General features: G+C 51.4%; 2 protein-coding genes across 2 annotated transcripts; one reads left to right on the top strand and one right to left on the bottom strand.

Annotated features, from left to right (window-relative positions):
• The first annotated feature begins 78,984 nt into the window (after nucleotides 1-78,984).
• shbg (sex hormone-binding globulin) lies at nucleotides 78,985-105,139 on the top strand. The gene is made up of 7 exons (XM_059961935.1): nucleotides 78,985-79,093; nucleotides 79,431-79,626; nucleotides 93,607-93,768; nucleotides 98,695-98,860; nucleotides 101,208-101,362; nucleotides 102,706-102,925; nucleotides 104,939-105,139. Exons 1-7 carry the CDS (start codon nucleotides 79,029-79,031, stop codon nucleotides 105,079-105,081), a joined length of 1,107 nt encoding a protein of 368 aa, XP_059817918.1. The 5' UTR covers nucleotides 78,985-79,028; the 3' UTR covers nucleotides 105,082-105,139.
• A 3,926-nt stretch (nucleotides 105,140-109,065) lies between these two features.
• Nucleotides 109,066-140,185, bottom strand: LOC132389410 (rhodopsin kinase GRK1-like). The gene is made up of 7 exons (XM_059961934.1): nucleotides 139,487-140,185; nucleotides 131,689-131,816; nucleotides 126,735-126,892; nucleotides 125,804-125,887; nucleotides 122,945-123,069; nucleotides 111,088-111,289; nucleotides 109,066-109,590 (listed from the first exon to the last, which is right to left on the bottom strand). The coding sequence occupies exons 1-7, from the start codon at nucleotides 140,183-140,185 to the stop codon at nucleotides 109,310-109,312; spliced, it is 1,677 nt and encodes a 558-aa protein (XP_059817917.1). The 3' UTR covers nucleotides 109,066-109,309.
• Nucleotides 140,186-142,853: the final 2,668 nt, after the last annotated feature.

Genomic DNA, 142,853 nt, shown 5'->3' with positions numbered 1-142,853 from the left:
CACACAGGGTCAGTAGAGGTGCTGGTCTAACCAGGGTTTTACATTTAGACCCCTGCTCCAACACAAGGTCAGTAGAGGTGCTGGTCTAACCAGGGTTTTACAGTCAGACCCCTGCTCCCACACAGTGTCAGTAGAGGTGCTGGTCTAACCAGGGTTTTACAGTCAGACCCCTGCTCCCACACAGGGACATGAGAGGTGCTGGTCTAACCAGGGTTTTACGTTCAGACCCCTGCTCCAACACAGGGTCAGTAGAGGTGCTGGTCTAACCAGGGTTTTACAGTCAGACCCCTGCTCCCACACACGGACATGAGAGGTGCTGGTCTAACCAGGGTTTTACATTCAGACCCCTGCTCCCACACAGGGTCAGTAGAGGTGCTGGTCTAACCAGGGTTTTACAGTCAGACCCCTGCTCCCACACAGTGTCAGTAGAGGTGCTGGTCTAACCAGGGTTTTACAGTCAGACCACTGTTCCACCCGGGGTCAGTAGAGGTGCTGGACTGACCAGGGTTTTACAGTTAGACCCCAGCTCCTACACAGGGTCAGTAGAGGTGCTGGTCTAACCAGGGTTTTACAGTCTGACCCCTACTCCCACACAGGGTCAGTAGAGGTGCTGGTCTAACCAGGGTTTTACAGTCTGACCCCTGCTCCCACACAGGGTCAGTAGAGGTGCTGGTCTATTACCAGGTTTTTACAGTCAGACCACTGCTCCCTCACAGGGTCAGTAGAGGTGCTGGTCTATTACAAGGGTTTTACAGTCTGACCCCTGCTCCCTCACAGGGTCAGTAGAGGTGCTGGTCTATTACCAGGGTTTTACAGTCAGACCATGGCTCCCTCACAGGGTCTGTAGAGGTGCTGGTCTACCCAGCGTTTTACAGTTAGACCCCTGCTCCCACACAGGGTCAGTAGAGGTGCTGGTCTAACCAGGGTTTTACAGTCAGACCCCTGCTCCCACACAGGTTCAGTAGAGATGCTGGTCTAACCAGGGTTTTACAGTCAGACCCCTGCTCCCACACAGGGTAAGTAGAGGTGCTGGTCTAACTAGGGTTTTACAGTCAGACCCCTGCTCCCACACAGGGTCAGTAGAGGTGCTGGTCTAACCAGGGTTTTACAGTCAGACCCCTGCTCCCACACAGGGTCAGTAGAGGTGCTGGTCTAACCAGGGTTTTACATTCAGACCCCTGCTCCCACACAGGGTCAGTAGAGGTGCTGGTCTAGCCAGGGTTTTACAGTCAGACCCCTGCTCCCACACAGGGTCAGTAGAGGTGCTGGTCTAACCAGGGTTTTACCGTCAGACCCCTGCTCCCACACAGTGTCAGTAGAGGTGCTGGTCTAACAAGGGTTTTACAGTTAGACCCCTGCTCCTACACAGGTTCAGTAGAGGTGCTGGTCTAACCAGGGTTTTACAGTCAGACCCCTGCTCCCACACAGGGTCAGTAGAGGTGCTGGTCTAACCAGGGTTTTACAGTCAGACCCCTGCTCCCACACAGGGTCAGTAGAGGTGCTGGTCTAACCAGGGTTTTACACTCAGACCCCTGCTCCCACACAGGGTCAGTAGAGGTACTGGTCTAACCAAGGTTTTACAGTGAGACCCCTGCTCCCACACAGGGTCAGTAGAGGTGCTGTTCAAACCAGGGTTTTACAGTCAGACCCCTTCTCCCACACAGGGTCAGTAGAGGTGCTGGTCTAACCAGGGTTTTACAGTCAGACCCCTGCTCCCACACAGTGTCAGTAGAGGTGCTGGTCTAACCACGGTTTTACAGTTAGACCCGTGCTCCTACACAGGGTCAGTAGAGGTGCTGGTCTAACCTGGGTTTTACAGTCTGACCCCTGCTCCCACACAGGGTCTGTAGAGGTGCTGGACTATCCAGGGTTTTACAGTCTGACCCCTGATCCCACACCGGGTCAGTAGAGGTGCTGGTCTATTACCAGGGTTTTACAGTCAGACCATGGCTCCCACACAGGGTCAGTAGAGGTGCTGGTCTACCCAGCGTTTTACAGTCAGACCCCTGCTCCCACACAGGGTAAGTAGAGGTGCTGGTCTAACTAGGGTTTTACAGTCAGACCCCTGCTCCCACACAGGGTCAGTAGAGGTGCTGGTCTAACCAGGGTTTTACAGTCAGACCTCTGCTCCCACACAGGGACAGTAGAGGTGCTGGTCTAACCAGGATTTTACCGTAAGACCCCTGCTCCCACACAGGGTCAGTAGAGGTGCTGGTCTAACCAGGGTTTTACAGTCAGACCCCTGCTCCCACACAGGATCAGTAGAGGTACTTGTCTAACCAGGGTTTTACAGTCAGACCCCTGCGCCAATCAGGGTCAGTAGAGGTACTGGTCTAACCAGGATTTTACAGTCAGACCCCTGCTCCCACACAGGGTCAGTAGAGGTGCTGGTCTAACCAGGGTTTTACAGTCAGACCCCTGCTCCCATACAGGGTCAGGAGAGGTGCTGGTCTAACCAGGGTTTTACAGTCAGGCCCCTGCTCCCACACAGGGAAAGTAGAGGTGCTGGTCTATCCAGGGTTTTACAGTCAGACCCCTGCTCCCACACAGGGTCAGTAGAGGTGCTGGTCTAACCAGGGTTTTACAGTCAGACCCCTGCTCCCACACAGGGTCAGTAGAGGTGCTGGTCTAATCAGGGTTTTACATTCAGACCCCTGCATCCACACAGGGTCAGTAGAGTTGCTGGTCTAACCAGGGTTTTAGAGTCAGACCCCTGCTCCCACACAGTGTCAATAGAGGTGCTGGTCTAACCAGGGTTTTACAGTTAGACCCCTGCTCCTACAGAGGTTCAGTAGAGGTGCTGGTCTAACCAGGGTTTTACAGTCAGACCCCTGCTCCCACACAGGGTCAGTAGAGGTGCTGTTCTAACCAGGGTTTTACAGTCAGACCCGTGCTCCCACACAGGGTCAGTAGAGGTGCTGGTCTAACCAGGGTTTTACAGTCTGACCCCTGCTCGCACACAGGGTCAGTAGAGGTGCTGGTCTAACCAGGGTTTTACAGTTGGACCACTGCTCCCACACAGGGTCAGTAGAGGTGCTGGTCTAACCAGGGTTTTACAGTCAGACCCCTGCTCCAACACAGGGTCAGTAGAGGTGCTGGTCTAACCAGGGTTTTACAGTCTGACCCCTGCTCCCACACAGGGTCAGTAGAGGTGCTGGTCTAACCAGGGTTTTACAGTCAGACCCCTGCTCCCACACAGGGTCAGTAGAGGTGCTGGTCTATTACCAGGTTTTTACAGTCAGACCACTGCTCCCTCACAGGGTCAGTAGAGGTGCTGGTCTATTACAAGGGTTTTACAGTCTGACCCCTGCTCCCACACAGTGTCAGTAGAGGTGCTGGTCTAACCACGGTTTTACAGTTAGACCCGTGCTCCTACACAGGGTCAGTAGAGGTGCTGGTCTAACCTGGGTTTTACAGTCTGACCCCTTCTCCCACACAGGGTCTGTAGAGGTGCTGGACTATCCAGGGTTTTACATTCTGACCCCTGATCCCACACCGGGTCAGTAGAGGTGCTGGTCTATTACCAGGGTTTTACAGTCAGACCATGGCTCCCACACAGGGTCAGTAGAGGTGCTGGTCTAACCAGGGTTTTACAGTTAGACCCCTGCTCCTACACAGGTTCAGTAGAGGTGCTGGTCTAACCAGGGTTTTACAGTCAGACCCCTGCTCCCACACAGGGTCAGTAGAGGTGCTGGTCAAACCAGGGTTTTACAGTCAGACCCCTGCTCCCACACAAGGTCAGTAGAGGTGCTGGTCTAACCAGGGTTTTACACTCAGACCCCTGCTCCCACACAGGGTCAGTAGAGGTACTGGTCTAACCAAGGTTTTACAGTGATACCCCTGCTCCCACACAGGGTCAGTAGAGGTGCTGGTCAAACCAGGGTTTTACAGGCAGACCCCTTCTCCCACACAGGGTCAGTAGAGGTGCTGGTCTAACCAGGGTTTTACAGTCAGACCCCTGCTCCCACACAGTGTCAGTAGAGGTGCTGGTCTAACCACGGTTTTACAGTTAGACCCGTGCTCCTACACAGGGTCAGTAGAGGTGCTGGTCTAACCTGGGTTTTACAGTCTGACCCCTGCTCCCACACAGGGTCTGTAGAGATGCTGGTCTAACCAGGGTTTTACAGTCAGACCCCTGCTCCCACACAGGGTCTGTAGAGGTGCTGGTCTAAGCCGCGTATTACAGTCTGTCCCCTGCTCCCACACAGGGTCAGTAGAGGTGCTGGTCTAACCAGGGTTTTACAGTTAGACCCCTGCTCCCACACAGGGTCAGTAGAGGTGCTGGTCTTACCAGGGTTTTACAGTCAGACCCCTGCTCCCACACAGTGTCAGTAGAGGTGCTGGTCTAACCAGGGTTTTACAGTCAGACACCTGCTCCCACACAGGGACATGAGAGGTGCTGGTCTAACCAGGGTTTTACGTTCAGACCCCTGCTCCCACACAGGGTCAGTAGAGTTGCTGCTCTAACCAGGGTTTTACAGTCAGACCCCTGCTCCCACACACGGACATGAGAGGTGCAGGTCTAACCAGGGTTTTACATTCAGACCCCTGCTCCCACACAGGGTCAGTAGAGGTGCTGGTCTAACCAGGGTTTTAAAGTCAGACCCCTGCTCCCACACAGTGTCAGTAGAGGTGCTGGTCTAACCAGGGTTTTACAGTCAGACCACTGCTCCCACACAGGGTCAGTAGAGGTGCTGGACTGACCAGGGTTTTACAGTTAGACCCCTGCTCCTACACAGGGTCAGTAGAGGTGCTGGTCTAACCAGGGTTTTACAGTCTGACACCAACTCCCACACAGGGTCAGTAGAGGTGCTGGTCTAACCAGGGTTTTACAGTCTGACCCCTGCTCCCACACAGGGTCAGTAGAGGTGCTGGTCTATTACCAGGGTTTTACAATCAGACCACTGCTCCCTCACAGGGTCAGTAGAGGTGATGGTCTATTACAAGGGTTTTACAGTCTGACCCCTGCTCCCTCACAGGGTCAGTAGAGGTGCTGGTCTATTACCAGGGTTTTACAGTCAGACCATGGCTCCCTCACAGGGTCTGTAGAGGTGCTGGTCTACCCAGCGTTTTACAGTTAGACCCCTGCTCCCACACAGGGTCAGTAGAGGTGCTGGTCTAACCAGGGTTTTACAGTCAGACCACTGCTCCCACACAGGTTCAGTAGAGATGCTGGTCTAACCAGGGTTTTACAGTCAGACCCCTGCTCCCACACAGGGTAAGTAGAGGTGCTGGTCTAACTAGGGTTTTACAGTCAGACCCCTGCTCCCACACAGGGTCAGTAGAGGTGCTGGTCTAACCAGGGTTTTACAGTCAGACCCCTGCTCCCACACAGTGTCAGTAGAGGTGCTGGTCTAACCAGGGTTTTACATTCAGACCCCTGCTCCCACACAGGGTCAGTAGAGGTGCTGGTCTAACAAGGGTTTTACAGTCAGACCCCTGCTCCCACACAGGGTCAGTAGAGGTGCTGGTCTAACCAGGGTTTTACCGTCAGACCCCTGCTCCCACACAGTGTCAGTAGAGGTGCTGGTCTAACCAGGGTTTTACAGTTAGACCCCTGCTCCTACACAGGTTCAGTAGAGGTGCTGGTCTAACCAGGGTTTTACAGTCAGACCCCTGCTCCCACACAGGGTCAGTAGAGGTGCTGGTCAAACCAGGGTTTTACAGTCAGACCCCTGCTCCCACACAGGGTCAGTAGAGGTGCTGGTCTAACCAGGGTTTTACACTCAGACCCCTGCTCCCACACAGGGTCAGTAGAGGTACTGGTCTAACCAAGGTTTTACAGTGATACCCCTGCTCCCACACAGGGTCAGTAGAGGTGCTGGTCAAACCAGGGTTTTACAGGCAGACCCCTTCTCCCACACAGGGTCAGTAGAGGTGCTGGTCTAACCAGGGTTTTACAGTCAGACCCCTGCTCCCACACAGTGTCAGTAGAGGTGCTGGTCTAACCACGGTTTTACAGTTAGACCCGTGCTCCTACACAGGGTCAGTAGAGGTGCTGGTCTAACCTGGGTTTTACAGTCTGACCCCTGCTCCCACACAGGGTCTGTAGAGGTGCTGGACTATCCAGGGTTTTACAGTCTGACCCCTGATCCCACACCGGGTCAGTAGAGGTGCTGGTCTATTACCAGGGTTTTACAGTCAGACCATGGCTCCCACACAGGGTCAGTAGAGGTGCTTGTCTAACCAGGGTTTTACAGTTAGACCCCTGCTCCCACACAGGGTCAGTAGAGGTGCTGGTCTAACCAGGGTTTTACAGTCAGACCCCTGCTCCCACACAGGTTCAGTAGAGATGCTGGTCTAACCAGGGTTTTACAGTCAGACCCCTGCTCCCACACAGGGTAAGTAGAGGTGCTGGTCTAACCAGGGTTTTACAGTTAGACCCCTGCTCCCACACAGGGTCAGTAGAGGTGCTGTTCTAACCAGGGTTTTACAGTTAGACACCTGTTCCCACACAGGGTCAGTAGAGGTGCTGGTCTAACCAGGGTTTTACAGTCAGACCCCTGCTCCCACACAGGGTCTGTAGAGGTGCTGGTCTAAGCCGCGTATTACAGTCTGTCCCCTGCTCCCACACAGGGTCAGTAGAGGTGCTGGTCTAACCAGGGTTTTACATTTAGACCCCTGCTCCAACACAAGGTCAGTAGAGGTGCTGGTCTAACCAGGGTTTTACAGTCAGACCCCTGCTCCCACACAGTGTCAGTAGAGGTGCTGGTCTAACCAGGGTTTTACAGTCAGACCCCTGCTCCCACACAGGGACATGAGAGGTGCTGGTCTAACCAGGGTTTTACGTTCAGACCCCTGCTCCAACACAGGGTCAGTAGAGGTGCTGGTCTAACCAGGGTTTTACAGTCAGACCCCTGCTCCCACACACGGACATGAGAGGTGCTGGTCTAACCAGGGTTTTACATTCAGACCCCTGCTCCCACACAGGGTCAGTAGAGGTGCTGGTCTAACCAGGGTTTTAAAGTCAGACCCCTGCTCCCACACAGTGTCAGTAGAGGTGCTGGTCTAACCAGGGTTTTACAGTCAGACCACTGCTCCCACACAGGGTCAGTAGAGGTGCTGGACTGACCAGGGTTTTACAGTTAGACCCCTGCTCCTACACAGGGTCAGTAGAGGTGCTGGTCTAACCAGGGTTTTACAGTCTGACACCAACTCCCACACAGGGTCAGTAGAGGTGCTGGTCTAACCAGGGTTTTACAGTCTGACCCCTGCTCCCACACAGGGTCAGTAGAGGTGCTGGTCTATTACCAGGGTTTTACAATCAGACCACTGCTCCCTCACAGGGTCAGTAGAGGTGATGGTCTATTACAAGGGTTTTACAGTCTGACCCCTGCTCCCTCACAGGGTCAGTAGAGGTGCTGGTCTATTACCAGGGTTTTACAGTCAGACCATGGCTCCCTCACAGGGTCTGTAGAGGTGCTGGTCTACCCAGCGTTTTACAGTTAGACCCCTGCTCCCACACAGGGTCAGTAGAGGTGCTGGTCTAACCAGGGTTTTACAGTCAGACCACTGCTCCCACACAGGTTCAGTAGAGATGCTGGTCTAACCAGGGTTTTACAGTCAGACCCCTGCTCCCACACAGGGTAAGTAGAGGTGCTGGTCTAACTAGGGTTTTACAGTCAGACCCCTGCTCCCACACAGGGTCAGTAGAGGTGCTGGTCTAACCAGGGTTTTACAGTCAGACCCCTGCTCCCACACAGTGTCAGTAGAGGTGCTGGTCTAACCAGGGTTTTACATTCAGACCCCTGCTCCCACACAGGGTCAGTAGAGGTGCTGGTCTAACAAGGGTTTTACAGTCAGACCCCTGCTCCCACACAGGGTCAGTAGAGGTGCTGGTCTAACCAGGGTTTTACCGTCAGACCCCTGCTCCCACACAGTGTCAGTAGAGGTGCTGGTCTAACCAGGGTTTTACAGTTAGACCCCTGCTCCTACACAGGTTCAGTAGAGGTGCTGGTCTAACCAGGGTTTTACAGTCAGACCCCTGCTCCCACACAGGGTCAGTAGAGGTGCTGGTCAAACCAGGGTTTTACAGTCAGACCCCTGCTCCCACACAGGGTCAGTAGAGGTGCTGGTCTAACCAGGGTTTTACACTCAGACCCCTGCTCCCACACAGGGTCAGTAGAGGTACTGGTCTAACCAAGGTTTTACAGTGATACCCCTGCTCCCACACAGGGTCAGTAGAGGTGCTGGTCAAACCAGGGTTTTACAGGCAGACCCCTTCTCCCACACAGGGTCAGTAGAGGTGCTGGTCTAACCAGGGTTTTACAGTCAGACCCCTGCTCCCACACAGTGTCAGTAGAGGTGCTGGTCTAACCACGGTTTTACAGTTAGACCCGTGCTCCTACACAGGGTCAGTAGAGGTGCTGGTCTAACCTGGGTTTTACAGTCTGACCCCTGCTCCCACACAGGGTCTGTAGAGGTGCTGGACTATCCAGGGTTTTACAGTCTGACCCCTGATCCCACACCGGGTCAGTAGAGGTGCTGGTCTATTACCAGGGTTTTACAGTCAGACCATGGCTCCCACACAGGGTCAGTAGAGGTGCTTGTCTAACCAGGGTTTTACAGTTAGACCCCTGCTCCCACACAGGGTCAGTAGAGGTGCTGGTCTAACCAGGGTTTTACAGTCAGACCCCTGCTCCCACACAGGTTCAGTAGAGATGCTGGTCTAACCAGGGTTTTACAGTCAGACCCCTGCTCCCACACAGGGTAAGTAGAGGTGCTGGTCTAACCAGGGTTTTACAGTTAGACCCCTGCTCCCACACAGGGTCAGTAGAGGTGCTGTTCTAACCAGGGTTTTACAGTTAGACACCTGTTCCCACACAGGGTCAGTAGAGGTGCTGGTCTAACCAGGGTTTTACAGTCAGACCCCTGCTCCCACACAGGGTCTGTAGAGGTGCTGGTCTAAGCCGCGTATTACAGTCTGTCCCCTGCTCCCACACAGGGTCAGTAGAGGTGCTGGTCTAACCAGGGTTTTACATTTAGACCCCTGCTCCAACACAAGGTCAGTAGAGGTGCTGGTCTAACCAGGGTTTTACAGTCAGACCCCTGCTCCCACACAGTGTCAGTAGAGGTGCTGGTCTAACCAGGGTTTTACAGTCAGACCCCTGCTCCCACACAGGGACATGAGAGGTGCTGGTCTAACCAGGGTTTTACGTTCAGACCCCTGCTCCAACACAGGGTCAGTAGAGGTGCTGGTCTAACCAGGGTTTTACAGTCAGACCCCTGCTCCCACACACGGACATGAGAGGTGCTGGTCTAACCAGGGTTTTACATTCAGACCCCTGCTCCCACACAGGGTCAGTAGAGGTGCTGGTCTAACCAGGGTTTTACAGTCAGACCCCTGCTCCCACACAGTGTCAGTAGAGGTGCTGGTCTAACCAGGGTTTTACAGTCAGACCACTGTTCCACCCGGGGTCAGTAGAGGTGCTGGACTGACCAGGGTTTTACAGTTAGACCCCAGCTCCTACACAGGGTCAGTAGAGGTGCTGGTCTAACCAGGGTTTTACAGTCTGACCCCTACTCCCACACAGGGTCAGTAGAGGTGCTGGTCTAACCAGGGTTTTACAGTCTGACCCCTGCTCCCACACAGGGTCAGTAGAGGTGCTGGTCTATTACCAGGTTTTTACAGTCAGACCACTGCTCCCTCACAGGGTCAGTAGAGGTGCTGGTCTATTACAAGGGTTTTACAGTCTGACCCCTGCTCCCTCACAGGGTCAGTAGAGGTGCTGGTCTATTACCAGGGTTTTACAGTCAGACCATGGCTCCCTCACAGGGTCTGTAGAGGTGCTGGTCTACCCAGCGTTTTACAGTTAGACCCCTGCTCCCACACAGGGTCAGTAGAGGTGCTGGTCTAACCAGGGTTTTACAGTCAGACCCCTGCTCCCACACAGGTTCAGTAGAGATGCTGGTCTAACCAGGGTTTTACAGTCAGACCCCTGCTCCCACACAGGGTAAGTAGAGGTGCTGGTCTAACTAGGGTTTTACAGTCAGACCCCTGCTCCCACACAGGGTCAGTAGAGGTGCTGGTCTAACCAGGGTTTTACAGTCAGACCCCTGCTCCCACACAGGGTCAGTAGAGGTGCTGGTCTAACCAGGGTTTTACATTCAGACCCCTGCTCCCACACAGGGTCAGTAGAGGTGCTGGTCTAGCCAGGGTTTTACAGTCAGACCCCTGCTCCCACACAGGGTCAGTAGAGGTGCTGGTCTAACCAGGGTTTTACCGTCAGACCCCTGCTCCCACACAGTGTCAGTAGAGGTGCTGGTCTAACAAGGGTTTTACAGTTAGACCCCTGCTCCTACACAGGTTCAGTAGAGGTGCTGGTCTAACCAGGGTTTTACAGTCAGACCCCTGCTCCCACACAGGGTCAGTAGAGGTGCTGGTCTAACCAGGGTTTTACAGTCAGACCCCTGCTCCCACACAGGGTCAGTAGAGGTGCTGGTCTAACCAGGGTTTTACACTCAGACCCCTGCTCCCACACAGGGTCAGTAGAGGTACTGGTCTAACCAAGGTTTTACAGTGAGACCCCTGCTCCCACACAGGGTCAGTAGAGGTGCTGTTCAAACCAGGGTTTTACAGTCAGACCCCTTCTCCCACACAGGGTCAGTAGAGGTGCTGGTCTAACCAGGGTTTTACAGTCAGACCCCTGCTCCCACACAGTGTCAGTAGAGGTGCTGGTCTAACCACGGTTTTACAGTTAGACCCGTGCTCCTACACAGGGTCAGTAGAGGTGCTGGTCTAACCTGGGTTTTACAGTCTGACCCCTGCTCCCACACAGGGTCTGTAGAGGTGCTGGACTATCCAGGGTTTTACAGTCTGACCCCTGATCCCACACCGGGTCAGTAGAGGTGCTGGTCTATTACCAGGGTTTTACAGTCAGACCATGGCTCCCACACAGGGTCAGTAGAGGTGCTGGTCTACCCAGCGTTTTACAGTCAGACCCCTGCTCCCACACAGGGTAAGTAGAGGTGCTGGTCTAACTAGGGTTTTACAGTCAGACCCCTGCTCCCACACAGGGTCAGTAGAGGTGCTGGTCTAACCAGGGTTTTACAGTCAGACCTCTGCTCCCACACAGGGACAGTAGAGGTGCTGGTCTAACCAGGATTTTACCGTAAGACCCCTGCTCCCACACAGGGTCAGTAGAGGTGCTGGTCTAACCAGGGTTTTACAGTCAGACCCCTGCTCCCACACAGGATCAGTAGAGGTACTTGTCTAACCAGGGTTTTACAGTCAGACCCCTGCGCCAATCAGGGTCAGTAGAGGTACTGGTCTAACCAGGATTTTACAGTCAGACCCCTGCTCCCACACAGGGTCAGTAGAGGTGCTGGTCTAACCAGGGTTTTACAGTCAGACCCCTGCTCCCATACAGGGTCAGGAGAGGTGCTGGTCTAACCAGGGTTTTACAGTCAGGCCCCTGCTCCCACACAGGGAAAGTAGAGGTGCTGGTCTATCCAGGGTTTTACAGTCAGACCCCTGCTCCCACACAGGGTCAGTAGAGGTGCTGGTCTAACCAGGGTTTTACAGTCAGACCCCTGCTCCCACACAGGGTCAGTAGAGGTGCTGGTCTAATCAGGGTTTTACATTCAGACCCCTGCATCCACACAGGGTCAGTAGAGTTGCTGGTCTAACCAGGGTTTTAGAGTCAGACCCCTGCTCCCACACAGTGTCAATAGAGGTGCTGGTCTAACCAGGGTTTTACAGTTAGACCCCTGCTCCTACAGAGGTTCAGTAGAGGTGCTGGTCTAACCAGGGTTTTACAGTCAGACCCCTGCTCCCACACAGGGTCAGTAGAGGTGCTGTTCTAACCAGGGTTTTACAGTCAGACCCGTGCTCCCACACAGGGTCAGTAGAGGTGCTGGTCTAACCAGGGTTTTACAGTCTGACCCCTGCTCGCACACAGGGTCAGTAGAGGTGCTGGTCTAACCAGGGTTTTACAGTTGGACCACTGCTCCCACACAGGGTCAGTAGAGGTGCTGGTCTAACCAGGGTTTTACAGTCAGACCCCTGCTCCAACACAGGGTCAGTAGAGGTGCTGGTCTAACCAGGGTTTTACAGTCTGACCCCTGCTCCCACACAGGGTCAGTAGAGGTGCTGGTCTAACCAGGGTTTTACAGTCAGACCCCTGCTCCCACACAGGGTCAGTAGAGGTGCTGGTCTATTACCAGGTTTTTACAGTCAGACCACTGCTCCCTCACAGGGTCAGTAGAGGTGCTGGTCTATTACAAGGGTTTTACAGTCTGACCCCTGCTCCCACACAGTGTCAGTAGAGGTGCTGGTCTAACCACGGTTTTACAGTTAGACCCGTGCTCCTACACAGGGTCAGTAGAGGTGCTGGTCTAACCTGGGTTTTACAGTCTGACCCCTTCTCCCACACAGGGTCTGTAGAGGTGCTGGACTATCCAGGGTTTTACATTCTGACCCCTGATCCCACACCGGGTCAGTAGAGGTGCTGGTCTATTACCAGGGTTTTACAGTCAGACCATGGCTCCCACACAGGGTCAGTAGAGGTGCTGGTCTAACCAGGGTTTTACAGTTAGACCCCTGCTCCTACACAGGTTCAGTAGAGGTGCTGGTCTAACCAGGGTTTTACAGTCAGACCCCTGCTCCCACACAGGGTCAGTAGAGGTGCTGGTCAAACCAGGGTTTTACAGTCAGACCCCTGCTCCCACACAAGGTCAGTAGAGGTGCTGGTCTAACCAGGGTTTTACACTCAGACCCCTGCTCCCACACAGGGTCAGTAGAGGTACTGGTCTAACCAAGGTTTTACAGTGATACCCCTGCTCCCACACAGGGTCAGTAGAGGTGCTGGTCAAACCAGGGTTTTACAGGCAGACCCCTTCTCCCACACAGGGTCAGTAGAGGTGCTGGTCTAACCAGGGTTTTACAGTCAGACCCCTGCTCCCACACAGTGTCAGTAGAGGTGCTGGTCTAACCACGGTTTTACAGTTAGACCCGTGCTCCTACACAGGGTCAGTAGAGGTGCTGGTCTAACCTGGGTTTTACAGTCTGACCCCTGCTCCCACACAGGGTCTGTAGAGATGCTGGTCTAACCAGGGTTTTACAGTCAGACCCCTGCTCCCACACAGGGTCTGTAGAGGTGCTGGTCTAAGCCGCGTATTACAGTCTGTCCCCTGCTCCCACACAGGGTCAGTAGAGGTGCTGGTCTAACCAGGGTTTTACAGTTAGACCCCTGCTCCCACACAGGGTCAGTAGAGGTGCTGGTCTTACCAGGGTTTTACAGTCAGACCCCTGCTCCCACACAGTGTCAGTAGAGGTGCTGGTCTAACCAGGGTTTTACAGTCAGACACCTGCTCCCACACAGGGACATGAGAGGTGCTGGTCTAACCAGGGTTTTACGTTCAGACCCCTGCTCCCACACAGGGTCAGTAGAGTTGCTGCTCTAACCAGGGTTTTACAGTCAGACCCCTGCTCCCACACACGGACATGAGAGGTGCAGGTCTAACCAGGGTTTTACATTCAGACCCCTGCTCCCACACAGGGTCAGTAGAGGTGCTGGTCTAACCAGGGTTTTAAAGTCAGACCCCTGCTCCCACACAGTGTCAGTAGAGGTGCTGGTCTAACCAGGGTTTTACAGTCAGACCACTGCTCCCACACAGGGTCAGTAGAGGTGCTGGACTGACCAGGGTTTTACAGTTAGACCCCTGCTCCTACACAGGGTCAGTAGAGGTGCTGGTCTAACCAGGGTTTTACAGTCTGACACCAACTCCCACACAGGGTCAGTAGAGGTGCTGGTCTAACCAGGGTTTTACAGTCTGACCCCTGCTCCCACACAGGGTCAGTAGAGGTGCTGGTCTATTACCAGGGTTTTACAATCAGACCACTGCTCCCTCACAGGGTCAGTAGAGGTGATGGTCTATTACAAGGGTTTTACAGTCTGACCCCTGCTCCCTCACAGGGTCAGTAGAGGTGCTGGTCTATTACCAGGGTTTTACAGTCAGACCATGGCTCCCTCACAGGGTCTGTAGAGGTGCTGGTCTACCCAGCGTTTTACAGTTAGACCCCTGCTCCCACACAGGGTCAGTAGAGGTGCTGGTCTAACCAGGGTTTTACAGTCAGACCACTGCTCCCACACAGGTTCAGTAGAGATGCTGGTCTAACCAGGGTTTTACAGTCAGACCCCTGCTCCCACACAGGGTAAGTAGAGGTGCTGGTCTAACTAGGGTTTTACAGTCAGACCCCTGCTCCCACACAGGGTCAGTAGAGGTGCTGGTCTAACCAGGGTTTTACAGTCAGACCCCTGCTCCCACACAGTGTCAGTAGAGGTGCTGGTCTAACCAGGGTTTTACATTCAGACCCCTGCTCCCACACAGGGTCAGTAGAGGTGCTGGTCTAACAAGGGTTTTACAGTCAGACCCCTGCTCCCACACAGGGTCAGTAGAGGTGCTGGTCTAACCAGGGTTTTACCGTCAGACCCCTGCTCCCACACAGTGTCAGTAGAGGTGCTGGTCTAACCAGGGTTTTACAGTTAGACCCCTGCTCCTACACAGGTTCAGTAGAGGTGCTGGTCTAACCAGGGTTTTACAGTCAGACCCCTGCTCCCACACAGGGTCAGTAGAGGTGCTGGTCAAACCAGGGTTTTACAGTCAGACCCCTGCTCCCACACAGGGTCAGTAGAGGTGCTGGTCTAACCAGGGTTTTACACTCAGACCCCTGCTCCCACACAGGGTCAGTAGAGGTACTGGTCTAACCAAGGTTTTACAGTGATACCCCTGCTCCCACACAGGGTCAGTAGAGGTGCTGGTCAAACCAGGGTTTTACAGGCAGACCCCTTCTCCCACACAGGGTCAGTAGAGGTGCTGGTCTAACCAGGGTTTTACAGTCAGACCCCTGCTCCCACACAGTGTCAGTAGAGGTGCTGGTCTAACCACGGTTTTACAGTTAGACCCGTGCTCCTACACAGGGTCAGTAGAGGTGCTGGTCTAACCTGGGTTTTACAGTCTGACCCCTGCTCCCACACAGGGTCTGTAGAGGTGCTGGACTATCCAGGGTTTTACAGTCTGACCCCTGATCCCACACCGGGTCAGTAGAGGTGCTGGTCTATTACCAGGGTTTTACAGTCAGACCATGGCTCCCACACAGGGTCAGTAGAGGTGCTTGTCTAACCAGGGTTTTACAGTTAGACCCCTGCTCCCACACAGGGTCAGTAGAGGTGCTGGTCTAACCAGGGTTTTACAGTCAGACCCCTGCTCCCACACAGGTTCAGTAGAGATGCTGGTCTAACCAGGGTTTTACAGTCAGACCCCTGCTCCCACACAGGGTAAGTAGAGGTGCTGGTCTAACCAGGGTTTTACAGTTAGACCCCTGCTCCCACACAGGGTCAGTAGAGGTGCTGTTCTAACCAGGGTTTTACAGTTAGACACCTGTTCCCACACAGGGTCAGTAGAGGTGCTGGTCTAACCAGGGTTTTACAGTCAGACCCCTGCTCCCACACAGGGTCTGTAGAGGTGCTGGTCTAAGCCGCGTATTACAGTCTGTCCCCTGCTCCCACACAGGGTCAGTAGAGGTGCTGGTCTAACCAGGGTTTTACATTTAGACCCCTGCTCCAACACAAGGTCAGTAGAGGTGCTGGTCTAACCAGGGTTTTACAGTCAGACCCCTGCTCCCACACAGTGTCAGTAGAGGTGCTGGTCTAACCAGGGTTTTACAGTCAGACCCCTGCTCCCACACAGGGACATGAGAGGTGCTGGTCTAACCAGGGTTTTACGTTCAGACCCCTGCTCCAACACAGGGTCAGTAGAGGTGCTGGTCTAACCAGGGTTTTACAGTCAGACCCCTGCTCCCACACACGGACATGAGAGGTGCTGGTCTAACCAGGGTTTTACATTCAGACCCCTGCTCCCACACAGGGTCAGTAGAGGTGCTGGTCTAACCAGGGTTTTACAGTCAGACCCCTGCTCCCACACAGTGTCAGTAGAGGTGCTGGTCTAACCAGGGTTTTACAGTCAGACCACTGTTCCACACGGGGTCAGTAGAGGTGCTGGACTGACCAGGGTTTTACAGTTAGACCCCAGCTCCTACACAGGGTCAGTAGAGGTGCTGGTCTAACCAGGGTTTTACAGTCTGACCCCTACTCCCACACAGGGTCAGTAGAGGTGCTGGTCTAACCAGGGTTTTACAGTCTGACCCCTGCTCCCACACAGGGTCAGTAGAGGTGCTGGTCTATTACCAGGTTTTTACAGTCAGACCACTGCTCCCTCACAGGGTCAGTAGAGGTGCTGGTCTATTACAAGGGTTTTACAGTCTGACCCCTGCTCCCTCACAGGGTCAGTAGAGGTGCTGGTCTATTACCAGGGTTTTACAGTCAGACCATGGCTCCCTCACAGGGTCTGTAGAGGTGCTGGTCTACCCAGCGTTTTACAGTTAGACCCCTGCTCCCACACAGGGTCAGTAGAGGTGCTGGTCTAACCAGGGTTTTACAGTCAGACCCCTGCTCCCACACAGGTTCAGTAGAGATGCTGGTCTAACCAGGGTTTTACAGTCAGACCCCTGCTCCCACACAGGGTAAGTAGAGGTGCTGGTCTAACTAGGGTTTTACAGTCAGACCCCTGCTCCCACACAGGGTCAGTAGAGGTGCTGGTCTAACCAGGGTTTTACAGTCAGACCCCTGCTCCCACACAGGGTCAGTAGAGGTGCTGGTCTAACCAGGGTTTTACATTCAGACCCCTGCTCCCACACAGGGTCAGTAGAGGTGCTGGTCTAGCCAGGGTTTTACAGTCAGACCCCTGCTCCCACACAGGGTCAGTAGAGGTGCTGGTCTAACCAGGGTTTTACCGTCAGACCCCTGCTCCCACACAGTGTCAGTAGAGGTGCTGGTCTAACAAGGGTTTTACAGTTAGACCCCTGCTCCTACACAGGTTCAGTAGAGGTGCTGGTCTAACCAGGGTTTTACAGTCAGACCCCTGCTCCCACACAGGGTCAGTAGAGGTGCTGGTCTAACCAGGGTTTTACAGTCAGACCCCTGCTCCCACACAGGGTCAGTAGAGGTGCTGGTCTAACCAGGGTTTTACACTCAGACCCCTGCTCCCACACAGGGTCAGTAGAGGTACTGGTCTAACCAAGGTTTTACAGTGAGACCCCTGCTCCCACACAGGGTCAGTAGAGGTGCTGTTCAAACCAGGGTTTTACAGTCAGACCCCTTCTCCCACACAGGGTCAGTAGAGGTGCTGGTCTAACCAGGGTTTTACAGTCAGACCCCTGCTCCCACACAGTGTCAGTAGAGGTGCTGGTCTAACCACGGTTTTACAGTTAGACCCGTGCTCCTACACAGGGTCAGTAGAGGTGCTGGTCTAACCTGGGTTTTACAGTCTGACCCCTGCTCCCACACAGGGTCTGTAGAGGTGCTGGACTATCCAGGGTTTTACAGTCTGACCCCTGATCCCACACCGGGTCAGTAGAGGTGCTGGTCTATTACCAGGGTTTTACAGTCAGACCATGGCTCCCACACAGGGTCAGTAGAGGTGCTGGTCTACCCAGCGTTTTACAGTCAGACCCCTGCTCCCACACAGGGTCAGTAGAGGTGCTGGTCTAACCAGGGTTTTACAGTCAGACCCCTGCTCCCACACAGGTTCAGTAGAGATGCTGGTCTAACCAGGGTTTTACAGTCAGACCCCTGCTCCCACACAGGGTAAGTAGAGGTGCTGGTCTAACTAGGGTTTTACAGTCAGACCCCTGCTCCCACACAGGGTCAGTAGAGGAGCTGGTCTAACCAGGGTTTTACAGTCAGACCCCTGCTCCCACACAGGGTCAGTAGAGGTGCTGGTCTAACCAGGGTTTTACCGTCAGACCCCTGCTCCCACACAGTGTCAGTAGAGGTGCTGGTCTAACAAGGGTTTTACAGTTAGACCCCTGCTCCTACACAGGTTCAGTAGAGGTGCTGGTCTAACCAGGGTTTTACAGTCTGACCCCTGCTCCCACACACTGTCAGTAGAGGTGCTGGTCTAACCAGGGTTTTACAGTCAGACCCCTGCTCCCACACAGGGTCATGAGAGGTGCTGGTCTAACCAGGGTTTTACAGTCAGACCCCTGCTCCCACACAGGGTCAGTAGAGGTGCTGGTCTAACCAGGGTTTTACAGTCAGACCCCTGCTCCCACACAGGGTCAGTAGAGGTGCTGGTCTAACCAGGGTTTTACACTCAGACCCCTGCTCCCACACAGGGTCAGTAGAGGTACTGGTCTAACCAAGGTTTTACAGTGAGACCCCTGCTCCCACACAGGGTCAGTAGAGGTGCTGGTCTAACCAGGGTTTTACAGTCAGACCCCTGCTCCCACACAGGGTCAGTAGAGGTGCTGGTCTAACCAGGGTTTTACATTCAGACCCCTGCTCCCACACAGGGTCAGTAGAGGTGCTGGTCTAGCCAGGGTTTTACAGTCAGACCCCTGCTCCCACACAGGGTCAGTAGAGGTGCTGGTCTAACCAGGGTTTTACCGTCAGACCCCTGCTCCCACACAGTGTCAGTAGAGGTGCTGGTCTAACAAGGGTTTTACAGTTAGACCCCTGCTCCTACACAGGTTCAGTAGAGGTGCTGGTCTAACCAGGGTTTTACAGTCAGACCCCTGCTCCCACACAGGGTCAGTAGAGGTGCTGGTCTAACCAGGGTTTTACAGTCAGACCCCTGCTCCCACACAGGGTCAGTAGAGGTGCTGGTCTAACCAGGGTTTTACACTCAGACCCCTGCTCCCACACAGGGTCAGTAGAGGTACTGGTCTAACCAAGGTTTTACAGTGAGACCCCTGCTCCCACACAGGGTCAGTAGAGGTGCTGTTCAAACCAGGGTTTTACAGTCAGACCCCTTCTCCCACACAGGGTCAGTAGAGGTGCTGGTCTAACCAGGGTTTTACAGTCAGACCCCTGCTCCCACACAGTGTCAGTAGAGGTGCTGGTCTAACCACGGTTTTACAGTTAGACCCGTGCTCCTACACAGGGTCAGTAGAGGTGCTGGTCTAACCTGGGTTTTACAGTCTGACCCCTGCTCCCACACAGGGTCTGTAGAGGTGCTGGACTATCCAGGGTTTTACAGTCTGACCCCTGATCCCACACCGGGTCAGTAGAGGTGCTGGTCTATTACCAGGGTTTTACAGTCAGACCATGGCTCCCACACAGGGTCAGTAGAGGTGCTGGTCTACCCAGCGTTTTACAGTCAGACCCCTGCTCCCACACAGGGTCAGTAGAGGTGCTGGTCTAACCAGGGTTTTACAGTTAGACCCCTGCTCCCACACAGGGTCAGTAGAGGTGCTGTTCTAACCAGGGTTTTACAGTTAGACACCTGTTCCCACACAGGGTCAGTAGAGGTGCTGGTCTAACCAGGGTTTTACAGTCAGACCCCTGCTCCCACACAGGGTCTGTAGAGGTGCTGGTCTAAGCCGCGTATTACAGTCTGTCCCCTGCTCCCACACAGGGTCAGTAGAGGTGCTGGTCTAACCAGGGTTTTACATTTAGACCCCTGCTCCAACACAAGGTCAGTAGAGGTGCTGGTCTAACCAGGGTTTTACAGTCAGACCCCTGCTCCCACACAGTGTCAGTAGAGGTGCTGGTCTAACCAGGGTTTTACAGTCAGACCCCTGCTCCCACACAGGGACATGAGAGGTGCTGGTCTAACCAGGGTTTTACGTTCAGACCCCTGCTCCAACACAGGGTCAGTAGAGGTGCTGGTCTAACCAGGGTTTTACAGTCAGACCCCTGCTCCCACACACGGACATGAGAGGTGCTGGTCTAACCAGGGTTTTACATTCAGACCCCTGCTCCCACACAGGGTCAGTAGAGGTGCTGGTCTAACCAGGGTTTTACAGTCAGACCCCTGCTCCCACACAGTGTCAGTAGAGGTGCTGGTCTAACCAGGGTTTTACAGTCAGACCACTGTTCCACACGGGGTCAGTAGAGGTGCTGGACTGACCAGGGTTTTACAGTTAGACCCCAGCTCCTACACAGGGTCAGTAGAGGTGCTGGTCTAACCAGGGTTTTACAGTCTGACCCCTACTCCCACACAGGGTCAGTAGAGGTGCTGGTCTAACCAGGGTTTTACAGTCTGACCCCTGCTCCCACACAGGGTCAGTAGAGGTGCTGGTCTATTACCAGGTTTTTACAGTCAGACCACTGCTCCCTCACAGGGTCAGTAGAGGTGCTGGTCTATTACAAGGGTTTTACAGTCTGACCCCTGCTCCCTCACAGGGTCAGTAGAGGTGCTGGTCTATTACCAGGGTTTTACAGTCAGACCATGGCTCCCTCACAGGGTCTGTAGAGGTGCTGGTCTACCCAGCGTTTTACAGTTAGACCCCTGCTCCCACACAGGGTCAGTAGAGGTGCTGGTCTAACCAGGGTTTTACAGTCAGACCCCTGCTCCCACACAGGTTCAGTAGAGATGCTGGTCTAACCAGGGTTTTACAGTCAGACCCCTGCTCCCACACAGGGTAAGTAGAGGTGCTGGTCTAACTAGGGTTTTACAGTCAGACCCCTGCTCCCACACAGGGTCAGTAGAGGTGCTGGTCTAACCAGGGTTTTACAGTCAGACCCCTGCTCCCACACAGGGTCAGTAGAGGTGCTGGTCTAACCAGGGTTTTACATTCAGACCCCTGCTCCCACACAGGGTCAGTAGAGGTGCTGGTCTAGCCAGGGTTTTACAGTCAGACCCCTGCTCCCACACAGGGTCAGTAGAGGTGCTGGTCTAACCAGGGTTTTACCGTCAGACCCCTGCTCCCACACAGTGTCAGTAGAGGTGCTGGTCTAACAAGGGTTTTACAGTTAGACCCCTGCTCCTACACAGGTTCAGTAGAGGTGCTGGTCTAACCAGGGTTTTACAGTCAGACCCCTGCTCCCACACAGGGTCAGTAGAGGTGCTGGTCTAACCAGGGTTTTACAGTCAGACCCCTGCTCCCACACAGGGTCAGTAGAGGTGCTGGTCTAACCAGGGTTTTACACTCAGACCCCTGCTCCCACACAGGGTCAGTAGAGGTACTGGTCTAACCAAGGTTTTACAGTGAGACCCCTGCTCCCACACAGGGTCAGTAGAGGTGCTGTTCAAACCAGGGTTTTACAGTCAGACCCCTTCTCCCACACAGGGTCAGTAGAGGTGCTGGTCTAACCAGGGTTTTACAGTCAGACCCCTGCTCCCACACAGTGTCAGTAGAGGTGCTGGTCTAACCACGGTTTTACAGTTAGACCCGTGCTCCTACACAGGGTCAGTAGAGGTGCTGGTCTAACCTGGGTTTTACAGTCTGACCCCTGCTCCCACACAGGGTCTGTAGAGGTGCTGGACTATCCAGGGTTTTACAGTCTGACCCCTGATCCCACACCGGGTCAGTAGAGGTGCTGGTCTATTACCAGGGTTTTACAGTCAGACCATGGCTCCCACACAGGGTCAGTAGAGGTGCTGGTCTACCCAGCGTTTTACAGTCAGACCCCTGCTCCCACACAGGGTCAGTAGAGGTGCTGGTCTAACCAGGGTTTTACAGTCAGACCCCTGCTCCCACACAGGTTCAGTAGAGATGCTGGTCTAACCAGGGTTTTACAGTCAGACCCCTGCTCCCACACAGGGTAAGTAGAGGTGCTGGTCTAACTAGGGTTTTACAGTCAGACCCCTGCTCCCACACAGGGTCAGTAGAGGAGCTGGTCTAACCAGGGTTTTACAGTCAGACCCCTGCTCCCACACAGGGTCAGTAGAGGTGCTGGTCTAACCAGGGTTTTACCGTCAGACCCCTGCTCCCACACAGTGTCAGTAGAGGTGCTGGTCTAACAAGGGTTTTACAGTTAGACCCCTGCTCCTACACAGGTTCAGTAGAGGTGCTGGTCTAACCAGGGTTTTACAGTCTGACCCCTGCTCCCACACACTGTCAGTAGAGGTGCTGGTCTAACCAGGGTTTTACAGTCAGACCCCTGCTCCCACACAGGGTCATGAGAGGTGCTGGTCTAACCAGGGTTTTACAGTCAGACCCCTGCTCCCACACAGGGTCAGTAGAGGTGCTGGTCTAACCAGGGTTTTACAGTCAGACCCCTGCTCCCACACAGGGTCAGTAGAGGTGCTGGTCTAACCAGGGTTTTACACTCAGACCCCTGCTCCCACACAGGGTCAGTAGAGGTACTGGTCTAACCAAGGTTTTACAGTGAGACCCCTGCTCCCACACAGGGTCAGTAGAGGTGCTGGTCTAACCAGGGTTTTACAGTCAGACCCCTGCTCCCACACAGGGTCAGTAGAGGTGCTGGTCTAACCAGGGTTTTACATTCAGACCCCTGCTCCCACACAGGGTCAGTAGAGGTGCTGGTCTAGCCAGGGTTTTACAGTCAGACCCCTGCTCCCACACAGGGTCAGTAGAGGTGCTGGTCTAACCAGGGTTTTACCGTCAGACCCCTGCTCCCACACAGTGTCAGTAGAGGTGCTGGTCTAACAAGGGTTTTACAGTTAGACCCCTGCTCCTACACAGGTTCAGTAGAGGTGCTGGTCTAACCAGGGTTTTACAGTCAGACCCCTGCTCCCACACAGGGTCAGTAGAGGTGCTGGTCTAACCAGGGTTTTACAGTCAGACCCCTGCTCCCACACAGGGTCAGTAGAGGTGCTGGTCTAACCAGGGTTTTACACTCAGACCCCTGCTCCCACACAGGGTCAGTAGAGGTACTGGTCTAACCAAGGTTTTACAGTGAGACCCCTGCTCCCACACAGGGTCAGTAGAGGTGCTGTTCAAACCAGGGTTTTACAGTCAGACCCCTTCTCCCACACAGGGTCAGTAGAGGTGCTGGTCTAACCAGGGTTTTACAGTCAGACCCCTGCTCCCACACAGTGTCAGTAGAGGTGCTGGTCTAACCACGGTTTTACAGTTAGACCCGTGCTCCTACACAGGGTCAGTAGAGGTGCTGGTCTAACCTGGGTTTTACAGTCTGACCCCTGCTCCCACACAGGGTCTGTAGAGGTGCTGGACTATCCAGGGTTTTACAGTCTGACCCCTGATCCCACACCGGGTCAGTAGAGGTGCTGGTCTATTACCAGGGTTTTACAGTCAGACCATGGCTCCCACACAGGGTCAGTAGAGGTGCTGGTCTACCCAGCGTTTTACAGTCAGACCCCTGCTCCCACACAGGGTCAGTAGAGGTGCTGGTCTAACCAGGGTTTTACAGTCAGACCCCTGCTCCCACACAGGTTCAGTAGAGATGCTGGTCTAACCAGGGTTTTACAGTCAGACCCCTGCTCCCACACAGGGTAAGTAGAGGTGCTGGTCTAACTAGGGTTTTACAGTCAGACCCCTGCTCCCACACAGGGTCAGTAGAGGAGCTGGTCTAACCAGGGTTTTACAGTCAGACCCCTGCTCCCACACAGGGTCAGTAGAGGTGCTGGTCTAACCAGGGTTTTACCGTCAGACCCCTGCTCCCACACAGTGTCAGTAGAGGTGCTGGTCTAACAAGGGTTTTACAGTTAGACCCCTGCTCCTACACAGGTTCAGTAGAGGTGCTGGTCTAACCAGGGTTTTACAGTCTGACCCCTGCTCCCACACACTGTCAGTAGAGGTGCTGGTCTAACCAGGGTTTTACAGTCAGACCCCTGCTCCCACACAGGGTCATGAGAGGTGCTGGTCTAACCAGGGTTTTACAGTCAGACCCCTGCTCCCACACAGGGTCAGTAGAGGTGCTGGTCTAACCAGGGTTTTACAGTCAGACCCCTGCTCCCACACAGGGTCAGTAGAGGTGCTGGTCTAACCAGGGTTTTACACTCAGACCCCTGCTCCCACACAGGGTCAGTAGAGGTACTGGTCTAACCAAGGTTTTACAGTGAGACCCCTGCTCCCACACAGGGTCAGTAGAGGTGCTGTTCAAACCAGGGTTTTACAGTCAGACCCCTTCTCCCACACAGGGTCAGTAGAGGTGCTGGTCTAACCAGGGTTTTACAGTCAGAGCCCTGCTCCCACACAGTGTCAGTAGAGGTGCTGGTCTAACCACGGTTTTACAGTTAGACCCGTGCTCCTACACAGGGTCAGTAGAGGTGCTGGTCTAACCTGGGTTTTACAGTCTGACCCCTGCTCCCACACAGGGTCTGTAGAGGTGCTGGACTATCCAGGGTTTTACAGTCTGACCCCTGATCCCACACCGGGTCAGTAGAGGTGCTGGTCTATTACCAGGGTTTTACAGTCAGACCATGGCTCCCACACAGGGTCAGTAGAGGTGCTGGTCTAACCAGGGTATTACAGTTAGACCCCTGCTCCCACACAGGGTCAGTAGAGGTGCTGGTCTAACCAGGTTTTTACAGTCAGACCCCTGCTCCCACACAGGTTCAGTAGAGATGCTGGTCTAACCAGGGTTTTACAGTCAGACCCCTGCTCCCACACAGGGTAAGTAGAGGTGCTGGTCTAACTAGGGTTTTACAGTCAGACCCCTGCTCCCACACAGGGTCAGTAGAGGTGCTGGTCTAACCAGGGTTTTACAGTCAGACCCCTGCTCCCACACAGGGTCAGTAGAGATGCTGGTCTACCCAGGGTTTTACATTCAGACCCCTGCTCCCACACAGGGTCAGTAGAGGTGCTGGTCTAACCAGGGTTTTACCGTCAGACCCCTGCTCCCACACAGTGTCAGTAGAGGTGCTGGTCTAACCAGGGTTTTACAGTTAGACCCCTGCTCCTACACAGGTTCAGTAGAGGTGCTGGTCTAACCAGGGTTTTACAGTCAGACCCCTGCACCCACACAGGGTCAGTAGAGGTGCTGGTCTAACCAGGGTTTTACAGTCAGACCCCTGCTCCCACACAGGGTCAGTAGAGGTGCTGGTCTAACCAGGGTTTTACACTCAGACCCCTGCTCCCACACAGGGTCAGTAGAGGTGCTGGTCTAACCAGGGTTTTACAGTCAGACCCCTGCTCCCACACAGTGTCAGTAGAGGTGCTGGTCTAACCACGGTTTTACAGTTAGACCCGTGCTCCTACACAGGGTCAGTAGAGGTGCTGGTCTAACCTGGGTTTTACAGTCTGACCCCTTCTCCCACACAGGGTCTGTAGAGGTGCTGGACTATCCAGGGTTTTACATTCTGACCCCTGATCCCACACCGGGTCAGTAGAGGTGCTGGTCTATTACCAGGGTTTTACAGTCAGACCATGGCTCCCACACAGGGTCAGTAGAGGTGCTCGTCTACCCAGCGTTTTACAGTTAGACCCCTGCTCCCACACAGGGTCAGTAGAGGTGCTGGTCTAACAAGGGCTTTACAGTCAGACCCCTGCTCCCACACAGGGTCAGTAGAGGTGCTGGTCTAACCAGGGTTTTACAGTCAGACCCCTGCTCCCACACAGGGTCAGTAGAGGTGCTGGTCTAATCAGGGTTTTACAGTCAGACCCCTGCTCCCACACAGTGTCAGTAGAGGTGCTGGTCTAACCACGGTTTTACAGTTAGACCCGTGCTCCTACACAGTGTCAGTAGAGGTGCTGGTCTAACCAGGGTTTTACAGTCAGACCACTGCTCCCACACAGGGTCAGTAGAGGTGCTGGACTGACCAGGGTTTTACAGTTAGACCCCTGCTCCTACACAGGGTCAGTAGAGGTGCTGGTCTAACCAGGGTTTTACAGTCTGACACCAACTCCCACACAGGGTCAGTAGAGGTGCTGGTCTAACCAGGGTTTTACAGTCTGACCCCTGCTCCCACACAGGGTCAGTAGAGGTGCTGGTCTATTACCAGGGTTTTACAATCAGACCACTGCTCCCTCACAGGGTCAGTAGAGGTGATGGTCTATTACAAGGCTTTTACAGTCTGACCCCTGCTCCCTCACAGGGTCAGTAGAGGTGCTGGTCTATTACCAGGGTTTTACAGTCAGACCATGGCTCCCTCACAGGGTCTGTAGAGGTGCTGGTCTACCCAGCGTTTTACAGTTAGACCCCTGCTCCCACACAGGGTCAGTAGAGGTGCTGGTCTAACCAGGGTTTTACCGTCAGACCCCTGCTCCCACACAGTGTCAGTAGAGGTGCTGGTCTAACAAGGGTTTTACAGTTAGACCCCTGCTCCTACACAGGTTCAGTAGAGGTGCTGGTCTAACCAGGGTTTTACAGTCAGACCCCTGCTCCCACACAGGGTCAGTAGAGGTGCTGGTCTAACCAGGGTTTTACAGTCAGACCCCTGCTCCCACACAGGGTCAGTAGAGGTGCTGGTCTAACCAGGGTTTTACACTCAGACCCCTGCTCCCACACAGGGTCAGTAGAGGTACTGGTCTAACCAAGGTTTTACAGTGAGACCCCTGCTCCCACACAGGGTCAGTAGAGGTGCTGTTCAAACCAGGGTTTTACAGTCAGACCCCTTCTCCCACACAGGGTCAGTAGAGGTGCTGGTCTAACCAGGGTTTTACAGTCAGACCCCTGCTCCCACACAGTGTCAGTAGAGGTGCTGGTCTAACCACGGTTTTACAGTTAGACCCGTGCTCCTACACAGGGTCAGTAGAGGTGCTGGTCTAACCTGGGTTTTACAGTCTGACCCCTGCTCCCACACAGGGTCTGTAGAGGTGCTGGACTATCCAGGGTTTTACAGTCTGACCCCTGATCCCACACCGGGTCAGTAGAGGTGCTGGTCTATTACCAGGGTTTTACAGTCAGACCATGGCTCCCACACAGGGTCAGTAGAGGTGCTGGTCTACCCAGCGTTTTACAGTCAGACCCCTGCTCCCACACAGGGTAAGTAGAGGTGCTGGTCTAACTAGGGTTTTACAGTCAGACCCCTGCTCCCACACAGGGTCAGTAGAGGTGCTGGTCTAACCAGGGTTTTACAGTCAGACCTCTGCTCCCACACAGGGACAGTAGAGGTGCTGGTCTAACCAGGATTTTACCGTAAGACCCCTGCTCCCACACAGGGTCAGTAGAGGTGCTGGTCTAACCAGGGTTTTACAGTCAGACCCCTGCTCCCACACAGGATCAGTAGAGGTACTTGTCTAACCAGGGTTTTACAGTCAGACCCCTGCGCCAATCAGGGTCAGTAGAGGTACTGGTCTAACCAGGATTTTACAGTCAGACCCCTGCTCCCACACAGGGTCAGTAGAGGTGCTGGTCTAACCAGGGTTTTACAGTCAGACCCGTGCTCCCACACAGGGTCAGTAGAGGTGCTGGTCTAACCAGGGTTTTACAGTCTGACCCCTGCTCGCACACAGGGTCAGTAGAGGTGCTGGTCTAACCAGGGTTTTACAGTTAGACCACTGCTCCCACACAGGGTCAGTAGAGGTGCTGGTCTAACCAGGGTTTTACAGTCAGACCCCTGCTCCAACACAGGGTCAGTAGAGGTGCTGGTCTAACCAGGGTTTTACAGTCTGACCCCTGCTCCCACACAGGGTCAGTAGAGGTGCTGGTCTAACCAGGGTTTTACAGTCAGACCCCTGCTCCCACACAGGGTCAGTAGAGGTGCTGGTCTATTACCAGGTTTTTACAGTCAGACCACTGCTCCCTCACAGGGTCAGGAGAGGTGCTGGTCTATTACAAGGGTTTTACAGTCTGACCCCTGCTCCCACACAGTGTCAGTAGAGGTGCTGGTCTAACCACGGTTTTACAGTTAGACCCGTGCTCCTACACAGGGTCAGTAGAGGTGCTGGTCTAACCTGGGTTTTACAGTCTGACCCCTTCTCCCACACAGGGTCTGTAGAGGTGCTGGACTATCCAGGGTTTTACATTCTGACCCCTGATCCCACACCGGGTCAGTAGAGGTGCTGGTCTATTACCAGGGTTTTACAGTCAGACCATGGCTCCCACACAGGGTCAGTAGAGGTGCTCGTCTACCCAGCGTTTTACAGTTAGACCCCTGCTCCCACACAGGGTCAGTAGAGGTGCTGGTCTAACAAGGGCTTTACAGTCAGACCCCTGCTCCCACACAGGGTCAGTAGAGGTGCTGGTCTAACCAGGGTTTTACAGTCAGACCCCTGCTCCCACACAGGGTCAGTAGAGGTGCTGGTCTAATCAGGGTTTTACAGTCAGACCCCTGCTCCCACACAGTGTCAGTAGAGGTGCTGGTCTAACCACGGTTTTACAGTTAGACCCGTGCTCCTACACAGTGTCAGTAGAGGTGCTGGTCTAACCAGGGTTTTACAGTCAGACCACTGCTCCCACACAGGGTCAGTAGAGGTGCTGGACTGACCAGGGTTTTACAGTTAGACCCCTGCTCCTACACAGGGTCAGTAGAGGTGCTGGTCTAACCAGGGTTTTACAGTCTGACACCAACTCCCACACAGGGTCAGTAGAGGTGCTGGTCTAACCAGGGTTTTACAGTCTGACCCCTGCTCCCACACAGGGTCAGTAGAGGTGCTGGTCTATTACCAGGGTTTTACAATCAGACCACTGCTCCCTCACAGGGTCAGTAGAGGTGATGGTCTATTACAAGGGTTTTACAGTCTGACCCCTGCTCCCTCACAGGGTCAGTAGAGGTGCTGGTCTATTACCAGGGTTTTACAGTCAGACCATGGCTCCCTCACAGGGTCTGTAGAGGTGCTGGTCTACCCAGCGTTTTACAGTTAGACCCCTGCTCCCACACAGGGTCAGTAGAGGTGCTGGTCTAACCAGGGTTTTACAGTCAGACCACTGCTCCCACACAGGTTCAGTAGAGATGCTGGTCTAACCAGGGTTTTACAGTCAGACCCCTGCTCCCACACAGGGTAAGTAGAGGTGCTGGTCTAACTAGGGTTTTACAGTCAGACCCCTGCTCCCACACAGGGTCAGTAGAGGTGCTGGTCTAACCAGGGTTTTACAGTCAGACCCCTGCTCCCACACAGTGTCAGTAGAGGTGCTGGTCTAACCAGGGTTTTACATTCAGACCCCTGCTCCCACACAGGGTCAGTAGAGGTGCTGGTCTAACAAGGGTTTTACAGTCAGACCCCTGCTCCCACACAGGGTCAGTAGAGGTGCTGGTCTAACCAGGGTTTTACCGTCAGACCCCTGCTCCCACACAGTGTCAGTAGAGGTGCTGGTCTAACCAGGGTTTTACAGTTAGACCCCTGCTCCTACACAGGTTCAGTAGAGGTGCTGGTCTAACCAGGGTTTTACAGTCAGACCCCTGCTCCCACACAGGGTCAGTAGAGGTGCTGGTCAAACCAGGGTTTTACAGTCAGACCCCTGCTCCCACACAGGGTCAGTAGAGGTGCTGGTCTAACCAGGGTTTTACACTCAGACCCCTGCTCCCACACAGGGTCAGTAGAGGTACTGGTCTAACCAAGGTTTTACAGTGATACCCCTGCTCCCACACAGGGTCAGTAGAGGTGCTGGTCAAACCAGGGTTTTACAGGCAGACCCCTTCTCCCACACAGGGTCAGTAGAGGTGCTGGTCTAACCAGGGTTTTACAGTCAGACCCCTGCTCCCACACAGTGTCAGTAGAGGTGCTGGTCTAACCACGGTTTTACAGTTAGACCCGTGCTCCTACACAGGGTCAGTAGAGGTGCTGGTCTAACCTGGGTTTTACAGTCTGACCCCTGCTCCCACACAGGGTCTGTAGAGGTGCTGGACTATCCAGGGTTTTACAGTCTGACCCCTGATCCCACACCGGGTCAGTAGAGGTGCTGGTCTATTACCAGGGTTTTACAGTCAGACCATGGCTCCCACACAGGGTCAGTAGAGGTGCTTGTCTAACCAGGGTTTTACAGTTAGACCCCTGCTCCCACACAGGGTCAGTAGAGGTGCTGGTCTAACCAGGGTTTTACAGTCAGACCCCTGCTCCCACACAGGTTCAGTAGAGATGCTGGTCTAACCAGGGTTTTACAGTCAGACCCCTGCTCCCACACAGGGTAAGTAGAGGTGCTGGTCTAACCAGGGTTTTACAGTTAGACCCCTGCTCCCACACAGGGTCAGTAGAGGTGCTGTTCTAACCAGGGTTTTACAGTTAGACACCTGTTCCCACACAGGGTCAGTAGAGGTGCTGGTCTAACCAGGGTTTTACAGTCAGACCCCTGCTCCCACACAGGGTCTGTAGAGGTGCTGGTCTAAGCCGCGTATTACAGTCTGTCCCCTGCTCCCACACAGGGTCAGTAGAGGTGCTGGTCTAACCAGGGTTTTACATTTAGACCCCTGCTCCAACACAAGGTCAGTAGAGGTGCTGGTCTAACCAGGGTTTTACAGTCAGACCCCTGCTCCCACACAGTGTCAGTAGAGGTGCTGGTCTAACCAGGGTTTTACAGTCAGACCCCTGCTCCCACACAGGGACATGAGAGGTGCTGGTCTAACCAGGGTTTTACGTTCAGACCCCTGCTCCAACACAGGGTCAGTAGAGGTGCTGGTCTAACCAGGGTTTTACAGTCAGACCCCTGCTCCCACACACGGACATGAGAGGTGCTGGTCTAACCAGGGTTTTACATTCAGACCCCTGCTCCCACACAGGGTCAGTAGAGGTGCTGGTCTAACCAGGGTTTTACAGTCAGACCCCTGCTCCCACACAGTGTCAGTAGAGGTGCTGGTCTAACCAGGGTTTTACAGTCAGACCACTGTTCCACACGGGGTCAGTAGAGGTGCTGGACTGACCAGGGTTTTACAGTTAGACCCCAGCTCCTACACAGGGTCAGTAGAGGTGCTGGTCTAACCAGGGTTTTACAGTCTGACCCCTACTCCCACACAGGGTCAGTAGAGGTGCTGGTCTAACCAGGGTTTTACAGTCTGACCCCTGCTCCCACACAGGGTCAGTAGAGGTGCTGGTCTATTACCAGGTTTTTACAGTCAGACCACTGCTCCCTCACAGGGTCAGTAGAGGTGCTGGTCTATTACAAGGGTTTTACAGTCTGACCCCTGCTCCCTCACAGGGTCAGTAGAGGTGCTGGTCTATTACCAGGGTTTTACAGTCAGACCATGGCTCCCTCACAGGGTCTGTAGAGGTGCTGGTCTACCCAGCGTTTTACAGTTAGACCCCTGCTCCCACACAGGGTCAGTAGAGGTGCTGGTCTAACCAGGGTTTTACAGTCAGACCCCTGCTCCCACACAGGTTCAGTAGAGATGCTGGTCTAACCAGGGTTTTACAGTCAGACCCCTGCTCCCACACAGGGTAAGTAGAGGTGCTGGTCTAACTAGGGTTTTACAGTCAGACCCCTGCTCCCACACAGGGTCAGTAGAGGTGCTGGTCTAACCAGGGTTTTACAGTCAGACCCCTGCTCCCACACAGGGTCAGTAGAGGTGCTGGTCTAACCAGGGTTTTACATTCAGACCCCTGCTCCCACACAGGGTCAGTAGAGGTGCTGGTCTAGCCAGGGTTTTACAGTCAGACCCCTGCTCCCACACAGGGTCAGTAGAGGTGCTGGTCTAACCAGGGTTTTACCGTCAGACCCCTGCTCCCACACAGTGTCAGTAGAGGTGCTGGTCTAACAAGGGTTTTACAGTTAGACCCCTGCTCCTACACAGGTTCAGTAGAGGTGCTGGTCTAACCAGGGTTTTACAGTCAGACCCCTGCTCCCACACAGGGTCAGTAGAGGTGCTGGTCTAACCAGGGTTTTACAGTCAGACCCCTGCTCCCACACAGGGTCAGTAGAGGTGCTGGTCTAACCAGGGTTTTACACTCAGACCCCTGCTCCCACACAGGGTCAGTAGAGGTACTGGTCTAACCAAGGTTTTACAGTGAGACCCCTGCTCCCACACAGGGTCAGTAGAGGTGCTGTTCAAACCAGGGTTTTACAGTCAGACCCCTTCTCCCACACAGGGTCAGTAGAGGTGCTGGTCTAACCAGGGTTTTACAGTCAGACCCCTGCTCCCACACAGTGTCAGTAGAGGTGCTGGTCTAACCACGGTTTTACAGTTAGACCCGTGCTCCTACACAGGGTCAGTAGAGGTGCTGGTCTAACCTGGGTTTTACAGTCTGACCCCTGCTCCCACACAGGGTCTGTAGAGGTGCTGGACTATCCAGGGTTTTACAGTCTGACCCCTGATCCCACACCGGGTCAGTAGAGGTGCTGGTCTATTACCAGGGTTTTACAGTCAGACCATGGCTCCCACACAGGGTCAGTAGAGGTGCTGGTCTACCCAGCGTTTTACAGTCAGACCCCTGCTCCCACACAGGGTAAGTAGAGGTGCTGGTCGAACTAGGGTTTTACAGTCAGACCCCTGCTCCCACACAGGGTCAGTAGAGGTGCTGGTCTAACCAGGGTTTTACAGTCAGACCTCTGCTCCCACACAGGGACAGTAGAGGTGCTGGTCTAACCAGGATTTTACCGTAAGACCCCTGCTCCCACACAGGGTCAGTAGAGGTGCTGGTCTAACCAGGGTTTTACAGTCAGACCCCTGCTCCCACACAGGATCAGTAGAGGTACTTGTCTAACCAGGGTTTTACAGTCAGACCCCTGCGCCAATCAGGGTCAGTAGAGGTACTGGTCTAACCAGGATTTTACAGTCAGACCCCTGCTCCCACACAGGGTCAGTAGAGGTGCTGGTCTAACCAGGGTTTTACAGTCAGACCCCTGCTCCCATACAGGGTCAGGAGAGGTGCTGGTCTAACCAGGGTTTTACAGTCAGGCCCCTGCTCCCACACAGGGAAAGTAGAGGTGCTGGTCTATCCAGGGTTTTACAGTCAGACCCCTGCTCCCACACAGGGTCAGTAGAGGTGCTGGTCTAACCAGGGTTTTACAGTCAGACCCCTGCTCCCACACAGGGTCAGTAGAGGTGCTGGTCTAATCAGGGTTTTACATTCAGACCCCTGCATCCACACAGGGTCAGTAGAGTTGCTGGTCTAACCAGGGTTTTAGAGTCAGACCCCTGCTCCCACACAGTGTCAATAGAGGTGCTGGTCTAACCAGGGTTTTACAGTTAGACCCCTGCTCCTACAGAGGTTCAGTAGAGGTGCTGGTCTAACCAGGGTTTTACAGTCAGACCCCTGCTCCCACACAGGGTCAGTAGAGGTGCTGTTCTAACCAGGGTTTTACAGTCAGACCCGTGCTCCCACACAGGGTCAGTAGAGGTGCTGGTCTAACCAGGGTTTTACAGTCTGACCCCTGCTCGCACACAGGGTCAGTAGAGGTGCTGGTCTAACCAGGGTTTTACAGTTAGACCACTGCTCCCACACAGGGTCAGTAGAGGTGCTGGTCTAACCAGGGTTTTACAGTCAGACCCCTGCTCCAACACAGGGTCAGTAGAGGTGCTGGTCTAACCAGGGTTTTACAGTCTGACCCCTGCTCCCACACAGGGTCAGTAGAGGTGCTGGTCTAACCAGGGTTTTACAGTCAGACCCCTGCTCCCACACAGGGTCTGTAGCGGTGCTGGTCTAACCAGGGTTTTACAGTCAGACCCCTGCACCCACACAGGGACAGTAGAGGTGCTGGTCTAACCTGGGTTTTACAGTCAGACCCCTGCTCACACACAGGGTCAGTAGAGGTGCTGGTCTAACCAGGGTTTTACAGTTAGACCCCTGCTCCCACAGAGCGTCAGTAGAGGTGCTGGTCTAACCATGGTTTTACAGTCAGACCCCTGCTCCCACACAGGGTCTGTAGAGGTGCTGGTCTAAGAGAGTTTTACAGTCAGACCCCTGCTCCCACACAGGGTCAGTAGAGGTGATGGTCTAAACAGGGTTTTACAGTCAGACCCCTGCTCCCTCACAGGGTCAGTAGAGGTGCTGGTCTAACCAGGGTTTTACAGTCAGACCCCTGCTCCCACACATGGTCAGGAGAGGTTCTGGTCTAACCAGAGTTTTACAGTCAGACCCCTGCTCCCACACACGGTCAGTTGAGGTGCTGGTCTAACCAGGTTTTTACAGTCAGACCCCTGCTCCCACACAGGGTCAGTAGTGGTGCTGGTCTAACCAGGGTTTTACAGTCAGACCCCTGCTCCCACACAGGGTCAGTAGAGGTGCTGGTCTAATCAGGGTTTTACAGTCAGACCCCTGCTCCCACACAGGGTCAGTAGAGGTGCTGGTCTAACCAGGGTTTTACAGTCAGACCCCTGCGCCCACACAGGGTCAGTAGAGGTGCTGGTCTAACCAGGGTTTTACAGTCAGACCCCTGCTCCCACACAGGGTCAGTAGAGGTGCTGGTCTAACCAGGGTTTTACAGTCAGACCCCTGCTCCAACACAGGGTCAGTCGAGGTGCTGGTCTAACCAGGGTTTTACAGTCAGACCCCTGCTCCCACACAGAGTCAGTAGAGGTGCTGGTCTAACCAGGGTTTTACAGTCAGACCCCTGCTCCCACACAGGGTCAGTAGAGGTGCTGGTCCAACCAGGGTTTTACAATCAGACCCCTGCTCCCACACAGGTTCAGTAGAGGTGCTGGTCTAACCAGGGTTTTACAGTCAGACCCCTGCTCCAACACAGGGTCAGTCGAGGTGCTGGTCTAACCAGGGTTTTACAGTCAGACCCCTGCTCCCACACAGAGTCAGTAGAGGTGCTGGTCTAACCAGGGTTTTACAGTCAGACCCCTGCTCCCACACAGGGTCAGTAGAGGTGCTGGTCCAACCAGGGTTTTACAATCAGACCCCTGCTCCCACACAGGTTCAGTAGAGGTGCTGGTCTAACCAGGGTTTTACATTCAGACCCCTGCTCCCACACAGGGTCAGTAGAGGTGCTGGTCTAACCAGGGTTTTACAGTCAGACCCCTGCTCCCACACAGGGTCATGAGAGGTGCTGGTCTAACCAGGGTTTTACACTCAGACCCCTGCTCCCACACAGGGTCAGTAGAGGTGCTGGTCTAACCAGGGTTTTACAGTCAGACCCCTGCTCCCACACAGGGTCATGAGAGGTGCTGGTCTAACCAGGGTTTTACAGTCAGACCCCTGCTCCAACACAGGGTCAGTAGAGGTGCTGGTCTAACCAGGGTTTTACAGTCAGACCCCTGCTCCCACACAGGGTCAGTAGAGGTGCTGGTCTAACCAGGGTTTTACTGTCAGCCCCTGCTCCCTACAGGGTCTGTAGAGGTGCTGGTCTAACCAGGGTTTTACAGTCAGACCCCAGCTCCCTCACAGGGTCAGTAGAGGTGCTGGTCTACCCAGCGTTTTACAGTTAGACCCCTGCTCCCACACAGGGTCAGTAGAGGTGCTGGTCTAACCAGGGTTTTACAGTCAGACCCCTGCTCCCACACAGGTTCAGTAGAGGTGCTGGTCTAACCAGGGTTTTACAGTCTGACCCCTGCTCCCACACAGGGTAAGTAGACGTGCTGGTCTAACCAGGGTTTTACAGTCAGACCCCTGCTCCCACACAGGGTCAGTAGAGGTGCTGGTCTAACCAGGGTTTTACAGTCAGACCCCTGCTCCCACACAGGGTCAGTAGAGGTGCTGGTCTAACCAGGGTTTTACATTCAGACCCCTGCTCCAACACAGGGTCAGTCGAGGTGCTGGTCTAACCAGGGTTTTACAGTCAGACCCCTGCTCCCACACAGGGTCAGTAGAGGTGCTGGTCTAACCAGGGTTTTACAGTTAGACCCCTGCTCCCACACAGGGTCAGTAGAGGTGCTGGTCTAACCAGGGTTTTACAGTCAGACCCCTGCTCCCACACAGGGTCAGTAGAGGTGCTGGTCTAACCAGGGTTTTACAGTCAGACCCCTGCTCCCACACAGGGTCAGTAGAGGTGCTGGTCTAACCAGGGTTTTACAGTGAGACCCCTGCTCCCACACAGGGTCAGTAGAGGTGCTGGTCTAACCAGGGTTTTACAGTCAGACCCCTGCTCCCACACAGGGTCATGAGAGGTGCTGGTCTAACCAGGGTTTTACAGTCAGACCCCTGCTCCAACACAGGGTCAGTAGAGGTGCTGGTCTAACCAGGGTTTTACAGTCAGACCCCTGCTCCCACACAGGGTCAGTAGAGGTGCTGGTCTAACCAGGGTTTTACTGTCAGCCCCTGCTCCCTACAGGGTCTGTAGAGGTGCTGGTCTAACCAGGGTTTTACAGTCAGACCCCGGCTCCCTCACAGGGTCAGTAGAGGTGCTGGTCTACCCAGCGTTTTACAGTTAGACCCCTGCTCCCACACAGGGTCAGTAGAGGTGCTGGTCTAACCAGGGTTTTACAGTCAAAACCCTGCTCCCACACAGGGTCAGTAGAGGTGCTGGTCTAACCAGGGTTTTACAGTCTGACCCCTGCTCCCACACAGGGTAAGTAGAGGTGCTGGTCTAACCAGGGTTTTACAGTCAGACCCCTGCTCCCACACAGGGTCAGTAGAGGTGCTGGTCTAACCAGGGTTTTACAGTCAGACCCCTGCTCCCACACAGGGTCAGTAGAGGTGCTGGTCTAACCAGGGTTTTACATTCAAACCCCTGCTCCAACACAGGGTCAGTCGAGGTGCTGGTCTAACCAGGGTTTTACAGTCAGACCCCTGCTCCCACACAGGGTCAGTAGAGGTGCTGGTCTAACCAGGGTTTTACAGTTAGACCCCTGCTCCCACACAGGGTCAGTAGAGGTGCTGGTCTAACCAGGGTTTTACAGTCAGACCCCTGCTCCCACACAGGGTCAGTAGAGGTGCTGGTCTAACTAGGGTTTTACAGTCAGACCCCTGCTCCCACACAGGGTCAGTAGAGGTGCTGGTCTAACCAGGGTTTTACAGTCAGACCCCAGCTCCCACACAGGGTCAGTAGAGGTGCTGGTCTAACCAGGGTTTTACAGTCAGACCCCTGCTCCCACACAGGGTCAGTAGAGGTGCTGGTCTAACCAGGGTTTTACAGTCAGTCCCCTGCTCCCACACAGGGTCAGTAGAGGTGCTGGTCTAATCAGGGTTTTACAGTCAGACCCCTGCTCCCACACAGGGTCAGTAGAGGTGCTGGTCTAACCAGGGTTTTACAGTCAGACCCCTGCTCCCACACAGGGTTATGAGAGGTGCTGGTCTAACCAGGGTTTTACAGTCAGACCCCTGCTCCAACACAGGGTCAGTAGAGGTGCTTGTCTAACCAGGGTTTTACAGTCAGACCCCTGCTCCCACACAGGGTCAGTAGAGGTGCTGGTCTAACCAGGGTTTTACTGTCAGCCCCTGCTCCCTACAGGGTCTGTAGAGGTGCTGATCTAACCAGGGTTTTACAGTCAGACCCCGGCTCCCTCACAGGGTCAGTAGAGGTGCTGGTCTACCCAGCGTTTTACAGTTAGACCCCTGCTCCCACACAGGGTCAGTAGAGGTGCTGGTCTAACCAGGGTTTTACAGTCAGACCCCTGCTCCCACACAGGGTCAGTAGAGGTGCTGGTCTAACCAGGGTTTTACAGTCTGACCCCTGCTCCCACACAGGGTAAGTAGAGGTGCTGGTCTAACCAGGGTTTTACAGTCAGACCCCTGCTCCCACACAGGGTCAGTAGAGGTGCTGGTCTAACCAGGGTTTTACAGTCAGACCCCTGCTCCCACACAGGGTCAGTAGAGGTGCTGGTCTAACCAGGGTTTTACATTCAGACCCCTGCTCTAACACAGGGTCAGTCGAGGTGCTGGTCTAACCAGGGTTTTACAGTCAGACCCCTGCTCCCACACAGGGTCAGTAGAGGTGCTGGTCTAACCAGGGTTTTACAGTTAGACCCCTGCTCCCACACAGGGTCAGTAGAGGTGCTGGTCTAACCAGGGTTTTACAGTCAGACCCCTGCTCCCACACAGGGTCAGTAGAGGTGCTGGTCTAACCAGGGTTTTACAGTCAGACCCCTGCTCCCACACAGGGTCAGTAGAGGTGCTGGTCTAACCAGGGTTTTACAGTCAGACCCCTGCTCCCACACAGGGTCATGAGAGGTGCTGGTCTAACCAGGGTTTTACAGTCAGACCCCTGCTCCAACACAGGGTCAGTAGAGGTGCTGGTCTAACCAGGGTTTTACAGTCTGACCCCTGCTCCCACACAGGGTAAGTAGAGGTGCTGGTCTAACCAGGGTTTTACAGTCAGACCCCTGCTCCCAGACAGGGTCAGTAGAGGTGCTGGTCTAACCAGGGTTTTACAGTCAGACCCCAGCTACCACACAGGGTCAGTAGAGGTGCTGGTCTAACCAGGGTTTTACATTCAGACCCCTGCTCCCACACAGGGTCAGTAGAGGTGCTGGTCTAACCAGGGTTTTACAGTCAGGCCCCTGCTCCCACACATGGTCAGTAGAGGTGCTGGTCTAACCAGGGTTTTACAGTCAGACCCCTGCTCCCACACAGGGTCATGAGAGGTGCTGGTCTAACCAGGGTTTTACAGTTAGACCCCTGCTCCCACACAGGGTCAGTAGAGGTGCTGGTCTAACCAGGGTTTTACAGTCAGACCCCTGCTCCCACACATGGTCAGTAGAGGTGCTGGTCTAACCAGGGTTTTACAGTCAGACCCCTGCTCCCACACAGTGTCAGTAGAGGTGCTGGTCTAACCAGGGTTTTACAGTTAGACCCCTGCTCCCACACAAAGTCAGTAGAGTTGCTGGTCTAACCAGGGTTTTACAGTCAGACCCCTGCTCCCACACAGGGTCAGTAGAGGTGCTGGTCTAACCAGGGTTTTACAGTCAGACCCCTGCTCCCACACAGGGTCAGTAGAGTTGCTGGTCTAACCAGGGTTTTACAGTCAGACCCCTGCTCCCACACAGGGTCAGTAGAGGTGCTGGTCTAACCAGGGTTTTACAGTCAGACCCCTGCTCCCACACAGGGTCAGTAGAGGTGCTGGTCTAACCAGGGTTTTACAGTCAGACCCCTGCTCCCACACAGGGTCATAGAGGTGCTGGTCTAACCAGGGTTTTACAGTCAGACCCCTGCTCCCACACAGGGTCAGTAGAGGTGCTGGTCTAACCAGGGTTTTACAGTCAGACCCCTGCTCCCACACAGGGTCAGTAGAGGTGCTGGTCTAACCAGGGTTTTACAGTCAGACCCCTGCTCCCACACAGGGTCATGAGAGGTGCTGGTCTAACCAGGGTTTTACAGTCAGACCCCTGCTCCAACACAGGGTCAGTAGAGGTGCTGGTCTAACCAGGGTTTTACAGTCAGACCCCTGCTCCCTCACAGGGTCAGTAGAGGTGCTGGTCTAACCAGGGTTTTACAGTCAGACCCCTGCTCCCACACAGGGTCAGTAGAGGTGCTGGTCTAACCAGGGTTTTACAGTCAGACCCCTGCTCCCACACAGGGTCAGTAGAGGTGCTGGTCTAACCAGGGTTTTACAGTCAGACCCCTGCTCCCACACAGGGTCAGTAGAGGTGCTGGTCTAACCAGGGTTTTACAGTCAGACCCCTGCTCCCACACAGGGTCATGAGAGGTGCTGGTCTAACCAGGGTTTTACAGTCAGACCCCTGCTCCAACACAGGGTCAGTAGAGGTGCTGGTCTAACCAGGGTTTTACAGTCAGACCCCTGCTCCCACACAGGGTCAGTAGAGGTGCTGGTCTAACCAGGGTTTTACTGTCAGCCCCTGCTCCCTACAGGGTCTGTAGAGGTGCTGGTCTAACCAGGGTTTTACAGTTAGACCCCGGCTCCCTCACAGGGTCAGTAGAGGTGCTGGTCTACCCAGCGTTTTACAGTTAGACCCCTGCTCCCACACAGGGTCAGTAGAGGTGCTGGTCTAACCAGGGTTTTACAGTCAGACCCCTGCTCCCACACAGGGTCAGTAGAGGTGCTGGTCTAACCAGGGTTTTACAGTCTGACCCCTGCTCCCACACAGGGTAAGTAGAGGTGCTGGTCTAACCAGGGTTTTACAGTCAGACCCCTGCTCCCACACAGGGTCAGTAGAGGTGCTGGTCTAACCAGGGTTTTACAGTCAGACCCCTGCTCCCACACAGGGACAGTAGAGGTGCTGGTCTAACCAGGGTTTTACATTCAGACCCCTGCTCTAACACAGGGTCAGTCGAGGTGCTGGTCTAACCAGGGTTTTAAAGTCAGACCCCTGCTCCCACACAGGGTCAGTCGAGGTGCTGGTCTAACCAGGGTTTTACAGTCAGACCCCTGCTCCCACACAGGGTCAGTAGAGGTGCTGGTCTAACCAGGGTTTTACAGTTAGACCCCTGCTCCCACACAGGGTCAGTAGAGGTGCTGGTCTAACCAGGGTTTTACAGTCAGACCCCTGCTCCCACACAGGGTCAGTAGAGGTGCTGGTCTAACCAGGGTTTTACAGTCAGACCCCTGCTCCCACACAGGGTCAGTAGAGGTGCTGGTCTAACCAGGGTTTTACAGTCAGACCCCTGCTCCCACACAGGGTCAGTAGAGGTGCTGGTCTAACCAGGGTTTTACAGTCAGACCCCTGCTCCCACACAGGGTCAGTAGAGGTGCTGGTCTAACCAGGGTTTTACAGTTAGACCCCTGCTCCCACACAGGGTCAGTAGAGGTGCTGGTCTAACCAGGGTTTTACAGTCAGACCCCTGCTCCCACACAGGGTCAGTAGAGGTGCTGGTCTAACCAGGGTTTTACAGTCAGACCCCTGCTCCCACACAGGGTCAGTAGAGGTGCTGGTCTAACCAGGGTTTTACAGTCAGACCCCTGCTCCCACACAGGGTCAGTAGAGGTGCTGGTCTAACCAGGGTTTTACATTCAGACCCCTGCTCCCACACAGGGTCAGTAGAGGTGCTGGTCTAACCAGGGTTTTACAGTCAGACCCCTGCTCCCACACAGGGTCAGTAGAGGTGCTGGTCTAACCAGGGTTTTACAGTCAGACCCCTGCTCCCACACAGGGTCAGTAGAGGTGCTGGTCTAACCAGGGTTTTACAGTCAGTCCCCTGCTCCCACACAGGGTCAGTAGAGGTGCTGGTCTAACCAGGGTTTTACAGTCAGACCCCTGCTCCCACACAGGGTCAGTAGAGGTGCTGGTCTAACCAGGGTTTTACAGTCAGACCCCTGCTCCCACACAGGGTCATGAGAGGTGCTGGTCTAACCAGGGTTTTAGAGTCAGACCCCTGCTCCAACACAGGGTCAGTAGAGGTGCTTGTCTAACCAGGGTTTTACAGTCAGACCCCTGCTCCCACACAGGGTCAGTAGAGGTGCTAGTCTAACCAGGGTTTTACTGTCAGCCCCTGCTCCCTACAGGGTCTGTAGAGGTGCTGGTCTAACCAGGGTTTTACAGTCAGACCCCGGCTCCCTCACAGGGTCAGTAGAGGTGCTGGTTTACCCAGCGTTTTACAGTTAGACCCCTGCTCCCACACAGGGTCAGTAGAGGTGCTGGTCTAACCAGGGTTTTACAGTCAGACCCCTGCTCCCACACAGGGTCAGTAGAGGTGCTGGTCTAACCAGGGTTTTACAGTCTGACCCCTGCTCCCACACAGGGTAAGTAGAGGTGCTGGTCTAACCAGGGTTTTACAGTCAGACCCCTGCTCCCACACAGGGTCAGTAGACGTGCTGGTCTAACCAGGGTTTTACAGTCAGACCCCTGCTCCCACACAGGGTCAGTAGAGGTGCTGGTCTAACCAGGGTTTTACATTCAGACCCCTGCTCTAACACAGGGTCAGTCGAGGTGCTGGTCTAACCAGGGTTTTACAGTCAGACCCCTGCTCCCACACAGGGTCAGTAGAGGTGCTGGTCTAACCAGGGTTTTACAGTGAGACCCCTGCTCCCACACAGGGTCAGTAGAGGTGCTGGTCTAACCAGGGTTTTACAGTCAGACCCCTGCTCCCACACAGGGTCAGTAGAGGTGCTGGTCTAACCAGGGTTTTACAGTCAGACCCCTGCTCCCACACAGGGTCTGTAGAGGTGCTGGTCTAACCAGGGTTTTACAGTCAGACCCCTGCTCCCACACAGGGTCATGAGAGGTGCTGGTCTAACCAGGGTTTTACAGTCAGACCCCTGCTCCAACACAGGGTCAGTAGAGGTGCTGGTCTAACCAGGGTTTTACAGTCTGACCCCTGCTCCCACACAGGGTAAGTAGAGGTGCTGGTCTAACCAGGGTTTTACAGTCAGACCCCTGCTCCCAGACAGGGTCAGTAGAGGTGCTGGTCTAACCAGGGTTTTACAGTCAGACCCCAGCTACCACACAGGGTCAGTAGAGGTGCTGGTCTAACCAGGGTTTTACATTCAGACCCCTGCTCCCACACAGGGTCAGTAGAGGTGCTGGTCTAACCAGGGTTTTACAGTCAGGCCCCTGCTCCCACACATGGTCAGTAGAGGTGCTGGTCTAACCAGGGTTTTACAGTCAGACCCCTGCTCCCACACAGGGTCATGAGAGGTGCTGGTCTAACCAGGGTTTTACAGTTAGACCCCTGCTCCCACACAGGGTCAGTAGAGGTGCTGGTCTAACCAGGGTTTTACAGTCAGACCCCTGCTCCCACACATGGTCAGTAGAGGTGCTGGTCTAACCAGGGTTTTACAGTCAGACCCCTGCTCCCACACAGTGTCAGTAGAGGTGCTGGTCTAACCAGGGTTTTACAGTTAGACCCCTGCTCCCACACAAAGTCAGTAGAGTTGCTGGTCTAACCAGGGTTTTACAGTCAGACCCCTGCTCCCACACAGGGTCAGTAGAGGTGCTGGTCTAACCAGGGTTTTACAGTCAGACCCCTGCTCCCACACAGGGTCAGTAGAGTTGCTGGTCTAACCAGGGTTTTACAGTCAGACCCCTGCTCCCACACAGGGTCAGTAGAGGTGCTGGTCTAACCAGGGTTTTACAGTCAGACCCCTGCTCCCACACAGGGTCAGTAGAGGTGCTGGTCTAACCAGGGTTTTACAGTCAGACCCCTGCTCCCACACAGGGTCATAGAGGTGCTGGTCTAACCAGGGTTTTACAGTCAGACCCCTGCTCCCACACAGGGTCAGTAGAGGTGCTGGTCTAACCAGGGTTTTACAGTCAGACCCCTGCTCCCACACAGGGTCAGTAGAGGTGCTGGTCTAACCAGGGTTTTACAGTCAGACCCCTGCTCCCACACAGGGTCATGAGAGGTGCTGGTCTAACCAGGGTTTTACAGTCAGACCCCTGCTCCAACACAGGGTCAGTAGAGGTGCTGGTCTAACCAGGGTTTTACAGTCAGACCCCTGCTCCCTCACAGGGTCAGTAGAGGTGCTGGTCTAACCAGGGTTTTACAGTCAGACCCCTGCTCCCACACAGGGTCAGTAGAGGTGCTGGTCTAACCAGGGTTTTACAGTCAGACCCCTGCTCCCACACAGGGTCAGTAGAGGTGCTGGTCTAACCAGGGTTTTACAGTCAGACCCCTGCTCCCACACAGGGTCAGTAGAGGTGCTGGTCTAACCAGGGTTTTACAGTCAGACCCCTGCTCCCACACAGGGTCATGAGAGGTGCTGGTCTAACCAGGGTTTTACAGTCAGACCCCTGCTCCAACACAGGGTCAGTAGAGGTGCTGGTCTAACCAGGGTTTTACAGTCAGACCCCTGCTCCCACACAGGGTCAGTAGAGGTGCTGGTCTAACCAGGGTTTTACTGTCAGCCCCTGCTCCCTACAGGGTCTGTAGAGGTGCTGGTCTAACCAGGGTTTTACAGTTAGACCCCGGCTCCCTCACAGGGTCAGTAGAGGTGCTGGTCTACCCAGCGTTTTACAGTTAGACCCCTGCTCCCACACAGGGTCAGTAGAGGTGCTGGTCTAACCAGGGTTTTACAGTCAGACCCCTGCTCCCACACAGGGTCAGTAGAGGTGCTGGTCTAACCAGGGTTTTACAGTCTGACCCCTGCTCCCACACAGGGTAAGTAGAGGTGCTGGTCTAACCAGGGTTTTACAGTCAGACCCCTGCTCCCACACAGGGTCAGTAGAGGTGCTGGTCTAACCAGGGTTTTACAGTCAGACCCCTGCTCCCACACAGGGACAGTAGAGGTGCTGGTCTAACCAGGGTTTTACATTCAGACCCCTGCTCTAACACAGGGTCAGTCGAGGTGCTGGTCTAACCAGGGTTTTAAAGTCAGACCCCTGCTCCCACACAGGGTCAGTCGAGGTGCTGGTCTAACCAGGGTTTTACAGTCAGACCCCTGCTCCCACACAGGGTCAGTAGAGGTGCTGGTCTAACCAGGGTTTTACAGTTAGACCCCTGCTCCCACACAGGGTCAGTAGAGGTGCTGGTCTAACCAGGGTTTTACAGTCAGACCCCTGCTCCCACACAGGGTCAGTAGAGGTGCTGGTCTAACCAGGGTTTTACAGTCAGACCCCTGCTCCCACACAGGGTCAGTAGAGGTGCTGGTCTAACCAGGGTTTTACAGTCAGACCCCTGCTCCCACACAGGGTCAGTAGAGGTGCTGGTCTAACCAGGGTTTTACAGTCAGACCCCTGCTCCCACACAGGGTCAGTAGAGGTGCTGGTCTAACCAGGGTTTTACAGTTAGACCCCTGCTCCCACACAGGGTCAGTAGAGGTGCTGGTCTAACCAGGGTTTTACAGTCAGACCCCTGCTCCCACACAGGGTCAGTAGAGGTGCTGGTCTAACCAGGGTTTTACAGTCAGACCCCTGCTCCCACACAGGGTCAGTAGAGGTGCTGGTCTAACCAGGGTTTTACAGTCAGACCCCTGCTCCCACACAGGGTCAGTAGAGGTGCTGGTCTAACCAGGGTTTTACATTCAGACCCCTGCTCCCACACAGGGTCAGTAGAGGTGCTGGTCTAACCAGGGTTTTACAGTCAGACCCCTGCTCCCACACAGGGTCAGTAGAGGTGCTGGTCTAACCAGGGTTTTACAGTCAGACCCCTGCTCCCACACAGGGTCAGTAGAGGTGCTGGTCTAACCAGGGTTTTACAGTCAGTCCCCTGCTCCCACACAGGGTCAGTAGAGGTGCTGGTCTAACCAGGGTTTTACAGTCAGACCCCTGCTCCCACACAGGGTCAGTAGAGGTGCTAGTCTAACCAGGGTTTTACTGTCAGCCCCTGCTCCCTACAGGGTCTGTAGAGGTGCTGGTCTAACCAGGGTTTTACAGTCAGACCCCGGCTCCCTCACAGGGTCAGTAGAGGTGCTGGTTTACCCAGCGTTTTACAGTTAGACCCCTGCTCCCACACAGGGTCAGTAGAGGTGCTGGTCTAACCAGGGTTTTACAGTCAGACCCCTGCTCCCACACAGGGTCAGTAGAGGTGCTGGTCTAACCAGGGTTTTACAGTCTGACCCCTGCTCCCACACAGGGTAAGTAGAGGTGCTGGTCTAACCAGGGTTTTACAGTCAGACCCCTGCTCCCACACAGGGTCAGTAGACGTGCTGGTCTAACCAGGGTTTTACAGTCAGACCCCTGCTCCCACACATGGTCAGTAGAGGTGCTGGTCTAACCAGGGTTTTACATTCAGACCCCTGCTCTAACACAGGGTCAGTCGAGGTGCTGGTCTAACCAGGGTTTTACAGTCAGACCCCTGCTCCCACACAGGGTCAGTAGAGGTGCTGGTCTAACCAGGGTTTTACAGTTAGACCCCTGCTCCCACACAGGGTCAGTAGAGGTGCTGGTCTAACCAGGGTTTTACAGTCAGACCCCTGCTCCCACACAGGGTCAGTAGAGGTGCTGGTCTAACCAGGGTTTTACAGTCAGACCCCTGCTCCCACACAGGGTCAGTAGAGGTGCTGGTCTAACCAGGGTTTTACAGTCAGACCCCTGCTCCCACACAGGGTCATGAGAGGTGCTGGTCTAACCAGGGTTTTACAGTCAGACCCCTGCTCCAACACAGGGTCAGTAGAGGTGCTGGTCTAACCAGGGTTTTACAGTCTGACCCCTGCTCCCACACAGGGTAAGTAGAGGTGCTGGTCTAACCAGGGTTTTACAGTCAGACCCCTGCTCCCAGACAGGGTCAGTAGAGGTGCTGGTCTAACCAGGGTTTTACAGTCAGACCCCTGCTCCCACACAGGGTCAGTAGAGGTGCTGGTCTAACCAGGGTTTTACATTCAGACCCCTGCTCCCACACAGGGTCAGTAGAGGTGCTGGTCTAACCAGGGTTTTACAGTCAGGCCCCTGCTCCCACACATGGTCAGTAGAGGTGCTGGTCTAACCAGGGTTTTACAGTCAGACCCCTGCTCCCACACAGGGTCATGAGAGGTGCTGGTCTAACCAGGGTTTTACAGTTAGACCCCTGCTCCCACACAGGGTCAGTAGAGGTGCTGGTCTAACCAGGGTTTTACAGTCAGACCCCTGCTCCCACACATGGTCAGTAGAGGTGCTGGTCTAACCAGGGTTTTACAGTCAGACCCCTGCTCCCACACAGTGTCAGTAGAGGTGCTGGTCTAACCAGGGTTTTACAGTTAGACCCCTGCTCCCACACAAAGTCAGTAGAGTTGCTGGTCTAACCAGGGTTTTACAGTCAGACCCCTGCTCCCACACAGGGTCAGTAGAGGTGCTGGTCTAACCAGGGTTTTACAGTCAGACCCCTGCTCCCACACAGGGTCAGTAGAGTTGCTGGTCTAACCAGGGTTTTACAGTCAGACCCCTGCTCCCACACAGTGTCAGTAGAGGTGCTGGTCTAACCAGGGTTTTACAGTCAGACCCCTGCTCCCACACAGGGTCAGTAGAGGTGCTGGTCTAACCAGGGTTTTACAGTCAGACCCCTGCTCCCACACAGGGTCAGTAGAGGTGCTGGTCTAACCAGGGTTTTACAGTCAGACCCCTGCTCCCACACAGGGTCAGTAGAGGTGCTGGTCTAACCAGGGTTTTACAGTCAGACCCCTGCTCCCACACAGGGTCAGTAGAGGTGCTGGTCTAACCAGGGTTTTACAGTCAGACCCCTGCTCCCACACAGGGTCATGAGAGGTGCTGGTCTAACCAGGGTTTTACAGTCAGACCCCTGCTCCAACACAGGGTCAGTAGAGGTGCTGGTCTAACCAGGGTTTTACAGTCAGACCCCTGCTCCCTCACAGGGTCAGTAGAGGTGCTGGTCTAACCAGGGTTTTACAGTCAGACCCCTGCTCCCACACAGGGTCAGTAGAGGTGCTGGTCTAACCAGGGTTTTACAGTCAGACCCCTGCTCCCACACAGGGTCAGTAGAGGTGCTGGTCTAACCAGGGTTTTACAGTCAGACCCCTGCTCCCACACAGGGTCAGTAGAGGTGCTGGTCTAACCAGGGTTTTACAGTCAGACCCCTGCTCCCACACAGGGTCATTAGAGGTGCTGGTCTAACCAGGGTTTTACAGTCAGACCCCTGCTCCAACACAGGGTCAGTAGAGGTGCTGGTCTAACCAGGGTTTTAAAGTCAGACCCCTGCTCCCACACAGGGTCAGTAGAGGTGCTGGTCTAACCAGGGTTTTACTGTCAGCCCCTGCTCCCTACAGGGTCTGTAGAGGTGCTGGTCTAACCAGGGTTTTACAGTCAGACCCCGGCTCCCTCACAGGGTCAGTAGAGGTGCTGGTCTACCCAGCGTTTTACAGTTAGACCCCTGCTCCCACACAGGGTCAGTAGAGGTGCTGGTCTAACCAGGGTTTTACAGTCAGACCCCTGCTCCCACACAGGGTCAGTAGAGGTGCTGGTCTAACCAGGGTTTTACAGTCAGACCCCTGCTCCCACACAGGGTAAGTAGAGGTGCTGGTCTAACCAGGGTTTTACAGTCAGACCCCTGCTCCCACACAGGGTCAGTAGAGGTGCTGGTCTAACCAGGGTTTTACAGTCAGACCCCTGCTCCCACACAGGGTCAGTAGAGGTGCTGGTCTAACCAGGGTTTTACATTCAGACCCCTGCTCTAACACAGGGTCAGTCGAGGTGCTGGTCTAACCAGGGTTTTAAAGTCAGACCCCTGCTCCCACACAGGGTCAGTCGAGGTGCTGGTCTAACCAGGGTTTTACAGTCAGACCCCTGCTCCCACACAGGGTCAGTAGAGGTGCTGGTCTAACCAGGGTTTTACAGTTAGACCCCTGCTCCCACACAGGGTCAGTAGAGGTGCTGGTCTAACCAGGGTTTTACTGTCAGACCACTGCTCCCACACAGGGTCAGTAGAGGTGCTGGTCTAACCAGGGTTTTACAGTCAGACCCCTGCTCCCACACAGGGTCAGTAGAGGTGCTGGTCTAACCAGGGTTTTACAGTCAGACCCCTGCTCCCACACAGGGTCAGTAGAGGTGCTGGTCTAACCAGGGTTTTACAGTCAGACCCCTGCTCCCACACAGGGTCAGTAGAGGTGCTGGTCTAACCAGGGTTTTACAGTCAGACCCCTGCTCCCACACAGGGTCAGTAGAGGTGCTGGTCTAACCAGGGTTTTACAGTCAGACCCCTGCTCCCACACAGGTTCAGTAGAGGTGCTGGTCTAACCAGGGTTTTACAGTCTGACCCCTGCTCCCACACAGGGTCAGTAGACGTGCTGGTCTAACCAGGGTTTTACAGTCAGACCCCTGCTCCCACACAGGGTCAGTAGAGGTGCTGGTCTAACCAGGGTTTTACAGTCAGACCCCTGCTCCCACACAGGGTCAGTAGAGGTGCTGGTCTAACCAGGGTTTTACAGTTAGACCCCTGCTCCCACACAGGGTCAGTAGAGGTGCTGGTCTAACCAGGGTTTTACAGTCAGACCCCTGCTCCCACACAGGGTCAGTAGAGGTGCTGGTCTAACCAGGGTTTTACAGTCAGACCCCTGCTCCCACACAGGGTCAGTAGAGGTGCTGGTCTAACCAGGGTTTTACAGTGAGACCCCTGCTCCCACACAGGGTCAGTAGAGGTGCTGGTCTAACCAGGGTTTTACAGTCAGACCCCTGCTCCCACACAGGGTCATGAGAGGTGCTGGTCTAACCAGGGTTTTACAGTCAGACCCCTGCTCCAACACAGGGTCAGTAGAGGTGCTGGTCTAACCAGGGTTTTACAGTCAGACCCCTGCTCCCACACAGGGTCAGTAGAGGTGCTGGTCTAACCAGGGTTTTACTGTCAGCCCCTGCTCCCTACAGGGTCTGTAGAGGTGCTGGTCTAACCAGGGTTTTACAGTCAGACCCCGGCTCCCTCACAGGGTCAGTAGAGGTGCTGGTCTACCCAGCGTTTTACAGTTAGACCCCTGCTCCCACACAGGGTCAGTAGAGGTGCTGGTCTAACCAGGGTTTTACAGTCAAACCCCTGCTCCCACACAGGGTCAGTCGAGGTGCTGGTCTAACCAGGGTTTTAAAGTCAGACCCCTGCTCCCACACAGGGTCAGTCGAGGTGCTGGTCTAACCAGGGTTTTACAGTCAGACCCCTGCTCCCACACAGGGTCAGTAGAGGTGCTGGTCTAACCAGGGTTTTACAGTTAGACCCCTGCTCCCACACAGGGTCAGTAGAGGAGCTGGTCTAACCAGGGTTTTACAGTCAGACCCCTGCTCCCACACAGGGTCAGTAGAGGTGCTGGTCTAACCAGGGTTTTACAGTCAGACCCCTGCTCCCACACAGGGTCAGTAGAGGTGCTGGTCTAACCAGGGTTTTACAGTCAGACCCCTGCTCCCACACAGGGTCAGTAGAGGTGCTGGTCTAACCAGGGTTTTACAGTCAGACCCCTGCTCCCACACAGGTTCAGTAGAGGTGCTGGTCTAACCAGGGTTTTACAGTCTGACCCCTGCTCCCACACAGGGTCAGTAGACGTGCTGGTCTAACCAGGGTTTTACAGTCAGACCCCTGCTCCCACACAGGGTCAGTAGAGGTGCTGGTCTAACCAGGGTTTTACAGTCAGACCCCTGCTCCCACACAGGGTCAGTAGAGGTGCTGGTCTAACCAGGGTTTTACATTCAGACCCCTGCTCCAACACAGGGTCAGTCGAGGTGCTGGTCTAACCAGGGTTTTACAGTCAGACCCCTGCTCCCACACAGGGTCAGTAGAGGTGATGGTCTAACCAGGGTTTTACAGTTAGACCCCTGCTCCCACACAGGGTCAGTAGAGGTGCTGGTCTAACCAGGGTTTTACAGTCAGACCCCTGCTCCCACACAGGGTCAGTAGAGGTGCTGGTCTAACCAGGGTTTTACAGTCAGACCCCTGCTCCCACACAGGGTCAGTAGAGGTGCTGGTCTAACCAGGGTTTTACAGTGAGACCCCTGCTCCCACACAGGGTCAGTAGAGGTGCTGGTCTAACCAGGGTTTTACAGTCAGACCCCTGCTCCCACACAGGGTCATGAGAGGTGCTGGTCTAACCAGGGTTTTACAGTCAGACCCCTGCTCCAACACAGGGTCAGTAGAGGTGCTGGTCTAACCAGGGTTTTACAGTCAGACCCCTGCTCCCACACAGGGTCAGTAGAGGTGCTGGTCTAACCAGGGTTTTACTGTCAGCCCCTGCTCCCTACAGGGTCTGTAGAGGTGCTGGTCTAACCAGGGTTTTACAGTCAGACCCCGGCTCCCTCACAGGGTCAGTAGAGGTGCTGGTCTACCCAGCGTTTTACAGTTAGACCCCTGCTCCCACACAGGGTCAGTAGAGGTGCTGGTCTAACCAGGGTTTTACAGTCAAACCCCTGCTCCCACACAGGGTCAGTAGAGGTGCTGGTCTAACCAGGGTTTTACAGTCTGACCCCTGCTCCCACACAGGGTAAGTAGAGGTGCTGGTCTAACCAGGGTTTTACAGTCAGACCCCTGCTCCCACACAGGGTCAGTAGAGGTGCTGGTCTAACCAGGGTTTTACAGTCAGACCCCTGCTCCCACACAGGGTCAGTAGAGGTGCTGGTCTAACCAGGGTTTTACATTCAAACCCCTGCTCCAACACAGGGTCAGTCGAGGTGCTGGTCTAACCAGGGTTTTACAGTCAGACCCCTGCTCCCACACAGGGTCAGTAGAGGTGCTGGTCTAACCAGGGTTTTACAGTTAGACCCCTGCTCCCACACAGGGTCAGTAGAGGTGCTGGTCTAACCAGGGTTTTACAGTCAGACCCCTGCTCCCACACAGGGTCAGTAGAGGTGCTGGTCTAACCAGGGTTTTACAGTCAGACCCCTGCTCCCACACAGGGTCAGTAGAGGTGCTGGTCTAACCAGGGTTTTACAGTCAGACCCCTGCTCCCACACAGGGTCAGTAGAGGTGCTGGTCTAACCAGGGTTTTACAGTCAGACCCCTGCTCCCACACAGGGTCAGTAGAGGTGCTGGTCTAACCAGGGTTTTACAGTCAGTCCCCTGCTCCCACACAGGGTCAGTAGAGGTGCTGGTCTAATCAGGGTTTTACAGTCAGACCCCTGCTCCCACACAGGGTCAGTAGAGGTGCTGGTCTAACCAGGGTTTTACAGTCAGACCCCTGCTCCCACACAGGGTTATGAGAGGTGCTGGTCTAACCAGGGTTTTACAGTCAGACCCCTGCTCCAACACAGGGTCAGTAGAGGTGCTTGTCTAACCAGGGTTTTACAGTCAGACCCCTGCTCCCACACAGGGTCAGTAGAGGTGCTGGTCTAACCAGGGTTTTACTGTCAGCCCCTGCTCCCTACAGGGTCTGTAGAGGTGCTGGTCTAACCAGGGTTTTACAGTCAGACCCCGGCTCCCTCACAGGGTCAGTAGAGGTGCTGGTCTACCCAGCGTTTTACAGTTAGACCCCTGCTCCCACACAGGGTCAGTAGAGGTGCTGGTCTAACCAGGGTTTTACAGTCAGACCCCTGCTCCCACACAGGGTCAGTAGAGGTGCTGGTCTAACCAGGGTTTTACAGTCTGACCCCTGCTCCCACACAGGGTAAGTAGAGGTGCTGGTCTAACCAGGGTTTTACAGTCAGACCCCTGCTCCCACACAGGGTCAGTAGAGGTGCTGGTCTAACCAGGGTTTTACAGTCAGACCCCTGCTCCCACACAGGGTCAGTAGAGGTGCTGGTCTAACCAGGGTTTTACATTCAGACCCCTGCTCTAACACAGGGTCAGTCGAGGTGCTGGTCTAACCAGGGTTTTACAGTCAGACCCCTGCTCCCACACAGGGTCAGTAGAGGTGCTGGTCTAACCAGGGTTTTACAGTTAGACCCCTGCTCCCACACAGGGTCAGTAGAGGTGCTGGTCTAACCAGGGTTTTACAGTCTGACCCCTGCTCCCACACAGGGTAAGTAGAGGTGCTGGTCTAACCAGGGTTTTACAGTCAGACCCCTGCTCCCACACAGGGTCAGTAGAGGTGCTGGTCTAACCAGGGTTTTACAGTCAGACCCCTGCTCCCACACAGGGTCAGTAGAGGTGCTGGTCTAACCAGGGTTTTACATTCAAACCCCTGCTCCAACACAGGGTCAGTCGAGGTGCTGGTCTAACCAGGGTTTTACAGTCAGACCCCTGCTCCCACACAGGGTCAGTAGAGGTGCTGGTCTAACCAGGGTTTTACAGTTAGACCCCTGCTCCCACACAGGGTCAGTAGAGGTGCTGGTCTAACCAGGGTTTTACAGTCAGACCCCTGCTCCCACACAGGGTCAGTAGAGGTGCTGGTCTAACCAGGGTTTTACAGTCAGACCCCTGCTCCCACACAGGGTCAGTAGAGGTGCTGGTCTAACCAGGGTTTTACAGTCAGACCCCTGCTCCCACACAGGGTCAGTAGAGGTGCTGGTCTAACCAGGGTTTTACAGTCAGACCCCTGCTCCCACACAGGGTCAGTAGAGGTGCTGGTCTAACCAGGGTTTTACAGTCAGTCCCCTGCTCCCACACAGGGTCAGTAGAGGTGCTGGTCTAATCAGGGTTTTACAGTCAGACCCCTGCTCCCACACAGGGTCAGTAGAGGTGCTGGTCTAACCAGGGTTTTACAGTCAGACCCCTGCTCCCACACAGGGTTATGAGAGGTGCTGGTCTAACCAGGGTTTTACAGTCAGACCCCTGCTCCAACACAGGGTCAGTAGAGGTGCTTGTCTAACCAGGGTTTTACAGTCAGACCCCTGCTCCCACACAGGGTCAGTAGAGGTGCTGGTCTAACCAGGGTTTTACTGTCAGCCCCTGCTCCCTACAGGGTCTGTAGAGGTGCTGGTCTAACCAGGGTTTTACAGTCAGACCCCGGCTCCCTCACAGGGTCAGTAGAGGTGCTGGTCTACCCAGCGTTTTACAGTTAGACCCCTGCTCCCACACAGGGTCAGTAGAGGTGCTGGTCTAACCAGGGTTTTACAGTCAGACCCCTGCTCCCACACAGGGTCAGTAGAGGTGCTGGTCTAACCAGGGTTTTACAGTCTGACCCCTGCTCCCACACAGGGTAAGTAGAGGTGCTGGTCTAACCAGGGTTTTACAGTCAGACCCCTGCTCCCACACAGGGTCAGTAGAGGTGCTGGTCTAACCAGGGTTTTACAGTCAGACCCCTGCTCCCACACAGGGTCAGTAGAGGTGCTGGTCTAACCAGGGTTTTACATTCAGACCCCTGCTCTAACACAGGGTCAGTCGAGGTGCTGGTCTAACCAGGGTTTTACAGTCAGACCCCTGCTCCCACACAGGGTCAGTAGAGGTGCTGGTCTAACCAGGGTTTTACAGTTAGACCCCTGCTCCCACACAGGGTCAGTAGAGGTGCTGGTCTAACCAGGGTTTTACAGTCAGACCCCTGCTCCCACACAGGGTCAGTAGAGGTGCTGGTCTAACCAGGGTTTTACAGTCAGACCCCTGCTCCCACACAGGGTCAGTAGAGGTGCTGGTCTAACCAGGGTTTTACAGTCAGACCCCTGCTCCCACACAGGGTCATGAGAGGTGCTGGTCTAACCAGGGTTTTACAGTCAGACCCCTGCTCCAACACAGGGTCAGTAGAGGTGCTGGTCTAACCAGGGTTTTACAGTCTGACCCCTGCTCCCACACAGGGTAAGTAGAGGTGCTGGTCTAACCAGGGTTTTACAGTCAGACCCCTGCTCCCAGACAGGGTCAGTAGAGGTGCTGGTCTAACCAGGGTTTTACAGTCAGACCCCAGCTACCACACAGGGTCAGTAGAGGTGCTGGTCTAACCAGGGTTTTACATTCAGACCCCTGCTCCCACACAGGGTCAGTAGAGGTGCTGGTCTAACCAGGGTTTTACAGTCAGGCCCCTGCTCCCACACATGGTCAGTAGAGGTGCTGGTCTAACCAGGGTTTTACAGTCAGACCCCTGCTCCCACACAGGGTCATGAGAGGTGCTGGTCTAACCAGGGTTTTACAGTTAGACCCCTGCTCCCACACAGGGTCAGTAGAGGTGCTGGTCTAACCAGGGTTTTACAGTCAGACCCCTGCTCCCACACATGGTCAGTAGAGGTGCTGGTCTAACCAGGGTTTTACAGTCAGACCCCTGCTCCCACACAGTGTCAGTAGAGGTGCTGGTCTAACCAGGGTTTTACAGTTAGACCCCTGCTCCCACACAAAGTCAGTAGAGTTGCTGGTCTAACCAGGGTTTTACAGTCAGACCCCTGCTCCCACACAGGGTCAGTAGAGGTGCTGGTCTAACCAGGGTTTTACAGTCAGACCCCTGCTCCCACACAGGGTCAGTAGAGTTGCTGGTCTAACCAGGGTTTTACAGTCAGACCCCTGCTCCCACACAGGGTCAGTAGAGGTGCTGGTCTAACCAGGGTTTTACAGTCAGACCCCTGCTCCCACACAGGGTCAGTAGAGGTGCTGGTCTAACCAGGGTTTTACAGTCAGACCCCTGCTCCCACACAGGGTCATAGAGGTGCTGGTCTAACCAGGGTTTTACAGTCAGACCCCTGCTCCCACACAGGGTCAGTAGAGGTGCTGGTCTAACCAGGGTTTTACAGTCAGACCCCTGCTCCCACACAGGGTCAGTAGAGGTGCTGGTCTAACCAGGGTTTTACAGTCAGACCCCTGCTCCCACACAGGGTCATGAGAGGTGCTGGTCTAACCAGGGTTTTACAGTCAGACCCCTGCTCCAACACAGGGTCAGTAGAGGTGCTGGTCTAACCAGGGTTTTACAGTCAGACCCCTGCTCCCTCACAGGGTCAGTAGAGGTGCTGGTCTAACCAGGGTTTTACAGTCAGACCCCTGCTCCCACACAGGGTCAGTAGAGGTGCTGGTCTAACCAGGGTTTTACAGTCAGACCCCTGCTCCCACACAGGGTCAGTAGAGGTGCTGGTCTAACCAGGGTTTTACAGTCAGACCCCTGCTCCCACACAGGGTCAGTAGAGGTGCTGGTCTAACCAGGGTTTTACAGTCAGACCCCTGCTCCCACACAGGGTCATGAGAGGTGCTGGTCTAACCAGGGTTTTACAGTCAGACCCCTGCTCCAACACAGGGTCAGTAGAGGTGCTGGTCTAACCAGGGTTTTACAGTCAGACCCCTGCTCCCACACAGGGTCAGTAGAGGTGCTGGTCTAACCAGGGTTTTACTGTCAGCCCCTGCTCCCTACAGGGTCTGTAGAGGTGCTGGTCTAACCAGGGTTTTACAGTTAGACCCCGGCTCCCTCACAGGGTCAGTAGAGGTGCTGGTCTACCCAGCGTTTTACAGTTAGACCCCTGCTCCCACACAGGGTCAGTAGAGGTGCTGGTCTAACCAGGGTTTTACAGTCAGACCCCTGCTCCCACACAGGGTCAGTAGAGGTGCTGGTCTAACCAGGGTTTTACAGTCTGACCCCTGCTCCCACACAGGGTAAGTAGAGGTGCTGGTCTAACCAGGGTTTTACAGTCAGACCCCTGCTCCCACACAGGGTCAGTAGAGGTGCTGGTCTAACCAGGGTTTTACAGTCAGACCCCTGCTCCCACACAGGGACAGTAGAGGTGCTGGTCTAACCAGGGTTTTACATTCAGACCCCTGCTCTAACACAGGGTCAGTCGAGGTGCTGGTCTAACCAGGGTTTTAAAGTCAGACCCCTGCTCCCACACAGGGTCAGTCGAGGTGCTGGTCTAACCAGGGTTTTACAGTCAGACCCCTGCTCCCACACAGGGTCAGTAGAGGTGCTGGTCTAACCAGGGTTTTACAGTTAGACCCCTGCTCCCACACAGGGTCAGTAGAGGTGCTGGTCTAACCAGGGTTTTACAGTCAGACCCCTGCTCCCACACAGGGTCAGTAGAGGTGCTGGTCTAACCAGGGTTTTACAGTCAGACCCCTGCTCCCACACAGGGTCAGTAGAGGTGCTGGTCTAACCAGGGTTTTACATTCAGACCCCTGCTCCCACACAGGGTCAGTAGAGGTGCTGGTCTAACCAGGGTTTTACAGTCAGACCCCTGCTCCCACACAGGGTCAGTAGAGGTGCTGGTCTAACCAGGGTTTTACAGTTAGACCCCTGCTCCCACACAGGGTCAGTAGAGGTGCTGGTCTAACCAGGGTTTTACAGTCAGACCCCTGCTCCCACACAGGGTCAGTAGAGGTGCTGGTCTAACCAGGGTTTTACAGTCAGACCCCTGCTCCCACACAGGGTCAGTAGAGGTGCTGGTCTAACCAGGGTTTTACAGTCAGACCCCTGCTCCCACACAGGGTCAGTAGAGGTGCTGGTCTAACCAGGGTTTTACATTCAGACCCCTGCTCCCACACAGGGTCAGTAGAGGTGCTGGTCTAACCAGGGTTTTACAGTCAGACCCCTGCTCCCACACAGGGTCAGTAGAGGTGCTGGTCTAACCAGGGTTTTACAGTCAGACCCCTGCTCCCACACAGGGTCAGTAGAGGTGCTGGTCTAACCAGGGTTTTACAGTCAGTCCCCTGCTCCCACACAGGGTCAGTAGAGGTGCTGGTCTAACCAGGGTTTTACAGTCAGACCCCTGCTCCCACACAGGGTCAGTAGAGGTGCTGGTCTAACCAGGGTTTTACAGTCAGACCCCTGCTCCCACACAGGGTCATGAGAGGTGCTGGTCTAACCAGGGTTTTAGAGTCAGACCCCTGCTCCAACACAGGGTCAGTAGAGGTGCTTGTCTAACCAGGGTTTTACAGTCAGACCCCTGCTCCCACACAGGGTCAGTAGAGGTGCTAGTCTAACCAGGGTTTTACTGTCAGCCCCTGCTCCCTACAGGGTCTGTAGAGGTGCTGGTCTAACCAGGGTTTTACAGTCAGACCCCGGCTCCCTCACAGGGTCAGTAGAGGTGCTGGTTTACCCAGCGTTTTACAGTTAGACCCCTGCTCCCACACAGGGTCAGTAGAGGTGCTGGTCTAACCAGGGTTTTACAGTCAGACCCCTGCTCCCACACAGGGTCAGTAGAGGTGCTGGTCTAACCAGGGTTTTACAGTCTGACCCCTGCTCCCACACAGGGTAAGTAGAGGTGCTGGTCTAACCAGGGTTTTACAGTCAGACCCCTGCTCCCACACAGGGTCAGTAGACGTGCTGGTCTAACCAGGGTTTTACAGTCAGACCCCTGCTCCCACACATGGTCAGTAGAGGTGCTGGTCTAACCAGGGTTTTACATTCAGACCCCTGCTCTAACACAGGGTCAGTCGAGGTGCTGGTCTAACCAGGGTTTTACAGTCAGACCCCTGCTCCCACACAGGGTCAGTAGAGGTGCTGGTCTAACCAGGGTTTTACAGTTAGACCCCTGCTCCCACACAGGGTCAGTAGAGGTGCTGGTCTAACCAGGGTTTTACAGTCAGACCCCTGCTCCCACACAGGGTCAGTAGAGGTGCTGGTCTAACCAGGGTTTTACAGTCAGACCCCTGCTCCCACACAGGGTCAGTAGAGGTGCTGGTCTAACCAGGGTTTTACAGTCAGACCCCTGCTCCCACACAGGGTCATGAGAGGTGCTGGTCTAACCAGGGTTTTACAGTCAGACCCCTGCTCCAACACAGGGTCAGTAGAGGTGCTGGTCTAACCAGGGTTTTACAGTCTGACCCCTGCTCCCACACAGGGTAAGTAGAGGTGCTGGTCTAACCAGGGTTTTACAGTCAGACCCCTGCTCCCAGACAGGGTCAGTAGAGGTGCTGGTCTAACCAGGGTTTTACAGTCAGACCCCTGCTCCCACACAGGGTCAGTAGAGGTGCTGGTCTAACCAGGGTTTTACATTCAGACCCCTGCTCCCACACAGGGTCAGTAGAGGTGCTGGTCTAACCAGGGTTTTACAGTCAGGCCCCTGCTCCCACACATGGTCAGTAGAGGTGCTGGTCTAACCAGGGTTTTACAGTCAGACCCCTGCTCCCACACAGGGTCATGAGAGGTGCTGGTCTAACCAGGGTTTTACAGTTAGACCCCTGCTCCCACACAGGGTCAGTAGAGGTGCTGGTCTAACCAGGGTTTTACAGTCAGACCCCTGCTCCCACACATGGTCAGTAGAGGTGCTGGTCTAACCAGGGTTTTACAGTCAGACCCCTGCTCCCACACAGTGTCAGTAGAGGTGCTGGTCTAACCAGGGTTTTACAGTTAGACCCCTGCTCCCACACAAAGTCAGTAGAGTTGCTGGTCTAACCAGGGTTTTACAGTCAGACCCCTGCTCCCACACAGGGTCAGTAGAGGTGCTGGTCTAACCAGGGTTTTACAGTCAGACCCCTGCTCCCACACAGGGTCAGTAGAGTTGCTGGTCTAACCAGGGTTTTACAGTCAGACCCCTGCTCCCACACAGTGTCAGTAGAGGTGCTGGTCTAACCAGGGTTTTACAGTCAGACCCCTGCTCCCACACAGGGTCAGTAGAGGTGCTGGTCTAACCAGGGTTTTACAGTCAGACCCCTGCTCCCACACAGGGTCAGTAGAGGTGCTGGTCTAACCAGGGTTTTACAGTCAGACCCCTGCTCCCACACAGGGTCAGTAGAGGTGCTGGTCTAACCAGGGTTTTACAGTGAGACCCCTGCTCCCACACAGGGTCAGTAGAGGTGCTGGTCTAACCAGGGTTTTACAGTCAGACCCCTGCTCCCACACAGGGTCATGAGAGGTGCTGGTCTAACCAGGGTTTTACAGTCAGACCCCTGCTCCAACACAGGGTCAGTAGAGGTGCTGGTCTAACCAGGGTTTTACAGTCAGACCCCTGCTCCCTCACAGGGTCAGTAGAGGTGCTGGTCTAACCAGGGTTTTACAGTCAGACCCCTGCTCCCACACAGGGTCAGTAGAGGTGCTGGTCTAACCAGGGTTTTACAGTCAGACCCCTGCTCCCACACAGGGTCAGTAGAGGTGCTGGTCTAACCAGGGTTTTACAGTCAGACCCCTGCTCCCACACAGGGTCAGTAGAGGTGCTGGTCTAACCAGGGTTTTACAGTCAGACCCCTGCTCCCACACAGGGTCATGAGAGGTGCTGGTCTAACCAGGGTTTTACAGTCAGACCCCTGCTCCAACACAGGGTCAGTAGAGGTGCTGGTCTAACCAGGGTTTTAAAGTCAGACCCCTGCTCCCACACAGGGTCAGTAGAGGTGCTGGTCTAACCAGGGTTTTACTGTCAGCCCCTGCTCCCTACAGGGTCTGTAGAGGTGCTGGTCTAACCAGGGTTTTACAGTCAGACCCCGGCTCCCTCACAGGGTCAGTAGAGGTGCTGGTCTACCCAGCGTTTTACAGTTAGACCCCTGCTCCCACACAGGGTCAGTAGAGGTGCTGGTCTAACCAGGGTTTTACAGTCAGACCCCTGCTCCCACACAGGGTCAGTAGAGGTGCTGGTCTAATCAGGGTTTTACAGTCTGACCCCTGCTCCCACACAGGGTAAGTAGAGGTGCTGGTCTAACCAGGGTTTTACAGTCAGACCCCTGCTCCCACACAGGGTCAGTAGAGGTGCTGGTCTAACCAGGGTTTTACAGTCAGACCCCTGCTCCCACACAGGGTCAGTAGAGGTGCTGGTCTAACCAGGGTTTTACATTCAGACCCCTGCTCTAACACAGGGTCAGTCGAGGTGCTGGTCTAACCAGGGTTTTAAAGTCAGACCCCTGCTCCCACACAGGGTCAGTCGAGGTGCTGGTCTAACCAGGGTTTTACAGTCAGACCCCTGCTCCCACACAGGGTCAGTAGAGGTGCTGGTCTAACCAGGGTTTTACAGTTAGACCCCTGCTCCCACACAGGGTCAGTAGAGGAGCTGGTCTAACCAGGGTTTTACAGTCAGACCCCTGCTCCCACACAGGGTCAGTAGAGGTGCTGGTCTAACCAGGGTTTTACAGTCAGACCCCTGCTCCCACACAGGGTCAGTAGAGGTGCTGGTCTAACCAGGGTTTTACAGTCAGACCCCTGCTCCCACACAGGGTCAGTAGAGGTGCTGGTCTAACCAGGGATTTACAGTCAGACCCCTGCTCCCACACAGGGTCAGTAGAGGTGCTGGTCTAACCAGGGTTTTACAGTCAGACCCCTGCTCCCACACAGGGTCATGAGAGGTGCTGGTCTAACCAGGGTTTTACAGTCAGACCCCTGCTCCAACACAGGGTCAGTAGAGGTGCTTGTCTAACCAGGGTTTTACAGTCAGACCCCTGCTCCCACACAGGGTCAGTAGAGGTGCTGGTCTAAACAGGGTTTTACTGTCAGCCCCTGCTCCCTACAGGGTCTGTACAGGTGCTGGTCTAACCAGGGTTTTACAGTCAGACCCCGGCTCCCTCACAGGGTCTGTAGAGGTGCTGGTCTACCCAGCGTTTTACAGTTAGACCCCTGCTCCCACACAGGGTCAGTAGAGGTGCTGGTCTAACCAGGGTTTTACAGTCAGACCCCTGCTCCCACACAGGGTCAGTAGAGGTGCTGGTCTAACCAGGGTTTTACAGTCTGACCCCTGCTCCCACACAGGGTAAGTAGAGGTGCTGGTCTAACCAGGGTTTTACAGTCAGACCCCTGCTCCCACACAGGGTCAGTAGAGGTGCTGGTCTAACCAGGGTTTTACAGTCAGACCCCTGCTCCCACACAGGGTCAGTAGAGGTGCTGGTCTAACCAGGGTTTTACATTCAGACCCCTGCTCTAACACAGGGGCAGTCGAGGTGCTGGTCTAACCAGGGTTTTACAGTCAGACCCCTGCTCCCAAATAGGGTCAGTAGAGGTGCTGGTCTAACCAGGGTTTTACAGTTAGACCCCTGCTCCCACACAGGGTCAGTAGAGGTGCTGGTCTAACCAGGGTTTTACAGTCAGACCCCTGCTCCCACACAGGGTCAGTAGAGGTGCTGGTCTAACCAGGGTTTTACAGTCAGACCCCTGCTCCCACACAGGGTCAGTAGAGGTGCTGGTCTAACCAGGGTTTTACAGTCAGACCCCTGCTCCCACACAGGGTCATGAGAGGTGCTGGTCTAACCAGGGTTTTACAGTCAGACCCCTGCTCCAACACAGGGTCAGTAGAGGTGCTGCTCTAACCAGGGTTTTACAGTCTGACCCCTGCTCCCACACAGGGTAAGTAGAGGTGCTGGTCTAACCAGGGTTTTACAGTCAGACCCCTGCTCCCAGACAGGGTCAGTAGAGGTGCTGGTCTAACCAGGGTTTTACAGTCAGACCCCTGCTCCCACACAGGGTCAGTAGAGGTGCTGGTCTAACCAGGGTTTTACAGTTAGACCCCTGCTCCCACACAGGGTCAGTAGAGGTGCTGGTCTAACCAGGATTTTACAGTTAGACCCCTGCTCCCACATAGGGTCAGTAGAGGTGCTGGTCTAACCAGGGTTTTACAGTCAGACCCCTGCTCCCACACATGGTCAGTAGAGGTGCTGGTCTAACCAGGGTTTTACAGTCGGACCCCTGCTCCCACACAGTGTCAGTAGAGGTGCTGGTCTAACCAGGGTTTTACAGTTAGACCCCTGCTCCCACACAAAGTCAGTAGAGTTGCTGTTCTAACCAGGGTTTTACAGTCAGACCCCTGCTCCCACACAGGGTCAGTAGAGGTGCTGGTCTAACCAGGGTTTTACAGTCAGACCCCTGCTCCCACACAGGGTCAGTAAAGTTGCTGGTCTAACCAGGGTTTTACAGTCAGACCCCTGTTCCCACACAGGGTCAGTAGAGGTGCTGGTCTAACCAGGGTTTTACAGTCAGACCCCTGCTCCCACACAGGGTCAGTAGAGGTGCTGGTCTAACCAGGGTTTTACAGTCAGACCCCTGCTCCCACACAGGGTCAGTAGAGGTGCTGGTCTAACCAGGGTTTTACAGTCAGACCCCTGCTCCCACACAGGGTCAGTAGAGGTGCTGGTCTAACCAGGGTTTTACAGTCAGACCCCTGCTCCCACACAGGGTCAGTAGAGGTGCTGGTCTAACCAGGGTTTTACAGTCAGACCCCTGCTCCCACACGGTGTCAGTAGAGGTGCTGGTCTAACCACGGTTTTACAGTTCGACCCCTGCTCCTACACAGGGTCAGTAGAGGTGCTGGTCTAACCTGGGTTTTACAGTCTGACCGCTGCTCCCACACAGGGTCTGTAGAGGTTCTGGTCTAACCAGGGTTTTACAGTCTGACCACTGATACCACACAGCGTCAGTAGAGGTGCTGGTCTAACCAGGGTTTTACAGTCAGACCCCTGCTCCCACACTGGGTAAGTAGAGGTGCTGGTCTAAACAGGGTTTTACAGTCAGACCCCTGCTCCCAAACAGGATCAGTAGAGGTGCTGGTCTAACCAGGGTTTTACAGTTAGACCTCTGCTCCCACACAGGGTCAGTAGAGGTGCTGGTCTAACCAGGGTTTTACAGTCAGACCCCTGCTCCCACACAGGGTCAGTAGAGGTGCTGCTCTAACCAGGGTTTTACAGTCAGACCCCTGCTCCCACACAGGATCAGTAGAGGTGCTGGTCTAACCAGGGTTTTACAGTCAGACCCCTGCTCCCACACATGGTCAGTAGAGGTGCTGGTCTAACCAGGGTTTTACAGTCAGACCCCTGCTCCCACACAGGGTCAGTAGAGGTGCTGGTCTAACCAGGGTTTTACATTCAGACCCCTGCTCCCACACAGGGTCAGTAGAGGTGCTGGTCTAACCAGGGTTTTACAGTCAGACCCCTGCTCACACACAGGGTCAGTAGAGGTGATGGTCTAAACAGGGTTTTACAGTCAGACCCCTGCTCCCTCACAGGGTCAGTAGAGGTGCTGGTCTAACCAGGGTTTTACAGTCAGACCCCTGCTCCCACACATGGTCAGGAGAGGTTCTGGTCTAACCAGAGTTTTACAGTCAGACCCCTGCTCCCACACACGGTCAGTAGAGGTGCTGGTCTAACCAGGGTTTTACAGTCAGACCCCTGCTCCAACACAGGGTCAGTAGAGGTGTTCGTCTAACCAGGGTTTTACAGTCAGACCCCTGCTCCCACACAGGATCAGTAGAGGTGCTGGTCTAACCAGGGTTTTACAGTCAGACCCCTGCTCCCACACAGGGTCAGTAGAGGTGCTGGTCTAACCAGGGTTTTACAGTCAGACCCCTGCTCCCACACAGGGTCAGTAGAGGTGCTGGTCTAACCAGGGTTTTACAGTCAGACCCCTGCTCCCACACAGGGTCAGTAGAGGTGCTGGTCTAACCAGGGTTTTACAGTCAGACCCCTGCTCCCACACAGGGTCAGTAGAGTTGCTGGTCTAACCAGGGTTTTACAGTCAGACCCCTGCTCCCACACAGGGTCAGTAGAGGTGCTGGTCTAACCAGGGTTTTACATTCAGACCCCTGCTCCCACACAGGGTCAGTAGAGGTGCTGGTCTAACCAGGGTTTTACAGTCAGACCCCTGCTCCCACACAGGGTCAGTAGAGGTGCTGGTCTAACCAGGGTTTTACAGTCAGACCCCTGCTCCCACACAGGGTCAGTAGAGGTGCTGGTCTAACCAGGGTTTTACAGTCAGACCCCTGCTCCCACACAGGGTCTGTAGAGGTGCTGGTCTAACCAGGGTTTTACAGTCTGACCCCTGCTCCCACACATGGTCAGTAGAGGTGCTGGTCTAACCAGGGTTTTACAGTCAGACCCCTACTCCCACACAGGGTCATGAGAGGTGCTGGTCTAACCAGGGTTTTACATTCAGACCCCTGCTCCCACACAGGGTCAGTAGAGGTGCTGGTCTAACCAGGGATTTACAGTCAGACCCCTGCTCCCACACAGGGTCAGTAGAGGTGCTGGTCTAACCAGGGTTTTACAGTCAGACCCCTGCTCCCACACAGTGTCAGTAGAGGTGCTGGTCTAACCAGGGTTTTACTGTCAGACCACTGCTCCCACACAAAGTCAGTAGAGGTGCTGGACTGACCAGGGTTTTACAGTTAGACCCCTGCTCCCACACAGGGTCAGTAGAGGTGCTGGTCTAACCAGGGTTTTACAGTCAGACCCCTGCTCCCACACAGGGTCAGTAGAGGTGCTGGTCTAACCAGGGTTTTACAGTCAGACCCCTGCTCCCACACATGGTCAGTAGAGGTGCTGGTCTAACCAGGGTTTTACAGTCAGACCCCTGCTCCCACACAGTGTCAGTAGAGGTGCTGGTCTAACCAGGGTTTTACAGTTAGACCCCTGCTCCCACACAAAGTCAGTAGAGTTGCTGGTCTAACCAGGGTTTTACAGTCAGACCCCTGCTCCCACACAGGGTCAGTAGAGGTGCTGGTCTAACCAGGGTTTTACAGTCAGACCCCTGCTCCCACACAGGGTCAGTAGAGTTGCTGGTCTAACCAGGGTTTTACAGTCAGACCCCTGCTCCCACACAGTGTCAGTAGAGGTGCTGGTCTAACCAGGGTTTTACAGTCAGACCCCTGCTCCCACACAGGGTCAGTAGAGGTGCTGGTCTAACCAGGGTTTTACAGTCAGACCCCTGCTCCCACACAGGGTCAGTAGAGGTGCTGGTCTAACCAGGGTTTTACAGTCAGACCCCTGCTCCCACACAGGGTCAGTAGAGGTGCTGGTCTAACCAGGGTTTTACAGTGAGACCCCTGCTCCCACACAGGGTCAGTAGAGGTGCTGGTCTAACCAGGGTTTTACAGTCAGACCCCTGCTCCCACACAGGGTCATGAGAGGTGCTGGTCTAACCAGGGTTTTACAGTCAGACCCCTGCTCCAACACAGGGTCAGTAGAGGTGCTTGTCTAACCAGGGTTTTACAGTCAGACCCCTGCTCCCTCACAGGGTCAGTAGAGGTGCTGGTCTAACCAGGGTTTTACAGTCAGACCCCTGCTCCCACACAGGGTCAGTAGAGGTGCTGGTCTAACCAGGGTTTTACAGTCAGACCCCTGCTCCCACACAGGGTCAGTAGAGGTGCTGGTCTAACCAGGGTTTTACAGTCAGACCCCTGCTCCCACACAGGGTCAGTAGAGGTGCTGGTCTAACCAGGGTTTTACAGTCAGACCCCTGCTCCCACACAGGGTCATGAGAGGTGCTGGTCTAACCAGGGTTTTACAGTCAGACCCCTGCTCCAACACAGGGTCAGTAGAGGTGCTGGTCTAACCAGGGTTTTAAAGTCAGACCCCTGCTCCCACACAGGGTCAGTAGAGGTGCTGGTCTAACCAGGGTTTTACTGTCAGCCCCTGCTCCCTACAGGGTCTGTAGAGGTGCTGGTCTAACCAGGGTTTTACAGTCAGACCCCGGCTCCCTCACAGGGTCAGTAGAGGTGCTGGTCTACCCAGCGTTTTACAGTTAGACCCCTGCTCCCACACAGGGTCAGTAGAGGTGCTGGTCTAACCAGGGTTTTACAGTCAGACCCCTGCTCCCACACAGGGTCAGTAGAGGTGCTGGTCTAACCAGGGTTTTACAGTCTGACCCCTGCTCCCACACAGGGTAAGTAGAGGTGCTGGTCTAACCAGGGTTTTACAGTCAGACCCCTGCTCCCACACAGGGTCAGTAGAGGTGCTGGTCTAACCAGGGTTTTACAGTCAGACCCCTGCTCCCACACAGGGTCAGTAGAGGTGCTGGTCTAACCAGGGTTTTACATTCAGACCCCTGCTCTAACACAGGGTCAGTCGAGGTGCTGGTCTAACCAGGGTTTTAAAGTCAGACCCCTGCTCCCACACAGGGTCAGTCGAGGTGCTGGTCTAACCAGGGTTTTACAGTCAGACCCCTGCTCCCACACAGGGTCAGTAGAGGTGCTGGTCTAACCAGGGTTTTACAGTCAGACCCCTGCTCCCACACAGGGTCAGTAGAGGTGCTGGTCTAACCAGGGTTTTACAGTCAGACCCCTGCTCCCACACAGGGTCAGTAGAGGTGCTGGTCTAACCAGGGTTTTACAGTCAGACCCCTGCTCCCACACAGGGTCAGTAGAGGTGCTGGTCTAACCAGGGTTTTACAGTCAGACCCCTGCTCCCACACAGGGTCAGTAGAGGTGCTGGTCTAACCAGGGTTTTACAGTCAGACCCCTGCTCCCACACAGGGTCAGTAGAGGTGCTGGTCTAACCAGGGTTTTACAGTCAGACCCCTGCTCCCACACAGGGTCATGAGAGGTGCTGGTCTAACCAGGGTTTTACAGTCAGACCCCTGCTCCAACACAGGGTCAGTAGAGGTGCTTGTCTAACCAGGGTTTTACAGTCAGACCCCTGCTCCCACACAGGGTCAGTAGAGGTGCTGGTCTAACCAGGGTTTTACTGTCAGCCCCTGCTCCCTACAGGGTCTGTACAGGTGCTGGTCTAACCAGGGTTTTACAGTCAGACCCCGGCTCCCTCACAGGGTCTGTAGAGGTGCTGGTCTACCCAGCGTTTTACAGTTAGACCCCTGCTCCCACACAGGGTCAGTAGAGGTGCTGGTCTAACCAGGGTTTTACAGTCAGACCCCTGCTCCCACACAGGGTCAGTAGAGGTGCTGGTCTAACCAGGGTTTTACAGTCTGACCCCTGCTCCCACACAGGGTAAGTAGAGGTGCTGGTCTAACCAGGGTTTTACAGTCAGACCCCTGCTCCCACACAGGGTCAGTAGAGGTGCTGGTCTAACCAGGGTTTTACAGTCAGACCCCTGCTCCCACACAGGGTCAGTAGAGGTGCTGGTCTAACCAGGGTTTTACATTCAGACCCCTGCTCTAACACAGGGGCAGTCGAGGTGCTGGTCTAACCAGGGTTTTACAGTCAGACCCCTGCTCCCAAATAGGGTCAGTAGAGGTGCTGGTCTAACCAGGGTTTTACAGTTAGACCCCTGCTCCCACACAGGGTCAGTAGAGGTGCTGGTCTAACCAGGGTTTTACAGTCAGACCCCTGCTCCCACACAGGGTCAGTAGAGGTGCTGGTCTAACCAGGGTTTTACAGTCAGACCCCTGCTCCCACACAGGGTCAGTAGAGGTGCTGGTCTAACCAGGGTTTTACAGTCAGACCCCTGCTCCCACACAGGGTCATGAGAGGTGCTGGTCTAACCAGGGTTTTACAGTCAGACCCCTGCTCCAACACAGGGTCAGTAGAGGTGCTGCTCTAACCAGGGTTTTACAGTCTGACCCCTGCTCCCACACAGGGTAAGTAGAGGTGCTGGTCTAACCAGGGTTTTACAGTCAGACCCCTGCTCCCAGACAGGGTCAGTAGAGGTGCTGGTCTAACCAGGGTTTTACAGTCAGACCCCTGCTCCCACACAGGGTCAGTAGAGGTGCTGGTCTAACCAGGGTTTTACAGTTAGACCCCTGCTCCCACACAGGGTCAGTAGAGGTGCTGGTCTAACCAGGATTTTACAGTTAGACCCCTGCTCCCACATAGGGTCAGTAGAGGTGCTGGTCTAACCAGGGTTTTACAGTCAGACCCCTGCTCCCACACATGGTCAGTAGAGGTGCTGGTCTAACCAGGGTTTTACAGTCGGACCCCTGCTCCCACACAGTGTCAGTAGAGGTGCTGGTCTAACCAGGGTTTTACAGTTAGACCCCTGCTCCCACACAAAGTCAGTAGAGTTGCTGTTCTAACCAGGGTTTTACAGTCAGACCCCTGCTCCCACACAGGGTCAGTAGAGGTGCTGGTCTAACCAGGGTTTTACAGTCAGACCCCTGCTCCCACACAGGGTCAGTAAAGTTGCTGGTCTAACCAGGGTTTTACAGTCAGACCCCTGTTCCCACACAGGGTCAGTAGAGGTGCTGGTCTAACCAGGGTTTTACAGTCAGACCCCTGCTCCCACACAGGGTCAGTAGAGGTGCTGGTCTAACCAGGGTTTTACAGTCAGACCCCTGCTCCCACACAGGGTCAGTAGAGGTGCTGGTCTAACCAGGGTTTTACAGTCAGACCCCTGCTCCCACACAGGGTCAGTAGAGGTGCTGGTCTAACCAGGGTTTTACAGTCAGACCCCTGCTCCCACACAGGGTCAGTAGAGGTGCTGGTCTAACCAGGGTTTTACAGTCAGACCCCTGCTCCCACACGGTGTCAGTAGAGGTGCTGGTCTAACCACGGTTTTACAGTTCGACCCCTGCTCCTACACAGGGTCAGTAGAGGTGCTGGTCTAACCTGGGTTTTACAGTCTGACCGCTGCTCCCACACAGGGTCTGTAGAGGTTCTGGTCTAACCAGGGTTTTACAGTCTGACCACTGATACCACACAGCGTCAGTAGAGGTGCTGGTCTAACCAGGGTTTTACAGTCAGACCCCTGCTCCCACACTGGGTAAGTAGAGGTGCTGGTCTAAACAGGGTTTTACAGTCAGACCCCTGCTCCCAAACAGGATCAGTAGAGGTGCTGGTCTAACCAGGGTTTTACAGTTAGACCTCTGCTCCCACACAGGGTCAGTAGAGGTGCTGGTCTAACCAGGGTTTTACAGTCAGACCCCTGCTCCCACACAGGGTCAGTAGAGGTGCTGCTCTAACCAGGGTTTTACAGTCAGACCCCTGCTCCCACACAGGATCAGTAGAGGTGCTGGTCTAACCAGGGTTTTACAGTCAGACCCCTGCTCCCACACATGGTCAGTAGAGGTGCTGGTCTAACCAGGGTTTTACAGTCAGACCCCTGCTCCCCCACAGGGTCAGTAGAGGTGCTGGTCTAACCAGGGTTTTACATTCAGACCCCTGCTCCCACACAGGGTCAGTAGAGGTGCTGGTCTAACCAGGGTTTTACAGTCAGACCCCTGCTCACACACAGGGTCAGTAGAGGTGATGGTCTAAACAGGGTTTTACAGTCAGACCCCTGCTCCCTCACAGGGTCAGTAGAGGTGCTGGTCTAACCAGGGTTTTACAGTCAGACCCCTGCTCCCACACATGGTCAGGAGAGGTTCTGGTCTAACCAGAGTTTTACAGTCAGACCCCTGCTCCCACACACGGTCAGTAGAGGTGCTGGTCTAACCAGGGTTTTACAGTCAGACCCCTGCTCCAACACAGGGTCAGTAGAGGTGTTCGTCTAACCAGGGTTTTACAGTCAGACCCCTGCTCCCACACAGGATCAGTAGAGGTGCTGGTCTAACCAGGGTTTTACAGTCAGACCCCTGCTCCCACACAGGGTCAGTAGAGGTGCTGGTCTAACCAGGGTTTTACAGTCAGACCCCTGCTCCCACACAGGGTCAGTAGAGGTGCTGGTCTAACCAGGGTTTTACAGTCAGACCCCTGCTCCCACACAGTGTCAGTAGAGGTGCTGGTCTAACCAGGGTTTTACAGTCAGACCCCTGCTCCCACACAGGGTCAGTAGAGTTGCTGGTCTAACCAGGGTTTTACAGTCAGACCCCTGCTCCCACACAGGGTCAGTAGAGGTGCTGGTCTAACCAGGGTTTTACATTCAGACCCCTGCTCCCACACAGGGTCAGTAGAGGTGCTGGTCTAACCAGGGTTTTACAGTCAGACCCCTGCTCCCACACAGGGTCAGTAGAGGTGCGGGTCTAACCAGGGTTTTACAGTCAGACCCCTGCTCCCACTCAGGGTCAGTAGAGGTGCTGGTCTAACCAGGGTTTTACAGTCAGACCCCTGCTCCCACACAGGGTCTGTAGAGGTGCTGGTCTAACCAGGGTTTTACAGTCTGACCCCTGCTCCCACACATGGTCAGTAGAGGTGCTGGTCTAACCAGGGTTTTACAGTCAGACCCCTACTCCCACACAGGGTCATGAGAGGTGCTGGTCTAACCAGGGTTTTACATTCAGACCCCTGCTCCCACACAGGGTCAGTAGAGGTGCTGGTCTAACCAGGGATTTACAGTCAGACCCCTGCTCCCACACAGGGTCAGTAGAGGTGCTGGTCTAACCAGGGTTTTACAGTCAGACCCCTGCTCCCACACAGTGTCAGTAGAGGTGCTGGTCTAACCAGGGTTTTACTGTCAGACCACTGCTCCCACACAAAGTCAGTAGAGGTGCTGGACTGACCAGGGTTTTACAGTTAGACCCCTGCTCCCACACAGGGTCAGTAGAGGTGCTGGTCTACCCAGCGTTTTACAGTTAGACCCCTGCTCCCACACAGGGTCAGTAGAGTTGCTGGTCTACCCAGGGTTTTACAGTCAGACCCCTGCTCCCACACAGGGTCAGTAGAGGTGCTGGTCTAACCAGGGTTTTACAGTCAGACCCCTGCTCCCACACAGGGTCAGTAGAGGTGCTGGTCTAACCAGGGTTTTACAGTCAGACCCCTGCTCCCACACAGGGTCAGTAGAGGTGCTGGTTTAACCAGGGTTTTACAGTCAGACCCCTGCTCCCACACAGGGTCAGTAGAGGTGCTGGTCTAACCAGGGTTTTACAGTCAGACCCCTGCTCCCACACAGGGTCAGTAGAGGTGCTGGTCTAACCAGGGTTTTACAGTCAGTCCCCGGCTCCCTCACAGGGTCAGTAGAGGTGCTGGTCTACCAAGCGTTTTACAGTGAGACCCCTGCTCCCACACAGGGTCAGTAGAGGTGCTGGTCTAACCAGGGTTTTACAGTCAGACCCCTGCTCCCACACAGGGTCAGTAGAGGTGCTGGTCTAACCAGGGTTTTACAGTCTGACCCCTGCTCCCACACACGGTAAGTAGAGGTTCTGGTCTAACCAGGGTTTTACAGTCAGACCCCTGCTCCCACACAGGGTCAGTAGAGGTGCTGGTCTAACCAGGGTTTTACAGTCAGACCCCTGCTCCCACACAGGGTCAGTAGAGGTGCTGGTCTAACCAGGGTTTTACATTCAGACCCCTGCTCCCACACAGGGTCAGTAGAGGTGCTGGTCTAACCAGGGTTTTACAGTCAGACCCCTGCTCCCACACAGGGTCAGTAGAGGTGCTGGTCTAACCAGGGTTTTACAGTCAGGCCCCTGCTCCCACACATGGTCAGTAGAGGTGCTGGTCTAACCAGGGTTTTACAGTCAGACCCCTGCTCCCACACAGGGTCAGTAGAGGTGCTGGTCTAACCAGGGTTTTACAGTCAGACCCCTGCTACCACACAGGGTCAGTAGAGGTGCTGGTCTAACCAGGGTTTTACAGTCAGACCCCTGCTCCCACACAGGGTCATGAGAGGTGCTGGTCTAACCAGGGTTTTACAGTCAGACCCCTGCTCCAACACAGGGTCAGTAGAGGTGCTGCTCTAACCAGGGTTTTACAGTCTGACCCCTGCTCCCACACAGGGTAAGTAGAGGTGCTGGTCTAACCAGGGTTTTACAGTCAGACCCCTGCTCCCAGACAGGGTCAGTAGAGGTGCTGGTCTAACCAGGGTTTTACAGTCAGACCCCTGCTCCCACACAGGGTCAGTAGAGGTGCTGGTCTAACCAGGGTTTTACAGTTAGACCCCTGCTCCCACACAGGGTCAGTAGAGGTGCTGGTCTAACCAGGATTTTACAGTTAGACCCCTGCTCCCACATAGGGTCAGTAGAGGTGCTGGTCTAACCAGGGTTTTACAGTCAGACCCCTGCTCCCACACATGGTCAGTAGAGGTGCTGGTCTAACCAGGGTTTTACAGTCGGACCCCTGCTCCCACACAGTGTCAGTAGAGGTGCTGGTCTAACCAGGGTTTTACAGTTAGACCCCTGCTCCCACACAAAGTCAGTAGAGTTGCTGTTCTAACCAGGGTTTTACAGTCAGACCCCTGCTCCCACACAGGGTCAGTAGAGGTGCTGGTCTAACCAGGGTTTTACAGTCAGACCCCTGCTCCCACACAGGGTCAGTAAAGTTGCTGGTCTAACCAGGGTTTTACAGTCAGACCCCTGTTCCCACACAGGGTCAGTAGAGGTGCTGGTCTAACCAGGGTTTTACAGTCAGACCCCTGCTCCCACACAGGGTCAGTAGAGGTGCTGGTCTAACCAGGGTTTTACAGTCAGACCCCTGCTCCCACACAGGGTCAGTAGAGGTGCTGGTCTAACCAGGGTTTTACAGTCAGACCCCTGCTCCCACACAGGGTCAGTAGAGGTGCTGGTCTAACCAGGGTTTTACAGTCAGACCCCTGCTCCCACACAGGGTCAGTAGAGGTGCTGGTCTAACCAGGGTTTTACAGTCAGACCCCTGCTCCCACACAGGGTCAGTAGAGGTGCTGGTCTAACCAGGGTTTTACAGTCAGACCCCTGCTCCCACACAGGGTCAGTAGAGGTGCTGGTCTAACCAGGGTTTTACAGTCAGACCCCTGCTCCCACACAGGGTCAGTAGAGGTGCTGGTCTAACCAGGGTTTTACAGTCAGACCCCTGCTCCCACACGGTGTCAGTAGAGGTGCTGGTCTAACCACGGTTTTACAGTTCGACCCCTGCTCCTACACAGGGTCAGTAGAGGTGCTGGTCTAACCTGGGTTTTACAGTCTGACCGCTGCTCCCACACAGGGTCTGTAGAGGTTCTGGTCTAACCAGGGTTTTACAGTCTGACCACTGATACCACACAGCGTCAGTAGAGGTGCTGGTCTAACCAGGGTTTTACAGTCAGACCCCTGCTCCCACACTGGGTAAGTAGAGGTGCTGGTCTAAACAGGGTTTTACAGTCAGACCCCTGCTCCCAAACAGGATCAGTAGAGGTGCTGGTCTAACCAGGGTTTTACAGTTAGACCTCTGCTCCCACACAGGGTCAGTAGAGGTGCTGGTCTAACCAGGGTTTTACAGTCAGACCCCTGCTCCCACACAGGGTCAGTAGAGGTGCTGCTCTAACCAGGGTTTTACAGTCAGACCCCTGCTCCCACACAGGATCAGTAGAGGTGCTGGTCTAACCAGGGTTTTACAGTCAGACCCCTGCTCCCACACATGGTCAGTAGAGGTGCTGGTCTAACCAGGGTTTTACAGTCAGACCCCTGCTCCCCCACAGGGTCAGTAGAGGTGCTGGTCTAACCAGGGTTTTACATTCAGACCCCTGCTCCCACACAGGGTCAGTAGAGGTGCTGGTCTAACCAGGGTTTTACAGTCAGACCCCTGCTCCCACACAGGGTCAGTAGAGGTGATGGTCTAAACAGGGTTTTACAGTCAGACCCCTGCTCCCTGACAGGGTCAGTAGAGGTGCTGGTCTAACCAGGGTTTTACAGTCAGACCCCTGCTCCCACACATGGTCAGGAGAGGTTCTGGTCTAACCAGAGTTTTACAGTCAGACCCCTGCTCCCACACACGGTCAGTAGAGGTGCTGGTCTAACCAGGGTTTTACAGTCAGACCCCTGCTCCAACACAGGGTCAGTAGAGGTGTTGGTCTAACCAGGGTTTTACAGTCAGACCCCTGCTCCCACACAGGATCAGTAGAGGTGCTGGTCTAACCAGGGTTTTACAGTCAGACCCCTGCTCCCACACAGGGTCAGTAGAGGTGCTGGTCTAACCAGGGTTTTACAGTCAGACCCCTGCTCCCACACAGGGTCAGTAGAGGTGCTGGTCTAACCAGGGTTTTACAGTCAGACCCCTGCTCCCACACAGTGTCAGTAGAGGTGCTGGTCTAACCAGGGTTTTACAGTCAGACCCCTGCTCCCACACAGGGTCAGTAGAGTTGCTGGTCTAACCAGGGTTTTACAGTCAGACCCCTGCTCCCACACAGGGTCAGTAGAGGTGCTGGTCTAACCAGGGTTTTACATTCAGACCCCTGCTCCCACACAGGGTCAGTAGAGGTGCTGGTCTAACCAGGGTTTTACAGTCAGACCCCTGCTCCCACACAGGGTCAGTAGAGGTGCTGGTCTAACCAGGGTTTTACAGTCAGACCCCTGCTCCCACACAGGGTCAGTAGAGGTGCTGGTCTAACCAGGGTTTTACAGTCAGACCCCTGCTCCCACACAGGGTCTGTAGAGGTGCTGGTCTAACCAGGGTTTTACAGTCTGACCCCTGCTCCCACACATGGTCAGTAGAGGTGCTGGTCTAACCAGGGTTTTACAGTCAGACCCCTACTCCCACACAGGGTCATGAGAGGTGCTGGTCTAACCAGGGTTTTACATTCAGACCCCTGCTCCCACACAGGGTCAGTAGAGGTGCTGGTCTAACCAGGGATTTACAGTCAGACCCCTGCTCCCACACAGGGTCAGTAGAGGTGCTGGTCTAACCAGGGTTTTACAGTCAGACCCCTGCTCCCACACAGTGTCAGTAGAGGTGCTGGTCTAACCAGGGTTTTACTGTCAGACCACTGCTCCCACACAAAGTCAGTAGAGGTGCTGGACTGACCAGGGTTTTACAGTTAGACCCCTGCTCCCACACAGGGTCAGTAGAGGTGCTGGTCTACCCAGCGTTTTACAGTTAGACCCCTGCTCCCACACAGGGTCAGTAGAGTTGCTGGTCTACCCAGGGTTTTACAGTCAGACCCCTGCTCCCACACAGGGTCAGTAGAGGTGCTGGTCTAACCAGGGTTTTACAGTCAGACCCCTGCTCCCACACAGGGTCAGTAGAGGTGCTGGTCTAACCAGGGTTTTACAGTCAGACCCCTGCTCCCACACAGGGTCAGTAGAGGTGCTGGTTTAACCAGGGTTTTACAGTCAGACCCCTGCTCCCACACAGGGTCAGTAGAGGTGCTGGTCTAACCAGGGTTTTACAGTCAGACCCCTGCTCCCACACAGGGTCAGTAGAGGTGCTGGTCTAACCAGGGTTTTACAGTCAGTCCCCGGCTCCCTCACAGGGTCAGTAGAGGTGCTGGTCTACCCAGCGTTTTACAGTGAGACCCCTGCTCCCACACAGGGTCAGTAGAGGTGCTGGTCTAACCAGGGTTTTACAGTCAGACCCCTGCTCCCACACAGGGTCAGTAGAGGTGCTGGTCTAACCAGGGTTTTACAGTCTGACCCCTGCTCCCACACACGGTAAGTAGAGGTTCTGGTCTAACCAGGGTTTTACAGTCAGACCCCTGCTCCCACACAGGGTCAGTAGAGGTGCTGGTCTAACCAGGGTTTTACAGTCAGACCCCTGCTCCCACACAGGGTCAGTAGAGGTGCTGGTCTAACCAGGGTTTTACAGTCAGACCCCTGCTCCCACACAGGGTCAGTAGAGGTGCTGGTCTAACCAGGGTTTTACAGTCAGGCCCCTGCTCCCACACATGGTCAGTAGAGGTGCTGGTCTAACCAGGGTTTTACAGTCAGACCCCTGCTCCCACACAGGGTCATGAGAGGTGCTGGTCTAACCAGGGTTTTACAGTTAGACCCCTGCTCCCACACAGGGTCAGTAGAGGTGCTCGTCTAACCAGGGTTTTACAGTCACACCCCTGCTCCCACACATGGTCAGTAGAGGTGCTGGTCTAACCAGGGTTTTACAGTCAGACCCCTGCTCCCACACAGGGTCAGTAGAGGTGCTGGTCTAACCAGGGTTTTACAGTCAGACCCCTGCTCCCACACATGGTCAGTAGAGGTGCTGGTCTAACCAGGGTTTTACAGTCAGACCCCTGCTCCCACACAGGGTCAGTAGAGGTGCTGGTCTAACCAGGGTTTTACAGTCAGACCCCTGCTCCCACACATGGTCAGTAGAGGTGCTGGTCTAACCAGGGTTTTACAGTCAGACCCCTGCTCCCACACAGGGTCAGTAGAGGTGCTGGTCTAACCAGGGTTTTACAGTTAGACCCCTGCTCCCACACAGGGTCAGTAGAGGTGCTGGTCTAACCAGGGATTTACAGTCAGACCCCTGCTCCCACACAGGGTCAGTAGAGGTGCTGGTCTAACCAGGGTTTTACAGTCAGACCCCTGCTCCCACACAGTGTCAGTAGAGGTGCTGGTCTAACCAGGGTTTTACAGTTAGACCCCTGCTCCCACACAAAGTCAGTAGAGGTGCTGGTCTAACCAGGGTTTTACAGTCAGACCCCTGCTCCCACACAGGGTCAGTAGAGGTGCTGGTCTAACCAGGGTTTTACAGTCAGACCCCTGCTCCCACACAGGATCAGTAGAGGTGCTGGTCTAACCAGGGTTTTACAGTCTGACCACTGATACCACACAGCGTCAGTAGAGGTGCTGGTCTAACCAGGGTTTTACAGTCAGACCCCTGCTCCCACACTGGGTAAGTAGAGGTGCTGGTCTAAACAGGGTTTTACAGTCAGACCCCTGCTCCCAAACAGGATCAGTAGAGGTGCTGGTCTAACCAGGGTTTTACAGTTAGACCTCTGCTCCCACACAGGGTCAGTAGAGGTGCTGGTCTAACCAGGGTTTTACAGTCAGACCCCTGCTCCCACACAGGGTCAGTAGAGGTGCTGCTCTAACCAGGGTTTTACAGTCAGACCCCTGCTCCCACACAGGATCAGTAGAGGTGCTGGTCTAACCAGGGTTTTACAGTCAGACCCCTGCTCCCACACATGGTCAGTAGAGGTGCTGGTCTAACCAGGGTTTTACAGTCAGACCCCTGCTCCCCCACAGGGTCAGTAGAGGTGCTGGTCTAACCAGGGTTTTACATTCAGACCCCTGCTCCCACACAGGGTCAGTAGAGGTGCTGGTCTAACCAGGGTTTTACAGTCAGACCCCTGCTCCCACACAGGGTCAGTAGAGGTGATGGTCTAAACAGGGTTTTACAGTCAGACCCCTGCTCCCTCACAGGGTCAGTAGAGGTGCTGGTCTAACCAGGGTTTTACAGTCAGACCCCTGCTCCCACACATGGTCAGGAGAGGTTCTGGTCTAACCAGAGTTTTACAGTCAGACCCCTGCTCCCACACACGGTCAGTAGAGGTGCTGGTCTAACCAGGGTTTTACAGTCAGACCCCTGCTCCAACACAGGGTCAGTAGAGGTGTTGGTCTAACCAGGGTTTTACAGTCAGACCCCTGCTCCCACACAGGATCAGTAGAGGTGCTGGTCTAACCAGGGTTTTACAGTCAGACCCCTGCTCCCACACAGGGTCAGTAGAGGTGCTGGTCTAACCAGGGTTTTACAGTCAGACCCCTGCTCCCACACAGGGTCAGTAGAGGTGCTGGTCTAACCAGGGTTTTACAGTCAGACCCCTGCTCCCACACAGTGTCAGTAGAGGTGCTGGTCTAACCAGGGTTTTACAGTCAGACCCCTGCTCCCACACAGGGTCAGTAGAGTTGCTGGTCTAACCAGGGTTTTACAGTCAGACCCCTGCTCCCACACAGGGTCAGTAGAGGTGCTGGTCTAACCAGGGTTTTACATTCAGACCCCTGCTCCCACACAGGGTCAGTAGAGGTGCTGGTCTAACCAGGGTTTTACAGTCAGACCCCTGCTCCCACACAGGGTCAGTAGAGGTGCTGGTCTAACCAGGGTTTTACAGTCAGACCCCTGCTCCCACACAGGGTCAGTAGAGGTGCTGGTCTAACCAGGGTTTTACAGTCAGACCCCTGCTCCCACACAGGGTCTGTAGAGGTGCTGGTCTAACCAGGGTTTTACAGTCTGACCCCTGCTCCCACACATGGTCAGTAGAGGTGCTGGTCTAACCAGGGTTTTACAGTCAGACCCCTACTCCCACACAGGGTCATGAGAGGTGCTGGTCTAACCAGGGTTTTACATTCAGACCCCTGCTCCCACACAGGGTCAGTAGAGGTGCTGGTCTAACCAGGGATTTACAGTCAGACCCCTGCTCCCACACAGGGTCAGTAGAGGTGCTGGTCTAACCAGGGTTTTACAGTCAGACCCCTGCTCCCACACAGTGTCAGTAGAGGTGCTGGTCTAACCAGGGTTTTACTGTCAGACCACTGCTCCCACACAAAGTCAGTAGAGGTGCTGGACTGACCAGGGTTTTACAGTTAGACCCCTGCTCCCACACAGGGTCAGTAGAGGTGCTGGTCTACCCAGCGTTTTACAGTTAGACCCCTGCTCCCACACAGGGTCAGTAGAGTTGCTGGTCTACCCAGGGTTTTACAGTCAGACCCCTGCTCCCACACAGGGTCAGTAGAGGTGCTGGTCTAACCAGGGTTTTACAGTCAGACCCCTGCTCCCACACAGGGTCAGTAGAGGTGCTGGTCTAACCAGGGTTTTACAGTCAGACCCCTGCTCCCACACAGGGTCAGTAGAGGTGCTGGTTTAACCAGGGTTTTACAGTCAGACCCCTGCTCCCACACAGGGTCAGTAGAGGTGCTGGTCTAACCAGGGTTTTACAGTCAGACCCCTGCTCCCACACAGGGTCAGTAGAGGTGCTGGTCTAACCAGGGTTTTACAGTCAGTCCCCGGCTCCCTCACAGGGTCAGTAGAGGTGCTGGTCTACCCAGCGTTTTACAGTGAGACCCCTGCTCCCACACAGGGTCAGTAGAGGTGCTGGTCTAACCAGGGTTTTACAGTCAGACCCCTGCTCCCACACAGGGTCAGTAGAGGTGCTGGTCTAACCAGGGTTTTACAGTCTGACCCCTGCTCCCACACACGGTAAGTAGGGGTTCTGGTCTAACCAGGGTTTTACAGTCAGACCCCTGCTCCCACACAGGGTCAGTAGAGGTGCTGGTCTAACCAGGGTTTTACAGTCAGACCCCTGCTCCCACACAGGGTCAGTAGAGGTGCTGGTCTAACCAGGGTTTTACATTCAGACCCCTGCTCCCACACAGGGTCAGTAGAGGTGCTGGTCTAACCAGGGTTTTACAGTCAGACCCCTGCTCCCACACAGGGTCAGTAGAGGTGCTGGTCTAACCAGGGTTTTACAGTCAGGCCCCTGCTCCCACACATGGTCAGTAGAGGTGCTGGTCTAACCAGGGTTTTACAGTTAGACCCCTGCTCCCACACAGGGTCAGTAGAGGTGCTCGTCTAACCAGGGTTTTACAGTCACACCCCTGCTCCCACACATGGTCAGTAGAGGTGCTGGTCTAACCAGGGTTTTACAGTCAGACCCCTGCTCCCACACAGGGTCATGAGAGGTGCTGGTCTAACCAGGGTTTTACAGTCAGACCCCTGCTCCAACACAGGGTCAGTAGAGGTGCTGGTCTAACCAGGGTTTTACAGTCAGACCCCTGCTCCCACACATGGTCAGTAGAGGTGCTGGTCTAACCAGGGTTTTACAGTCAGACCCCTGCTCCCACACAGGGTCAGTAGAGGTGCTGGTCTAACCAGGGTTTTACAGTCAGACCCCTGGCTTGTGTTGCCGCATTGAGGTTGCTTTTCATGGAAGATGGCGGGACAGCTCAATAGCATGGTAGTTAGTGTAACATAATTACACTGTGAACAATGCAGCTTCAATTCCCACTGTCTGTCTGTGAGGAGTTTGCATGTTCTCCCTATGACTGTGTGCCTTTCCTCTGGGTGCCATTCCAGATGAGCTTTATTTGTCACGGGTCCATCGAGACATTGAAACACACAATGCAATGTGTCACCTACATCAATGTCTGATCACAGTCTGAGGATGTGCTGGGGACACATTCCCCATGTCACCACACCAGCAGAACCCTAACCCAAACATCTTTGGAATGTGGGAGGAAACCGGAGCACCAGGAGAAAGCCACAGGGAAGACATCCAAACTCCTTACAGATATCAGGAGGGAACTGAACTCCCAACATGATCTGGTCTCATCCTAACCTCAAAGCTATCATGTCATCTTGAGTTAGTAGGTTAATTGGTCACATTGAGGTAATTTGGTGGCACAGGCTTGTTAGGCTGTATCTCTAAGTTATAAAAAAATAAATATATATTTCTGTCTGAATCCCCTTAGATATACGACTCTTGCTTCTTCTGGGACAATGCCAAAGATCCAAGCATTATGTCCCTGTCCCAAGTTGGCATCCAATTCCCTGGGCTGCAGTTAAACTTGAAGTATTTACACAGGTACGTAGGCGCACACATTGTGTCACCGTGTCGATAGACAGCTCAGCACTGTGTCATAGTCCATAGATCACTGCCTCCCCACCGTGGCACTCCATACTGAGACTGGGTCTCTGGTCTTATGGATGGGGAGTGGGGAGGGGCAGGGGTAAAGGGGAACTGCACTGTGAGAGCGACAGTACTGAGGGAGTGCTTCAGGGTTGGTACTGAGGGGGCTGTGGCAGATCAAGGGATGGGGAGGGGTGGGGTGAAGCTGATAGAGGTGGCAGTCAGTGGGGGAGGGGTATTTCAGGGGATGTCTGTATGACTGTAGAACCATCCATGCTCCCCCCCTCTACAGGGTGTCGTACCAGTCGGAATTCGACCTGCGGACCCTGGATCCCGAGGGAGTGATCTTCTATGGAGACAAAGAAAATGGAATAAATTGGTTCATGCTGGCTCTGAGGGACGGTCATCCTGAGATTCAGCTGGCTAGCAAGCATTGCCTCACTGCTGTCTCATCTGGACAAGTCCTCAATGACGGCAAATGGAGGAGGGTGAGTCAGAGAGGGCCGACGTGTCCATTCAGCCAATCACACATTGCGTCCCTAATCCAGGAACCAGATGAGGCCCTTCACCCCTCTGGACTGGTCCTGTCTGTCGGTGACTGCTCATCACCCTGCTCCCTTCCCCAGATCTCTGCCCCTCCCACTTGGGACCACTGTGACTGTTTGCTGCTGGCGGTGCAGGGGGGGTTGGGGCATTTGCCCCACCTTAACCATGGGGTGAGGAGCTACCAGGGTGAGGCTTAGTGACCAATCTCTTGTTACTGACCCCTCCCACCATGACAGCCCCAGAACTCCACACCCTGCACCCCACTGTCTTGCTCCTGATGAGAGGACTCTGGCCTGGAGTGGGCAGGGTTCTGTAGCACAGCATGGATTACAGAAGGTGAGGTGTGCACATATAATGTAGTGGTGTAATGCCATTCACATACATCACACACAAAGTGTGCACAACTATAGCAGAGTGCCTAGACTTTTGCACAGTACTGTGTTTGACAACGTGGAGCAGAGACTGAGATTGTAAATGGCAGGAGCAAAGGATGCTGGGAATGGTGAGGGCGGAGCGCCATGGGAGGGGTGTAGGACAGGTGGCAGCGAAGGAATGCCTGGGGTAGGGTGTAGTGCGGGTGCAAACTCACCCAGCCCTGAGACACAGGCAAGGTCATTTGATTCCATTTTTCATCTTTACAGAATAACTCTCTGGTGCTTCCCGCTCCCTCCCCTCTCCCTGCCCCCTTCTCACTCTCAGTCCACAATAGAGAACCAGATCAGAATCAGGTTTATCATCAGAATCGGGTTTATTATCACCGGCCCGTGATGTGAAATTTGTTAACTTAGCAGCAGCAGTGCAATGCAATACATACTCTAGCAGAGAGAAAAAATAATGATAATAATAAATAAAATAAAACATGACAATAAATAAACAAGTAAATCAATTACATGTATTGAATAGATTGTTAAAAATGTGCAAAAACAGAAATACTGTATATTAAAAGAAGTGAGATATTGTCCAAAGCTTCAAAGTCCATTCAGGAATTGGATGGCAGAGGGGAAGAAGCTGTTCCTGAATCGCTGAGTACGTGCCTTCAGGCTTCTGTACCTCCTCCCTGATGGTAACAGTGAGAAAAGGGCTTGCACTGGGTGTTGGAGGTCCTTAATAATGGATGCTGCCTTTCTGAGATACTCTTCCCTAAAGATGTCCTGGGTACTTTGTAGGCTAGTGCTCAAGATGGAGCCGACTAGATTTACAACCCTCTGCAGCTTCTTTCAATCCTGTGCAGTAGCCCCTCCATACCAGACAGCAATGCAGGTACAACTATAGAAGTTTTTGAGTGTATTTGTTGACATGCCAAATCGCTTCAAACTCCTAATAAAGTATAGCCGCTGTCTTGCCTTCTTTATGTGTTGGGACCAGGTTAGATCCTCAGAGATCTTGGCAACCAGGAACTTGAAGCTGCTCACTCTCTCCATTTCTGACCCCACTATGGGGACTGGTACGTGTTCCTTCATCTTGCCCTTCCTGAAGTCCACAATCAGCCTTTTTGTCTTACTGACGTTGAGTGCGGGTTGTTGCTGTGGCACTAGTTGGCATATCTCGCTCCTGTATGCCTTCTCGTCACCACCTGAGATTCAACAATGTTTGTATCATCAGCAAATTTGTAGATGGTATTTGAGTTATGCTGAGTGTTACATGGTGGGCAACAATGAATATAGGATTGAGTCAGGTTTTATAAACAAATAAACATTTATTAAACTCTGCTCAACAAAAGTGAAAAGTAAACAAACGACTAACTTAAGCGGAAGTTAACTGCTGTACAGCAATTTAACAAACAGCCAAACTCTGGAATAGTTCTTAAAGTGGTAAATTCGAACACAGACTTAAAGTGGTAAATACAGTCAGTAAGGAGAGACTTCCCTGAAAACTGATTCCTTCGAAGATGTGACTTTACTGCTGATCTCATCCGAGAGATGCCTTGTACAAAGGATTCACGATGAAGGAAATAAAACAGCTTAAAGGAACTGACATTTTTGCTGGAGGGTGAACACTGCACAACCCTTCCTGATCATGCAGGGGGTATCTCAGATGCAGACCACTATTCCTGAATGAAGATTCAATAAGGTCGATCCTTTATAAAACCACCAAATGACAACAACTTCACTCAATCCTTTGGGTTCCTGTACTTTGTGTAAAGTCTTCACTCTCCAATACTAGACTGTAGAGGTAACAAAGGTACAATAGACAAGAACTGGGTTTGCACCTTACAATAGAAAGTAAAAACTCCACTTTAAAACAAAACTGTGTCATGAGACAAAAACGCAGCAAGACTAGCTAACAAACTAACCACATGACAACAGGGGCTTCCTCTTATATACCTGTTGAAACATGACATCACGTGACCTCACACCAATGGGAAAATTACATCACCCCGCCATCACAAGACAATTACATCATGCTCACAAGATACTCAATTACATCATGGTCATAAGACAGTCACAAGATACCCACAGGGTATGTAACACTAGCCACGCAATCATGTGGATACAAAGAGTAGAGCAGTGGGCTAAGCACACTGGGGTGTGCCAGTGTTGATCATCAGCAAAGAGGAGATGTTATCACCAATCCACACAGATTGTGGTCTTCCGTTTAGGACGTCAAGGATCCAATTACAGAGGGAGGTACAGGGCCCAGGTACTGCAACTTCTCAATCAGGATTGTGGGAATGATGGTATTAAATGCTGAGCTATAGTTGATGAACAGCGTCCTGACATAGGTGTTTGTGTTGTCTAGGTGGTCTAAAGCTGTGCGGAGAGCCACTGAGATTGCATCTGCCATTTACCTATTGTGATGATAGGTGAATTGCAATGGGTCCAGGTCCTTGCTGAGGCAGGAGTTCAGTCTAGTCATTACCAACCTCTCAAAGCATTTCACTCACATATGTCATGAAATTTGTTTTTTTTTGCAGCAGTACCGGACAATGCATACAGTACTCTGCAAAAGTCTTAAGCACCCTCGCAATACATGTTTGTCTAAGACTTTTGCACGCTGCTGTAGAAATACAGTATACTATATAATATAGCTACTACATAGACATCAATAGCATAGTCAATTTTAAATTGTCCCATTCAGGCTTAAAGATTTAATCGCTGTGGAGGATTTCTTATTGTTGTGGGATAATGTCTTTCCTGACCGGGGTGGGGTCACTCAGCTCGACAGGTGAGACCTGTGGCTGTGAAACAATCTCAGGTTCTGGGGCCTCCTCCACGCTGGTTGTAGGAGTTGACTCTTGGACAGCTCTGGAACCTTTCTCCTAGGCGTGTTGGCATCCCGTACAGCGAATGGCAGGCTGCTCGATCTGCTGACCTACCCAGGCCGCCAGACAAAGCTTCGAGCCTACACTTTCACTTTGGCCACACCTTGACACTTTCGCGTCCAGCTTGGAAGGAACAACTCTCAATTCCCACAAAGCAATCTCAGTCAAGGTCAAGTTGATCCCAGTGCTGGTAAAACTGGGGGTATTGGAGTTTCTGCTGCACATTCCAGCCATTTTGGGGGTCATGTAGACCTGAGAGAGTGTAGGGTTTTTTCTGATTTCCCTTTGGATCATCTTTGCTGTAATAGGGAGACTTTCAATTTCCAAGAGGAGAGTCCCCTTTTGTAAATGTCTTGTGTATTTTCTGTTTCAAGGGTAAATGGGACAATCCATCAGCATTTCCCTGATGTATCATCCTCTTGAATTTGATCTTGTCCTCCAAGAAACAGACCCCATCTCTGCATTCCTGTTCTGCTCTTAGTGAGACACCCTTTTGTGGATTGAAAATTTATACCAGTGGTTGATGATCAGTAATGAGGGTAAAATCCCTCCCATACAGGTATTGGTTGAAATGCTTTACCTCCCAAACCAGAGTCAATGCCTTTCTGTCAATCTACATAATTTTTCTCTGCAGCAATAAGGGAACGTGATGCAAAGGCTATGGGCGTTCATTTCCATTACTCATAGCATGACTGCTATACCATAAGGTGAGGAGTCATTGGCAAGATTCACTGCGCACTGTGAATATGTGAGTACAATGTCAGATGTCACAATTTTCTTTGCCTTTTTGGAAAACCACCTCACACTGCTATTTCTTCCCAGTCTGCAGTAATGAGTTCAAGGGGTGGAGCACAATAGCCAGGTTTGGCAGGAACTTGTTACAGTAATTGACAAATCTTAAAAAGGACCACAACTGACACATATCCTTTGCCCTTGGAGCATCCACCACTGCTTGACTTTTCTCAGTACACTTGTGTAAACCTTGTATGTCAGTGGTGTGACCACAGTAAGCGATGCTTGGTTTAAAAAATTCACACATGTTGCAGCGTGCTCTCCACCCATAATCTTCTAATCCTTTTAATATTGTCTTGAGATTTTGGAGTTGTTCCTTGTCATTCTTACCAGTAACAATGATGTAATTCAGTTAACACTGAGTGCCTGGGCAGCTTTGGTCTATAGCTTTCTGCCAGAGTGTAGGAGCAGATTCTACACCAAAAATACACCTATTATAGTGATAAAGCCCTTTGTGAGTTGTTATGGTGACAAACACATTGGACTCTACTTCCATCTCCGTCCATAGGTAGGCCTCTGCTATGTCACTTTGCTGAATGGTTTCCCTCCAGAAAGGTTTGCAAAGATATCCTCATGGGCAAATTTTTCAGTATTAGGTTGATGGTGACCTTAAAATCACCATAAATCATGACAGACCTCTTTTTCTAGGCTACTGGGACCACAGGTGTTGCCCATGGAGCCCATCAAATCTTGGAAATAATTTCTTCAGCCTCCATGTGATCTAGCTCACTGGCTACTTTTTCACAGATAGAATAAGGAACCAGATGGACTTTGTAAAACTTGGTATGGCATTTTCATTTAACACTATTTAACCCTTCATATGCTTGAGTTTTCCAATGCCATCCTTGAACACTGCTGTGGCATCATCCAGTACCTTTCTTAATTTTCCTTCAGTGACAATATTGCAGGGTATGTGGCATGCAAATAGTGGATGGGTCTCCAATCAAGTTAGCTCAGCCGATCAGAGTCCCACGATTCTGACCCTCCTATTTTTACTTCACACATCCAATGTGGTGCCTTTGTTGTATTTTGCTGTTAAAAGTCATTCGCAGAGGAGTTAGCTTTTCTCCAGTATAGGTTCTTAGTTGGATATCTACAGGCTTTGAAATGCCATTTAAACTCTTTTTGTGGAATAACTGGAACAGCTGACCCAGTGTCCAATTTCATTTTAATTAATTTTCTATTGACTTCTGGTGTAAGCCGTAATTCATGTGTATTGTTAGTTTTCACATGGTAACTCTCAAGCTTGCTCAGTCCTGTGTCACTGTCATCATTAGACTTGACTTGAATTGAATTATCAGATTTTTCATCAGCAGCATGCAGATTACTGCTCTTTTTGAAATTGCAACTTGACTTTTTATATTTTTCTCCTCCTTGTGCAGTCCATATGTTTTGTCTGCCTGGAATGCTCTTTGTATGTGTCCTACTTTGTTGTGCTTCCTGCAAGTTTTGCCTTTAAACCTACATTAGTCTGGTCTGGTGTACATAGGCCCCTGCCACAACAGTAACACAATTTGTTTAACCTGGCAGATTCCTGTTTAGATGTTGCAATTTTGTTCATGAACACTTTCATTTCTGACTGCAACTCAATTGTGTCTTTGGCTGCTGTTTCCAGTGAGACAGCAATTTCAAATACTCTTTTAAATGAGAGTTGTACTTCAGTTAGGAGCCATTTTTGAATACTTTCCTCTAAGATTCCACAAACTAAATGATCTTTCAGTACTTAATTAAGCCCATTTCTGAACTGATAATGTTCAAACAATCTCTTCAATTCAGCCATTTAGGTTGAAATGGACTCCCTCTCTTTTTGATTCCATTTATGAAACCTAAAGCATTCTTCAGTCAGAAATGGCTTTGGTTTCAAATGTTCCTGCATTACTTTCACAATATCAGCAAAGCTCATTTCAGCTGGTTTGGTTAGAGCAGTTAAACTTCTAAGCAAACTGTATGTTCCACCTATTACACTCAGTAAAACTATCACTTGTTTATCATTGGTTAGAACCACAGAACACTAGAGCACAGAAAACAGGCCATTTGACCCTTGTAGGCTGTGCCGAAACTTTATTCCACTAATTTTATTTTATTTTATTTGCTTCAAGATACTGCTCAATTCATTCAGTATACATCAACCAATTATCTGTTGTGCAATTGAACGCATCTATCTTTCAATGGTTCAATGATTCCATTTGATATCAGAGAATGTATACAACATATTACCTGAAATTCTTACTCTCCACAGACATCCATGAAACAAAAGAAAAAGTCTAAAGAACGAATGACAACAAAAACACAAGAACCCAAAAGATCCCTCCCCCTCCCACAAACAAACAAGCAGCAGCAAAAGTATTGACTCTACCCCTCCTCACTTATTCCAATAGAAAGCATCAGCACCCACCATGCCAGCAACAGCAAAGCCCCAAAGAGAGAGCATGATCATCAAAAACCACTGTTCACCAAACAATTCGACATCCACAGGCTCTCTCTCTAATAATGGAGAGAGAGGTATCACTCTTTCCACAGCAAGAGGGGAGATGAATGGCTCACTCTTCAGTCTGTAGCACTGCTTTTATTTTGAGTTCCTCAACTTGAGAATCAACAGCAAACTCTCACTCTGCCAAGAGAGAGAGTATCGAGGCCTCCGACACTGCACCCACAGTCTCGATGGTTCAATCTCCTGCAAAGTTTCTTTTGGCAACAGTGGTAAGGAATTAGGTCCACAGGGCCACACAAGGCAGCACTCTGAAGGTGCTTGTAATCCAGGATGCTCCTGGAGATGTTGAAATGTGACTGATTGCGAGCTCCAGGAATGAGAGCATGAATAACCACAGTTTGAGTGCAGTTGTAGATCATGGACTCCAACAGGACCCCAGCCACCTTAAAGTAGTCAGCAATCTTTTCTTCTTTTTTTCATTTATGATTATTATCACCTATTATCACTGTTTATGAACCCAGGAATGTATCTATTTTCTACTTTTTTTTAAACTTGACCATTTCTGTCACTTTGCAAAGAAATAAAATGTGCTGTTCTTTTAAACATGAATGTTGCACTACTATCTTTTTTAAAACTTGAGAGTCTCACTGTGTTTCAACAGGTAGGTAGTCATCTTGGGGTTGTTTAAAACTCTCTCGTCACCACTGTTATATTTTGTCTCCAAAGCATAAAACTGATCAAAAGAAAACCACATGGAACTGGCAGATGTGGGTACATTTCATTTTCACTTTGTGACATGCACATACATGATGTGATGGTGTAATGATGTGTGCCATTCATGTACTTTGTACTTATAACCCGTAGCGAATTATGTAAACAATAAAGAATGACTAATCAAATAATATATTTACAACATCACTCAATATTATTGAAATATTAAATAAGTAATTAAAGCTTTCTGCCCATTGAATCCGTAATTACTCACTATGAGTTATTGAGTCATTCAGTCAGTAGACAGGCCTTTTGGCCCAAATCATCCTTGCTAACCAACATTCCCATCTATGCCAGTCCCATTTGCCAGATTTGGACCTTATCTCTATAAACCAGGGGCTTCCAACCTTTTTTCTGCCATGGACCAATATGATTAAGCAAAGGGTCCTTGGATCCCAGGTTGGGAACCTCTAATCTATATCCTATTCAAGTGTCTGTAAATGTTATTCTGCATGTCTCAGCTACTTCCTCTGGTGGCCCATTGCATAACCTCATCACCTTCTGGATGAAAATGATTCCAATACTCTCTGCCTTTGGGTGAGACATGGCAGTCCATGGGTGGACAGAGTCACAGAGCCCATTCCATAGGTATAAGTCCTCAGACCAACTGGTCCATAACTCCATTCAGAAATCCATAATTCCTTGAAAGTAGTATCACCAATGGATAGAGTGGTAAAGTGGACTCTTGGCACCTCAGCCTTCATGTATCAGAGTGCTGAGTACAGGAGTTGGGATTGTCACGTTGAAGTTGTACAAGATGCTGAAGAGGCCAAAGTTGGAGTATTGAGTGTAGCTCTGATCACCTACCTACAAGAAAGATATCAATAAGATTGAAAGAGTGCAGAGAAGATTTACAAGGATGTCATAAGATGTGAAGTTTGTTGTGTGGCAGCAGAGGCATAAAATTATCATAAATTACAAAATAAATAATAGTGAGAAAAAGGAATAATTCATGGGTTCACGGACCATTCAGAAATCAGATGGAGGCCTGAAAGAAGCTGTTCCTGAATTGTTGAGTGTGTGCCTCTTCCCTGATGGTGGCAATTAGAAGAGTGCATGTCCTGGGGGGTGAGGATCCTTAATGGTGGATGCCCCCTTCTTGAGATATCCCCTTTTGAAGATGTCCTCAGTGGTGGGAAGCTAGTGCCCATGCTGGAGCTGGCTGAGTTTACAACCCTGTGCAGCATCTTCTGACCCTCCATAGCAGAAGAGCCATAACAGCCAGACCACTCTGTACAGTACATCTGTAGAAATTTGCAATAGTCTTTGGTGACGTACCAGATCTTCCTAAACATCAAATGAAATGTCTGGGCCCTCAGGCTCCTGTAGTTCCTCCTTGATGGTAGTAATCAGAAGATAGCTTGTCAAGTGGGTCACAGTCAGGAGGGGGAAGGGGAAGAGTCGGGTACTAGAGAGTACCCCTGTGGCTGTACCCCTTGACAATAAGTACTGCTGTTCGAGTACTGTTGGGGGGGGACAGCCTACCTGGGGGAAGCAACAGTGGCCGTGCCTCTGGCAAAGAGTCCGGCCCTGTGGCTCAGAAGAGTAGAGAAAGGAAGAGGAAGGCAGTAGTGATAGGGGACTCTATAGTCACGGGTTCAGGCAGGCAATTCTATGGACGCAGGAAAGAAACTCGGATAGTTGTTTGCCTCCCAGGTGCCAGGGTCCGGGATGTTTCTGATCGCGTCCAAGATATCCTGTAGTGGGAGGGAGAACAGCTAGAGGTCATGGTACATATTGGTACCAACGACACAGGTAGGAAAAGGGAGGAGGTCCTGAAGAATACTACAGGGAGTTAGGAAGGAAGTTGAGAAGCAGGACCTCAAAGGTAGTAATCTCAGGAATATTGCCTTTGCCATGTGATGGAGAGAATAGGAATAGGATGAGGTGGAGGATAAATGTGTGGTTGAGGGATTGGAGCGGGGGGCAGGGATTCAGATTTCTGGATCATTGGGACCTCCTTTGGGGCAGGCGTGACCTGTACAAAAAGGTTGCACTTGAATCCCAGAGGACCAATATCCTGGCAGGGAGGTTTTCTAAGGCTACTGGGGAGAGTTTAAACTAGAATTGTTGGGGGGTGGGAACCGAACTGAAGAGACTGGGGAAGAGAACGTTAACTCACAAATAGAGAAAGCTCATAGACAGTGTGAGATGGAGGATAGACAGGTGAGAGAGAAGGGACGCGCTCAGACCGAAGGCTTGAGATGTGTCTATTTTAATGTAAGGAGTGTTCTGAACAAAGCGGATGAGCTTAGAGCGTGGATCAGTACTTGGAGATATGATGTGGTGGCCATTAGAAAGACTTGGATGGCGCAGGGACAGGAATGGTTACTTCAAGTGTCGGGTTTTAGATGTTTCAGAAAAGACAGGGAGGGAGGCAAAAGAGGTGGGGGTGTGGCACTGTTGATCAGAGATAGTGTCACAGCTGCAGAAAAGGTGGACACAATGGTGAAATTGTCTATGGAGTCTCTGTGGTTGGAGGTTAGGAACAGGAAGGGATCAATAACTTTACTGGGTGTCTTTTTAGGCCGCCTAATAGTAACAGGGATATCGAAGAGCAGATAGGGAAGCAGATCCTGGAAAGGTGTAATAATAACAGAGTTGTCATGATGGGAGATTTAAAATTCCCAAATATCGATTGGCATCCCCCTAGAGCAAGGGGTTTTGATGGGGTGGAGTTTGTTAGGTGAGTTTAGGAAGGTTTCTTGACACAATATGTAGATATGTAGAATATGTACAGAGGCGAGGCTGTACTTGATTTGGTATTGGGAAATGAACCTGGTCAGGTGTCAGATCTCTCAGTGGGAGAGCATTTTGGAGATTGTGATCATAATTCTATCTCCATTACAATAGCATTGGACAGAGATAGGAAAAGACAAGTTAGAAAAGCATTTAATTGGAGTAAGGGGAATTATGAAGCTATCAGGCAGGAAATTGGAGGCTTAAACTGGAAACGGATGTTCTCAGGGAAAAGTATGGAAGAAATGTGGCAAATATTCGGGGGATATTTGTGTAGAGTTCTGTATAGGTACGTTCCAATGAGACAGGGAAGTTATAGTAGGATACGGAACCGTGGTGTACAAAGGCTGTAATAAATCTAGTCAAGAAGAAAAGAAAAGCTTACAAAAGGTTCAGAGAGCTAGGTAATGTTAGAGATCTAGAACATTTTAAGGCTAATGGGAAGGAGCTTATGAAGGAAATTAGAAGAGCCAGAAGGGGACATGAGAAGGCATTGGCAGCCAGAAATAAGGAAAACCCCCAAGGCATTCTACAAGTATGTGAAGAGCAAAAGGATAAGACGTGAAAGAATAGGACCTATCAAATATGACAGTGGGAAAGTGTGTATGGAACCGGAGATAATAGCATAATTACTTAATGAGTACTTTACTTCAGTATTCACAATGGAAAAGGATCTTGGTGATTGTAGTGATGACTTGCAGCAGACTGAAAAGCTTGAGCATGTAGATATTAAGAAATAGGATGTGCTGGAGGTTTTGGAAAGCATCAAGTTGGATAAGTTGCCGGGACCGAATGAGATGCACCCCGGACTACTGTGGGAGGAGATTGCTGAGCTTCTGGCAATGACCTTTGCATCATCAGTGGGGACGGGAGACGTTCTCGAGGATTGGAGGGTTGCGAATGTTGTTCCTTTATTCATTAAAGGGAGTAGAGATAGTACAGAAAATTACAGACCAGTGAGTCTTACTTAAGTGGTTGTTAAGTTGATGGAGAAGATCCTCAGAGTCAGGATTTATGACCATTTGAAGAGGTATAATACGATTAGGAGTAGTCAGCATGGCTTTGTAAAGGGCAGGTCGTGCCTTACAAGCCTGATTGAATTTTTTGAGGATGTGACTAAACGCATTGATGAAGGAAGAGCAGTAGATGTAGTGTATGTGGATTTCAGCAAGGCATTTGATAAGGTACTCCATGCAAGGCTTATAGAGAAAGTAAGGAGGCATGGGATCCAAGGGGACATTGCTTCGTGGATCCAGAACTGGCTTGCCCACAAAAGGCAAAGAGTGGTTGTAAACGGGTCATATTCTGCATGGAGGTCAGAGACCAGTGGATCTCAGATCCTCAGGGATCTGTTCTGGGACCCTCATGATCTTTATAAATGACCTGGATGAGGAAGTGGAGGGATGGGTTAGTGAGTTTGCTGAGGACACAAAGGTTGGGTGTGTTGTGGATAGTGTGGAGGGCTGTCAGAGGTTACAGTGGGACATTGATAGGATGCAAAACTGGGCTGAGAAGTGGCAGATGGAGTTCAACCCAGATAAGTGTGAAGTGCAGACACAAGGAAATCTGCAGATGCTGGAAATTCAAACAACACACACAAAATGCTGGTGGAACACAGCAGGCTAGGTAGCATCTGTAGGGAGAAGCGCTGTTGACGTTTCGGGCCGAGACCCTTCTGTCTTGTTGTGCTGCTATTGAGAGAGACAAGATTTCATGTTCTGGTTCCTCGGCTGATTGTTTACTTTTCTCCAGGGACACTTTTGCCTGCTTGTTAAGATTCCTGCAGAACAGCAGGGCAGAGCCGGTTGATGGACAGCCAGTGTCCAGCATGGGGAGATAAAAAGCAGGTCTGTGGAGACACAGACAGACACACCACGGGACACTGAACGAGCTTTGTGCACCCACGTGAAGGTGGGGTTTTGGAGGATCGATTCAGGGAATCGATCAGTGCTCACAGTGTGTGAAGGTGCGACCGGTAGAGAACTGTTTGTGTGTCCACCCTTGCCTGGGTGATAGTTCTACCACTGAAGAACGGTCGTACGTGGTATGGTCATAGTCAGTGACCACGACAGGAAGACAACGGGAAGATCAATGACGATGGCATCACCTCTCATCACCTCTCTCCAACGATACTCAAACAATTACCTCGACCTGAACTGAAATGAACTCTTCACCATCATAAGACTCTATCCGTTTACCCCTAGCTCTGGAAGAGCCTAGCTTTGGTTCCTATTTCCACACTTCTGTATATATCATTGCTAACCTGTTTCATATATTTGCATTTTATAGCACTATATTGCTTAGTTTACTAATAAGCACTATTAGTTTACAGTAATACCAGACTCCAAAGTGTTCTCCATTTCTGCTGGTTCTTAACCCGGTCACAGGGTATGTGACACCTGACAGAAGTGTACAACAGAAGGGTTAGGGAACTCCCAGATAGTTGGCCTAAGTAGTGCCTGAGGAACAGGGCGTGAGGTTTACTGTGTGGGGAGGAGATGTCACTGTTTGTGCTTGGGTTACGGTGTGTTGGCAGGAAAGGTTGCGAGTTATTTAATAGTCATGAAGACATGACTTTTATTTGCTGGGGGGAGAGTATAAAGGGGGGGGTTTCTTCTTTTTTCTTTGTTACTGTTGGGAAAGGGTTTCTTTGTTTTGTTAAAAGCAGGAATGTTTCTTTGTTGCGAGAGAGTGCTGGGAGAATTGTATTCCTTTGTAAACCAAATGGGGATTAATGTTCTTTCTTCTGAGTCTGTTGACGGCTTTTGGGCAGATTGGCGCGAGGGGGTCGAGAGAGAGGATGCAATGCTGTAAGCTGGGCGAGGAATGGACCCCAAGCAGGGGGTCCGAGGCCCGGAGGTACTCCGAGGAGGGGGGATGAAGCTAGATGTGCTTGGTTGACCACTCGGAGGGTCCTGAGCTGCGAATCGAGGAGTTCGGAGGGGATCGAATGGTGGCCAGAAGACTTCAGAAATTGAGCTCCAACGGCTGTGCACGAAGTGGTTTGGACTTTGATAAGTTTGGCGCCTTTTCTTTATTTTTTTCTCTTCATATATACTGTATCGTTATTAATCACTTAGTTATAGTAACCTTTATAAATTGTACTCATTTAATCGCATATGGTGTACTGTCTGTTTTTGGGCGAGGCGGGGACATCACACAGCATCCACACCAGCTGATTACCCAGTTTGGCGGGGCCGAAGGCTGCTCCCCTAGACGAAACGAGCTGAGTGAGCCTGAGGTGACCCAGGGGGTTACACAGGGTACGTGACACCTGACAGAAGTGTACAAGATGATGAGAGGCATTGAGCGTGTGGATAGTCAGGGCTGAAATGGTTGCCACAAGAGGTTACAGGTTTAAGGTGCTGGGAAGTAGGTACAGAGGAGATGTCAGTGGTAAGTATTTTACGCAGAGAGTGATAAGTGCGTGGAATGGGTTGCTGGCAATGGTGGCAGAGGCGGATTCGATAGGGTCTTTTAAGAGACTTTTAGATGGGTACATGGAGCTTAGAAAAATAGAGGGCTATAGGTAAGCCTAGTAATTTCTAAGGTAGGGACATGTTCAGCACAACTTTGTGGGCCGAAGGGCCTGTGTTGTGCTGTAGGTTTTCTATGTTTCTGTGTCCTTGATGGTGAGGGTCCTTTATGATGGAGGCCACCTTCTTGAGACACTGTTTATTGAAGATGTTCTTGATTAAAGGGAGGGTTGTGCCATGATGGAGCTGGCCAAGTCTCCAACCGTCTGCATCTATACATCGGATCTTCCACTGATGCAACCAGTCAAAATGTTTTCCACCATATATCCGTAGAAATTTGACCCCTCTTGAAGCACAGGATGCCGTTGGCCAGTGTTGGAAAGATGCCCCATCTATACTTGCATTCATGTGTGGTGTGTTTGTTTCTCTCCTCCATCCCTGTCTCCTACAGATAATGGTGCAGAGTGGGGAAAAAACCGTCAGGCTCCTGGTGGACGGGAAGCCCAGCCTGATCCTCAGCATCCTTCCCAACATTGGCTTTGAGGAGAATCAGTTCACTGTGCGCATCACCCTGGGGAAATCCCTCATCAATGAGTCTGAATTCATCCTCCCAGTGAGTTTCTTGGAGTTCACTGTGGTATCTGGGAGCCTGACGGGGGGGAATGTGTGGATCATTCAGTTGACAATAGAAGCAGGGACTGAAAGATGAAGATATATACATTAGTTTTATTTGTTGCATTACATCAAAATGTACACTGAGATGCTTCATTTACGTCAATGACCATCACAGATTCCAACATAGCTGCCTCCCAGTGGTGGATGCCCATATGTGAGTTTGTCCCCAAAGCCCCCACCCCCTCCTCCAATGTGTCAGAATCAGGCTTATTATCTCTGACATACCATGAGACCATTCAGCCCATCATTCTGCTCCACATTGCTGATTTATTAACATTCTCCTACCTTCCCCCCATAACCTCTGATTCCCTGACTAATCAAGAACTTGTCAACAACCGCTTTCAATATCCCAAGGACTCGGCCTCCACAGCCATCTGTGGCAACCAATTCCACAGATTCACACCCTCTGGCTAAAGAAATTCTTCCTCATCTCTGTTCTAAAGGGATGCCCTTGTATTCCTGCGTGGTGCCCTTTGGTCCCAGATTCTCCCACTATGGGATGCATTCTCTCCACATCCGCTCTATCAAGGCCTTTCAATATTTGATAGATTTCAATGAAATCACTCCTCATTCTTCTAAACTCCAGTGAGTACAGGCCCAGAGTTGTCAAATGCTCCTCATATGTTAACCCTTTATCTGACTAAAATACATCATGAGTTTTGTTGTTTCTGAGGCTGAAGTATAGTGCAAGACATGAAAGAGTCCTCAAGTTACTGTAATAAGATAAATCAGTATTTCAAAGAGGAATTGTGAGGTAGTGTTTAAGGACCATTCAGAATCTGATGGCAGAGTGGAAGAAATTGTTCCTAAAAATTTGAATGTGGGTTCGCAAGCTCCTGTACTTCCCTTGATGGTAGTAATGAGAAGAGGGAATGTCCTGGGTAGTGACGATCCTTCATGATTAATGCCACCCTCTTGAGGCATCACCTTTAGAAGCTCTCCTCCATGGTGGAGTTGGCTGTCTGCAGACTTTTTTCATCCAATGTAGAGCTGCCTCCATACTAGACGAGTCAGAATGCTCTCTCCAATACATTTGCTAGTGCCTTTGGTGACTTAGCAAGTCTTCTCAAATTCCTAATGAATTATCACCAATGGAGGGGGAGTGAGAGAGGATAGTAGTTACATTTGTTTGAGAGAGGGGGAGTGAGAGGGGTTAGTGGTGAAGTTGGTAATGAAGGACGGTAGTGATGGTGGTAGTGAAGAGTTTTGTAATGAGGGAAGCGGAGTGAGAGGGGGTAGTGATGAGGTTGGTAATTAGGGAGGAGGAGTAAGGGGATACTGATGAGTTTGCTAATGAGGGTGGAGGAGTGAGAGGGTAGTTTTGAGGTTGTTAATGAGAGAAGAGAAATGAGAGGTGTTAGTGATGAGGTTGGTAATGACGGAGGGGGACAGAGGGAGTATTGATGAGATTGGTAATGAGGGAGGCGGTGTGAGTGAGGGTTGTGGTGAGGTTGGTGATGAGGGAGGGGGAGTGAGAGGGGGTTGTGGTGAGGTTGGTAATGGGGGAGTGAGGGGGGTTGTGGTGAGGTTGGTAATGAGGGAGGGGGAGTGAGAGGAGGTAGTTATGAGGTTAGTAATATGGGAGAGGGAGTGAGAGGGGGTAGTGATGAGGTTGGTAATGAGAAGGGAGACTGAGAGGGGAATAGTGATGAGGTTGATAATGAGGGAGGGGAGAGAGAGGGGGTAGTGGTGAAGTTGGTAATGAGGAACGGTAGTGATGGTGTTAGTGAAGAGGTTGGTAATGAGGGAGGTGAAGTGAGAGTGGGTAGTGATGAGATTGGTAATTAAGGAGGGAGAGTGAGAGGGGATAGCGTTGAGTTGTCTAATGAGGGTGGAGGAGTGAGGGGATAGTGGTGAGGTTAGTAATGAGGGAAGCAGAGTGAGAGGGGGTAGTGATGAGGTTGGTAATGAGGTAGGGTGAGTGAGAGGGGCATAGTGGTGTGTTTCATGATGAGGAAGGAGTGAGGGTGGTAGTGAGGTTGGTAATGAAGGAAGGTGAATGAAAGGAGGAAGTGGTAAAGTGGCAAATGAGGGAGGGGGAGTGAGAGGAGTAGTGGTGAAGTTAGTAATGAGGGAAGAGAAGTGAGGGGGGTAGTGATGAGTTTGGAAATGAGGGAAGCAGAGTGAGGGGGTACTGATGAGGTTGGTAATGAGCTGGGGGAGTGAGAGGGGGTAGTGGTTATATTTGTTTGAGGGAGGGGGAGGGAGAGGGGGTAGTGATGAGGTTGGTAATGATGGAGGGGGAGTGAGAGGGGATAGCGTTGAGTTGTCTAATGAGGGTGGAGGAGTGAGGGGATAGTGGTGAATTTGGTAATGAGGGAAGAGAAGTGAGGGGGTAGTGATGAGGTTGGAAATGAGGGAGGGGGTCTGAAAGGTGGTAGTGATGAGGGTGGTAATGAGGTAGGGGGAGTGAGGGGGTAGTGATGATGTTGGTAATGAGGGAGGGTGAGTGAGGGGAGTAGTGGTGAGGTTGGTAATGAGGGAAGAGAAGTGAGAGGGGGTAGTGATGAGGTTGTTAATGAGGAAAGTGGAGTGAGGGGGTAGTGATGAGGTTGGTTCTGAGGGAGGGATTTGAGAGGGTGTAGTGATATGGTTGGTAATGAGAGAGGTTGAGCGAGGGGGGTGTAGTGATGAGGTTGGAAATGAGGGAAGCAGAGTGAGGGGGTACTGATGAGGTTGGTAACGAGCTGGGGGAGTGAGAGGGGGTAGTGGTTATATTTGTTTGAGGGAGGGGAGAGGGGGTAGTGATGAGGTTGGTAATGATGGAGGGGGAGTGAGAGGGGATAGCGTTGAGTTGTCTAATGAGGGTGGAGGAGTGAGGGAATAGTGGTGAATTTGGTAATGAGGGAAGAGAAGTGAGGGGGTAGTGATGAGGTTGGAAATGAGGGAGGGGGACTGAAAGGTGGTAGTGATGAGGGTGGTAATGAGGTAGGGGGAGTGAAGGGGTAGTGATGATGTTGGTAATGAGGGAGGGTGAGTGAGGGGAGTGGTGGTGAGGTTGGTAATGAGGGAAGAGAAGTGAGAGGGGGTAGTGGTGAGTTTGGAAATGAGGGAAGCAGAGTGAGAGGGGGTAATGAGGTTGGTAATGAGCTAAGGGGAGTCCGAGGGGGTAGTAGTGAGATTTGTTTGAGGGAGGGGGAGTGAGAGGGTGTAGTGATAAGGTTGGTAATTAGTGACGGGGAGTGAGAGGGGGTAGTAACATTTGTTAGAGGGAGTGGAGGGAGAAGGGGTAGTGATGAGGTTGGTAATGATGGAGGGGAAGTGAGAGGGGATAGTGGTGAAGTTGGTAATGAGGTAGGCGGTGTGAGTGGGGGTTGTGGTGAGGTTGGTAATGAGGGTGGGGGAGTGAGAGGGGGTAGTTATGAGGTTGGTAATATGGGAGAGGGAGTGAGGGGGTAGTGTTGAGATTGGTAATGAGGGAGGGGGAGTGAGAGGGGATAGTGATGAGTTTGCTAATGAGGATGGAGGAGTGAGGGGCTAGTGTTGAGGTTGGTAATGAGGGAAGAGAAGTGAGAGGGGGTAGTGATGAGGTTGGTTCTGAGGGAGGGATTTGAGAGGGTGTAGTGATGAGTTAGGTAATGAGGGAAGCTGTTTGAGAGGGGGTAGTGATAAGGTTGGTAATGAGAGAGGTTGAGCGAGGGGGGTGTAGTGATGAGGTTGGTAATGAGGGAGGAGGAGTGAGAAGGGGTAGTGATGAGGCTGGTAATGAGGGAGGGGGATGGAGAGGGGGTATTGATGAGGTTGTTAATGGGGGTGAGAGGGGGTATTGATGAGGTTGTTAATGAGGGGGGTGAGAGGGGTGTAGTGATGAGGCTGGTAATGAGGGAGGCGGAGTGAGGGTAGTTATGAGGTTGGTAATATGGGAGAGGGTGTGGGAGAGGGAGTGAGAGAGGGTTTTGGTGAGGTTGCTAATGGGGGGAGTGAGAGGGGGTAGTGGTGAGGTTGGTAATGAGGGAGGGGGAGTGAGAGAAGGTAGTGATGAGGTTGGTAATGAGGGAGGGGGATGGAGAGGGGGTATTGATGAGGTTGTTAATGGGGGTGAGAGGGGGTATTGATGAGGTTGTTAATGAGGGGTGAGAGGGGTGTAGTGATGAGGCTGGTAATGAGGGAGGCGGAGTGAGGGTAGTTATGAGGTTGGTAATATGGGAGAGGGAGTGAGAGAGGGTTTTGGTGAGTATGCTAATGGGGGAGTGAGAGGGGGTAGTGATGAGGTTGTTAATGAGGGGGGTGAGAGGGGGTATTGATGAGGTTGTTAATGAGGGGGGTGAGAGGGGTGTAGTGATGAGGTTGGTAATGAGGGAGGGGGATTGAGAGGGGGTATTGATGAGGTTGTTAATGAGGGGGGTGAGAGGGATGTAGTGATGAGGTTGGTAATGAGGGGGGTGAAAGGGGTGTAGTGATGAGGTTGGTAATGAGGGGGGTGAAAGGGGTGTAGTGATGAGGTTGGTAATGAGGGGGGTGAGAGGGGTGTAGTGATGAGGTTGGTAATGAGGGAGGGTGAGTGAGGGGAGTAGTGATGAGGTTGGTAATGAGGGAGGGTGAGTGAGGGGAGTAGTGATGAGGTTGGTAATGAGGGGGGTGAGAGGGGGTTTTGATGAGGTTGTTAATGAGGGGTGTAGTGATGAGGTTGGTAATGAGGGAGGGGGATGGAGAGGGGGTATTGATGAGGTTGTTAATGAGGGGGGTGAGAGGGGTGTAGTGATGAGGTTGGTAATGAGGGAGGGGGATGGAGAGGGGGTATTGATGAGGTTGTTAATGAGGGGGGTGAGAGGGGTGTAGTGATGAGGTTGGTAATGAGGGAGGGGAAGTGATGAGTCCTGCCATCAGAACTCGATGGTCTGAACTGTGACATTAACCCTTTCAGCTCAAGCACCGACTGGATGCCTGCATCACCAACTGGAACTGGCTTCAGCAGAACACGTCATTGCTGTCTCAGAAAGTTGCCATGAACCCCAACCTCCAGTGTCCGATGGACATCATGCCTGGAACCTTCTTCCCGGGAGGGGGAGTGGTGGCGTTCCAGGCTGGTGGTAAGGGCATTACCTTCTCTCTGTCCGTTGGCCAATTGTATGTCTGGGGTTGACTGCCTGGGGTCATGGGAGTGGGTGGGGGGGCACACTTACACAGGATGGGTCCAAGCTTGAGGTAATTTAGACTAGCATGGGTGATAATGTGGAAATATAGATTTGTAGATGATACGACATAGAGCAGACCATCCAGCCCGCAATGTTATGCTGAGAAGCAATTCCTTCTGCTTTCACAATGTCCATTCCCTTCTATTTTTAAGAGCCTCTAAGAGGCTTTTAAATGCCTTTATTGTACTTGGCACCATCACAGCCCCTGGTAGTGTGTTCCAGGCAGCCACCACTTTCTGTGTAAAGACAAAGTAGCCCCACACATCTCCTTTGAATGAGTATCTTCCTCTCATCTTAAATGCATGCTCTCTACCTGGGGAAAAATGTCACGTTTCTGGTGCCAACATAGCATGCCCACAACTTACTCACTCTAACTTGGTACTTCTTTGGAATGTGGCAGGAAGCTGGAGTACCTGTAGGAAACCCTCACGGAAATGAGAACATACAATCTCGGCGGGAAAGGAAGCCCGGTTGCTGATCATTAGCACCGTGAAGTGTTGTGCTAAATGCTATCTGAACTGTTCATTTCTTACCCTTTGGCAAGCAGTCCTGCCAGCCTTGTCCGCTCTAACCCAGTTCAGGGGTAATTAAGATTGGTTTGGGGGCTTGCGTGCCTCAATGACCCAGAGAGCGTTGTTGACTGGAGTCAGGGCTTTATGCTTTGGCTCTTGGTAGGGTCACCCATGCCAAACAGGTCAAAGGGTTCACTGGACCTCCAGGTTCAGGGGTTCAGCTCAGGGCTAATGACCTTGACTGGTCAAAAGAAAATGTTACAGAAATAGCAATGAAGAATATCCTATATATCTATGCGTGACGGTATTCTTGAGTTTCCACCTGGAATTAGCATGGCCGACAGTAGTGAAAACTCAAAGGAAGCTACTGGCACAATGTACACTGCCAGTACATTGCCTGAACACCTCCCTCTGCAACTGGATCCTAGACATCCTGACTGGGAGACCTCAGTCAGTCCGGATCGGGAGCAGCATCTCCAACACCATCACTCTGAGCACAGGGGCTCCCCAGGGCTGTGTGCTCAGTCCATTGCTGTTCACTCTGCTGACCCACGACTGTGCAGCAACACACAGCTCAAATCACATCATCAAGTTTGCAGATGACACGACCGTGGTGGGTCTCATCAGCAAGAACGACGAGTCAGCTTACAGAGAGGAGGTGCAGCGGCTAATGGACTGGTGCAGAGCCAACAACCTGTCTCTTAATGTGAACAAAACAAAAGAGATGGTTGTTGACTTCAGGAGAGCACAGAGCGACCACTCCCCGCTGAACATTGACAGCTCCTCCATTGAGATCGTTAAGAGCAAATTTCTTGGTGTTCACCTGGCAGAGAATCTCACCTGGTCCCTGAACACCAGCTCCATAGCAAAGAAAGCCCAGCAACATCTCCACTTTCTGCAAAGGCTGAGAAAAGTCCATCTCCCACTCCCCCATCCTCATCACATTCAACAGGGGTTGTATCGAGAGCATCCTGAGCAGCAGCATCACTGCCTGGATCGGGAATTGCACCATCTCGGATCACAAGACCCTGCAGCAGATAGTGAGGTCAGCTGAGAAGATCATCGGGGTCTCTCTTCCCACCATTATGGACATGTACACTACACACTGCATCCGCAAAGGAAACAGCATTATCAAGGACCCCATGCACCGCTTATACAAACTCTTCTCCCTCCTGCCATCTGGGAAAAGGTACCGAAGCATTCGGGCTCTCATGGCCAGACTGTGCAACAGTTTCTTCCCCCCAAGCCATCAGACTTCTCAATACTCAGAGTCTAGACTGACATCTACATCATTTATTATTATATTGTGATTTGTCCTCTACTGTGCCTATTGTCTTGTTTATGAATTATAGTACTGCCCCACACTATTTTGTGCACTTTATGTAGTCCTGTGCAGTCTGTAGTCTAGTGCAGTTTTTATGTTGTTTTGTGTAGTCTAGTGTAGCCTTGTGCTGTCTCACAGAGTCTAGTGTAGTTTGGTGTTGTTTCATGTAGCACCAGGGTCCTGGAGGAACGTTGTTTTGTTTTTACTATGTACTGTACCAGCACTCTATGGTTGAAATGACAATAAACTCGACTTGACCTGACCTGAGCTGGAAGACCTTCGTTGCTGCAATAAAAGCCATTGGTGTAACTGCTCCTACTGTTTATTTGTGGGATATCCCACCAGAAGTGTGTCGATGAGTGTAAGATCCTCTCCACATGCATGACCTTGTATTTCACCCCTCCAGGTTTCCAAAATGATTCCGAGTCTCCAGAAGACTGGTCTCTGAGGTTCGAGGCTGTCATTCGTCCCAAAAAACATACTGGGGTCGTGCTGGCCGTACTATCCAAGACATACAATCTTCTGATGCAGCTCGACATTGTTCTAAAGGACAGGCAGGAGGTGGGTTATGTTCCCATTGTGACTGCGTGAGGGAGCCCTGTGCCAGGTTTATCCAAATAAGACAAGGATAGACAGTCAGAATATTGTCTTTAAATGGAAGAGGGGTTTATTCTGAATCCTCCCTTTGATATCTTGGTGTGCTAGACACTAGAGATACATAAACACTAGATTTTGCAGATGCTGGAAATCTTGAGCAATACACGCTATAAATGCTGGAAGAACTCAGCACATCAGACAGTATCAATGGAGAGGAATAAGTAGTTGATGTTTTGGGTTGAGGCGTTGTGGTGAACTACGTGTGCCTGTCTGGACACGCCCCCTGCTGACTGCTCCTGTGGCTCCTCCCACAGACCCCTGTATAAAGGCAATCAAGGCCTGAGCCCGGCCTCTCAGTCTCCAGGATGTAGCATGGTGGTCAAAGTTTCCCACCGTCACCCTGTACTCAGCCTCTTCTCCCTTGCTGATGCATCCAACTATGGCAGAGTCATCAGAAAACTTCTGAAGATGACAAGACTCTGTGCAGTAGTTGAAGTCCGAGTGAGGTGGGGTGGAGTTGGGTGGGGTGGGGGTGAGCTACTTCTCTACCAAAGGAGGTGTGAAGTGCTCCTTCCCTCCCCTAGCCTGCAGGTTACCCTTGGGCAAGGTGTATCATCTGCTTAGCCCCCCACCCCTGATCAGGGTCACGTGAAGCCATGGGGAGCAGGTGGTGGATGGTCGTATGAGCAGCTGGTGCATATCCCAACTCCTGGTTATGTGATCACTGACGCCTGGCAGACAATCTCTGAAGAGTATTGATCATGACTGGGGTCACCCAGCTGGTAAAGACACTGCCCAGAAGTAGGCAACAGAAAATCACTTCTGTAGAAAAATATGCCAAGGATAACCACAGCATATATGGAAGACCATAATCACCCATGTGGAAAGACATGGCACATAATGATGGTGACGATGAGGGCATCCTGTTCTATGTTTTTGCCCAGTAGGAGATAGAGGGGGTAGGGAAATAGGGGAGAGGTAAGTCCTCTGTTACAAGTCCAGCTCTCTCTGCCAGGGGCTCCCAACTAGTGTGGCTTCTCGAACAGAACCACAGATGTCTCCATACCAGGGCAGTAACTCTACAGGCCCCACCCCAAATGACCCAGACCGTCCAGGCACCTCCAGAATTTAGAGAGCTCTGCAGCTTTTTCTGATCCTGTGCAGTGGGCCCTCCGTGCCAGTTAGAATGCTCTCAGCACCATAGCTGTAGAAATTTCCTGGAGTTTTTGGTATTTGCTGATCATACTAACTCTGGGAGGAACCGGGTGCTAAGAGTGCCACACACTAATGTCTGCTGCCCTCCCCAGGTATTCTGCCTAAAGCTTGGAGACACAGTGCTATTTGAATTGCCCGCTCCCAACAAACTATGCAATGGCCACAAGATCGTCCTCAGCCTCTCTGCTGAAATGATCTCCCTGCAGGTGGTTGACGAACTCAGGACCCTGCAGGAAACACGTAACAGCATTGCTACACTGAGGTCTGCCTGGATCAAGAAGGAAGCCTTTGTGTTTCTGGGGGGATTGCCTGGTGAGTTGTCCGCCAACCCCACAACCCAACAAACTGTATATGGGCCAGAGGGTGTTACAGAGGCAGGAAGTGATATAGTGGCCAGAAGAAGTTACAGAGATGGGGATGGGTGTAGAGGCCAGAGGCGGTTACGGAGACGGGGAGGGGTATAGGGACAGTGAGAAGTGTAAGGGCCAGAGGGAGTTACAGAGATGAGAAGGAGAGTAATGACTGGAAGGGATTACAGAGATGGAAAGTGTGTTACAAAGACAGGAATTGGTGTAAGGTTCAGAGTGAGTGGGGGGGTAAATTTCAGAAATGGTGCTGGGATGGGATTTGGATGAAGTGAGGAGTGAGGTGGGAATGGGATTGGGATTCAGTGAGGAGTGGGAATGGGATTGGGATTCGGAGAGGAGTGGGAATGGGATTGGGAGTCGGTGAGGAGTGGGAATGGGATTGGGATTCAGTGAGGAATGGGAATGGGATTGGGATTCGGTGAGGAGTGGGAATGGGATTGGGATTCAGTGAGGAGTGGGAATGGGATTGGGAGTCGGTGAGGAGTGGGAATGGGATTGGGATTCGGAGAGGAGTGGGAATGGGATTGGGAGTCGGTGAGGAGTGGGAATGGGATTGGGATTCGGAGAGGAGTGGGAATGGGATTGGGAGTCGGTGAGGAGTGGGAATAGGATTGGGATTTGGTGACAGGTGTGGGTGAGGACTGTATATCAGTGAAGGGTGGGAATGGGATTTGGATTCAGTGAGAGATAGGGATTGGGATTTGGGGAGGTGTGGGGATTAGATTGGGCTTCGGGAGGGTGGGGAAAGGGAATGGGAATCAGTGAGGGGTGGGAATGGGATTGGGATTCAGTGAGTGGTGGAGATGATTGGAATTCGGTGAGTGCTGGGGATTGGACTGGGATTCAGTAAGGGTGGGAGTGGGATTGGGATTCAGTGAGGAGTGGAAATGGGATTGGGATTCGGAGAGGAGTGGGAATGGGATTGGGAGTCGGTGAGGAGTGGGAATGGGATTGGGATTCAGTGAAGAGTGGGAATGGGATTGGGATTTGGTAAGGAGTGGGAATGGGATTGGGATTCGGAGAGGAGTGAGAATGGGATTGGGATTCAGTGAGGAGTGGGAATGGGATTGGGATTTGGTGAGGAGTGGGAATAGGATTGGGATTCAGTGAGGAGTGGGAATGGGATTGGGATTTGGTGACAGGTGTGGGTGAGGACTGTATATCAGTGAGGAGTGGGAATGGGATTGGGATTTGGTAAGGAGTGGGAATGGGATTGGGATTCGGAGAGGAGTGAGAATGGGATTGGGATTCAGTGAGGAGTGGGAATGGGATTGGGATTTGGTGAGGAGTGGGAATGGGATTGGGATTCGGAGAGGAGTGGGAATGGGATTGGGATTCGGAGAGGAGTGAGAATGGGATTGGGATTCAGTGAGGAGTGGGAATGGGATTGGGATTTGGTGAGGAGTGGGAATGGGATTGGGATTCGGAGAGGAGTGAGAATGGGATTGGGATTCAGTGAGGAGTGGGAATGGGATTGGGATTTGGTGACAGGTGTGGGTGAGGACTGTATATCAGTGAAGGGTGGGAATGGGATTTGGATTCAGTGAGAGATAGGGATTGGGATTTGGGGAGGTGTGGGGATTAGATTGGGCTTCGGGAGGGTGGGGAAAGGGAATGGGAATCAGTGAGGGGTGGGAATGGGATTGGGATTCAGTGAGTGGTGGAGATGATTGGAATTCGGTGAGTGCTGGGGATTGGACTGGGATTCAGTAAGGGTGGGAGTGGGATTGGGATTCAAGAGGTTGAGGATGGGGATTGGCATTTGGGAGAGTTGGGGATGTGTATTGGGATTCAGTGAGGAGATGGGGATTTGAATTGGGATTTGGTGAAGGATGGGTATTGGGATTCATTGAGGAGTGGGAATTGAGATCGAGGTGGGAATGGGATCCACATACAGTTAGGGTGGTGTATCCTCAGTATTGCAGACTAACCCTCTCTTTCCCCTTTTATTCCACAGCCCTGGATACGTTAGGCCACGGATGGTATTACTTCCAGGGCTGTATGCAGAATCTGAGGATGCAGGGGGAGCCCTTGGACATGAACCAGGCCCTGTTTGTCCACCACGCCATCTTGACCCACAGTTGTCCGGCTTCAAAATAGCAGTCTGGCCTCCTCGTCTGCCCATCCACAATCAACCTGTCTCAGTCTCCGTGCCTCATCCACCGCACATTAAAATCTCTTGTGGATGGACCTCATGTGTTGTCTTTGGAGTCTAGGAATTCCACCGTGCTCCCTTTTAGTCTGTGTGCGTACACCTCTCCCCACCTCTGTGACCTCCCCCTGCAACCCCCACACACTTCCCTGTCTCTGTAACCCCCTCTGGCCCCACCTCTGTGACCCCTCCGGTCTCCACACCTCTCCCCACCTCTGTGACCCCTTTGGCCCCTACATGCTTCTCCATCTCTGTGTACCTTCTGGCCCCCTACACCTCACCACATCTCTGTAACCCCTTCTGATGACAATACCCCTCTCTATAGGAGCCCCCTCTGGTCCCTACACCCCTCCCCATCTCTGTGACCCATCTGGCCCCTCCACACCCCACCACATTTCTTCTCTGACTCCAACACCTCTCCCTATAGGAGTGCCCCTATGACTCCTACTCCCCTTCCTATCTCTGTGACTCTTCTGACCCCTTACACCCCACCACATTTCTGTAACCCCATCTGACTCCAACACCCCTCCCTATAGGAGCCCCGTCTGTTCTCTACTCCCTTCCCATCTCTGTGACCCATCTGACCCCAACACCCCTCCCTATAGGAGTCCCCTTATGGCCCCCAAACCCCTCCCCACCTCTGTGACCCCTCTGGCCCCCTACACCCCATCTCTGTGACTCCTTGGCCCCACTATACCCCTCCCCACCTCTGTGACCCCTCTGGCCCCCTACACCCTTTCCCTGACACTGTACTTATCCAAACTTCTTTTAAAGGTTGCAATCAAATCCACATTTCTGTTCCACACTCTCACCACCTCTGTGACGTAGCTCCCCCTCAGATTCCTCTTAAACATTTCACCTTTCATCCTTAACCCACGACCCCTAGTTCTAGTCTCACCCACCCTCAGCGGGAAAAGCCTGCTTGCATTTACCCTGTCTGTACCCCTCATGATTTTGTATCCCTCTATCAAATCTCCCCTCATTCTCCTACAGCAGCGATTCAAGTCCTAACCTACTCAACCTTTCTCAGGTCCTCAAGTCCCAGCAAACCCTTGCATTCTGTCTAACTTATCTACATCTTTCCTGTAGGTCGGTGACCAAAACTGCACACGGTACTGCAAATTAGGTCTCGCCAAAGTCTTACACAACTTCAACATAACATCCCGTCTCCTGTGCTCAACATTGATTTACGAAGGCTATTGTGCCAAACGTTTTCTTGCCACTTGTGATGCCACTTTCAATGAATTAGGATCTGTTCTACCACACTCCTCAGGGCTCTATGGCTCACCGTGTAAGTCCCACCCTGGGCCAGGTTGGAGATTTCTCCTCTCTGAACTTTGCCCTTGAGAAGCCTGAGCCTCTGGGACACATATGGAGGTCACTGGTCACCCCAGAGCTGAGCTTTTGATGAATGTCTGAGCTGACTCCATTCTTGCTGCTTGTAGGGTACCAATCCCATCAGCCACATTGCTTAGTTCTCCTCCATCCAGGCCCTTTATCAGGATGCTGCCTGGTTTAGAGAGTATGACATGAGGAGAGGTTGAGTGAGTTGGGCCTTTTCTCTCTGGAGTGAAGAAGGATGAGAGGTGACTTGGTAGAGGTGTACGAGATGTTGGGTGGATAGATAAAGACTTTTCCTCAGGACGGAAAGGGCTAACACCAGGAGGCATTGTTCTAAAGTGATTGGAGTGGAGTGGGGGGGTAAATGTCAGAGGGTTGTGGGTGTATGGAATGGGGTGGTAATGCAGATACATTAGAGGGATTTAAGACACTCTTAGGATAGGCACATGGATGAATGAAAACTGGAGGGCTCTTGGGGTAGACAATAGACAATAGGTGCAGAAGTAGACCATTCAGCCCTTCGAGCCTGCACCGCCATTTTGAGATCATGGCTGATCATCTACTATCAATACCCGGTTCCTGCCTTGTCCCCATGTCCCTTGATTCCCCTATCCATAAGATACCTATCTAGCTCCTTCTTGAAAGCATCCAGAGAATTGGCCTCCACTACCTTCTGAGGCAGTGCATTCCAGACCCCCACAACTCTCTAGGAGAAGAAGTTTTTCCTTAATTGTCCTAAATGACCTACCCCTTATTCTCAAACCATGTCCTCTGGTACTGGACTCTCCCAGCATCTGGAACATATTTCCTGCCTCTATCTTGTCCAATCCCTTAATAATCTTATATGTTTCAATCAGATCCCCTCTCAATCTCCTTAATTCCAGCGTGTACAAGCCCAGTCTCTCTAACCTCTCTGCGTAAGACAGTCCGGACATCCCAGGAATTAACCTCGTGAATCTACGCTGCACTTCCTCTACAGCCAGGATGTCCTTCCTTAACCCTGGAGACCAAAACTGTACACAATACTCTAGGTGTGGTCTCACCAAGGCTCTGTACAAATGCAAGAGGATTTCCTTGCTCTTGTACTCAATTCCCTTTGTAATAAAGGCCAACATTCCATTAACCTTCTTCACTGCCTGCTGCATTTGCTCATTCACCTTCAGTGACTGATGAACAAGGACTCCTAGATCTCTTTGTATTTCTCCCTCACCTAACTCTACACCTTTCAGATAATAATCTGCCTTCCTGTTCTTACTCCCAAAGTGGATAACCTCACACTTATTCACATTAAACGCCATCTGCCAGGTATCTGCCCACTCACCCAGCCTATCCAAGTCACCCTGAATTCTCCTAACATCCTCATCACATGTCACACTGCCACTCAGCTTAGTATCATCAGCAAATTTGCTGATGTTATTCTCAATGCTTTCATCTAAATCGTTGACGTAAATCGTAAACAGCTGTGGTCCCAATACCGAGCCCTGTGGTACCCCACTAGTCACCACCTGCCATTCCGAGAAACACCCATTCACCGTTACCCTTTGCTTTCTATCTGCCAACCAGTTTTCTATCTGCCAACCAGTTTTCTAACCATGTCAATGACTTCCCCCCCAATGCCATGAGCTCTGATTTTACCCACCAATCTCCTATGTGGGACCTTATCAAATGCCTTCTGAAAATCGAGGTACACTACATCCACTGGATCTCCCCCATCTAACTTCCTGGTTACATCCTCGAAAAACTCGGAGGGGTTAGATTGATCTTGGAGTAGGTTAAATGATCGGCAGAACAAGGGCCTGTACTGTGCTGTTCTAGGATCAGTCTGGTCTGAGAATGTTGAATTTCTGCTGAGGCTCTCTAGATTTTCGAAGTGGTTTTATAGAAATGGAGTCAGGTAATCTCACCTCACCCTCAATGAGGTTCAATCACATTTGCTGAAGAGGGCACTGGGTGGAAACTGGACCCCCCTCCACCCACTGGCTCGGGCAGCCCAAGTCCTATACCCTGGATAAAGCACTTTCCTGGGCAATGCTTGGAGACTGTGGTTTAGATTTCTTCTAAAAGACACCCAGCCCTTTGGATCACAGCTAAAGGCCATTCAGCCCCTCTTGAGCAGGGCATATGGGGACAGAAGGAGGTGCCACAGAGAGATGATGAAGCAGGTGAGGAGCACTCTGAGATCCCTGATGCCAAAACAGAAAACCAACAATGCAGAATACATTCTGGAAAAATGAAACACTTTATCCACGCTGGTAAGAGATCTTTGGTGTTTAATAAAATGCAAATCACATCGTCCCCGAGGGCTGCAGATAGACAGTGTCATACATATGGAGAGACACTTTCAGGGGTGGTACTGAGGGAGGGTCACTCTGTGGGAGGGGCGGTACTGAGGGAGGGTCACACTGAGAGAGGGGCTGTACTGAGGGAAGGGTTGTAGTGAGGGAGAGTCACATTGAGAGAGGGACTGTACTGAGGGAAGGGTTGTAGTGAGGGAGAGTCACATTGAGAGAGGGACTGTACTGAGGGAAGGGTTGTAGTGAGGGAGAATCACACTGAGAGAGGGACTGTACTGAGGGAAGGGTTGTAGTGAGGGAGAGTCACATTGAGAGAGGGGCTGTACTGAGGGAGGGTCACACTGAGAGAGGGACTGTACTGAGGGAAGGGCTGTAGTGAGGGAGAATCACACTGAGAGGGGCTGTACTGAGGGAGGGTCACACTGTGGGTGGTGGTTGGACATGACGGGTGCCAATAGCACACCCGACTGTGCAGAGAGTCCCTGCTCTGTGTGCAGACCTGTCTCTCGCTACATTGCCACTGTCGTACTGTGCTGTCCCTTCAGAGGAGTACGCATGTGCCTGACTTTCTGCTGGCCGAATCCTCCTCCTCATCTGCAACTTTGCCATCTTCCTCCCAGATATTCATCTCATCAAAGACGCCAGTCTCAATCATCTCCTCCTGCCAGGGGATCGCTATGTTTCCCGAAGCAAACTCATTGTAAAAGTCTTTGTCGCTGTCAGTGATGATCACCCCTTTCACCGAGGAGAACATCCCTACGTCTCCAATGTCTTTCGCGTACACTGTTTTGGGGTCGGGGATGAATGGAGGCGTCACCAAACCTGGGGGTGGGGGCGAGGGGAGAAAGAGCAGAGGTTAGAGCACTTGGGACGTGTGCCCCACACTTGCCCAGACAACGTCAGGGGCCACAACACACCATTCAACCCTCTCTCTGCCTGGCATCAGCCCCACCCCCCCCACCAGTCACCACCTTCCCCTCTCCTAAGATGCAGAGATTTTCCCCAGGTAATTCATCATTGAAAATAGGGGGCAGAATTTTAAGGTGATTGGAGGAAAGTATAACGGGATATGAGGTAGTTTTTTTTATGCAGAGTTCAAAGTTCAGAGTACGTTTATTATCAAAGTATGCATAAATTATACAACCTTGAGATTCGTCTGCTTACAGGCAGTCACAAAACAATAAATACAAAAAACACTAAAAAAGAGACCATCAAACACCCAATGCACAGAGAGCGAGAGAAATAAACACAAATCGTGCAAACAATAGAACCAAGCAAACAGTATTCAGAATGTGAAGCCCAGAGCCGTCGGCCTCGGCCTCGGCCTCAGTGCACTGTCAGGACCGGTGGAAGACGCAGATACATTAGGGAGATTAAAGAGACTCTTAAATAGGAACATGGATGATAGAATAATGGAGGGGTATGTGGGAGGGAAGGGTCAGATTGGTCTTGGAGTAGTTGGCACAATCTGTGCTATACTGTTTTATGTTCTATCAGGTCATAAGACATCGGGCAGAGTTCAGCCCCTGAGTCTGCTCGGCCCTTCCATCGTGACTGATTTATTACCCCTCTCAACCCCATTCTTCCTTTTAGAATATAGAACAGTGCAGACTAGCCACCGGTCCTTCGGCCTACAACGTTCTGCCAAACCTATTAAATCAAATGGCTAACTTATCTCTTTCGCCTACACAATGTCCATCTCCTTCCATTTTCCTCACATTCACGTGCATATTTAAATGTCTCTTAAAAGCCCCAGATGTATCTGCCTCTAACACTGCCCCAGACAACACGTTCCAGGCACACATCACTCTGTGTAAAAAAAACTTGCCCCTCAAAGGGATATTACATTGCATAGTGTTGTTTAGAATTATTAGACTGAAAGGAGGTGGCTCTGCAGGATTTCTGCCACCAGAAGCTATGGCTCCTGTGTAGGAACTAGGCCCCACCATTCTGGAGCTGCAGCCCACCATATTAAAGCCCCACACAGTCTGAAATCAAAATATCACTGAATTAACACAGTCACAGCACTTAGCAGACTTTCAAAGAGCAGTTCTTGGAAGAGAGAAAGGATAGGAGTCTCCTCCATACAGGTAGGAAGTCTGTGTGATGAAACTCCAGCACTGACCCTCCCTCGTCACAGTTCTTCACAATTTATTTCCAAAATAAATTGACATTTTTTTCCGAGAGCTCACACACCACTGTCCGTACCACAGGGTGACCCTCCCTCAATACAGACCCTCGGGATGCTCAACAGAAAATACCTACCTCCCTCCCTCCCTCTGAAAAGCCCCTATGGTAGTGGGATGCTCTCTCAGTTACCTGCTTCCAGTCTAACCCAGTTGATGGTGCTGAAGAAGGGCTGGTTCTTCACCTCGGAGCAGTTCCCATCCTTGAAGCCGAGCCGCTCGGACACATCTTTGGCCATCAGCGCCTCGCACAGAGACTTGCACTCCCCACTAAACGAGAGGGGGTACTGCACTACATCGTTCAGGATTCTCCGTGTCACTTCCTGGTTCTCCACCTGACAGGAGAGGGTGGTGTCAGTGTCTGCAGTGCCCACACTATCCCCTGGGACCCCCACCTCACCCAACCCAGCCTGTTACTCACTGCCAAAGAGCCATTATATGAAAAATTCCCACTTATGACGGGATTAGATCCCACTCCTGGGAACCTATTGTTTTATGTTTATTTATTTATTTATTGAGGTACATCACAGAATAGGCCCAGCCATGCCACCCAGCAGCCTCCTAATCACAGGATAGTTTACAATGATCAATTAACTTACCAACCAGACGTCATTGAACCATGGGAGGAAACTAGAGCAGTTGGAGGAAACCCATGTGGTAACGGGGAGAACGTACAAACTCCTTACATGCAGCAACGGAAATTTGACCCAGGTTGCTGGTACTGTAATATGTTGTGCTAACCACTACACTCCCAAGCTGGCCTCCAATATGACCCCTCCCCGCACCAAACCCCTGAATTAAATTCCAGCCATTTACCCACTCTTGGGCATCTGTGATTCTATGTAGAAATTACGTGGCTTTCTGGAATTAGATCCCAGCTTGTAACCCACTTCCAGGGATCTGTTACTCTATATACACGTGCCAAATCCCCAGTGTTAGATTTTAGCCTGTAACCCCTCCCAGGGATCTATTATTCTATATATAAATTCCAGCCTGTAACCCTCTCCCGGGGATCTGTCATTCTATATATAAACCCCAAAAATCCCTGGATTAAATTCCAGCCTGTAACCCCTCCCAGGGATCTATTATTCTATATATAACCCCCCCTCCTCAAATCTGGATTAAATTCCAGCCTGTAACCCCTCCCAGGGATCTATTATTCTATATATAACCCCCCCTCCTCACATCTGGATTAAATTCCAGCCTGTAACCCCTCCCAGGGATCTATTATTCTATATATAACCCCCCCTCCTCACATCTGGATTAAATTCCAGCCTGTAACCCCTCCCAGGGATCTATTACTCTATATATAACCCCCCCTCCTCACATCTGGATTAAATTCCAGCCTGTAACCCCTCCCAGGGATCTATTATTCTATATATAACCCCCCCTCCTCACACCTGGATTAAATTCCAGCCTGTAACCCCTCCCAGGGATCTATTATTCTATATATAACCCCCCCTCCTCACATCTGGATTAAATTCCAGCCTGTAACCCCTCCCAGGGATCTATTACTCTATATATAACCCCCCCCCCTCACATCTGGATTAAATTCCAGCCTGTAACCCCTCCCAGGGATCTATTATTCTATATATAACCCCCCCTCCTCACACCTGGATTAAATTCCAGCCTGTAACCCCTCCCAGGGATCTATTATTCTATATATAACCCCCCCTCCTCACATCTGTATTAAATTCCAGCCTGTAACCCCTCCCAGGGATCTATTATTCTATATATAAATTCCAGCCTGTAACCCACTCCCGGGGATCTGTCATTCTATATATAAACCCCAAAAATCCCTGGATTAAATTCCAGCCTGTAACCCCTCCCAGGGATCTATTATTCTATATATAACCCCCCCCTCCTCACATCTGGATTAAATTCCAGCCTGTAACCCCTCCCAGGGATCTATTATTCTATATATAACCCCCCCTCCTCACATCTGGATTAAATTCCAGCCTGTAACCCCTCCCAGGGATCTATTACTCTATATATAACCCCCCCTCCTCACATCTGGATTAAATTCCAGCCTGTAACCCCTCCCAGGGATCTATTATTCTATATATAACCCCCCCTCCTCACATCTGGATTAAATTCCAGCCTGTAACCCCTCCCAGGGATCTATTATTCTATATATAACCCCCCCTCCTCACATCTGGATTAAATTCCAGCCTGTAACCCCTCCCAGGGATCTATTATTCTATATATAACCCCCCCTCCTCACATCTGGATTAAATTCCAGCCTGTAACCCCTCCCAGGGATCTATTATTCTATATATAACCCCCCCTCCTCACACCTGGATTAAATTCCAGCCTGTAACCCCTCCCAGGGATCTGTTATTCTATATATAACCCCCCCTCCTCACATCTGGATTAAATTCCAGCCTGTAACCCCTCCCAGGGATCTGTTATTCTACATATAACCCTAGAACCCCAGGGTTAAATCCAAGCCTATAAGTCACTCCCAGTGATCTGTTATTCTATATATAAACTCCCCTGAACCCCTAGTGAGACCCCAGCCTGAAACCAATTCCCAGGAATCTATTATTATATAGAGTGCCTTTAAAAAATATTCACCCCCTTGGAAGTTTTCATAGAAACATGGAAAACATAAAGCACAATACAGGCCCTTTGGCCCACAAAGCTGTGATGAACATGTCCCAACTTTAGAACTACCTCGGCTTTACCCATAATCCTGTATACAGCACAATACAGGCCCTTTGGCCCACAAAGCTGTGCGGAACATGTCCCTACCTTAGAACTACCTCGGCTTTACCCACAGCCCTCTGTTTTTCTAAGCTCCATGTAGCCATCCAGGAGTCTCTTAAATGACCCTATCGTTTCCACCTCCACCACCGCCACCGGCAGCCCATTCCACGCACTCACCACTGTCTGTGTAAAAAAAACTTGCCCATGACATCTCCTCTGTACCTGCTTCCAAGCACCTTAAAATTATGCCCTCTCATTCTAGCCACTTCAGCCCTGGAGAAAAGCCTCTGACTATCCACACGATCAATGCCTCTCATCATCTTATACACCTCTATCAAGTTGCCTCTCATCCATCACTCCAAGGAGAAAAAGCCGAGTTCACTCAGCCTATTCTCATAAGGCATGCTCCCCAATCCAGGCAACATCCTTGTAAATCTCCTCTGCACCCTTTCTATGGCTTCCACATCCTTCCTGTGGTGAGGCAACCAGAACTGAGCACAGTACTCCAAGTGGGGTCTGACCAGGCTCCTATATAGCTGCAACTTTACCTCTCGGCTCCTAAGCTCAATCCCATGGTTGATAAAGGCCAATGCACCATACGCCTTCTTAACACAGAGTCAACCTGCTTTGAGTGTCCTATGGACTCAGACCCCAAGATCCCTCTGATCCTCCATACTGCCAAGAGTCTTACCATTAATACTATATTCTGCCGTCATATTTGACCTACCAAAATGAACCACTTATCCAGGTTGAACTCCATCTGCCTCTTCTCAGCCCAGTTTTGCATCCTGTCAATGTCCTGTTGCAGCCTATGACAGCCCTCCACACTATCCACAACACCTCCAACCTCTGTGTCATCAGCAAATTTACTAACCCATCCCTCCACTTCCTCATCCAGGTCATTTATAAAAATCACGAAGAGTAAGGGTCCCAGAACAGATCCCTGAGGCACACCACTGGTCACTGACCTCCATGCAGAATATGACCCATCTACAAGCATTCTTTGCCTTCTATGGGCAAGCCAGTTCTGGATCCACAAAGCAATGTCCCCTTGGATCCCATGCCTCCTTACTTTCTCAATAAGCCTTGCATGGGGTACCTCATCAAATGCCCTGCTGAAATCCATATACACTACATCTACTGCTCTTCCTTCATCAATGTGTTTAGTCACATCCTCAAAAAAATTTGATCAGGCTCGTAAGGCATGACCTGCCTTTGACAAAGCCATGCTGACTACTCCTGATCATATTATACCTCTTCAAATATTCATAAATCCTGCCTCTCAGGATCTTCTCCATCAAATTACCAACCACTGAAGTAAGACTCACTGGTCTATAATTTCCTAGGCTATCTCTACTCCCTTTCTTGAATAAAGGAACAACATCCACAACCCTCCAATCCTCCGGAACCTCTCCCGTCCTCATTGATGATGCAAAGATCATCTCCAGAGGCTCAGCAATCTCCTCCCTCGCCTCCCTCAGTAGCCTGGGGTACATTTTGTAGTCCTGGTGACTCATCCAACTTGCTGCTTTCCAAAAGCTCCAGCACATCCTCTTCCTTAATATCTACATGCTCAGGCTTTTCAGTCCGCTGCAAGTCATCCCTACAATCACTAAGATCCTTTTCCGTAGCGAATACTGAAGCAAAGTGTTCGTTAAGTACTTCCACTATTTCGTCTGGTTCCGTACACACTTTTCCACTGTCACACTTGATAGGCCCTATTCTCTCACATCTTATCCTTTTGTTCTTTACATTTGATTTTCCCAAGGCATTCATGTTTTATTGTTTTACAACATTGAATCTCAGTGCATTTAATTTGTTTTGGTTTTGACACTGATCGACAGAAAAGACTCTTTAATGTCAAAGTGAAAACAAAATTCTACAAATTGGTCTAAATTTATTATAATTACAAAGTATTGACTGCATAATTACTCACCCCCTTCAAATCAGTATTTAATAGATGCACCTTTGGCAGCAACTACAGCCTTGAGACTGTGGATGGGTCTCTATCAGCTTTGCACATCTGGACACTGCAGTTTTTCCCCATTCTTCTTTACAAAACTGCTCACAGTGCAGACAGTGATAGCCCTCGATATCAAGGCAACATTTGACAGTATGGCATTTATGTGCCCGAGCTAAAATGGAGTCAGTGGGAATTAGGGGAAAACCCTCCACTGGCTGGAATCATACCTGACACAGAGGAAGATGGTTGTGGTGGTGGGAATTCAGTCACCTCATCCTCAGGACATCACTGCAGGAGTTCCTCAGGAAAGTGTCCGAGGACCAACTGTCTTCAGCTGCTTCATCAATTCCATCATTAGGTCAGAAGTGAGGATGTTCGCAGATGACTGCACAATGTTCTGCACCATTTGTGACTCCTCAGATGGTGAAGCAGTTCGTTCCCAAATGCAGCAGGACCTGGACAATATCCAGACCTGGGCTGACAAGTAGAAAGTAACATTCAAGCCAGGTAATAACCATCTCCAACAAGAGAGGTTCTAACCATCGTCCGTTTATATTCAGTGGCATCACCATCACTGAATCCCCTACTATCAACATCCTGAAGGTTACTAATGACTTGTAACTGAACTGGTTTAGCCATATAAACAACGTGACTACCAGAACAGGTCAAAGGCTAAGAACCATGCAGGGTGTAACTCACCTCCTGACTCTCTAAAGCCTGTCCACCATCTACAAGCCTCAGGTCAGGAGTGTAATGGAATACTCACCACCCGCCTGGATGAGTGAACATGCAAGAAGCTTGACACCATCCAGTACAAGGCAGCCCCTTCCTCAAGCATCCAATCCCTCCACTATCAATGAACAGTTGAAGCAGTGTGTACTATCGCCAAGATACACCGCAACAACACACCAGAGTTCATAAGGCAGCAACTTCCAGACCCACAACCACTACCATCTAGGACGAGAACAGCTGGTAACTAGGAACACCACCACTTGGAAATCCCCCTCCAAGTCACTCACCATTCTGGCTTAGAAACATATTGCCGTTCCTTCATTGTCAATGGGTCAAAATTCCCTCCCTAACAGCACTGTGGGTGTACCTCAAGTCGTCACTTTTATTGTCATTTCGACCATAACTGCTGGTACAGTACATAGTAAAAATGAGACAACGTTTTTCAGGACCAAGGTGTTACATGACACAGTACAAAAACTAGACTGAACTACACAAAAAAAAACAGAGAAAGCTACACTAGACTACAGACCTACACAGGACTGCATAAAGTGCACAAAAACAGTGCAGGCATTACAATAAATAATAAACAGGACAAAAGGGCAGTAAGGTGTCAGTCCAGGCTCTGGGTATTGAGGAGTCTGATAGCTTCGGGGAAGAAACTGTTACAAAGTCTGGTCGTGAGAGCCGGAATGTTTTTTCCCAGACGGCTGGATGGAGAAGAGATTGTATGAGGGGTGCGTGGGGTCCTTCATAATGCTGTTTGCTTTGCAGATGCAGCGTGTGGTGTAAATGTCGGGATGGCGGGAGGAGAGACCCCGATGATCTTCTCAGCTGACCTCAGGGACTGCAGCGATTCAAGAAGGCAGCTCATCACCACCTTCTCAAGGGCAACTAGGGATGGGCAATAAATGTTGGCTTAGCTGGTGATGAGTGAATAAATAAAAAAAGAGTGCATCAGGTTTTCCTCCAGGATTTTGCGGTAGTTTTGCTCATTCATTTTACCTCCTACCTTCACAAGCCTTCCAGGGCCTGATGCAGGGAAGCATCCCCACAGAATGATGCAGCCACCACCATGCTTCACTGTAGGGATGGCGTGTCTTTGATGACAAAATAGCAAACATAATGTTTTCATAATTTTTTCAATGATTTTAAGTTCCCTGGCCCCCACCGCCTTATTTTCACCATGGACATCCAGTCCCTATATACCTCCATCCCCTACTCGGACGGTCTCAAAGCACTTCGCTTCTTTTTGGATTCCAGACATAACCAATTCCCCTCTACCTCCACTCTCTTCCGTCTAGCAGAATTAGTTCTTACTCTCAATAATTTCTCCTTTGGCTCCTCCCACTTCCTCCAAACCCACATGGGTCCCAGTTATGCCTGTCTTTTTGTTGGCTTTGTGGAACAGTCCATGTTCCAAGTCTATACGGGTATCCGTCCCCCTCTTTTCCTTCGCTACATCGACGACCATATTGGCGCTGCCTCCTGCACGCATGCTGAGCTCGTTGACTTCATTAACTTTGCCTCCAACTTTCACCCCACCCTCAAATTTACCTGGTCCATTTCTGACACCTTCCTCCCCTTTCTTGATCTTTCCGTCTCGATCTCTGGAGACGGCTTATCTACTGATATCTACTATAAGCCTACAGACTCTAACAGCCACCTGGACTATTCCTGTTCCGACCCTGTCTCTTGCAAAAAGGCTATCCACTTCTCACAATTCCTCCGTCTCCACCGCATCTGCTCTCAGGATGAGGCTTTTCATTCCAGAACGAAGGAGATGTCTTCCTTTTTTAAACAAAGGAGCTTCCCTTCTTCCACCATCAACTCTGCTCTCAAACGCATCTCTCCCATTTCCCACACAACTGCCCTCACCCTATCCGCCCGCCACCCCACTTAGGATAGGGTTCCCCTTGTCCTCACCTACCACCCCACCAGCCTCCAGGTCCAACATATAATTCTCCGTAACTTCCGCCACCTCCAACGGGATCCCACTACCAAGCACATTTTTCCCTCCCCCCCCTTTCTGCTTTTCGCAGGGATCGCTCCCTACACGATTCTCTTGTCCACTCGTCCCCCCCATCGCTTCCCACCGATCTCTCTCCTGGCACTTATCCTTGTAAGCGGAACAAGTGCTACACCTGCCCTTACACTTCCTCCCTCACCACCATTCAGGGCCCCAGACAGTCCTTCCAGGTGAGGCAACACTTCACCTGTGAGTCGGCTGGTGTGGTATACTGCATCCGGTGCTCCCGGTGTGGCCTTTTATATATTGGTGAGACCCGACACAGACTGGGAGACCGTTTCGCTGAACACCTACGCTCTGTCCGCCAGAGAAAGCAGGATCTCCCAGTGGCCACACATTTTAATTCCACGTCCCATTCCCATTCTGATATGTCTATCCATGGCCTCCTCTACTGTCAAGATGAATCCAAACTCAGGTTGGAGGAACAACACCTTATATACCGGCTGGGTAGCCTCCAACTTGATGGCATGAACATTGACTTCTCTAACTTCCGTTAATGTCCCTCCTCCCCTTCTTACCCCATCCCTGACATATTTAGTTGTTTGTTTTTTCTCTCTCTCTCTCTGCCCATCACTCTGCCTGTTCTCCATCTCCCTCTGGTGCTCCCTCCCTCTTTCTTTCTCCCGAGGCCTCCCGTCCCATGACCCTCTCCCTTCTCCAGCTCTGTATCGTTTTCGCCAATCACCTTTCCAGCTCTCAGCTTCACCCCACCCCCTCCGGTCTATCATTTCGCATTTCCCCCTCCCCCCACTACTTTCAAATCTCTTAGTATCTTTCCTTTCAGTTAGTCCTGACGAAGGGTCTCGGCCCAAAATGTCGACAGCGCTTCTACTTATAGATGCTGCCTGGCCTGCTGTGTTCCACCAGCATTTTGTGTGTGTGGTTTGAAGTTCCAGCATCTGCAGATTTCCTCGTGTTTGTTCGTTAGAAACATAATGTTTACTCTGATGGCCAAAAAGCTTAATTGTGGTTTCATCAGACCACAGAACCCTCTTCAAGCAGACTTCAGAGTCTCCCATATGCCTTCTGGCAAACTCTAGCTGTGACTTCATATGAGTTTTTTCCAACAGTGGCTTTCTCTTTGCCACTCTCCCATAAAGCTGGTCAAGCACCCGGGCGACAGTCTCTCCCATCTCATCCACTGAAGTTTATAACCCCTCCAGAGTTGCCATAGGTCTCTCAGTGGCCTCTCTCATGAATTCCCTTCTTGCACGGTCACAGTTTTTGAGGACGGCCTGCTCTGGGCAGATTCACAGCTGTGCCATATTCTTTCCATTTTTGATGATTGACTTAACTGTACTCCAGGGGATATTCAGTGACTTGGAAATCCATCACCTGACTTTTGCTTTTCAATAACTTTTTGCAGAGTTGCTTGTGGTGTTCTTTTGACTTCATGGTGTAGTTTTTGCCAGGATACTGACTCACCGGCAGTTGGAACTTCTGCTGACTCTTAATGGCAGTTGTCAGTCCAACTAAAGGTGCACTACTGCCACCAACTGGACTGGAGTGTGGTGTAGGGAGCTAATTCTTTATCAACTGAAAACTACATTACCACAAAAGACCTATAGATTTTAAATAATTAAAGACAATATTGTGAATTAAGTTAAAGTCACTTCCATAACTTAGTACAGTTTTTAAATGAAAACTGTCAATCCCCAAAGCTAGCAGTGCAGCCTGCATTTGCTTTCTTTCAACCTTGTATGCTTCACATTGTAAAATAAAGTGTTCATCTGTTTCATAATGATGAAAAAACCTACACAATTCAGAATAATGCTTTCCTACAAGGTATAAGGAATAACTAAGCACAGTATGTCAAATCTAAGTCAAATCAATATAATTCCTTCGTTGTCTTACCCCCTTCTCCCTTCAATGCAACAGCTTTATGTATTCTGTAAAGGTGTCTCCCCTTGTGCCATTATCCCACAGGTCTTGCCATAATCCCTTAATTCTTAGCCCCGTCAACCCCTTAGCTTCTGATTGGCCAAATGGAAGGTCTATATCCACAGACAAACTTTTAACAGCCTTTTTGGCCAAACAATCAACCCACTCATTTCTATGTGCTGGAACACATAAGAAGAGGACATGTAGACCAATACTTTGAATATGAAATAAAGTTTGAAGAGCTTCCAGCAGTAAATCAGACATGCTACTAGAATGACCTGTTTTAAGACCAGTCAGAGCCAAAAAAGAATCTGAACAAATTATAACTTTGCAGTCCTGACAAAGGGTCTCGGCCCGAAACGACGACAGCGCTTCTCCCTATAGATGCTGCCTGGCCTGCTGTGTTCCACCAGCATTTTGTGTGTGTTGTTGTTTGAATTTCCAGCATCTGCAGATTTCCTCGTGATAACTTTGCAGGACAGTTTTCCTCCATCCACTGTAAGCCCAAAATGATTACAACCAATTCTGCAGTATACACTGATAAATGGTCAGTAAGACATTTCTTTATTGTTACCTGTAATTCAGGCACAAAAACAGCCACACCAACATCGCCAGCTAAATTATCATTTGATCCATCAGTAAAGATGGTTAACATATCACAATAATTCTCCTTAAGGTACCGATGAACCAACAGACTCTCGGGCATATCAGGTTCCTTGGATTTCATTAAATCATCCAACCTAAAATCAACTAGTCTGATGAGAACCCAGCCACACAGAACTAAAAACACTCTTCTTGTGATGTTCCCAGCAGCCTTCCAATGCACTTCTCACAGGGTGATCATTCCTCTGCCCCCTCAAGTTAACCCGACTTCATCCTCTGCAACTGGAAAGGTTAAGTGTCCCATTTCAAGCTGAAACAGGAGACGACCTTACTGCACCACAACAATCTTAAAGCCTGAGCTTGTGTCACTTCCAAACATTTTAAATTTGAAGATGAAGCTGATCCGTAAGCCACACAGCCATAATCAAGTACTGATCTAATTGAACACATATATATAACCAACAGAAATATTCATATAACAGCCCGAAAATAACCACATAGACACCCCTTTATATTTGTCAGCTATCTTTTTGATGCGGTGCTTACTATCCAGCCACGTACCAGGAAATCTGACACTTTCACTGTACAATTTCAAATTGAGTGCAGGTTTATTGATCTGCTTTGTAAAACATAGAACTTGTGTTTTAGCTACCGAAAACTTAATTCCCATCTATCTGCCATTGTTTGACCTTATTAATTACTAATTGCATCCTAAATGCAGTTAAATTGAAATTTTTACCTCTGATCCATAAAGCTCCGTCATCTGCAAAAAGTGATTTACCCACCATAGTGCCTGTCTCGGAGAAAATATCATTAATCATAATATTAAACAATAAAGTTGGACCTTCCAGATCGGGGTGTATTTTTACTACAATAGATTGAAACAACTTGACTGCACATGGTGATCTCCATTTAATTAATTATGTGACTTCTAAAACCATTTGGCTGCACCAGTGACAAATGATGTATCATATTAACAGGTGTGTCATATTAACGGGTATATCGTATTAATGGGTGTGTCATATTGACGGGTATGTCATATTAACGGGTATGTTGTATTAATGGGTATATCATATTAACAGGTGTGTCATATTGACGGGTATGTCGTATTAACGGGTATATCGTATTAACGGGTGTGTCGTATTAATGGGTATGTCGTATTAACGGGTATATCATATTAACGGGTGTGTCATATTAACGGGTATATCGTATTAACAGGTGTGTCGTATTAACGGGCGTGTCATATTAACAGGAGTGTCGTATTAACAGGTGTGTCGTATTAATGGGTGTGTTGTATTAACGGGTATATCGTATTAACAGGTGTGTCGTATTAACTGGTATGTCATATTAACGGGCGTGTCATATTAACAGGTGTGTCGTATTAACAGGTATGTCGTATTAATGGGTGAGTCGTATTAACGGGTATGTTGCATTAACGGGTATATCATATTAACGGGTGTGTCATATTAACGGGTATATCGTATTAACAGGTGTGTCGTATTAACAGGTGTGTTGTATTAACGGGTATATCGTATTAACGGGTGTGTCGTATTAACAGGTGTGTCATATTAACGGGTATATCGTATTAACAGGTGTGTCATATTAACAGGTGTGTTGTATTAACGGGTATATCGTATTAACGGGTGTGTCATATTGACGGGTATGTCGTATTAACAGGTGTGTCGTATTAACAGATATGTCATATTAACGGGTATATCGTATTAACGGGTGTGTCATATTAACAGGTGTGTCATATTGACGGGTATGTCATATTAACAGGTACGTCGTATTAACAGGTGTGTTATATTCACGGGTATGTCGTATTAACGGGTATATCGTATTAACAGGTGTGTCATATTGACGGGTGTGTCATATTAACGGGGGTGTCATAATACATATGCAATCAATTTTTTTGCAAATCAATTTAGATTCAATGCTGTAAAGCAATAAGATGTGGAAGGGGGTGGATACTCTTTACAGACGCTGTATATAAACGTCTGTGTCTGATTCCAGCCTGTTTCTCACACTGAGATACAGGGCCCGCCGCCCAGGTCATTGTCCAGCCTCTGGTCCAACCTTCTCCCCACGGGTCCTGAAGGGCCCCTTCGCCGCCACCATCTCGTACAGCGTGACCCCGAGCGTAAAGTAGTCCACAGAGAAGCTGTATGGTTCTCCTTTCAGCATCTCTGGGGCCATGAAACCTGTGGAAGAGACATGGAGAGAGTCAGTGACCCGAGGGAGTGTGGGAGGGAGCATGTCCATTGTTGCACAGCAAAATTCCACAGACATCAGCCCAGTATTGTCATTGTTTGCACTGTCACCCTCAGACTTGAAGGCATCGCGCCTCCTGCAGAGGTCAGGGCCCACATTACCCATGGCCAGGCCTGATGGCATCACAATTCTCTGCAGAGGTCGGGGCCACACTCTCCCCTCCCAGACCTGATGGAATCACAATTCTCTGCAAAGGTCGGGGCCACACTCTCCCCTCCCAGACCTGGAGGCATCACAATTCTCTGCAGAGGTCGGGGCCACACTCTCCCCTCCCAGACCTGGAGGCATCGCAATTCTCTGCAGAGGTCGGGGCCACACTCTCCCCTCCCAGACCTGGAGGCATCACAATTCTCTGCAGAGGTCGGGGCCACACTCTCCCCTCCCAGACCTGATGGAATCACAATTCTCTGCAGAGGTCAGGGCCCACACTCTCCCCTCCCAGACCTGATGGCATCACAATTCTCTGCAGAGGTCGGGGCCACACTCTCCCCTCCCAGACCTAGGAGGCATCACAATTCTCTGCAAAGGTCGGGGCCACACTCACCCCTCCCAGACCTGGAGGCATCACAATTCTCTGCAGAGGTCGGGGCCACACTCTCCCCTCCCAGACCTGATGGCATCACAATTCTCTGCAGAGGTCGGGACCACACTCTCCCCTCCCAGACCTGATGGCATCACAATTCTCTGTAAAGGTCGGGGCCACACTCTCCCCTCCCAGACCTGATGGCATCACAATTCTCTGCAAAGGTCGGGGCCACACTCTCCCCTCCCAGACCTGGAGGCATCACAATTCTCTGCAGAGGTCGGGGCCCACATTACCCATGGCCAGGCCTGATGGAATCACAATTCTCTGCAGAGGTCGGGGCCACACTCTCCCCTCCCAGACCTGATGGCATCACAATTCTCTGCAGAGGTCGGGGCCACACTCTCCCCTCCCAGACCTGATGGCATCACAATTCTCTGCAGAGGTCGGGGCCACACTCTCCCCTCCCAGACCTGATGGCATCACAATTCTCTGCAGAGGTCGGGGCCACATTACCCATGGCCAGACCTGATGGCATCACAATTCTCTGCAGAGGTCGGGGCCACACTCTCCCCTCCCAGACCTGATGGCATCACAATTCTCTGCAAAGGTCGGGGCCACATTACCCATGGCCAGACCTGATGGCATCACAATTCTCTGCAGAGGTCGGGGCCACACTACCCATGGCCAGACCTGATGGCATCACAATTCTCTGCAGAGGTCGGGGCCACACTCTCCCCTCCCAGACCTGACGGCATCACAATTCTCTGCAGAGGTCGGGGCCACACTACCCATGGCCAGACCTGATGGCATCACAATTCTCTGCAGAGGTCGGGGCCACATTACCCATGGCCAGACCTGACGGCATCACAATTCTCTGCAGAGGTCGGGGCCACATTACCCATGGCCAGACCTGACGGCATCACAATTCTCTGCAGAGGTCGGGGCCACATTACCCATGGCCAGACCTGACGGCATCACAATTCTCTGCAGAGGTCGGGGCCACATTACCCATGGCCAGACCTGACGGCATCACAATTCTCTGCAGAGGTCGGGGCCACATTACCCATGGCCAGACCTGACGGCATCACAATTCTCTGCAGAGGTCGGGGCCACATTACCCATGGCCAGACCTGACGGCATCACAATTCTCTGCAGAGGTCGGGACCACACTCTCCCCTCCCAGACCTGATGGCATCACAATTCTCTGCAGAGGTCGGGACCACACTCTCCCCTCCCAGACCTGATGGCATCACAATTCTCTGCAGAGGTCGGGACCACACTCTCCCCTCCCAGACCTGATGGCATCACAATTCTCTGCAGAGGTCGGGGCCACATTACCCATGGCCAGACCTGATGGCATCACAATTCTCTGCAGAGGTCGGGGCCACATTACCCATGGCCAGACCTGACGGCATCACAATTCTCTGCAGAGGTCGGGGCCACATTACCCATGGCCAGACCTGATGGCATCACAATTCTCTGCAGAGGTCGGGGCCACATTACCCATGGCCAGACCTGATGGCATCACAATTCTCTGCAGAGGTCGGGGCCACATTACCCATGGCCAGACCTGACGGCATCACAATTCTCTGCAGAGGTCGGGGCCACATTACCCATGGCCAGACCTGACGGCATCACAATTCTCTGCAGAGGTCGGGGCCACATTACCCATGGCCAGACCTGACGGCATCACAATTCTCTGCAGAGGTCGGGGCCACATTACCCATGGCCAGACCTGACGGCATCACAATTCTCTGCAGAGGTCGGGGCCACACTCTCCCCTCCCAGACCTGATGGCATCACAATTCTCTGCAGAGGTCGGGGCCACACTCTCCCCTCCCAGACCTGATGGCATCACAATTCTCTGCAGAGGTCGGGGCCACACTCTCCCCTCCCAGACCTGACGGCATCACAATTCTCTGCAGAGGTCGGGGCCACACTCTCCCCTCCCAGACCTGACGGCATCACAATTCTCTGCAGAGGTCGGGGCCACACTCTCCCCTCCCAGACCTGACGGCATCACAATTCTCTGCAGAGGTCGGGGCCACATTACCCATGGCCAGGCCTGACGGCATCACGCCTCCTACAGCGGTCGGACTGCGCAGCTGCTCTCTCACACGGACAAGCTTCCGACTCACCAGGAGTACCAGCATATCCCTTGGTGTATTCTCGGTCTTCCTTGAGCGCCGTGGCAAGCCCGAGGTCCGATATCCGCACATGACCTGCACAGAGTAGGGGGAGAGCAGAGGAGTGAGGCACAGCTGGGGAGAGGGCAGACAGACACGCAGAAGCAAACTGAGAGGCCTTGATGTGAATGAAATGAACCATCTGTTGTAGCAAGAGCGGTGTGAGTCTAAAGGGGTGGTGGAGAAAACATTTGTATTGTCCCATCACACACTCCCAGGGTCAGACACAGAGAGAATCTCCCTCCACACTGTCCCATCACACACTCCCGGGGTCAGACACAGAGTGAATCTCCCTCCACACCATCCCATCACACACTCCCAGAGTCAGACACAGAGTGACCCTCCCTCCACACCGTCCCATCACACACTCCTGGAGTCAGACACAGAGTGAATCTCCCTCCACACCATCCCATCACACACTCCCGGGATCAGACACAGAGTGAATCTCCCTCCACACCGTCCCATCACACACTCCCGGGGTCAGACACAGAGTGAATCTCCCTCCACACCGTCCCATCACAGACTCCCAGAGTCAGACACAGAGTGAATCTCCCTCCACACCGTCCCATCACACACTCCCAGAGTCAGACACAGAGTGAAGCTCCCTCCACACCGTCCCATCACACACTCCCAGGGTCAGACACAGAGTGAAGCTCCCTCCACACCGTCCCATCACACACTCCCCCCATATGGTAGTATCGCGTTCTTCACTGGGACATAGCCCATGGATTAGACTGCAAGCCCAGCCCTCGACATTTCCCTCTCCTCATCCACATCCCAGCTGCCTTGTGGCCTGTCAGGATGCTGACGAAGACCAGTTGGAGGACCGTGAGGAAGTTGTTCCGCCCCACGTGTCACGAGTTGCGACCCCTGCCCGCCATACCTCCGTTGTCGAGGAGCACGTTCTCGGGTTTGAGGTCTCGATAGATGATTCGGTGCTGGTGGAGATGTTCCAGGCCACAGATGATCTGTGCCGTGTAGAACTGTGCGCGTGACTCCTCAAAGCCGGGATTCTTCTCATCCACGTTGTAGATGTGGTACCTGGGGAGCAGGGAACGAGGAGGCGTACAGGACTGAGATGGATTGACTGGTTGAATGGTGTTGCAATAACAACCTTGCAGTCAATGTCAGTAAGACCAGAGAACTGACTGTGGGCCAGGAAGGGGAAGTCAAAAGAGCACATGCCAGCCCTCATGGATGGATCAGCAGTGGAAAGGGTGAACAGTTTCACCTTTCTGTGTGTCAGTTTCTCTTAAGTTAGGAGTTTGCGGAAACTCGGTATGTTACCAAACACTAGCAAATTTATACAGAAACATTCATACGAGACCATTCTGACTGGTAACATCACTGTCTGCTATGGAGGGGCCAGTGCACAGGATCAGAAAAATCTGCAGAGGGTTGTAAACCCAGCCAACTCCATCATGGGCACGAGCCTCCACAGCATCGAGGACATCTTCAAAAGGAGATGCCTCACGAAGGCAGCGTCCATCGTGGAGGATCCTGACCATTTGGGACAAGCCATCAGGGAGGAAGCACAGGAGCTTGTAGACCAACACTCTATGTTTTAGTAACAGCTGCTTCCTCTCTGCCGGCAGATTTCTGAAACCATGAACACTACTTCACTGTTTTCAGCTCTTTTAGTGCTGTTTATTTTCCATCTATCTGTCTAAATATCTATTTATTAAACTGTATATTATTATTGTAATTTAAAATAATTTTTATGTACCACACTGCATTGCAGCTGCAAAACAACAAATTTGATGACACATGCCAGTGAAAATAAACCTGACTGTGATTCAGAAAGAGATGATTGGGGAGGGGCGTGCTCAGATGTCCCACTCACACAGTCTCCTCAAAGTCAACTTATTACCAAAGTACATACTGTATATGTCACCATAAGGTTGTGGTACCTTTATTATTTAGAAAATTTATAAAATATATTTATCAGAACATAATTAATTACAGGGTATTTCACAGTTATATTAACATAGATTTCAAAATTATGTAGGCATAATTTCAAAAATATATGAACATAATTTGGAATTATATTCACTGTATATAAAAGAAATTCCAGCTGTGCACAGCAAAGGCTTTGTGCGTGGGGGGCGTTTCAGTTACTGTGCAGCCACACACCTGCCCCACTGAGAGTGAACAATGACTCAGATTCAGTCTCCTGCAGGTCTCTACTTTCTCAGAAGTTTGTGTAAATTTGGCATGTATCCAGAAACTCTAACAAACTCCTACAGATGCCCAGTGGAGAGTATCCTAACTGGTTGCATCATGGCCTAGTATGGAAACACCAAAGTTCAGGAACAGAAAGTGGTGGATGCAGCCCGGTCTATCACAGACAAAGCCCTTCCCACCGTTGAGTGCATTTGCATGGAGTACTGTCACAGGAAAGAAGCATCAAGGACCCCAACCATCCAGGCCGTACTCTCCTCTCACTACTACTATCAGCCAGGTGGCACAGTAGTCTCAGGTCCCACACCTCCAACAGTTATTACCCGAGAACGATTGGGCACCAACGTGGATAATTTCACTCACCACAACTCTACTCTGATTGATCGGCCTACAGACTCACAGTCCAGGTCTCTACAGCTCAACCTTTTAGTATTATCTTTTACCTTGGTTATCGATCCTTTTATGCATTGTATTTCTTTTATTTTCCTGTAAGTGCCTGTAAGAAAATGAATCCGGGTAGCTTGTATGCATTTTGGTAATAAGTTTACTTTGAACTGTTGTTACCAGCTCCATCTTGTGTGGTGACCAGACCAAGCATTATGTCAAGGCCAGTAAGACACCACTTGCAACCTCCCCTGACAGACACTCCTGGAACGCTGTGACTGTTCCTTCACTGTCACTGGGTCTGTATGCTGGAGCATTTGCCCCAGGACTGCGGCGATTCAGCGAGGTGGCTCACCTCAAGGGCAGAACATCCCCAGATGCCCAGAATGACTTCAGAGGAAGGGTATTAGTGGAAGTGAAGGACTGGGCAGTACCGTTGACTTTACAGAGTCAACGATCGGGGTTGAGTTCCTGCTGCTGTGCTGTTACGTTCTCCCCATGGGTTTCATAGAACGTAGAAGAGTACAGCACAGGGGCAGGCCACTCAGCCCACAGTGTTGTGACAAACCTGCTGAAAAGCAAATCAAAACCATACAAACATGATTCCCTCCTACAGGAATATATGTCCACCAGGAACATATCCCTCCATCTTCCTTACATCCATGTGTCCAACCAAACCTCTTAAAAGCCTCTAATGTGTTTGCCTCTGCCACCACACCGGGCATCCACCCCTCTCTGAGTAAAAAACTTACCCCTCACATCTCCCTCTCACCTCATAAAGACATAATTGATTAGAATCAGTAAGTTGTGGGCACGCTACATTGGCACTGGAAACATGTTCCATACCCAGCACATCCTTAGCTATTGACACCACAACACATTTCACTGTCTGTTCCAATGGACACATGACAAATAAAGCTAGTCAGTGTCTTCATCCCTTATTGCAAGCTGATGAATCCTGGCTGACCTTCTGAATTCTGGTGGACTGGTTAGGACTAGATTAACACAAGATGGTAGACGATGGAATCTGGAGCAATACACACAATGCTGGAGGAACTCAGCAGGTCAGGCAACATCAGTGGAGGCCAAGGAAGGGTCTCGACCAAAACTATTTCCTGTCCAACTTCAACCACAGATGCTGCCTGACCCACTGAGTTTTCCCAGCATCTTAGTTGTGGCTCTGGGAAGACGGCCTTTGGTTGCAGGGGAGACCAGGACCTGGAGCTGCTCTCGCAGAGCACGTTCTGGGGTGGTTTAGTGGAGGCATTGGGAGTCAGGGAGGGTGGGACGGAGTGAATGAAGGGGAACTGTTTCCCAGGGCAGGAGGGTGGGTGCCCAGAGGATGCGGAACAAATGGGTAACGGCATAAGAACCAGAGATGACAGGAGGGGAAGGTGTCTCCTCGAGTTGTTGGGGTCAGGAATGCACTGTTCGGAAGCATAGAGGAGCAGATTAAACAGGGACTTAAGGAGGGAATGGGAGTGGGGGGGCATGTCAGGATGTGGGGAGGGAGGAAGTAGCCGGTTCATTCACATGGCCAGTACAGGCTCAGTGGGCTGAGTGGTCTCATTGCAGTCCAGCTGGCTGTAGGATTTTATAATCCATCGGTCCTCTGAAACCATTACATTAATATCTTTGTTAATGCGGCCGAGGGAACTGATGTGAATTAAAGCTGAAATTATATAGCTTCCTGCTTAACACTCCCAGCTCTGTGCTGGCAAATCTGGCTCAGACTGCGTCAAAGTTAAATCCGGCAGTAATCTCAATCAGAGGCCAAGATTCAAACATCAACCTCTCTGAGCAAAACCACCCAGCTGGTCAGTTATCAGAAAGGCTGTACTGTGAGACCACAGTGTCCACCCAGCTGGTGCCAATTCAATGTTTGGCCCAGTCCACTCCAAGCCCAACACCTCCATGAACCCGACCAAGTACTTTTCAAATGTACCTGCCTCAACCACAAAACTCTGGCAGTTCATTCCACATAGGTGAAAAAGGTTCCCTTTTAAATCTTTCCCCACTAACCCTAGGCCTATGCACCCTACTCGACAGAAAAGTCTGTTACTTAACCTGCACGTTAATCTCAAAGTTAGAACTACATTTATTACCAAAGTATGTATACATTAAACAACCTTGAGATTCGCCTTCTTATACGCAGCCACAAAATGAAGAAACACAAAAGAACACATTTTAAAAAAGGCTGTCAAATATCCAAAGTGCAGAGAGAGAAACCCTTCAGGGAATCCTGCACCAAGACTTCCAAGTCATTTACAGAACAATCCATGAAGAGCAGAAGGCTGCTAATGGGATCATCTGACTTAGCAGTGAGATAAAGACAAGAGGAAGCAAAGCTCATTCCTCAAGCTCTTGCACAGGACGTTCAAGAGCTCTGGGCAGCAGCTATTAAGTAACAGTGTGGTGAAGTGTATGGCAGAAAGAATAAAGGTGTAAACCAAGTGCAAATTCAGTAATCAGTGGTGCAAAGGGATTTGGGAGTCCTCATGCAGGACTCGCTAAAGATTAATTTGCAGGTTGAGTTGTTGCTGAGGGTGACAAATGCAATGTTAGCATTCATTTCCAGGGGACTTGGATATAAGAGCAAGGATGAGATGCTGAGGCTTTATAAGGCCTCACTTGGAGAATTGTGAGCAGTTGCCCTTATCTGAGAAATGATATTCTGGTGTTAGAGAGGATCTTGGGAATGAAAGGGTTAATATATGAGGGGTGCCGGATAGCTCTGGACCTGTACTCACTGAAATTTAGAAAAGTGAAGACGGACTCACTGAAACCCGTTGAATATTGAAAGGCCTAGATAGAGTGGATGTAAGGAGGGTGTTTCCAATAGTGGGGGAGTCTAGGACCAGAGGGCACAGCCTCAGAATAAAATAATGTCCCTTTAGAATAGAGATGAAGAGGAATTTTTTAGCAAGTCAGGTTGGCAGCTTCTTGATTCGTCAGGGTGTCAAAGGTTACGGGGAGAAAGACGTCGAGAGGGATAATAAATCAGCCATGGTGGGACAATAAATCATTGATTGAAAGTAGACTAGATGGGCCAAATGGCCTAATTCTGCTTGTTTATCTTATGATCTTAACTCATCCAATCTATGGCAGTAGGGGCCTGAAAGGTGGAGGCAGTTATTTTAAGCTCTCACAGATGATGGAGATGAGCTTGAAGGGGTAGTTGGGTAAAGATTACGGGACAACCATTGAACTACAGAAAAGGTTATCCCTGGGCCTGACCTGTGTCCGGCCGCTGGTGGACACTGCCTCCTCACCTAAGATCTCCGCCATTCATCAGCGTCATCACCAGACACAGCTCATATTTGGTCTGAAAGGCGTAGGCGAGCGAGACAATGAACCGATTGTGAACCTTGGCCAGGATCTGCTTTTCCAACAAGCAAGCCTATAGGCAAGAGAGCAGAAAAAAACAAACATCAGTCAGGGTTGCAGCGACGTCCTTCGTATTCAACCTGTGTTGACTCGGTGTCTGACCCCGGGGCTGTGAGATGGGACAGTGTGGAGGGAGATTCACTCTGTGTCTGACCCCGGGAGTGTGTGATTGGACAGTGTGGAGGGAGCTTCACTCTGTGTCTGACCCTGGGAGTGTGTGATGGGACAGTGTGGAGGGAGATTCACTCTGTGTCTGACCCCGGGAGTGTGTGATGAGACAGTGTGGAGGGAGCTTCACAATGTGTCTGACCCCGGGAGTGTGTGATTGGATGGTGTGGAGGGAGATTCACTCTGTGTCTGACCCCGGGAGTGTGTGATGAGACAGTGTGGAGGGAGCTTCACAATGTGTCTGACCCCGGGAGTGTGTGATTGGATGGTGTGGAGGGAGATTCACTCTGTGTCTGACCCCGCGAGTGTGTGATGGGACGGTGTGGAGGGAGATTCACTCTGTGTCTGACCCCGGGAGTGTGTGATGGGACGGTGTGGAGGGAGATTCACTCTGTGTCTGACCCCGCGAGTGTGTGATGGGACGGTGTGGAGGGAGTTTCACTCTGTGTCTGACCCCGGGAGTGTGTGATGGGACAGTGTGGAGGGAGATTCACTCTGTGTCTGACCCCGCGAGTGTGTGATGGGACGGTGTGGAGGGAGATTCACTCTGTGTCTGACCCCGGGAGTGTGTGATGGGACAGTGTGGAGGGAGCTTCACTCTGTGTCTGACCTCGGGAGTGTGTGATGGGACAGTGTGGAGGGAGGGTCACTCTGTGTCTGACCCCGGGAGTGTGTGATGGGACGGTGTGGAGGGAGTTTCACTCTGTGTCTGACCCCGGGAGTGTGTGATGGGACAGTGTGGAGGGAGATTCACTCTGTGTCTGACCCCGGGAGTGTGTGATGGGACGGTGTGGAGGGAGATTCACTCTGTGTCTGACCCTGGGAGTGTGTGATGGGACGGTGTGCAGGGAGATTCACTCTGTGTCTGACCCCGGGAGTGTGTGATGGGACAGTGTGGAGGGAGCTTCACTCTGTGTCTGACCTCGGGAGTGTGTGATGGGACAGTGTGGAGGGAGGGTCACTCTGTGTCTGACCCCGGGAGTGTGTGATGGGACTGTGTGGAGGGTGCTTCACTCTGTGTCTGACCCCGGGAGTCTGTGATGGGACAGTGTGGAGGGAGCTTCACTCTGTGTCTGACCTCGGGAGTGTGTGATGGGACAGTGTGGAGGGAGATTCACTCTGTGTCTGACCCCGGGAGTGTGTGATGGGACAGTGTGGAGGGAGATTCACTCTGTGTCTGACCCCAGGAGTGTGTGATGGGACGGTGTGGAGGGAGTGCTCACTCTATGGACCCTGGGTACGTGTGATAGGCTGGTGTGGAGGGAGCCACTCTCTTTTTCTGATGCCAGAAGTGATGATTCTCTATTGCGGACTAAGAGTGGGAAGGGGACAGGGAGAGGGGAGGCAATGGTTCGGAAAAGGGGAAGAGAGAGGGGAAGGTGTGGGAAACACCAGAGAGGCATTCTGCAAAGATCTGTAAACCAATTGTTTGGAATGAAATTATCTTCCCTGCAAATAATTACAAGATTAACCTAGTCATTGAGTGTAAATATACAGTCCTCATATGTATTCTAATTTCTATTTCTTAATTTAATTTAGTCTATTTTGTGGGTTGCTGTTGGTGATAATCGCCCTGATTCATGGAGTCAGAAAGCATGTAAATAGGCCCTTTGACCCAATCTGATCCCATGTTCCAGGATTTGACCCAAACCCCTCTCATTCGTTTCCTAACTGTGCACTAGAGCAGCTGCTTTCTAGGCATGGAGCTGTACCCTCCTTTACCACCTCCTCTGCCAACTTATTCCCTACATAGGCTGTAAATTCGGGGTTTGATTCCTGCCACTGTCTGTAAGGAGTTTGCACATTCTCCCCATGAATACTGGAATTTTCTCCAGTGCTCCAGTTTCCTCTCTCATTCCAAAGACATATGATCAGGGTCAGTAAGCTATGGACATGCTATCTTGGCAACAAGTAAGTTTTAAAATGAACCTGAGACAATTACCTACCTGGTGAAGTGCAGCAAGACAGTCGAGTTTAAAAAATTGTTGCACATGTTGTTTTCTTCACAAGAGGAGGAAAGATGATTGAGATTTAAAAAAGGGCAGAATAAAGACAAATTTGCAGGTTCATAAACAATGAATACTGGATGATAATAGTCATAAATTAAAAAAAGAGAAATGACCAGCTACACTGGAAAAAATAGACTTGTTTAATTGCACAACAGATAGCTGGATTTTGTAGACTGAGCAAACTGAACAGTAATGAATTAGCCAATGAGAAGCAAGTGCCCGTTTTGTTGAGTGCATCAGGTTGAAGAGTATACAAGTTTGACTGCTGCAACCAAACCAGCCAAAATGAGCTTTGCTGATATCCTGAAAGTAATGCAGGGACACTTTGAACCAAAACCATTGCTGATTGCAGAATACTTTAAGTTTCATAAGCGGAATCAAAAGGCAGGGCAGTCCATTTCAGCATAAGTGGCTGAACTGAAGAGATTGTCTGAGCATTGTCAGTTCAATGGTGCACTGAGAAGTTGTTTAGTTTGTGAAGTCTTACAACAAAACATTCAAAACTGGCTCCCATCTAAACATTAACATACATTTAAAAGAGCAGTTGAAATCGCTGTATCAATGGAAACAGCCACCAGAAATGCAACTGAGTTTGAACAGCTTTTCATACTGAACTGAAGCCTGCAGAACTTATAGTGGAGAAAAGATCACTCCTGTGGGAATGGCATTTGCAACAGTGAAACACAACAACCAACAAGCCACATTGGGCTTGAATGTGGTAAAAACAGAAAAGGCAGCATTGTGGCTGACACAACTACAAACTGATTGGAAACTGATCCACCATTTTCATGCCACATCCCCGCAACAGGGTTAACTGAAAGCAAATTAAGAAAGGTACTGGATAATGTCACAGCAGTGTTCAAGGATGGCATTGGAAAACTCAAACAAATCAAGAATAACATAGTGTTAAAAGCTACGCACAAGCTTTACAAAGCCTAACCAGATACCTATGCCACTCGTGATAAAGTAGCCAGTGAGCAAGATTGCAAGGAATCTGAAGGAATTCTTTCCCAGCTTGTGTGGAGCTCATGGGCAATGCCAGTTGTCCCAAGAAGGATGGGTCTCTTAAGATCTGTGTTGATTTTAAGGTCACCATCAACCCAGTACTGAAAGCAGATCAATACATTCTGACCGGATAGAGATAGCTTTGCCATTTTTTCTGAAGAAAATATTTCAGCAAAGTGGACAGTTGAAAGCTACCGACAGATGAAGATGGAAGAAGTGTTTCGCACCATAAACACTCATGAAGAGCTTTATCGCTACAATAGGCTTATTTTTGGAGTAGGATCTGCACCTGCACTCTGTCACATGCTGGTGTCACCTCAGTGTTACCCGGAAGACATTATTGTCACTGGTAAGAATGACAAGAAAGATCTCCAAAATCTCAAGACAGTTTTAAAAAGATTAGAATATTATGGGATCAGAGCATGATGCAACAAATGTGAAGTCTTTAAACCAAACATCACTTACAGTGGTCACACCATTGATGCACAAGAATTACACGAGTGTGCTGAGAAAATTCAAGTAGTGGTGGATGCCCCGAGGCTGAAGGTAGTTTCACAGTTGTGGTCCTTTTTAGGGTTTGTCAATTACTGTAACAGGTTCCTGCCAAACCTGACTGCTGTGCTCCACCCCTTGAATGCATTGCTACAGCTCGTGAAGAAATGGCAATGGACAATGCTTTCAAAAAGGTAAAGGAATTGGTGACATCAGGCACTGTACTCACACATTATCATCAATACTGTCCAGTAAAGCTTGCCTGTGACATTAGAACATTAGAAAGTTTTTGACAAGACCAAGCCATTCAGCCCAACAAAGTTTGCCAAATTCCTGTTCACATGGTGTGTTGAAATAACTATCAAGCTTCAATTTGAAAGTCTCTAAGGTACTAATCCCATCTAATAGGTAGTTTGTTCCATGTGTCCACAACTCGCCGTTTAAAGAAATGCTTCCTGAAGTTAGTCTGAAATCTCCCCTTAACCGATCACCACCTATTGCCTCATGTCCTTGATGATGGATTAATTTTGAAGTAGCACTTTAATTTTTCCCTTAATGATTTTGAATACTTCTAACACCTCTCCTCTCATTCTACATTTACTTAGGCTAAAAAGGTTTAATTCTTTCTATATTTCTTCACAGCTTATACCCTGCAGACCTGTTCTGAGTCTAGTCACCCTTCTCTGGATTTCTCCAGTGCCTTCACACCCCTCACAAAATATGGAGACTGAAATTGTACACAGTACTCAAGATGTGGCCTCAAGTGCATTATACAGCTTAAGGAGAACATCTCTTGACTTGAACTCCACTGAGCACATTATATGGCCCAACATTCTATTAGCCCTCTTATTCGCTTCACGCATTGTCCAGATGTGGACAGTGATGAGTCTACCAGGACACCCAATCCTTCTCACACAGTGCACTTTCTAACTCAGAACCCCCATTGTATATTTATATTTAATATTTCTACTTCCTATAGGTATTATTTTACATACCTGGATTTTTGGAGCCAATTCTGCACCATTCACACACCTTACCCTGAATCCCTACCTCCTATAATTTGATCATTAACCTCTTACAGAGTACCTTGTCAAAAGCCCTCTGAAAGTCCAAGTAAATTATGTTAATCATTCTCTTGTCATCATAAATTTGAGTTGTCTCTTCATAGAACTCCAGCGTATTAGTAAAACACAGTTTCCACTTACTGAACCCATGCTGGCTTTCTGTTAACAGGCCTGTTCTTATCATCTGTTTTTCCGTTTCATTCTTTAGTAATGCTTCCATTATCTTACTTATGATACACATTTTGCTTACTGGTCTATAGTTACCAGGTCAGTGCAGTCACCCTTCTTATATACTTTCCAGTCCTTAGGGATTCAATGACTTTTGGAAGACACGTGTTAGGGGTTTGTCACTGACTTCTTTAAGTGCACTTGGATATATGTTGGTTGACCCTGGAGATTTCAGCCTTTTCAACTATAACAGGACCACACTTTCTAAGGTCTCTCAGTCACTTAAAACAACCACATTTTGCTTTACACTTGCTGGTATATTACTAACATCTCCACAGGTGAATACTTTAGCAATATATGAGTTAAGAGCATCCACTATGTCCTTCTCTGCATAATTTAATGCTCCATTATTATTACTAATCATACTAACCTTCCTCCTTGACTTTTCTTTTGCTACTAAAATACTGAAAAAATTTTGTAGGGTCAGTCTTAGCATTATCAGCAATATCCTTCTCAACCTGCCTTTTGACAATCTGAATTTCGCTCTTGACTATAGCTCTCATATTTTCATATGTCCTACGTTAATATCATTAGTATTTTTCTGCATTCCTTATTCCTTCTTTTCTTCAATAATTTGTTATATATGTCTTTATTCATCCATGTAGTTGATCCATTGTGTTTCTTGCTTCTCCCGATCTTGGGTATGAACATTTCCTGCACTGATTGACAAATGAAGGTCTCCTGATGTTTTACTCCTGAACAAGCATTTCTGGAGAGGGACTACAGAGGTGATCAGAAGTGGGTATTTGGAAAGGTTAAGGACAGAACTGAACCACCCTCCTGATGAAGGGTTTCGGCCCGAAACGTCGTCACTACCTCCTCCCATAGATGCTGTCTGACCAGCTGAGTTCCCCCAGCATTTTATTTTATTCCCACTGGGAAGTGAATACATATTGAAAACGAATGTGATCAGGGAGCGAACAGCGGTGGAACAGACCTAGTACAGAGTCGACTGGCTGAACGGCCTCATTTGCTGTGAATTTATGATTATTGGGAAAGTGAGTAAAGTCTGGAAGCAGTATGAAGTAGAAACCCTCCTGATGAAGGGTTTCGGCCCGAAACGTCGTCACTACCTCCTCCCATAGATGCTGTCTGGCCTGCTGAGTTCTGCCAGCATTTTGTGTTTTTATTTATTTCCGGCATCTGCAGTTTCACTGGTGTTGCCTGTGAACCACTCTCCTACACAGTGGAGACTGAGTCTGGTATCATCTGGAGACAACACCATGCTCCAGATGGGTGGAGGTATGACTCCTTCACTCTGCTAGCCTTGGGCAAGACGCTTAGCCCCTTCCCCCCCCCCCCCCCCCCGATCAGGGTCATGAGAACCCATGGGGGCAGGTGGTGGACGGTGGTATGACAAGTCCTGCTTATGCGACCACAGAGACCAGGCAGACAATCTCTGAAGAGAATTGATCATGGCTGGGGTCACCCGTCTTGAAAAGACACTGCCCAGAAAAAGGCGTCTTCTGTATGAAACTTTGCCAAGACAATCATGTTTACTTACTGTGATTACCCACGTCATTCGACACGGCATATGATGCAGCACCCCGTGAATAACTTATGTCTGTGTGTTGTGTTACCTACCTGATTCTGATGCGAATTTTCATCCTAGTAGTGTAGGAGCTCGTGAAACACCTCACAGTGCCAGTGATCACCAACTGGAGTTTGATTCTCGCTGCTGACTGTAAGCTCTCTCTGTGACTGCCTGTGCTCCCTTCCAATATTCCGAAGAAGCACGGGCTAGGATTCGTATGTTGTGGCCAGAAGCAAGGCGACCCCAGAACAATACTCGGGGTGTGTTAGTTGTTGACACTAAAGCAACACATCTCACTGATGTCTCGTGGGAAATGTAAGCTAACCGTCTACCTGTACCTCCCCGTACCTGTGCCCAGGATAATAAACCGGACTGGAACTTACCTGGTTGAGAGTTTAGTAGGTAATTTACAGGGAGACTGGATCAAAATTCAGAGTAATTTACATTGAAACATACAGTGAAATGCCTTGTTTGTGTCAACAATAAACAAAAGCTCAGGAGGAGTTGGGTGCAACCCTGATAGCATGTCCGGCAGAACACAGACCGCAGCAAGCTAAAGACAACATAGATTCTGAGGGGGAAATGCAGATAGGGTCAGATTGATGCCTTTGCTGAGAGGGGATGGGGTGGAGAGAGCCTTTCTGGTAGGGGAGGGTGGGGAGTGGGAGCCCTCTGGGAAGAGGAGGGTGGGAGAGGGATTTCTCTGACAGGGAAGGGTGGGAAGATGGAGATTGGGACAGGAAGCCCTCTGGTAGGGGAGGATGGGGAGGAGGGTGGGGAGAGGGAGCCCTCTGGGAAGAGGAGGGTGGGAGAGGGATTTCTCTGACAGGGAAGGGTGGGAAGATGGAGATTGGGACAGGAAGCCCTCTGGTAGGGGAGGATGGGGAGGAGGGTGGGGAGAGGGAGCCCTCTGGGTAGAGGAGGGTGGGTGAGGGTGCCCTCTGGTAGGAGATAGAGAGGCAAGGGAGCCCTCTGACAAGGAAGGGAGGGGAGGTGGAAAGTGGGGCGAGGGAGCCCTCTGGGAAGAGGAGGGTGGGAGAGGGATTTCTCTGATAGGGAAGGGTGGGAAGATGGAGATTGGGACAGGAAGCCCTCTGGTAGGGGAGGATGGGGAGGAGGGTGGGTGAGGGTGCCCTCTGGTAGGAGATAGAGAGGCGAGGGAGCCCTCAGGCAGCCCACCCACCTCGTATCCTTTCCGTTTTTTCAGCCGCTTCTTGTTGAGCTTCTTGTTGGCGTACATCTTGCCCGTGGCCCTCATCTGACAGGCACACACCTCACCGAAGCCCCCCTTTCCCAGCACCCGGAAGTCCGTGAACCACTCCTCGCCGATGGGCTGGGCCTCCAGCCACTTGAACTGCAGGAAGCGCAGGAAGAAGGCGCTCTCCTTGTAGCTGTCGGCCGCCTGGGCCTCCAGGTAGGCCAGCAGCTGCCCCTCGGACTCTCGGAAAAGCTCGGCATGGCCATTGGGATGGTCCTCCTTCACCCGGAGAACTGTCTTCTCGTCCAGAAAGGAACAGAAGTCTCGCGAGCTGGGCTCATAGTACTGATTGACCATACTCTGGGCCTTGGGCACCCGGCCGCTCTCCTCCGTGGTGCCATACTCCTCCACGTCCTGCCAGAGGCTGGCTGCCATGTGGAATCGCTCGGAGGCCCGCAGGAACTCGCAGAAGAGCCTCTTGCCGATGGGCTGTCGGCAGCAGATGCTATGGAAGGAAAGGTCGAGCTCCTGCCGGAGAGCCTGGCACCGAGACGCAGGGGGCAGCCTCAACCTTGTCCGCATCTTCTTGTCCCGGACAGCCAGGGCGGAGCCTGCGTCCATACTGCTCCGCGCTGCCACGAAGGCCGAATTGGCCACCACCGTCTCCAGCCCCCCGAAGTCCATGCTGGCCTGTGAGGAGGGGGTACTGCGGGTCACCCTGAAAAGGAAGGGCAGCAACAGGGCAAGACGAGTTGTGGAGGAAGATGGAGAGGGGGTTTGAGGATGAAGGAAAGGAAGAGAGAGAGAGTAGTGGGGAGGGCAGAGGTGGGAGGGAGAAGGGGAAAGGAGGGAGAGACAGAGGAGAAGGGGAAGGGGAAAGTGGAGGGGGAAGGTGAGGTGGTGGGAGAGGAAAGGGAATGGTGAGGGAAGGGTAGGAAAGGGAGAGGAGGGGAAGGGAGATATGAGGCAGTGGTAGAGGGTGGGGGAAGGAGAGAGAGGGAAGTGGGAGAGTGGAGAGAGAGGAGGAGAGAGAGTGGGAGGGATGGGCAGAGGGAGGGGGAATGGCAAGACGGAGAAAGGGAAGGTGAAATGGGGAAGGAAATGAGACAGAAGTAGGAGAAGTGTGGGTCAGGAAGGGGAGAGTGAGGTGGGGAGGTGGAAGATGGTGAAAGAAAGGGGGAGGTAGAGTGGAGAAAAGAGATATGGAGGGGAGGAGAGAGGTAGTAGGTAGGATGGAAAAGAGAGGGAGGGGAGAAAGAAGGAGGGGAGAGGGAGGTGGGAGAGGGAGAGTGAAAGGGAGAGAGGAAGGGGAGGGGGAGAGGGTGGTGACAGAGAGGTAGGGGAGATTGTTGGAGAGTGGGGGGAGAGCAGGGGGGAAAGGGCAGAAGAAAGGGGGGAGAGAGAGGGTGGAGGGAGAGAGGGGAGGGGGAAGAGATTGTTTAATGTGAGGTGTTACATTTTGGGAGGGCAAACCAAGGTAGGCCTTACTTGGTGAGCAGTGAGGCACCGGAAAGTGTAGGCCCATAATCCCTCGAAAGTGGTGTCACAGGGTAGGGTCGTGAATAGAGCTTTGGGCACATAAACCAGGGTATTGAGTACAGGAGTTTGCATGTTTTGTTGCAGTTGTATAAGTCATTGGTGAGGCCTATTTTACATAGAAACATAGAAAACCTACAGCACAATACAGGCCCTTCAGCCCACAAAGTCTGTGCTGAACATGTCCCTACCTTAGAAATTACTAGGCTTACCCACAGCCCTCTATTTTTCGAAGCTCCATGTATCTTTCCAAAAGTCTCTTAAAAGACCCTATCGTATCCACCTCCACTACCTTTGCTGGCAGCCCATCCCACGCACTCACCACTCCCTGCGTAAAAAACTTACCTCTGACATTTCCTCTGTACCTACTCCCCAGCACCTTAAACCTGTGTCCGCTTGTGGCAACCACTTCAGCCCTGGGAAAAAGCCTCTGACTATCCACATGATCAACTCCTCTCAACATCTTATACACCTCTATCAGGTCACCTCTCATCCTCCGTCACTCCAAGGAGAAAAGGCCGAGTTCACTCAACTTATTCTCATAAGGGATGCTCCCCAATCCAGGCAACATTCTTGTAAATCTCCTCTGCACCCTTTCTATGGCTTCCACATCCTTCATGCAGTGAGGCAACCAGAATTGAGCACAGTACTCCAGGTGGGTTCTGACCAGGGTCCTATATAGCTGCAACATTACCTCTCGGCTCCTAAATTCAATTCCACAATTGATGAAGGCCAATACATCATATACATTCTTAACCACAGAGTCAACCTGTGCAGCTGCTTTGAGCGTCCTATGGACTCGGACCCCAAGATCCCTCTGATCCTCCACACTGACAAGAGTCTTACCATTAATGATACTATATTCCATCATCATATTTGACCAACCAAAGTGAAACACTTCACACTTATCTGAGTTGAACTCCATCTGACATTTCTCAACCCTGTTTTGCATCCTATCAATGTCCCGCTGTAACCTCTGACAGCCCTCCACACTATCCACAACACCTCCAACCTCTGTGTCATCAGCAAATTTACTAATCCATCCCTCCACTTCCTCATCCGGGTCATTTATAAAAATCACAAAGTGTAAGGGTTCCAGAACAGATCCCTGAGGCACACCACTGTCACCGACCTCCATGCAGAATATGACCCGTCTACAACCACTCTTTGCCTTCTGTGAGCAAGACAGTTCTGGATCCACAAAGCAATGTCCCCTTGGATCCCATGCCTCCTTACTTTCTCAATAAGCCTTGCATGGGGTAGCTTATCAAATGTTTTGCTGAAATCCATATACACTACATCAATGTGTTTCTTCCTTCATCAATGTGTTTAGTCACATCCTCAAAAAATTCAATCGGGCTCGTAAGGCACGACTTGCCTTTGACAAAGCCATGCTGACTATTCCTAATCATATTATGCCTCTCCAAGTGTTCATAAATCCTGCCTCTCAGGATCTTCTCCATCATCTTACCAACCACTGAGGTAAGACTCACTGGTCTATAATTTCCTGGGCTATCTCTACTCCCTTTCTTGAATATAGGAACAACATCCGCAACCCTCCAATCATCTGGAACCTCTCCCGTCCCCACTGATGATGCAAAGATTATCGCCAGGGGCTCAGCAGTCTCCTCCCTCGCCTCCCACAGTAGCTTGGGGTACATCTCATCTGGTCCCGGCGTTATCCTCTTTCTAAATATCTACATGCTCAAGCTTTTCAGTCTTCTGCGTCATCATATCATCACCAATATCCTCTTCTATGGTGAATACTAAAGTAAAGTATTTATTAAGTACCTCTGCTATTTCCTCTGGGTCCATA

Source organism: Hypanus sabinus, unplaced genomic scaffold (assembly GCF_030144855.1).
Source record: "Hypanus sabinus isolate sHypSab1 unplaced genomic scaffold, sHypSab1.hap1 scaffold_559, whole genome shotgun sequence".
Taxonomy (NCBI): Eukaryota; Metazoa; Chordata; class Chondrichthyes; order Myliobatiformes; family Dasyatidae; genus Hypanus; species Hypanus sabinus.
This window is presented reverse-complemented; position numbering and strand designations above follow the sequence as displayed.

Coding starts and splice junctions, on each gene's coding strand:
- LOC132389410 (XM_059961934.1), bottom strand. CDS start 140,185: ATGGACTTCGGGGGGCTGGAGACGGTGGTGGCCAATTCGGCCTTCGTG. Junction 123,070..125,803: donor GGGATATGCTGGTACTCCTG/GTGAGTCGGAAG, acceptor TCTCTTCCACAG/GTTTCATGGCCCCAGAGATG. Junction 111,290..122,944: donor TCAGGACCCGTGGGGAGAAG/GTTGGACCAGAG, acceptor CTCTCCTGTCAG/GTGGAGAACCAGGAAGTGAC.
- shbg (XM_059961935.1), top strand. CDS start 79,029: ATGTCCCTGTCCCAAGTTGGCATCCAATTCCCTGGGCTGCAGTTAAAC. Junction 79,627..93,606: donor ATGACGGCAAATGGAGGAGG/GTGAGTCAGAGA, acceptor TGTCTCCTACAG/ATAATGGTGCAGAGTGGGGA. Junction 102,926..104,938: donor GTTTCTGGGGGGATTGCCTG/GTGAGTTGTCCG, acceptor TTTATTCCACAG/CCCTGGATACGTTAGGCCAC.